The following is a 144179-nucleotide window of genomic DNA, read 5'->3' on the forward strand; positions in this document are numbered from 1 at the left end:
TACGACTGTTGTCAAGATCGGACTCCAAAATTCTCCGGATTTTGGGTGTCGATTTTGGGCATTTTGGGTCATTTGTCGGGTCTGTCCGGATAAATTATATAAAATTTGTTGTCACTGCAATGATATTTTGAAGAAACTTCTATGGTGATTCATGTATAAAAGCAAGCAGCTCTCGCAGCACCACTCAGCTTCGTGTACTTTTGCCCTCAATGTCGTTGACATTTTAACAGCGCTGACAATTGTCGAAGGCAAAGTGAGTGCTAAATTCACTTCAAGTTAACATCTAAGTTATCCTATTACTGAAGTCAGAAGACGATCTGCGGATGATAATTTCTTTAGAACTCGGTTGTCGCATTCGTTCCTCGAAGTTTAAGAGAGCATTGCGAAAGCAATCGAGTTTCGTTTGTTTAGTTTAAAGTTTCCTAGAGCACTACGATATTTCTATCTAGTTTACTATACTTGTTCATCTTATTCAAAGAACATCCAGGCGTTTAATAAACTAACCTGAGCTTTGCGACACCTTTCTAATTTACTACGGCTCTGTTAACTTCAAAGTTAACGAAAGCTTCGCGGCAGCTCGGTTGGATTTACAATTTACTAGAGCATTGCTATAGCTTAGCAAATTTGCCACCTGATTTGCAATCAAATTCTCCCAAAACGTTCATTAAGGTCATCACAAACACATATTTTGAAGCATTTAATTTGGACTCGCTTGAGGCGCTGCATTAAGAAGGCTCCCACCCCTCATTCGCCAGGCGTAAACTTGCACACTTCGTTCTCTTTTAGGTTCATTGCGCGTCTTTGGGCGTCGTAACCACCAAAGCACCGCACAATCAACGCGGAATAATTTCCTCGGAGCGCAGTTTGTCGCTCACTTCAGTTTGCAAAGTCAATTGAGGAGCGGCCGTGTTCGTAATAAAGCTAATTGGTGTCGGCCTCAGCCTAGGCCTCCAGCAATCTGCGTAAGCCTGAGATGACTTAGACTCGCAGATTAGGAGACTCTAGAGACACGCTTGTGGTGCAGACTTGGCTCGTCCTGATCACACTAGGAGGTCCAAATAGAGTACCAAACAGAGTACCAACTAGAGTACCAAAAATAGTACCAAAGAGAGTACCAAACAGAGTACCAAATAGAGTGCCAAAAAGAGTACCGAAGAGAGTATCCAACAGAGTACCAAACATAGTACAAAATAGAGTGCCAAAAAGAGTACCAAAGAGAGTACTAAACAGAATAACAAATAGAGTGCCAAAAAGAGTACCAAACAGAGTACCAAACAGAATACCAGAGTACCAAATAGAGTGCCAAAAAGAGTACCAAAGAGAGTATCAAGCAGAGTACCAAACAGAGTACCAAATAGAGTGCCAAAAAGAGTACCAAAGAGAGTATCAACAGAGTACCAAACAGAGTACCAATTAAATAGAGTGCCAACTCGAATGGTGTGCAAGCAATGATGCCTGAGCTCTCGAGTGGAACCTCAACTTCTTTAACACTAAGTTCATCCAGGAATCGAGAGTTTTGGGTGTTTTCTAATATCAAGTGCATTGACGGAACAATTGAGAACTTTAATTAATATAGGCTGGACCGAACAATAACAGATAGAAACTAAGTCAGATAAACTAATGAAGTTTTGTCCTAGTACCAGTGCACTTTTTGCTCTTGTGTGGGTCATCCTAACCCAGTTTAGCCCCGGATGAAGGAGCATCCATGCTACATCCGTTCTCGCCTCGAGACGACGGTTATAATGTGTGCCAATGATTGAACAATATTATCCATTCATTTTTTTGACTGAAATATATGACTGCCTCCATTACTTATTACCAATTAACCTATTAACCAATTGAGGCAAGCAACCAATTACAACTTGAAGCAGTAAAACCTTTAACTTGAATAAAAAGCGAGTCCAGAAAGCTTCGAATTTAAAGTCGATTTGTGTACAAGCGTTGAAAATACAAATTTTTAGTTAGAAATAGTCCGTTCAACGTAAAAAATTATTGCGCATTATAGGAATGCTAGATTGCATGAGCGGATGAATCTGCTAATGAAAAAGAGCGTTGCTAGGAAATTATTTTTTACTTTGCTAGCCTAGATCAAGAGGATTAGCGTTGTAAAAATTACACAAGAATATAATTAGTTACTTTACAAAGTTAAATTAGAATTTTACAGACAATTAATTTTACTCTAGCTTACTACCTAAGATATATTGCACTTTGTTGTGTAAAGCGTGAACTGATGTTGTGCGGTGATGTGGTAACCTGGTGTTGTATCCTGATGTTGTTTGTTGATGTTGTGTTTTGACCTTGAATTCTGCTATCGTAGGTTATTGCGTCATGATGTTTCCTCCTGATTTTCTGTTATGAGTATGAGGATGACTTGTATTTTACTACGATTACTGCCAAGGACGATAAATTCTAACATCGAGGTATCGACCAGCAGTGAACGCGGGCATTCAAGGCAATCGCCTCTCAAGGGAAACGCGATTGCAACTTTTATCCCTTAACTTAATACGGACGATATTTTAAAGAACCAGAAGGGAGACCACAGGGAAAAATAATGCAAAAAACGAGTTCGAGTTTTAATCTGTGTAATGCCCGAGAACGTAGCGCTTAGTCTCAGGGGAGTGGATCTCTATTAGATTTCTTGCCTCCGATCCCGCTTGCGGATGGCCGAGCCATGTTGGGGGATGAAAAGAGAAAAATGATATGTTTTCTTCGTGAGTTCCATCAACTTGATTATCTCAATAACCAAGGAATATTCACCTATGAGAATCGGATTACCCTAGATGCATAATTTGTATTTTTATTATCGTTTTTTGCCAAGTTGCTGACTCGCATACCGTAAATATGTCGAAACAAGCGTTGCGATCACAAACGATGCATCGGATGCAGCCTTAAATAGAAGCTTTGATAAGTAGTGAAATCAAGCTCGTTAGAAAAAAAATTTTCCACATAGTTTTAGTTAAGTTTGTGTGGTCAAGATAGTGAGCGGCAAGTGTTGGTTGTGGGAACAGAACTCAGTTGATCAATATACATGACTCTGATTGTTAATTTTTTTCGGCAACAGGATTCTATCTCCAGCCTCTGATCAAGACGCCTTCATACAAGTTTAATTGTTTGAACGTTACACTCAGCTCAAGGCTAGATACTACTAAGTTTTGTTAATATGAGTCAACCTTCTACCTAATTATGCGCTGAACTGGACATACCATTTTCAGCTCCGTGTCTTTAGCTCAAGTACAAATTAGTTTGGTCCACCACCGCAGGTATCAAACAATCACAAGTGCAGCGCCTCGTCTCATACAGCTGGCTCAATATAGTGTACATAACATAACATAACATAACATAACATAACATAACATAACATAACATAACATAACATAACATAACATAACATAACATAACATAGCATAACTTAACATAACATAACATAACATAACATAACATAACATAACATAACATAACATAACATAACATAACATAACATAATATATATATATATATATATATATATTCATACTTCCATCCATGAGCCAGATTTTATTGTGAACAGATGTTTCTATGGTGAGGTTCGTTAGTTGGTTATTACTTTGTATGGACAAAATTTTTATTGAAAACTCCGTATTTATTGTGCTTTCTTCTGTCATTTTTTCTCGTACTGTCTTTCTCTTTTATGATATATTTTATTGTGATTTTTCGATAAAATTTTTGATTAATTGTGAACATACAAGAAAATAAATTGCTGTCCGAAAAAGTTAAACGTATCCCCAAATATGCAAAGAAACATGAAAATCTTTTCGGTTTGACGAATTTTTGTCCATTTATTTCCCCGAAGAAAACACGTTCCAAGGAAAAGTTTGCATTTCCGCCGAAAATATCGCTTGTCAAAGTTTCACGCAGGCTGGCAACGAACGCTGAATTTTTCATTGAGTTTTTCTTGGGATGTTGCATGAGGCTTAATCAGTCATTAAGTAACTCAGTCATTAAGTAATTCAGTCATTAAGTAACTCAGTCATTAAGTAATTCAGTCATTAAGTAATTCAGTCATTAAGTAACTCAGTCATTAAGTAATTCAGTCATTAAGTAACTCAGTCATTAAGTAATTCAGTCATTAAGTAACTCAGTCATTAAGAAATTCAGTCATTAAGTAACTCAGTCATTAAATAATTCAGTCAATAAGTTTCGTTGTTAAACACAACGCCAAATGTTAGGTAATGAGCTGTAACACAGCGTAATTCTAGCGATGTCAAACCGTCAAGCAGTGGAGATGCTTACGACATTCTCTGAGATTGATCCGTCAATGGCTATTGATTGAATGTCTATAGTTCGGTGATTGGGTGATGATTGACGAATGATTGATCATTGATTGGCGAGCAATTTTGCGAACAAAGATAGCAACTAGTCGAGAGCAACCAAGGGATTGAATTCGTTGAATACGAACGATTCGTAAATCTGGCTTTTTATATTTAAAACCCGGTTGAAAAGAATTTCAACATGAATTAGAAACAGTGAAATACAAATTATAAATTCAAGTAAGTGATAAAAAATGAAAAATTTTTGTTTTCTTTACCAATAGTTCATCCATTTATTTAATATTTGAATCATTTTTAGACTTCTTCTTAATGATTGAGTTAAAATTGCCTTACCTACCAATAATCAAAAATATGATTTTGAAAAGTACACCTTATATTCGCATTTATCCTATTGGAAATGCGACTGAACGCTGTAGGAGATTTAAAAATACATTAATGATATCAGATTCAGCTTTTCAACATAAATGAAAGTATGTACAATACAGCTCGTTGTGCTATGTAACACTAAATCTATTTCAAATTAAAATGTATCAATAAATTAATAGTAAGGCATGATACAGTAGCGTTTGAATTTAAATATAGGCCAAGTCTAGCCTGTCTTCGATTCTTTTGAACTTTTGACTTGTTTCCATGAGAACTGTCACTTTTTGCGACAAGAACCATGAAATTCTACCATTACATAAATTTTGCTCTATTTGTTTCAATAATAACTGCAATTGGCGTTCTTTTCAATCGTCAATTTTCGTTGTAAAAAGACTCACAATATCGGAGGTGCAAAGGCGGTTATGCATGGATCAATTAACCACTGAAGCGTTATTTGAATATGATATTAAAACAATGCGAATATTTGTCCCAGTTCACACTAGCGCTGTAATTGAAATTTCGTTCTTAAGTTCATTAATAAATACCAGAGATCACGTCGAATGAGTGTTATTTTCTCACTTGGCTTTTGAAATCAGAAGAACTTAATTTACAATCAACAAACTAAACGAAAATTTGCTGTTGCCTTGTTTTAATACCATATTCAAATAACTTTAATAATTGTTTTTTTTCCTGAACAACTATTTTCTGGCATTAATCTTTCACCAGAATGCTTATGAGATTTGAATTCCGCCAGTGAATATAAAGATAATTTTCTGCTGCAATTCTGGTAAAAATCTCAGGTCTACCTATGCACAATTACTTGAGCTTTTTTATTTAAAAGTATTAGCGTCCAGGAAGTAATTACTTGATTGAAGTAGCGATGAATGCTGGAGAAAATCAGGGTTGGTGGAGCGAAGCTCATGCAGCGCACATTTGATCAATGTCTCACTCTACACACTTTATTGGAGCCTCACTCTACACACTTTATTGGAGCCTCAATTCCAACACAATTTAATTTGATTCACAATTCACACTCTTCAGTCACGTCTCACTCCTCACTCTTCATTCACGTCTCACTCCTCACTCTTCATTCACGTCTCACTCCATACTCTTCATTCATGTCTCACTCCATACACTTCATTCACGCCTCACTCCATACACTTCATACACTTCATTCACGTCTCACTCCATACACTTCATTCACGTCTCACTCCATACACTTCATTCACTAAGATCGAGGTGCAGATGTATGTAGCTGCAAGTAGCCACGTCGGCACAGTAAGTTGGTGGCGCAGCTAAGCTCCTAAGCCACTTACTTATCTGCGCGCCAATAATTTTTTTTCTGAATAGCTTTGAATGCTGGGTTCGTCGCTTGCTGCACACAAAAATTGTACATACAACATGATACTTACACATATAATATGATACTTTACAATACAACATGATATTTTACAATACAACATGATACTTACACATAAAGCATGATATTTACACGTACAATATGATACTTACACATACAACATGATACTTTACAATGCAACATGATATACACATCTATGACGAAATTTCTATACAAAATTCGTGATTATCCAAAAAATTGCTGAATGAAGAGTCAAAAGATTCATTGTGTTTAGAAGTGCGTTGATTGGCGTGTAAAATGTAAATCGAATGTAACAATACTTGTCTCGTTCCAGTTAGTGCGTTTACGACTGGCCATTTCAGGAGGAGCGTCTGGGGTAAAATTTATCTCGGCTATTTACAGACGGATCACTCTGAAACTTGGTACACATATGTAAAACAGAATTCTAAGATATTTTTGTTCGTGTAAATTTTTCGAAAAAAATGAAAGAAAACGTGATATTCGTAGAAAACGGCCATTAAGGGGGGTACCGTAGAAATCTATCTCCTTCTAGGATTTTCAAGCTACAACATCGAGACACATATCATTCGATGCGCAAAGACCATATCTAAAACGGAACACGACGGTTTTTAGGATTTCTCATTTTTGTGGGTGTAGGAGCATTTTTCGTAAATTTTTGGAACATTTTTCGATTTTCCCCCCGCCACCCCCCTTTTTGCGGAATAAAATCCAAACTATAACGAAATTAGAAAAACGTCCGTGTTCCGTTGTAGATAATTTTGTTGCGCATCGAATGGTATATGTCTCATCGCTGTAGCTTCAAAACTGTAGGAGGAGATAGGTTTGCAGTGACAATAAGTTAATTGTTCAGTAGAGCCTGACAAAGTCCCGGGCGCCTCGAAATAAGCGTTCAAGGTGGCAAGAATGCAATACTAGGCGATACTGGAGCTCAATTCCTGTCAAGGATGGTGCGAACGACGACACGCAAACCATACCGCACAACTGCAGGCGGGTAACTGAAGCACATCGTATGTGGACTAGCTATTTAAGTATGCTACCAGGAATTTTCGCTTATCCTAAATGTGAAAGAACTCCACCACCCCCACCCTTTCGCGCTCTGTCGTGAACGCATAAATCAACTTGCAGAAATAATTTTGGTACCGTTGAATAGAGCAGAATGTCAGCTTTAAGACGAGATTAAAACCGGAAAAGCCAATATAAAAAATTTTGACCAGACGCTCCACTTAAACTTTTTGCATTGATTTTAACACCGATGGCCGTTGTATGAAATTTACAGATACACGACAAATGATTATTAATTATTAATACTTTAGACAGCAAAGTCAAAATAGACTCAATGTGCAATAATGAATATAAATTCTAATATCGTCCCAATGATCAATAATTTAATAAGTCACATATAATATTGCATGATAAAGTTGCAAGAACTACTGAGGTAATTGTTGATGATATTTTTTATGAAATGGCTCCCGAGATAAGAAGAGTGTGCAACATTACAACAAATATTAGGTGTTCCAATAAAATTATCTTGATAATATTGGCTACAATATGGGCGAAGCTTATCTCCTAGAAGCCTTTTTAAGGTTATTCTAAGAAGCGGAGCACAGATACTCCTATCCTTCATTGTAAGTTGGGATAAAAACAAGATGTTTTCTAATACGGAATTATTAACCCTTTAGTATTCAAGCTATCAAATATCGTCACTTAAAATCTTAAATCGCAGCCACGGTTTGTGTTCGAGGCTACGTTATCATGCCTCTGCCAATCATCAATTATATGACCATGGTTACCTCCTTAGATCATACATCCACCCTTACTATGCCCATGAATTAAAATACGAGTATTTAAAGAAAAATTACTTACAATGAAATTGATGCTTTTCCGTATTATTTGAAAGATCGAAGTAGCAATATCTATTCAATAAATTACCGTAATTTGATGAAATTTATATAAATTCAGGCTATATTAATAATTGAGGCTAGATTAATTAAATTGTGGCTCCATGTATTTGAATGTCGAATTTATATCATACAAAATTTTTTTATCATAGTGACAGTATAAGAGAGATTCTTCAACTTTGATTAGCTTGTTCAAAATGAAATTTTTTCCATGCTTACCCCCGAAAAGTTTAATATTGCTTCTTCAAGTTCAATATTTAGTCATTATAATATTAATGGAAATTATAAATATTATAATTAAATTATTTGTAATTTATTTTAATTTAATTATCACGGCGTAAGCATTTAGGTATGCTAGAGTTTCCATAGAACTACAATGATTCCCTGGTTGTTGTTTCGGGAGAGCATCGAAAACCAAACTGATAAAATAGATGGTATCAAAGAGTTATAAAGGATTATTATATCATTATCAACGTCAAAATTTAGTTATCAGAATTTCAGCTTTTAAATTTTTCAAATTTTCATATCACTAGCACTTAGGTAATTCTTCGATCTTTAATGTTATTTTGAATTCCTCGATTAAAACAACAACTATTTCATCAATAAGAATTGTAAGTAAACCGTGTCTTCGGTTTCGAAATTCATTTCTTATCCTTAATCTAAAAAAACATCCTTTGTGTTAGCCTTCAAAAATTATACCTTGTCATTGCATTAGAAAATCTCTGCTTAACGTCACTTTATGAAATCATCACCTGTCATTTAAAGTTGAAAAAAAAATTTTTCTCACAAATATAGTAGAATTTTGCTTAAAATCAACACTTTACGAGTGGCTAGGGAACAAAATAACAGATTTTCGCAGCATTTTTGTGTCTAATTAGGTAAATCCTTCGTCATTTAAGTTGCCAACATCAGCAGTTTGCTCGACGCTCGAGTTTTTAAATCAAATGTTGGGAGGCGACATGGCGGCTCTCACCGGCGTCACGAGGAGCTTTATTGTTCAAAATATTTCCCTTTATTGTTCAAAATATTTCCCTTAGCTCGTAACGAGCGTCAAAATGTGGGGAACCTCAGGCTAAATTTCCTCTGCATTTATTTTTACAATTTTTTAAACTGTAATAATTCTAGTGTTAAATATCGAGAGCTGACGGATATTTTTATTTTAGCGCATTTTCTCATTCATGGAAAAAAAGCGCTATTGTGCTCGTCATGTCCGTCCGTCTGTCTGTCCGTCCGTCAGTCCGTGACCACGTTTTCGTCGACGAGAAAATGCGCTCTCTGTCACTCACTGCAGTGAGTACTGATTAACATTTTTTGTTTATATTTCCGTTTGTTGGTTTGACGTTGCACTAAAATTGAATGAATATTGTAAAATTTTGCTTCCTATAATTAACACTTGGGGAAAACTAAATTGCATTTCAAAATTATGTTGTCTATCATTAGATATTTACTGCTGTGAAGGTATCGCATCGTTGGTAAAATTTAGTTATTGTTAGGCTGAGAATTTTTTACAAGTTCTTGAAATAAAACTCATTAGCTTCAACTTTTTTTGTAGATGTTACTCGAATTCTTAATCGTTATCCTGACTATAATCTAAATTTTTATTTGTATATGTATCTCCAGCTCAATCTTTATTATTACCTTGCAAATTCCTGGTTTCATATATAGCTGCGAATTATGAAATTGGCTTGAAAAAAATTGAAGTATGTTATATATCAGTCAGTACAGCGCTTAGGAGGAATCTAATCTCAATAAATCTAGTACACGAAAGAAATATTTTTTTCAAACTTCACATCAGTTTACATCGACAGAAAGCTTAGTCTCGTGTCCAGATTTAAAACATTCCTTGTCATTTCCCAGAGTGTAGAGATGGCGTAAAACAGAATCCCTGCGCCCCAGACTTTACGGCTCGCTGGGGAAGAACACTCCCAGACTCGAAAATTGACTCAGGCCGTAAAAAGTGCAATTTCACGCCAAAGCTTCAAACTAAATGAATTCTACTCTTCAAAATTCCGTGTCGCAACGCCACTAAGGTTTTCTTTTTTTATAAAAAATCCTCGCCATAAAGTCTCCTGTGAAAGACACCCTTCCCCTTTGATGTTTTTGATTAACTTTTCATATTTTGTAGCTCAGATTTATTGCATTTTAATAGAGTTAGTAAACAGAACACGAAATGGAAACGTAGATAGAATTAACATCCGAGGACGGATGTAAAATGGAGAACATTAGTATTAAAATATTTGCTGTGTACATAAATATATCTAAGGCAATCAATTACAGATATTTCTAGAATTACATCGAGGAAACCTAATCAGAATTGCATTGTGTATTTTACATAATTTATTTTTTATTCATTCGAGCATCATTTTGTTGACAAAGATATCACAGTAACCATACAAATTCACGATTTTTGGTGTCTAGAAACTCCAGATTATTTTTACGTAAAAAAATTTACAAGCGGCATCATTTTAAGTATCAAGTATGCATCCTCAATGCTTTGTGTTCAGTAGATCTCAGCAAAGTTTCTTCAAATTGAATATTACACAATTTTTATTTCCTAAAATATTTTCTAACTTCAAGTACCAATACCAATCATTTAGATTGCTGAAAAATACGACAAAGTTTAGCGGCGTCTTGGCTGTACGAACAAAGGCGCAAGGTTGGTCTGCAGGATGCCTTCGTAATTAGAAACTTTTGACTTCTGGTCGCCAGGGCCGTATAAAAAGATCGTATTTTTAGACATCGATACATCGCATCCATGTCTAAGGTTTTGTGGAGACGAAGGATATTACGAGATAAGTTGTGAAGGATATTTGGAGGATAGTTTCGGTGGATATTTGGAGACCAGCTGTGATGGGTATTAGCGATTCGTTGAGGTGGATAATGTTAGTTAAGGAGTGATGGATATTCTGAGACCATTCGTTATGGATATTCTAAGACCATTCGTGATGGATATTCTGAGACCATTCGTGATGGATATTCTGAGACCATTCGTGATGGATATTCTGAGATCATTCATTGTGGATATTCTGAGACAAGGCATGGCAGATATTTTTAAATTACCTGTGCTAAATATTTAAGACCAGTTGCTGTGGGTAATTTCAGCCTAATGAGGTTGATATCAAATTTAGTTGCAGTGATTTTTTTGAGACTATTTGAGCGGAATATCTTGAGACTTGTTTTGATGAATATTTTTTAAATCCCCAAATATGAATATTTTGAACTCAGTTTTGGTAGCAATTTTAAAACTTTTTTGTTTGTCACTAAGACGAATTACAGTAAACCTTTAGAACCACACACCTATGATATTTTATGATAAGCTGATACTCAAAGACAAGCTAAACCGGGCTGATATTCTAAGATCTGTTGCATTTGTTATTTTTTATATACAGCTGTTATTTTTGTTACTTAAAACGAATTTCAATCTATATTTTCAGGTGTCAGTTTTTGATATTTAATATGAAGAACAAAACTTTGGCTGCCACGCGGTGAGACCTCCAGAGACCGGCACAGCGGGCGCAGGTGCCCGTGTCACGCTTCATCAGGAATTGGCTGTCGCACGGCACCACATTTTCTGCTCTCAGCTTCTGCTTCAATTTCAGAAACAAAGACAGGTACCACGGTGGCTGCTGAATAGTGAAGTGTGGTCTAATATTCAGTACAATAGACGATGTTAGTTACGATAGATGATTTTAGTTATGATAGATGATATTAGTTTGATAGAAGATATTAGTTACGACAGACGATATTAGTTACGATAGACGATATTAGTTACGATAGATGATTTTAGTTATGATAGATGATATTAGTTTGATAGAAGATATTAGTTACGACAGACGATATTAGTTACGATAGACGATATTAGTTACGATAGATGATTTTAGTTATGATAGATGATATTAGTTTGATAGACGATATTGGTTACGACAGACGATATTAGTAACAATAGACGATATTAGTTACGACAGACGATATTATTTACTCGATAGCAGGCCATCACATCATCCAGCGGCTGTTGTGGCAGCTTCCAAAATTTATAACAAATTTGCATTTTCATATTAATCATTATAAAGAAAATGAATTCGACCGCTTCTGAAAAGCGTGTTCTATAGGAACTCGGTGATAATACAAATGCATGAAATTTTCATGGAATCATTCCTGATAATTAATATGTTTTGGGGTTATCAAAAATTTAAATGATGTAAATGTAAACGAATAGATCACCAAGGAAATATTTTTGGAATGGTTGATCCATCTTCGAACTAACGTACAATTTTTTAACTTGCTTCAATCTCCATCACTTCGAGTAGGAATGTAAATGCGACAACTTCGGAAAATCAGTAAGGAAAATAATAATAAAATACATTTTTTAAAAGAAAGAAACGATTTCGTTAATTAAAAACCCGAGTCATCTTAGTTCCGGTGCTGAGAGAACAGAAAAAAATGTTTATCGACCTGTTTTGTGATAATTGACTTGTGCTAAAAAAATGTTTCGGTGGCGATGCAAACGTTGTCCCACGACGCCAAATGCATCCAATCCTGCGTACCATGGTTGGGTGCTAGCAGTTTATGTGTCGAGCAGCAATTTCTATTCACAAGAAAACTGTGGCTCGGTCTTGAGAAAAGAACCGAGGCAAGATATCGCTAAACAAGCTCCGCCACTCACAAAATGAAATGAAAACCGGTTTAGTTTACAAGAAAAACTTTTCCTTCCTGATCGAACGCATGCAAAAACGGTCGGAATTTAATGACGATGAGAATATTCGCTTTCAGAGCACGTTATGTGAACGGCCGTAAAACGATACGAGTTCGGTGAATACAACTTTTTAAATGATAGTGAGATGATGGTTAAAATACTAATTCGAATCATGGAGCTTGAAGCTCCAAATATTCGATATCCATCAGACTATAGATTTTTTTATTCTGCAATGCAAAATAATTGCGGTACTGGCGGATAAATATCAGGTCAATGATTCTTCATTGCCCCATACTTCATGATTTATGTATTGTAAAGGACTTTCTTATAGGCTAGTTATTTATGAACTTTGCTAAACTATTCCAAGACGCGCCATCATGGCTGGATAAGAAACGAATAATCTATGACGCATGGTTTCTTGAAATAAATGACAAATATGCATAAGAAAATTATACAAGAAAAACGGTACGCTATCTACATGAAATTGTAATATATGACCTAAAATAAATAAATAATAATGAAACAGGATCATCAATAATTCAAGAAATCAAACACTAAATCGAACGAACTGAATAGCTTGGTCACTCTGGTAGTACAGGCATCCGTATCTTCGAGTAGGTCTAACAATTAATGATGTGACGCTTGTGAAATTGACTTCGTCGAGTAGACTAATTCTATTGCTGAAAATTTCAGATATATGGAAATGGCGGCTACATGCATGATCACTTTTCGGGGTATAATAAATTCAAAACTTTCTGCCAAGGTTCTATAGGAAGTACACTTGAATAAATAAGTAGTTTGTTGGCTCTGGAGAAGTGCACTGAAATATAGAAGTACAAAATTAACTAAAGAATTATTTCCTGTTCCAAAATTTTTAACCGTCAATCATTATTTGTATGAAAATCGTTTCCGCAACAAAAATGAAGAAAATTCACAGATTTTTAGTATAATCAGTCGGATGTTTTCCAATGCTCTCTTATTCACGAAAAATATCGATAATTCATGTTACATATTATTATTTCCTCTTGATGAATTCCATCATTTGGTATCATTTAAAATTTCAAGCGAACAATAAATAATGTGAATATTTGCAAAAATAATTTTTTCATGTGACAGCTCACCCGCGAAGCATCTTCATGGAAACATTTCATCTTTAATTAAACATAAAAACGACGATCCAAGTTCGCACAATTGATTGCCGAGTTATTTTCACTCGACAACGTAGAACTTCCACAAAGCCCGAACCTAATTCCAAAAGCTTTGATCACATTTTACCGAATCGATTAGCTTTGCAATAGCGAATTTCCACACTCATTTAGACTTTCCCTAACGGCCGAAGCTATTTTTTCTCACTAGATTTTTGTATCAGGCGTCGACAGCCAACAAATGGACGGGTTTAACGCCAAGCGAGGTCCCAAAACTTCGATGGCTTGGTTCCATCATTCAAGGGGGACCAGATATTAAATTTACTCACATTCAAACACTGACATTGAACACTTTTCATCTGTATGAAGTTCAGACATCGAGAATTACGAGAGAGTTTCATTAACAAAGCGAGCCTAGGAAGAAAGTTGTCACTATTTACGGCTTCACCTACATTATTAAAAAGATTTCCGCATTTTGATCAAGAGTTTTCTTCAACTCTGAAGACCCCTGGGAAAACTTTCGTTATAAACTCGGGAATAATCCAATTAAATACAAACCGAGCTGCCTTATTATATTCGACATTCTATTTTCAGAGTCGGTTAGATTTCGTAAATGTCCTCCGTTGCGTAAAATCAACTCGTTCGTTCTAAATTAAAGGCCTTTGATTCGCTTTTTATCAGCAAGCTGAGCGTGTGATCTCCTGTTGTGCAGTTTATTATATTTTCAACAGCGATGGAGAAAAATGGTTCGATAAACGTCCAAACGAATCATCTATTAATCCATCGATTGAAGGATTAAGGGAGAGTGCTTGTTGGAAAAATAAAAGCATATCTAAAAATCCTAATCCGAACTTAATAGATAGAAATAATTTTTGGAACAGATATTAGGTGTCGCTGCAGTTGACGATGTTTTATGAGATATATGTAATCGTTAATGATCGGAGGCAGGCTTCTGTGTACTAGTTGATCACTTGGGGTTGTTCAACCATCGCAACAACCAAATGGAAGGTTGTTGTCCATGACCTAACTGTCGAAAACTAATATATCCATGAGCTAACAGTCCAATTTGTATATCCCAACCACCTGATAAACAACAATGTGCCTTTTTTGAATATTGGCAAAAAAAACTTTTTTTGGAGTGGAAGGTGGTGGAGGGGCAGTTGAACGAAAGCAATTAAGCAACACAGATTTGCCCTCAGTTGGGGAAGCTGATGCCCCAATTATGCTGTTATTTATATCATGTTGATTGTCATGTCAGGATACTTGGCGTAGTAGTCTATGTTGTGCCACTTCAAAACAATTTACGCTAACCCGAGACACATTTTTCAATAATTAGCATTCTGCTTAAAGAAATTTGGTGGAAACTACAAATTTTATCAAGTTCAGTTATTTTGTGGTAAGATTTTCAAAGGACAGGGGGCTGGGGTAACATTGGGGTGGCAGGGGTTACGCAAGATTCTCCAATGAAAACCTTAGGACGGAATTCATCAAGAGGAGCTCGATCAAGAACTACTGGACCAGAAGCCAATAAAGGCTTTCTGCTACTCCGGTTGCGTGAAATACCTTGACAGCTTTTATTCTGCGTGGCATCACTCCTTCAAGTTTCATGAAACAACTTTTATTCGACGTGGAAGTTTTTTTACAAGTTTCAAAGTTTCATCTGCTATATATATATATATATATTTTTATTTACGATTTTCTTATTGTTTTTTTCGATAAGCCGAACGAAATTTCTAGCTGGAGCTTGGAGATCAAAAAGCAGATTACCGAATGACATTTTAATAGAATGCGACGTTTCGAATATATCAATATTCATTATCAAGCAAGTGAACAGTTATTACAACGCTAAAAATTGAGATTTGGACATGACATAAGTTCATACAGAAAGTATCGTAGATACGGTTNGGAGGATGTAGGAGGAGGATGTAGGAGGAGGATGTAGGAGGAGGATGTAGGAGGAGGATGTAGGAGGAGGATGTAGGAGGAGGATGTAGGAGGAGGATGTAGGAGGAGGATGTAGGAGGAGGATGTAGGAGGAGGATGTAGGAGGAGGATGTAGGAGGAGGATGTAGGAGGAGGATGTAGGAGGAGGATGTAGGAGGAGGATGTAGGAGGAGGATGTAGGAGGAGGATGTAGGAGGAGGATGTAGGAGGAGGATGTAGGAGGAGGATGTAGGAGGAGGATGTAGGAGGAGGATGTAGGAGGAGGATGTAGGAGGAGGATGTAGGAGGAGGATGTAGGAGGAGGATGTAGGAGGAGGATGTAGGAAGAGGATGAAGGAGGAAGATGTAGGAGGAGGATGTAGGAGGAGGATGTAGGAGGAGGATGAAGGAGGAGGATGTAGGAGGAAGATGTAGGAGGAGGATGTAGGAGGAAGATGTAGGAGGAAGATGTAGGAGGAGGATGTAGGAGGAGGATGTAGGAGGAAGATGTAGGAGGAGGATGCACCTAAGCACAAAATATCTCTATGTTTTTATTTATCTAAACTAACGCACAAAAAGATTGCTGTTCGACACGATCTTGTTACACGTGCCTGGCGGTGGGCAATGTTTTCGACTGTGTAAACATTTCAAGGTATTTTCTAACTCCCAATCTTTTTTTTCTGAATTAACACTAAAAACATCTGCGTGCTATTTCGCTCGATTTTTTTTTGTTAAAGTAAAATAAACAGTTTTTGGCCATTGCAATAATTCTCTACTTATAATGATATTCACAGTCATGAATATTTCCTTAATCATTTTACCGTTGTTATATATAAATTATTAACTGTAATTGGAAGCAATTCGTAAATTTATAATTCTCTCACAAACTAATAGAATTGTCTGCAATTTTTTCTACTCGCATTGTCACCATACAAAATTTTATTGAATGAAAACATAAAATTTATTAATATGCAAAAAGACGCGGTCAAGAACATATACCTACAGTGGGTGTAAGAAGGATCCGACGCAAGAGAAAAACTTTATTTAGTTAAAGCTTATTATGTAAATGAAAAATTAAAGGTTCAAAAAGTATCAACACCTAGGAAACAAATTTACTCGATACTTCGTCATGTGACTTTTAGCAGCCAAAACTGTAACGGGGCATTCTTGAGAGATGTCTCGTGAAGTCAGCCGAAAAATTGAACCTTTTTCGAGGTTGCATATTCTAACAAGACAATGACCCAAGCACATGGCTAGGGGCAACTCTTGCAGGGTTTCAGGAGAGGAACATTGAGTTATTGGCATGGCCAAGCCAATCAATCACATGACCTCAATCCGATTGAAAATCTGTGGCGGGAATTGAAATTGAGGGTACAAGAGAGAGATCCAAGAAATCTTATTCAATTGAAAGAAATATGCATGGAAGAGCGGGCTAAAATTCCTATTAGCATATGTGTTAATCTTGTGAACAAGTGTTCCAATCGATTAGAAGCAGTTTTGGCTGCTAAAGGTCACATGATGAAGTATTGAGTAAATTTATAACTATATGTGTCGGATACTTTTAGAACCTTGACTTTTGCAAAATTGCAATTATTAAGTCAACATTTAATGAGATTGTTGTTTTGATATGATATTTAGATATCCCATGTATATATACATTAGAAAAGTGTTCGTTTATGTTATTTTGTTGAATGAGCTTTAATAATTAAATAAAAATTTTCCTTTGTGTCGGATACTTTTTGTACCCACTGTATGTAAACGCTCAAAAAACATTATGTAGACGCGTTCAAGAACAGACTAGATAAAGCTATGGAGAAATATATGTTCAGACTTGAAATGCCTAGCACCATGTCGAACCCGGTGGAAGTCTAGTAGCTATTTCAAACTATCGACAGCTTGGAAAAGATCCTGTTGAAGGACCTGTTTTTAGATCGCCTGTGAACAAGTCACGAAAAATACAAGAATCAGCTACAAGCCACATCAGGCCTATTATTCAGCGCCGATATCACTATACTATTCTATGCTATATCAAAACTATCAAGTTTTTGTAAGTTTTTATCTAGAACGTGCTGTATTCTCTCCATATACAACAAAAATTTACGCACAGGGAATAATGTTTGCTTACAGCCGGTTTAAAATTTTCGATACATCATCGAAGCCAATTTATCTGGGAGTTTTTGTAAGTTATATTATATTTTATGGGGAAACTCTAAGCGAATGAAATTTGTTCTCTCATTCAATAATGGCTCGAGTGACACTGATGGAGATGGATCACTTCGGGCTGGAAACCTAGCAAAAAACTGACACTGATGCAATTGTCGATGCTGCAGCGTGGAATCTATGGAGCTAATGCACTCTAGGGCACGATCATGTCGTACATTAGCATTATGTGCCTGGAGCATGATGTTGCATTAAGCATGATGTATACATGAAGCATTATGTGTCTGAAGCAAGATAGAACATTAAGCATGATGTGCCTAAAGCATGATAGAATATTAAGCATGATGTATACATGAGGCATGATGTGCCTGAAGCATGATAGAACATTAAGCATGATGTATACATGAGGCATGATAGAATATTATAAGCATGATGTATACATGAAACATTATTTGCCTGAAGCATTATGTAACTTGAGCATGATGTATACATGAAGCATCATGCTTATACAACATGTACATGAAGCATTATACAACTCGAAGGTTGTACCTAAAGCTATGTGTACCCAAAACCTTGTGCACAAACAACCATATGTATCAAAAAACCTTATGGACCAAAAACATTACGTACCAAAAAGATTATGCAACATAAATTTATGTACCAAAATCCATATTTACCAAAAACTTTAACGTAGCAAAAACATTACGTACGAAAAACCTAATGTATCAAAAACATTACGTACCAAAATCATTATGCACCAAAACATCATGTACCAAAAACATTACGTACCAGAAACATTAGGTACCAAAAATATTAATTATGTACCAAAAACATCATATAAAAAAATACGTACCGAAGATATTATGAACCAAAAAAATTGCGTACTAAAAACATTATGTACCAAAAACATTACGTACCAAAAACACCATGTACAAGATAAATATAACTCAGTACTCACTGCAGTGAGTGACAGAGAGCGCATTTTCTCGTCGACGAAAACTTGAGGTCACGGACAGACGGACGGACAGACAGATAGACGGACATGGCGAGCACAATAGTGCATTTTTTCCATAAATGAGGAAATGCGCTAAAAATAGTACCATAACATTAAGAACCAAAAAATTTGGTACCGGAAACATTATATTCCAAAAAAATGCGTACTAAAAACATTGTGCACCAAAAACATTACGTAATGATTAGCATCGCCTATTCTTCCCGAATATTCGGTGCTTATCACTTCAGAGCGGGCCGGTGTTGACGCTAATCTCGCCTCATCAACCACATTTTCTTGTACCACAAAATTAACTTTGCTGAGCAATATTTTTAAATATTATGCGAATGCACCTTCACTGAGTAGCTGCAACGAAATAATTGATGGCTACTAATATCGAAGTAATACATTCATTAAGCTAGCCAACTATTATTGGCATTCAGACTTGAATATAAATCGAAAAATATAAATGATGCTAGTACTTTTATGTAAGCATTATATTCTCTTAAGACTTCTAATGATTGTAATACCGATACTATGTCAAGCGAAGACATTTCTATTCCAATCTAAGCTTCAAATTATTCTTATTAAATTAAAAGAAATACTCAGAATAAAAATAAACACGGACACTTCCCTACCGAAAGCCACAAGTATCACAGACTCACCAACAGAAACCTGGAAAATGCTCCATCTCTGCAGAAAACATCTCCTCGTTCTGTGGTTTGTTTTCTGCAAATTTTATGCAACTCCGGGCGGGAATTTCCATTAAAAAAACTTATATTTGGAGCGCTAGTCGCATCCAGATCGAAATTTGTGCTGGAATGACAACGAGCAGCTCGAGTACAGCCGCCATGGGGCTTCACTTTAATGTTCCAGGGAGAATATTTCTTTGTGTGGTGAAATCCAGCGGGAATGACTGATATTTTTTGGATAAGGATGACGATATTTGTGTGGTGAAATCCAGCGGGAGTGACTGATATATTTTTGGATAAGGATGAAGATATTCGGCGCGAGTGCTTATAAAAATGTAATTTTAGGTGAGACTAAAAGGATGGAACATAACTGTCGTTTGCTTTTTGAAATTCTCCTGCACAAAGGGAATTTTTGTGATATGATAATCTTTTCTATTTTTTTATGTATTTATAACAAGATAAAAATTTCCTGATTTTCTTTCATACGCATTGCTAATAATGTTCAAAAGTGAATAATGTTTGTATTTAAGAATATTTTTCGATATTTTTTCATAATGTTGTTTTGAATAATTCAAAATCAATGATTTAAAAACTTCCTTATAGATATATTCGAAAATTGCTTTCCATGAGAAAAGTTCGTACTATCAATAGACAAAAATCTAAAATCTATATTTTTCTATAAACCATGCTTGAGATGGAAACTTTCATATTTTTTTAGAAAGTAAGTTCGTGCTGTAGCGGCCAACTTTTGGCCCCGCTCGCGACGCTCTGAGTTTTGTTGCAGCTGCCGCTCTTCGCCGAGCATGACTGAAGATAAGAAGTGCAGAACCAATTTTTTTAAGTATGGCTCAAATAATCAGCAGTACTTACCTATGATGAACTGAAATAATTATTTTCATGTTAAAGGTTGAAATTTTAGCCATTTCTGCAACTGTATTATGTCAAAAAGTTTTGATATCTGTGCTTAACCAGCCAGTTCCGCAATAAATTCTGTTAAACGGTTATTATTCGGTCCATTTCACGTATAAAGTACCATTACTGCAAAAGGTCTTCATAATCTTTAAATGAAATCTGTTTTGTGTCTCATACAATAATGTAAAATGATTATTGGTATCCTGGTATGGTGCAACCCGCGGTTGGAGACACGGAACAATTATAAATGCAGTTCATTTCTCCCGCTACACTGAGATAACGAAAATATCTGGCTTTTCTATTTTCGTGCTGATATTTTTTATCAATTTTCTCGTCCATGTTCAGGTTGCAATACAAGATTACGCGGCAATTTCAGCTGAGTTTCTACGATAAAAATAGATCCATTGTAACGGCCTCTTGATGGCCGCCCTTCGTTGGAAATCACGGTCGACTTAAAGGTGGCCAACGAAATAACGTCGGTTGGATGACAATGATCGGCTCTAATCTTCGTAAGGGCACGCAGACAAGGCTATCAGTCGGGGAGGTTCCCAAACCGCGGCTATCAAATGACTTTTTTATTGAGGCAACCTCGACCGGATTACTTATGGTCGTGTTCCCCAATATTATTGGCAAGAAAATGTTGTCTTTTAGGTTACTGTGTTCGCTGGGGGAGGAAAATCTTGACCGAGAGAACGCCAAGAAACGAGTTTCGTTCTCGCGTTGTCAGTTCGAGGACATTCGGCTTGTTGCTCGGACGGAAGAAGGAATTACTTCTGCTTGATGGCTGAAGATCTAACAACCGCAAAATATACGTAATGTGTGATCAAATCAAAGTTTAAAATGAATTGCCACCGACATTTTTTGAATGAGATTTAATTTTTCCAAATCCTAACCCGAAGATCACCGGAAGACATAATTTGATGAGTCTTGAAGCAATGAATCTTGGACTGATAAATCTTGATTTATGAATCATAACTCCTCAAAATCATTCATAAACTCAACCGTTTAAAGCCAAAATTACTTATCGACCGGCCCCGGAGATTCGAAAGTCGATAATACACAGAGAAGCACAGAGCGTTCTGTGAACAATTCGGAGGATTTTACGAATCCCGGGAGACGCGAGTTATTGCTAACAGATGTGTCCTGCAGACGACCAACATGGCCGACAATATGAGGAGTTTTATACTCGAGACAAACGCCAAGAAGTTTTTCCATAAATGACGTCATGTGGTGCCAAGTGCTGAGCTTTTATCTACAGAACCTTCTTAACGACGCATTCTATGGCCGAGAGAAGTAGTCTCCGTTTGAACATTGCTGGAATGCACTATTAAAGAAAGGAGTATTGGTTTCAACACTACTGCAATGCCATGTTTCGATGTTGCAATCAAGTAGTCAGAGACATACCATTGATTACGATCATATCTCACATGATCTCCAAACTTGTAAATGTTGACAATTAACATCATATACTCATGAAGAAAGCCTTCCAACATTAATGTAATCTCTGACCTAACTTCTGCGGATTGAACGTTAAAATATCTGTTATCAATGGATAACCATTAATAATGGTGAATTATTTGAAGAAATGCAATTTTCAAAGGAATCAAATTTCATAAATTACTTTAACAAAATTATAAATTCCACTCAATTGTTTGCACAAAAATTCCACTGCCGAATTCAAGATTCTAAATCCTAAATCCTAAGCCATTAATTAAGCCATTAGCTGACAACATCAATTTTACTAGCTAATCAGTTATGCAATTTTGATCTTATCAAATCAATGTTGTTTTCAATTTAGGCCAATTCGAATCTCGTAAAAATTTCATCCGGACTCAAAAATGGTAGAATTCTCACAAGAGGATAGAATCGCATCGTAGCTGGTTAATCATTTTCACAATCGCCTCGCTCTTTTGGTGCTGCAGCTTTGTAGAATTTCTCGTGATTTTCAGGCTAGCGCAAAATTGAACAATTTGCATAAACTCATGGGCAGACGGACGGCTGTGCGCAGAACAGCGCCAGTCTTAACGCTAGACCTGGATAATCTGTTCAAATAGAATGAAGTTCAACCTCGCATTCCCCTTTCGGTTAAGATTTGAATGCGTCTTCTAGTTACGGTAGGAATTTGAATGCGTCTTCAAGTTACGGTAGGAATGTGAATGTTCCTTCTAGATACGGTAGGGATTTGAATGCGTCTTCAAGTTACGGTAGGAATTTGAATGTTCCTTCTAGATACGGTAGGAATTTGAATGTTCCTTCTAGTTACGGTAGGAATTTGAATGCGTCTTCTAGTTACGGTAGGGATTTGAATGCGTCTTCTAGTTACGGTAGGAATTTGAATGCGTCTTCTAGTTACGGTAGGAATGTGAATGTTCCTTCTAGATACGGTAGGGATTTGAATGCGTCTTCTAGTTATGGTAGGGATTTGAATGTTCCTTCTAGTTACGGTAGGGATTTGAATGCGTCTTCTAGTTACGGTAGGAATTTGAGTGTGCATTTTAGTTACGGTTAAGATTTCAATGTGACTTTTAGTTACGGGGGGATTGAGATGTGTTTTTTAGTTACGGTTAGGATTTGGATATGTTTTCCAGTTACGATAATGATTTTAGCGAGACTTCATGAGACGGCTAGAATTTCAATGTACCATGCATTGTTCATTTTTAGTATATTTAGTTTAAGCAAGCAAAAAATCAACTTAAGTAATGTGTATCACAGAGCAAACTCTTATTGTATCATGTAAAATTCGTACTTAAGTTGCTCACAAGCATTATACAAGTGAAGTAATCTCAAACGCTGGGGTCTTTTGAGATACTATAAAGGCAAACTAATCTCCAACAGTTGTCCAAAATGGAGGCACATACGTGACTGATCAAACTTTGAAATTTAGTTTATTTTTTCACTTCTTACCATATGTTTTCATGCGGTCAACACGGTCACAAGGGAGCCATAGGGTTGCTCGTACTTTGGGCCACACGAGTGCAATCATCGCCGAGTTTTTCGGCCATCCCGAGAAGAGGCTGAAAATTTTCCTTTCTTTCGTGAAGAGAAATTTCGAGTATTTTTGCAGCACCTGTCACGAGGTTGGCGGAATACAAAGAGGCTGCAATGAGACACAATTCTCTTGTAGGCACCCACTTGTCTCCTCCTTAACTGCTCTTTATTGAAAAGAGAAGCACTAGAAGCTGGCTGGAAATGGCCTCTGGTTAATAGTGTCCTTTTCCACCAGCTCGCATTAACAATAAATGCCACTTGCTAGGAATTGTCCGTTCTGGATATAAAGGGTATTATGGGGTTGTTCATTTCACTTTAAAAACACGGATATTACTTAAATGGAACATCGTTATTAATAATTTTAAATCCAGCAATGGCCCCGTTCCAAGGATTTTCCACACAAACACGTCTTAGTGGAATTGTCTTTCCAGATCTTCAAATTATTTGAACGACGTCAATGCATCGTTGTAAATACAGTGATTGAGTTTTTTATGGATTTTCATTTAAATCGCATTGCCTCAATTTGGAACATTTCTACACTTTCTCTGGATTTAAGTAAACAAATATAAAAGTTTTTCTTTGAGTGAAAACATTGTTATTGGCTAATAATAGAGACTCGTTTAAAAAATTACGTTTTTCACCTCAGTTGTCCATTAACACGACAGAATTGGAAAACTTTTCTAATAAACTCGTACTTATCTCATTCAAGAGATTCGCTAACATTCGAGCATATATTTTAGTTAATAAAGAATATATGTATTTTTATCCCAACTATAGTCATATTCAGATTTAAAGCTTGTGCACCGAAAGCTGGTGTTTCTTACACACATTTTTAAAGCGTTATTTTGCTTTGCAATACGAACGCCGGCATTTCTGTCACTTGTGCCAGTTTAAGCGTTCTTTCGCCTTAACACAATCCGAACGCCGGTATTTCTGTTACTTGTTCCTGTTTAAGCTTTCTTTTACCTTAACGCAATTTGAACGCTGACATTTCTGCCACTTGTTTCTGTTTAATCGTTTTTTCGCCTTAAAACAATCTGAACGCAGGCATTTCTGTCACTTGCGCCTGTTTAAGCGTTCTTTCGCCCTAACACAGCATTTCTGTCACTTGTGCCTGTTCAGCCGTTCTTTCGCCTTAACGCAATCCGAACGCCGGCATTTATGCATCCACTTGTGCCAGTTTAATCGTTCTTTTGCCTTAACGCAATCCGAACGCCGGCATTTATGCATCTTGTGCCAGTTTTAGCGTTCTCTCGCCTTAACGCAATCCGAACGCCGGCATTTATGCATCCACTTGTGCCAGTTTAAGCTTTCTTTTGCCTTGACGCAATCCGAACGCCGGCATTTCTGCCTCTTGTGCCAGTTTAAGCTTTCTTTTGCCTTAACGCAATCCATGTCATGCAAGAACGTTCGAACCGCAGTCGAATTTTTCACACGCCTGACAAATTTCAGCTATTGCATGCCCAGGATGCTCGAAGGCGGGCATTTGTCGGGCGTCTGGTCTCAATAAGAGTGGCTATTGGGTCTTAGGAGCTGCGGCCCCTTTGCCTTTATTTTCTTAGCCCGCTTTTTGTTTACCCCGATAAGTCTGTCCGCACAAAAACGCTGCCAAGTTTTTGTGTTTTCGTAGCGGACAATAGCTGCTGGGATAAGATGCGTTCGTTACCGAAGAACACAGCGAGGAACGAAATTTACGCATTTTTCTCGGCAACGCACGTCCATCATTCCCCTAAATTGAATTTTTTTGGGGGGAAAAATGAAAATTTTCTCCATTGTTTGTTGAATGACTTGAAGAGAGTTTCAGAAGCGAAAATATGTTTGATACGAACTTTTTTATGGTGCGAGAAGCAAATAAAATTCGTTGACGAAAGATTTGATGCTGTTGTTGCCACCATTAAAGCGTATGCGATTGTTAAAAATTAACTTTATTTTCCTGCTGCAGATATTCGTTTCTTACGACTGTAGTATACAATGAGCTCACTCTTCAAACTAAATTATTAACCAGATAAGAAAATTTAAATTCAAAGTGTAAACAAGCGGTTTACCATGTGAAAGCTACAAAATAATTTAAATAATTTTACTTAAATCATCTTCCCATGCCCCAAGAAAACAGTTTCCAAATCAACAACCATGCCGTTAGTCGAAGTAACTTCGATGTTTTGTTTGTACGCAAGACAGAACGAAGCCAATTTTCGTTTATTCATGAGAACGAAACTGAGTGAGTAGGAAACGTCCGGCCAAACTTGTGCGTTTTGTAGCGATGGCTCCATCAGGGGGAAATTTAGGGCGGCTTGTCTCCGGGGCGTCCGTCTTGACGGATTTATGGAGCTTTGGGGAGTCCGGTGATCAGGAGGCCCATGACTTTCAGTTAGGAGCGCAACAGCCGCGCCTCAACCACTTCTATTCCTGCGAATGTTCCGGCTAACGCCCATCATAAGTGTTGTCTTAGAGCTATTTCATCATTTTCTGTATTGTTGTTATCATCGACTTCGTCATCAGTTGCCTTATCATCGACTTCGTTATCATCGACTTCGTCATCAGTTGCCTTAAAGCTATTTCAGCATTTTCGGCATACTTGTTATCATCGACTTCGTCATCAGTTGCCTTAGAGCTATTTCATCATTTTCTGTATGGTTGTTATCATCGACTTCGTCATCAGTTGCCTTAAAGCTATTTCATCATTTTCGGCATACTTGTTATCATCGACTTCGTCATCAGTTGCCTTAGAGCTATTTAATAATTTTCTTTATGATCGCTATCATAGCCTTCGTCATCATCATCTTTGTCATAATTATAATCAGTAGTTTAATTTTATGGTTATCAGAGTTCCAAATTTCTGTTAGCTCGGTTTAGCTTGGATTAAATGTAAAAAAAATGAATTTTTGGTCGCTATTCTCTCATCTAAATTATTTTTTCAATTGCAAAATTTCAATTGTTATGAAGGTTAAGAGTTTAAAAGGTAAAAATTGTAAATTCGAGTTTGTAGAGCTTATGGAATTTGGTGAATTTATGTGTAAATATTCGAAAATTTAATTACAAAGTCATTTAATTTTGAGAAAAAAAAACTTATTTTTAAACAAAGAGCTCGGAAAACGAGCATTAAAAATAAACTTGAAGTGAAGTGAAATTACTGCGCAATAAAATATTTATTTAAAGCTATCCAGTTACAACATGTTTTAATGAATAGCTAAATGGAAGTAATTTATTTCAAGATTGTTTGTAGTAAGGGTAAGTCGGTATGTTTTTATTCCAAATAAATTCCGTCCGTCGGGCTGCAGCTGACGCGTCCTTCAGGCTGCAGCTGGTGCGCCTGTCGGGCTGCAGCTGGTGCGCCTGTCGGGCTGCAGTTGGTGCGTCCTTCAGGCTGCAGCTGGTGCGCCTGTCGGGCTGCAGTTGGTGCGTCTGTCGGGCTGCAGCTGGAGCGTCTGTCGGGCTGCAGCTGGCGCGTCTGTCGGGCTGCAGTTGGTGCGTCTGTCGGGCTGCAGCTGGCGCGTCTGTCGGGCTGCAGTTGGTGCGTCTGTCGGGCTGCAGTTGGTGCGTCTGTCGGGCTGCAGCTGGCGCGTCTGTCGGGCTGCAGTTGGTGCGACCGACAATGGCTCAAGACTTCATACCCGAACATAGAACATCTAGCCTACGAAATCTAGAGAAAACCACGACGGCTTCAATCAAAAAGACGTCCAATTTTTAAATCATAAAACTATTTCTGTCGTCTATCGAAGCCACTTGTCGTGCAGTGAAGCGGCACTGTAAACTGCTTCAAGAAAAAGAGCTTATCTGTGCGGGAGCTACTGGAGATGACAGTGGATTATTGGCCGTGGAACTTGCTGTTAGGATCCCACAAAACTCTCGAGAAAATCTCGCGAACATAAGTAAATAGAAACTTGAACTTTCATTTAACTGTTTTACTATAATGTCAAGGGATGTTGTACGTAGATTCAGATTTGATTAAAATGACAGTAAGTATAAAATTGTTTATTTTAAAGTTTAAGAAAATATTATCGATAAATTATGCATTGATTGCTTTGCCTGTCAAAAGCAAAGTACAAACTAAAATATTTTGCACAGCTCTCACAATTTAAATATTATCAAAGGACTTACTCCTTCAGCTTTTCAAAATACGACAACGTACGTGGCTTCAATATTTTTCAAACTTTCCATTGCACAGCATAAAATCAATGGAAAATAACATGTTGCGATGCAACAAGTCTGGCTGACCTTATCATTCAGTTCATCATCATCACTTCAGCACTTGGTAACATGTCACCTCTCAGAGGCTGTTTCGGTAACATGTCACCACGTAACAGGCAAGTTTTATTTATACACTAATTGGATTAGCAGACAACTTAAGGATTTACGTGCATGCTTGCATTGAAATACTGGATTAAATTTTTTAACACGGATTTTAACAAGGAATTTTCGCAGAACGTTGAGGAATTGCAGATAACACGTGGATTTTATACTAGCTTTGGGACACTAATTCAGTCTTTTTATTTGCAAAATCCTCAAAAATATTCGCGATATTGGTCATTTCTATTTTACACTCAAATTCGCTGGAATTTATCCAACCCTCACATATACTCTCCCTGTCCCTACCCTCGTATATTCTCACTTATCCCCATCCTGCACTCACTCTCCTTCACCCTACCCCTACTAACTCTCACTCTACCCTTACTAACTTTCACTCTACCCTCACTCACCCTCACTCTACCCACACTCTCACTCACCCTACTCTCATTCTCCTTCACCTTACACTCAAAAACTCTCACAATGACCCTACCCTCACCCCACCTTCATTCACCCTCACCCTACCCTCACTAACCCTCACCTTACCCTCACTCACCCTCACTCTACCCACACTCTCACTCACCCTACTCTCATTCTCCTTCACCTTACACTCGCAAACTCCCACCCTAACCCTACCCTCACCCCACCTTCACTTTCACTCATCCTACCCTCACTAACCCTCACCTTACTCCCACCCACCCTCAACTTACCCTCACTCTCACTGACAGTCCCTCACTCAATGCCCTTGCCCTCTCAGCGCCTCCCAAGCCTCGCAGCTAATTAGGGATCTCATTGAAGTAACTCCGGAATAATTGGCTCGTTTTGTCGACTGATTTAGAATCAATAGATTTGTTAATTCCTAAGCCTCTTAACCCGAGCCAATCAAATGACGTGGATCTGATCTTTCAACAGACGCCAGATTGTCTTACTGATTCGTTTACAGATCCTGATCTTGACGCGGATGTTCCAGAATTAGATATTCACAAGACTTTGCAAGAGGTTCAGTTAAATCTATAGCATACGTGAATTTATTTAGTATTCAAGCAGAATGCTCTTAAATCGTTACAGTGTTTTTTTCGAAGAGAGATGTAAAATTGGTGCACATCACGGCACAGTCGTGTCGTGCGCAACTTCCCATATTCATATTTTGTTCATATTTTGTCTATTTGTGAATGAATTCAATCTCTAGTTAATTCATTTACTTCAGTAACGCGCATGGAAATGATTGGCGACCTAAAACTGATGATCTTCTGCAGTTATTTTTCCATAATCTATCCAACAACCTAACTACATAATTTCGCTTCTGATTTCAGCTACAAATATAAAGGTATAATTACCTTTTAGGCGAAATAATCAAAATATTTTTCCTACCATGAAAGTGATGCAGCGATAAATAATCGGGAACGTTTATGTGTCAAAAATCTTACTTTTTTTTTGGTGCTGAGGGCAATGAAACGTAAATGAAATTCATTTAGCGCAGTGGTTCCCAAAGTGGGCGATATCGCCCCCTTAGGGGCGATGGAAAGATTTTGGGGGGCGGTAAGGAAGAAGAGGGCGTTTGGGGGGCGATAGGGGGGCGACAATCCGAAGTCGAAGTCAGAAGTTCGAAAGTTTGTTTGACGATTTGTACACAACACGTGCAGCACATGACTNATTGAATTTGGAGATTGGTCGAGAGACCGGCCACGAGTCCGGCCGTAAATTCGCCCGAGACGTCCTAGGTTTCTAGTGCTGAAACAGTTGAAAAACATATCGGTTCACAAATGGGATTCTATTTGTGAAATACACATTTGTGTTTAACCTTTCTCTTTTAAAATTGTAGCGTACTAAATTTCAAGAAAGAGGCGTATGTCTGTGGAGGGCGCTAGAAATTCACTAGGGAGCCAAAGGGGGCACCAGCCTGAAAAAGTTTGGGAACCACTGATTTAGCGTTACTATTGTTTCAGTCTTTTGGGAAACTTCGAACAAAATGTCCAGTAATCTCCTCCAACGCATAAATAACAGCAGCTTCAATTTGCGACATAAATGGTGAAGCGAATAATATTCTTTTCTAAAAGCCGCTGGAAAACGACAAAATACTCAATGGTTTAATTGATTACAAACAATGCTACTACCTCGACAGCAAAATCGTTGTATAAGTAAGATCTCTTGACTGCTTAGATCGCAAATTCACCAAGATTATAAAAGCAAAGAAAATAGTCTGAAAGTTTACCATTTAATTTTATGAGAAAATGTTTTGGAGACAAGCTTCTTCGCCAGTTCAAAATCCTATAAATACAATTTCAAGGGGATAGAAGCTGAAGGCAACATTTAAACTGGGTTTTTGTATAAAAATATGCTGGGTTTCTAAAATTCATTGGTTACCCACACCGGTCGAGGCAGCTAGAACTCTAAAATCACTATCGGACACTGGGACATTGCACTGCTCAGCATGGACGCGCATAGCTGAGTGAGGAGGATGCGTAAGCAGGGTTCCTGCCCAGGGTGGCCCAGTGGTTAAAGTTCAGAGTACCAAGATTGGCGCAGAGAGGCGCGGGTTCGAACCCAGCTCTGTGCGTCAGTTTCTGGTCAGAATCAGCAAGGAGGCCGGGCGGTTAAGCACAGCAGAATTGTAGCAGTGAGTTGCGAGTTCGCGAACGCAAAATGCTGTGAATGTTCTGCGATGTTAAGAATCGGCGACAGGCCTACGGCCTACTAAACGCTGAAACCGCTATTATTATTATTATTATTATTTATAACTTCTGCCCTTATGCTCCTCCAGCCTAGTATAAAAATTGCGAGACGTCATACCGACATTCGCTGATACGCACTGCTCACAACTGTATCTACAAACTAGGGACGAACGCACAAAAAGAGGGAGAGCATCTTTATACTTGAAGAATGAGCCGATTTTAAAGTTATTCACTAACACCACGTGCAGATTAGCATTCGAAAGATATTTAGTGATTAAAACTTTCAATTCCTTAGCTATAGTTTCAACTGCATTATGAAAGTATATGGAAAAGAACAATAAATCAAGTTCGTGTTGCCACAATCGGGATCAACTTCAGTATATTGCCTAGACATAAATTTCTCAATTTTAATATACACCAATTAGGACGGAAACCCATTTAGTGAATAAATATTGAACGACATTTCAAATTCGCTGTGCATAACATGGAAAGTTGAACAAATACGGAGGCCACGGTTGAATCCCATTTAATTTGAAACGATATGAGTAAAAACCTAAAAATACTGGTGCTTAAAAAGGTAAACGTTGACTTTTGGAATACAGAGGTCAGAAAACAGCCATTGGTTTTTGTAACATTGCAATCGAGAAAAGATAAACTATTGTTGGATACAATTCAAATTTCATGTTGAATTTTATGGACTGACGTTGGAGATTAAGATAATCAAAGAAGAGGCCCACATTAAATGCTTGAAAAGTAAAAATGTATCATCGACATATCAGTTATAGGAAACAGACTTAAAATAAAGAGGGTAATTGGCCAGCTAAGTAGCCTCGTGAAAACACATGAAAATATTTGCAAAAGACCAATGCCCAAACCACTCATGTGAATTTAGGCTTTTAATCTTCAATGTGAATTTCAGATTTCTAATTGATTCTTCTTGTCATATAGGATTATGAACTGACGATGGAGCTGTACTCCGAAACGCTTTCTCATATAAATAAAAGGTAAATTATCTGGCCTTGCTTTCAAATTCTCTGTAAGATCGTTGTCATATAAGATGTCAAGCTTCATATCTTAGAATGATATACAGTATACCCAGAACGATGCATCGCACACAACAGAAAAGATATCGCAAAACTGGCGTTGCGATCACATGCACGGTTCGAAATTACGTGCACTTAGAAATAAAGTAAGCGCCTGCCTGCGAACCATCGATCAGACATTAGGAAAGTTCTCGGGAGCGACGCGCACCGATGAATTTTGCCAATGAATTTATCGGCCGCAGTTCCAATCTCATTTAAACTTGTTAATGGGCAGCCGGATTTGGTAATAGTCATAAATTTAGAGCAGAGTCCTAAAAAGTCAGCCGATATAAAAAGACATAATTAAGGCCACGGGAATGCCTGGTGAAAAGCGACTGCCATTTACCGAAAAATGCGATCATTATTTGAAAAATGCGTTAGCAATATAGCGTTGCTAAAAATGCATAATATAGGAAATCTGTATGAATGGAAATAGGTATGCGCCTTCAAATCTGCATCAATATGAGTAGCATGCAATTGATGCGAGTTTTTGTTTTTTGATTATTTGAGGGATTTTTTTGTCCTGCGCTTTTTGTTTAAATTTAGTAGGAGACACGGAAATTCTGCCTAAAAATGCATTTAGATTGAAAAGAAGTAGAAAAGACAAAAAAATAATAATAATGATAATAATAATAATAATAATAATAATAATACTACTACTACTACTAATAATAATAATAATAATAATAGTAATAATAATAATAATAATAATAAAATATAAACAAACAGGAAAAATGCCTATGCGTTATTTTTAGGGATAAATTCACGCTGAACCTGATAATGACATTTTATTGGCGATGTCAAGTCTGCCTGGATATTTTTTTCATACACACTCACATATTATGTACTATTTTTTCAGCAATGGTACATATTCACCATTAACTATTTAAATTAAGTTCGAAGGGAAATTATTCTAAAAAGTAACTTTAAATATCAACTTCCCTCATCTTGAAGTACACATAAAAATGTAACAAATGCATTCTGTTTGAAAGCTACTGCCACTTGAGCCGCAACTTCTGACGAACTTAATTTCTTCGCATGGATGTTTTTGTCATGAGTTCAGGTCGTTGGAGATCGATTTTTCTACGACGTCGTTGATCAAAAAAGAAGTTTTTTCGCTTCGATGGCCGAAGATTAATTCTTGGGCATCCATGGAAATTTCACGGCGTCTCTTGAAAGTTTAAGCGAAAGTTGAGGAGAGTTGGAGAAAGTTGGGACAGCTGACGCTCTTTTGGAAGGACGCGGAGAAAGCTTCGTATAAAATTGTTATTTTATGGAATCCAAATTTTGAGCGATGGAATGAGCAATATTCGAAGCAAGGTTGAGCCTCGCAGCGTGAGCATAAAAATTATGAGCAGAAATGTATTTGCATGTTGCTATTTTCACACGGAAGAAGTTGAATGTTTTTTAGCATGGAATCAAAAATCGACGAACCATTTTTTAAATAAAAAATTAGTGGTTTTCAGCTGTCTTTCATGCGTGTTGAAGGATGTGGTGAGGCAATGTAAGTGATGTCATTTACGCATGTTGAAGGATGATTTAATATCATTCAGCACTGCAAGATCGGGGAGCTGTATATGATTCCTGCTGCTAGCCCTCATGACTTTAGGTTCCTTGAACTTCCGACGCAACCAATTATGACGAGCTTTGTAAACAAGGATTATTTACCAGTTCAAGTCGTGGTGTAGCCGGCCAAAAAATGGCCGCTTGAAGAAAGCCCCGCGTTCCAGTTCTCTAGTCGAAGCACTCCTTAAACCGCGACTGTAGATAATGATGAGCATGTAGAACCGTTTGAGGAGGTATTAGAATAGAATAGAAGTGTCGGCACTGAAGAAATAAATAGGCCCATGGCCTGTTGCCGATTCTTTGAGCTTTTCGTGACTTGATTCACAAGGGATCCGGCCTTTGGAACCCGATCTTTCCATAGCTGACGATTGATTGAGATAGCTGCTGGACTTATTGCCTGGTCCGTAATTTGCTAGGCATTTTAAGACTGAACATATACTCCTGCATAGCTTCGTCTAGTCTGTTTTTGAAGATGTTCATACTCGTAGCGTCAACGATGCTATCAGGTAGGCTGTTCCACATGTCGGTGACTCGAAGCGAGAAGAAATGTTGTCGCATGGATGTGTTCCAACGCTGTTTTTTTAGTTTATAGCCGTGGCCCCTGGTGTTGGTTCTTGTTGCTGCACTACAGTCGAGAGCCAGCCTCCTTCTACTATGATCGTGCCATTCATCACTAAAATCTTCTGTTATTCACGTTCATTGTCGTATAAATCCAAGTGAACAATAATGACGGTGGAATTTCTCAATCTGTAGATATACATCTCGGCCTGGAATACGTCGTGAATTGTTTTATACCATCCACGTATCGCTGGGGCCTGAGGTCAGAAACCCTATGTGTAAGTGTAGCCATTACGTTCCGCTACAATAGATAACCGATACAAAGAAGTTTTACAATTTGATGTAAAATGTACGATGTACCTTTACAATTTGATGACTCAATAGTAATGTGCTGAGGATGACTTAAGCCCTTCCATCCTTATTATTTCATCGTCCCAAGTTTCCACGCCTGGCAAGATCTGACATTTTCGACGTTTTCTCATCTGCAAGCCAACAAGCGTTGGCATTTTTGCGAGGGCGTTCTAATTCAACTTTTGTGCTGCAACTCGAGTCAATTTGTCGAAGTTATCAGATGGAATCGCCCTGGGAGCTCCCGCTAGGCACATGGGCACGTTGACTTTCCTACTCCCCTGCAGAGCGACTCAAATGCACGTAGAAAATCACGGCATATTTTTGCAAGAAAAAGTAGGAGAAATTAAGTAGAGCGAGATTGATTTTTCGTGAATATATAATGCCGAGAGTAGCAAAAAATAAATGCTGGAAAAATGCAACCCATATACACGTAGAAAATAGCGGCTTATTTTTTTTTCAATAAAAAGTGGGAGAAACGAAGTAGTGCGAGATTGATTTTTCGTGAATATATTATGGAAAAATGACAAAAAAATGGGACCCAAAAAAAAGCGACCCATATACACGTAGGAAACACGGCTAATTTTTGCAGGTAAAAATATTTGATATGAAATAGAGTGAGATTGATTTTTCGTGAACATATTATGCAAAAAGTAGCAACAAAATAAATGCTGAAAAAATACGACCCATATACACGTAGTAAATCACGGCTTATTTTTGCAGGTAAAAATATTAGAAATGAAGAAGAGTGAAATTGATTTGTCTGGAATGGTTTCTAAACATACACCACAGAACAATAAATAAAACATAATAAAACATAAAAATAAATAGCACATGAAATGAACACCGAATGTGTGGAGTCTCACTATTTCGATAGATTTCTTACTAGCAAATTAACTATAGATACGGTCTGTGCAGCATTCACTATGCTGTGATCGTAAAAATGTATTGAATGCGCAAGGTATGTATAGGCTGAACATAAAAGCCAATCAGTACAGTCCGCAAATAGTTATAGAACTATACTTGATATGAAATTACGTTTGCCCCAAATCCTGCCACCTCCTCTAATAAAACGGTAATGCGTTAAAAGGAAATGCCTGTCATACAGAAAGTAAATTAAAAAAATATACCAAAAATTGAGCTACAGTCTCCTAATTACACTTAATGAGCAGTGAAATTTCACTCCTGACAATGAACAGAGCAAAATTAACTCTAGGAAAAGAGCAGTAACATGTACACTTTTGAAAATAATGCATTCACAATGAAAATTACAATATTCGCTCGTGACAATGAGCAGTAAAACATATACTTGTGATAGTGAGCAGTAAAATATCCAGTCCTTACAATGAGCTGTACAATATTCACTCCACACAATGACCAGTAAAATATTCGCTCCTGACAATGAGTTGACGATATTACAACGAGGAAAGGCTTCTTGTTGAACAATTTTCAACGGCCGACAACTTAAAACTTGTCTAACGAAGTCTACGGAGCAAACCCGCCGGGACCGCATATTCAGCTATGATAATGAGACTAAGTTCCACTCACGCCAACCAACTTCTCTGCCGTCTGCAGCATTGTGGACTTGCCATGTGGTGGTTACTGGAATTCGCTTATAAAATATGTAGACTTGCCATGTGCTGGGGACTGAGAGTCCCTTATATCATAAGCGGCATTGTGGTCTTGCATTGTGGCGGGGACTGAGAGTCGCTTACACATGTGTGCCGTTGTGGTCTTGACACGTATCGGGGACTAGGAGTCGCTTGCACATGTGTAGCATTGGGGTCTTGACATGTGGCGGGGACTGGGAGTCGCTTACACATGTGTGGCATTGTGGTCTTGCCATGTGGCGGGATCTAGGTTTCGCATGAAATTTTTTTAGGCCTTCCGTATTAGTTATTGTGGCACTGTACTCATATTCATTTATGCTTACGCCGTGTAGGAAGAATTGAGCAACGCATGCTTCATATGCGGTTGAAGTTGGGTTCGCATGAGTGAGTCTTATGGCATGGCGAACATGCCATGTAGAAGGAGCTGCCTGATGCTTATAGAATTCGCGGTATGAATTAGTTCGTACAAATGACATTTGCTCTAAATATGTATAAGACCAATACACGTCTTAATTAATGAGTCTGTTAAAATGAGATCCATGCATTGTAATGGACAGTTGTTTAAATGAAGCAGCAAGAAACATAGATGTAATATAATTACACATGAAATGCTAAATTTGAATACAGAGCAAAGCTCCCGAAAAGGAAATCTTTAAGGATTGCGATTCGACCTGAATATTTCTAGAAAAAGATCAACTCTCATGAGACGTAGATTAGCGAGCTATTAAGAGATCCTGTGGACGTTTGTTTCAATATTTGAATTTGAGCTACAATATATTCATGAATAACTTTTTTGCTTAATACAATTAGTGTATTATTGTTAATCAGTGGAGAAGTGATTTCCTTCTCATTGATGTCTTCATTTTTCAGCTGTAAAGTCATTTCCCGACATCTTCAGCTGATTCACAAATGTTTATATATTTACAAACAATAAAAAATAAATGTTCATAAACTCTTACGACTACAGGAGGAAATTTCTAGAACATCATAATTATATATCTCTGAAATTTTAATGCGATTTTACATTAATATTTAGCGAGTAAGCCTGCAAAAGTATTTTTCAGTAAAGCTTAATCCTGCTGATGCTTTAATTAACATTGTTATTGCAAAACACATTTGATTTCAGAATAAAAGCTTTGAATTTACTAATTATTCTCAGAAAGAAAATTTTTCGCTTGAAAAATAGTTAAAAGTACTTGATAGATAGACAGAAATTCTCCCCTCTCCTCCCTTTCTTAAATTAAAACATTGGAACGTAATATGAAGCTTAGAGTTTGTCATGCTTATGTCAAGAAGCATGTACTCGTTATTTTTTAATAATTTTAAAATTTAATTATAAAATTTATAATAATGATTTAAATAATAATAAGAATTTATTATTATTACTTAATAATAATTTATGTTCATGTACTCGTACTTCAGGGCTGAGAACTTGCCGGATCAGACTTGGTTGAATATTTCCTTGCCCCCCAAACTTGAGCGTGTTGCTCCAGGCGAAAAAAAAAACACTCTTAATAATTTCAATCAAGTCCGGAGGCTAAAGTTAAACATTCATTATCCTCTTCGGCGAACTCGAGCGTTTTTTCAGGCCTGCGCTCGGCACAAGGCTTATGATGTATGACTCGGTCTTTACGTCTAATCACATTCCATAAACTTGCCGGCTTCACTTATGAAAAATTCGATTCTCTGAAGTCTAGTGAGATTTATGGCGCGTAGTACGGTTCAAGTTGAAATGAATGAAGTTTTAGCAGTTGCATGGTAAAGTATTTAAAATAAGATCGTTATTAAATGCCATTTTGCCAAGTATTGTTAAACATGAAAATATATATAGCTGTTTTATATTAACTTTCAAGTGAGGGAAATTCAACTTCAGGAAAAAATGAGTTTAAATTGAATTAAAATTACGGGTAGATTCCCCTGAAAATTAATTAACGAGAAACTAATGAATGTGTTTGCTAGTCTTGATGACAAGGAGACACAATCTTGCTATCAATTATCTCGTACGTATCTTATCTCAAGAAAGATAGAGTGAAATTCCATGGATGAAATCCGTGTCGAGAATCAATGACTATAGCAATTGAGGAGAACTTAAAAAATATGCATTTAAAAATTACTTTTAAAGACATCACTTTTGAGGAGGCCAGTGCCTCCGATGTTACTCAAGTACAATGAATTTCTTATTTCATTTTTAAAAATTTAATTAAAAAAAATTTTCTAATATTAAAAAAATATTATTATTTATTTTGTCAATCGATTCAGCCATTGCCTCCGACTTTACGCAAGTGTGCAAAATTTCAGATCGATTGGAGAGGTAGAAGTGTATTAAATATCGATTATAAGATTTTAGCAGACCAACAAACAACTAAGAAGTGAAGTTAAAGAGAAGTGTTGTAAAATAAAATTTGAACTGCATTTGATAGCTTTATGAGTAATTTCATTCGATCTGAATTCTATTCAATGTTAAAAAACCTCATATAAAAAACATAAAAAATTAAACTTAAAATGACAGAAATAAACGACTATTTATTGAAAAACTTTGATAAACAAAGAAAAAATCTTACACTTATCAAATCAAGATGATAATGACTGCTAACGGAAGGATACGCAGCTAGAAAATACACGAAAGACTTCACAAATGCCGTTCTAATCTTCGAGAATTTTAATCATTTCTTCTATGAAAGATTTACCTGCAACCGACGAAGGCGTTATCAGCGAACTGATTGCAACTGATAAGATCTGGGCGACGTTCTTGCCTCTGATGATCTGTCTCAGTCCGGCTTCTGCTCGCGTCAGTTCTACTCAGTCTTATCTTCTGTAACCACATTACAGGCATAGCATCCATTGAGGTAAATAATACACTTTTAGAACCTTTTTTGACGCACCAACGTTGACATTACGTTATACAGGCTTGACAAATTAAAAAACTACGTTTGATTTTTAGGGAAATGTTATTTTAGCAAGTTTCTGTGATTTCGCTATTCATCCGCAAAACTAATTTGGTGACATTTTAAAGCTACTTCTGTAAGTAGCAAATTTTCTTGTCACGCTTTTGTTTAAGTTAAATTGGATTATAATATGCCATTGCTTTAAAAAAAGTATAAAAATGTTCAGAATCTAAAGTGAAGTATAACGTGATAAATTTTTAATATTTGTTATCGAACTTAATAAACGCTTGTTCAATAACAAATATTTCAAATATTTTTATCTCTGAAAACAGCATTTATATAAAATTAGAATGTTAACATACATATTATATGGATTAGGTTAGTTTACCCAAACGCGGCCGTGCTTTGGGATGGTTAAGCATAGCTTCCTTTGAATCATTGGTGGTTAATAGTTGGAACTATTTTTAGTGTGGGTTGAAATTTAGCTACAACAAATCGGTTTTTAATTTGAAGTCATTTTATAGATATAATGGTTATTGATATAAGCATTGATTTCCTGCGACTTGAAAATTTGTTGAATTGGGATAGGGGATGGTTGGCGCGAATAAGTTTTTACATATTCTAGAACAGCTCTCTAGTTATTGTTACGTGAGACTCGAAAAAATTCAAGGCTCCAATGCACAGATAATGAAAATTATGTATTATTGGTGCTGCATATAGGCCTCTGAGAGGCTGAAGAATATTTGTGGAGTAAAAATGCCAGACGGAATGTAAAAGATGAAAGACTTTTAATACATAATTCTTAATCGGTTTTAACCGTAAATAATCATTATTATTTTTTGGCTTCTTACGAAAAATTATGCAGAAATATATCTAATTATATCATTAATCTACTTAAATAACAAGAATTTTAAAGCAAGCCAAACCCCTATTATATTCATTATATCTTCATCGAAAGCCTTTCAGTTCACAAATTAAAAGAGCACAATATGCATTCAATAGAGAAAGGTAAAATTTAATCAAAAGAGCACCGAAGAAAAAGCGCCAAAGATATATATAATAAAAGTATAAAACCACCAAGCTTATTAGAGTTTAATATTTCTCGCAAGATTTTAGGACAGATGATGGAGCTGGTCTCTAAAACGTTTATAATGAAGATACGGGGAATCGACTCGCTGTTTTCTTTTCTTTTAAATACTTAACGTTATAGAGCACATCTTCTAGCAATTCAATTTGAATGAAAGGTACTAATTGTTAACGAAAATAAATTGGCTTTCCGTGAGCCATCTTCATAACTTCTTTCATGAGATGTGGGATGTATCTCGACGTAAAGTCTGTTATATAAGTTTAATATATGTTTAAAAATATAAAATACAAGCATTAGACTTCACCGTATATTAACAATAAGTGATCTAGGCCAAATATGTTTAAATTATTAAATTATAAATCTAGTAACCTTGTATGTATGCATTGACAAGAATCAGAAATTGATAAGGTTTATCTCACGAGTTTATCAGTGAGCGATGACTGTGAACATCCGCGGCTTGAAACTCTTGACATATGCCATGTGACTTGATTGACTACCGACTCATGATACTGTGTCGCAACGAAAATATTATATAGTATAATTTGAACCATGGTTTGTCGCAGTCAAGTAATGGAACACATTGCTAGACATTTCAAGCTTACATTGTTTAAATTCTATTTGTATAATAAACCAACAGTTTAAATTTTCATTACCTTGAATGGATGAACACTGAGGGTATGGAATCAAAATTAATGTCTAACTCCCATTTATCAAGCGTTATAATATGAGAAGGAAACAGAATTTGTCATTTTTTAAAATTGATGTTGAACTAAAGCAATAATGGGATTTGAAAATCCCGGTAACCGAACCTCCTGAATAAATTTAGAAACTCATGTACCGGTTATGAAAAGCCACTGCTGAGTCACATTCAACATAGAACATTCGACTTTTGTTTCTAAATCTTAAGAAAACTTTTTATGGAAGTTTACTTTACACAATAAAATTAAAAATTGCCATATTTTATCCAATCTTCTTCTCCACAGTCTTAAATGACTCTCTATTTTGCATCCAAAACTATGATTGCAAATCCTGGTAATTTCAGATCATAGAACCGAAAAAAAATTTTTATTCATCAATATGCTGTAGGAGACTTTCCCGACCAAATAATGATCCCTAGCACTTCCACCCTACAAAAAACCGCAATAGTTCTTCAATCAAGCACTTTAATGGACAGGGATTTTTCAATGAATAAGCAGTTCAAAAGAATATAATTAACAAAAGAATATATATAAATACACATCAACAAACCTAACATCACATCAACCTAGAACTTGAGGTTCTCTTCCAGGGCAAGATCAACCGGTACGATGACAAAGAAGACACACACTAGAGGTCATAGCTAAGGTGATTGAAAACTGAAAATGAGAAACCAAAATCCCATACCTAATTCATTGCAACTTAATAATAATAATATATTAAATCTATATCCTATACAATACCGCACATATTAACGTAAAATCTGAAATAAATGTTCCAAATCTGCGTCGAGATAATTGCTTGAATTCATCAATATAGTCCGTAATATATCCTCAGCAAGAAATTTAAATTTTTATCAAAACAAATTTCCAATTACGTTACCAAGTAACATTCTCAAATTTGTTTGTTTAAGTCTCCATCCAAATGAACGAAATTTCAATAGTAAATGATTTCATTTATTTTTTACCGCTTTTCATTCCTAGTAATCATAAATACTTTTAATATTTTTTATTTGAGCAGCCATGGCACAAATTTTTTTACATGATATAATTTTTACCGCTTTGCAGTCGTAGTAATCTCAAATATTTTTACTATTTTTATTTGAGCAGCCATGGCACCAATCGACTTCTACCACTCGCCGTTCTCTCCTCCAAGCCGCGCTTGCCTCCTAACAGCCCGACAGTTGGGTCTCGATATCAACATTAAAGAACTCAACTTGTTGAAGGGTGAACAACTCAACCCTGAGTTTACTCAACTCAACCCTGAACACACTGTACCTACTATCGTTGATGGTGACCATGTTCTGTGGGAAAGGTGGGAATTTTAATTAAATTAACTAATGGTTTAAAAAGAGCGTTGATTAGATTAGTGAGATTTATTCGGAGCGAAGTGTAACTCTACATTTTCGGTTCAGTAATGGAATTTTGGAGGATGTTCCCTTGTCCAAGAAACAGATGCAGAATGTTTCATTCCATTATCAATTGCATATTATCTTCTATATGTTCACACAGAATTTAGACGATTGTGAAATAACTTAACATGCTTCAATTTGCATACAGTCTACACATGAAAAGTGCGCGAATTTTTATTTAAAATTTTCCCTAATTCCCATGTACCGAGTTGAGCTGATTGATTTAACTACCAGGAATCTCCACAAACTAATTTTTCATTAGCGTACATTATTGGCAATGAAAGAATTTTATAAAATGTGCTCCAATTCATCTATGTATCAATGTATTAAAATTCAGAAATTGATGTATCTAATGCAAAAATTAATGACAATCATGATTACATGATAGATCTTATCGAGTCGCCTGCCTTCTTGGACTGGACCATTTCGTGGGAATTTGTTTCTTTTTGAGCGAAGTGCTAATTTTTGAGTGACATGCCCTTCTATACGCAAAGTGTACCTTTTTGAGTGAAGTGCACCTTTTTGAGTGAAGTGCACCTTTTTGAGTGAAGTGCACCTTTTTTGAGTGAAGTGCACCTTTTTGAGTGAAGTGCACCTTTTTGAGTGAAGTGTACTTTTTTGAGCAAAGTGTACCTTTTTGAGTGAAGTGTACTTTTTTGAGCAAAGTGTACCTTTTTGAGTGAAGTGCACCTTTTTGAGTAAAGTGTACCTTTTTGTGTGACGTGTACCTTTTTGTGTGAAGTGTACCTTTTTGTGTGAAGTGTACCTTTTTGAGTGAAGTGCACTTTTTCGAGCAAAGTGTACTTTTTTGAACGACATTCACCTCTTTTGGTCGCAGTCGCGCGATCTGTACGTACCTCGCGATGCAGTACGGCAAGGGCGACTGGCTGTACCCTGAGGAACCCAAGGCGCGCGCCAGGGTCGACCGAGCCCTCATGTTCGACATGGGCACGCTGTCTGCGCGCTTCGAAAACTACGTGGTAAGCAATATACGAGGAAAAAACACCAAAACAAAAAAAATATAACTCAGTACTCACTGCAGTGAGTTACAGAGAGCGCATTTTCTCGTCGACGAAAACTTGAGGTCACGGACGGACAGACAGACGGACATGGCGAGAAAATGCGCTAAAAACTGAGTGCATATGTGGTGGGCGAAGCTTTGGTAGTACCGAATTCACCCAGTATGTGAATATTCTACAGACATTTCTCAGTTAGTGTGCCATGCATTTCTGCCCTGTAAGGCCGTGATCCGCTATCGTAAATTTTTTTGTTGTGATACTTCTCGTCCTTTTTTAGAGATGCTAATTTTCGTGAGCAGCGTGCTACCATAAAATTTTGCTTTCTTCTGTGAAAATATGAAGGAAATGCGACTGACAGCTTGCAGGGTTGATGCCATGGGGCAAACACAATTTTTCCGAGCGCTTCTCCTGATTTAAAAAAGGGAAAATTTCAATTAACAACCAGCCTCTCTCAGGTCTTTCCACTTACCACACTGAACGAAATGTTGAGAAAATTAGAGACCTAATCCCTGAAGATCGACGTAGAAGTATTGAAGAACTTGCGGAACTGTCCCAAGGGGACTGTTGGAGCTCACTCCGGTAAATTGTGAAAGAAGATTTCGGATAAATGAATAAATTTTCAAACAATCAGTCCGGTTTTTTTTAGGTCCCTCTTGTATATTGAAAACTTTTAGTAAAAAAAATCACGAATTTTGTGTTTTGGCGGCGCATACATGTTACGTCAGCTAATACGTGGGGACAGTTTTTGGTTTGAACGCTTTATTTAAAAATATCTTGCCCAGCAAGTAAAGGGTGTGATTTCTCGAAGTAGTTTTTCTTTGTAGGTGAGGTTACACGAATGATGTAATAATGTTATAATGTTAATGTATTGAAGTAATTTTCAGGGCAGAGATAACTTAATCATTAACAAACACGACTCAATTGAGATCCTGCTATAACCTTAATAGAATAACTTATGATGCCTGGTAAATTTATTCAGAAACCAATTTAATAACTGCAGGTTTTCATCGACGACCGAGGCAATCAACTAATATTCGATCAAAATCTTTATTATTGATGGGGTTCCCCATTTGGTAACCGCCATATGATTGAACTAAGCACTAATTCAAATTACCTTCACATAGCTATTAAATTGCCCCTGTTCCTTGTCTTTCAACACAATATTTGGCTTGAATCACACCAGATTCGGCTTGAATTACCCCAGATTTGGCGTGAATTACCCCAGATTTGGCTTGAATTACCCCAGATGCCGGTGGTGTTTCAAGGCAAGAAGCCCGACCCAGAGGCGCTCAAGCGCCTCCAAGAAGCGGTGAAATGGCTCGACAATTTTCTGGAAGGCTGCAGGTATTGCGCCGCCTTGCACATCACAGTCGCTGACCACAGGCTGGCGGCCACTGTCGAGACCATCAGACAGTGCAAGATCAGCACCGCCAGGTGAGACATAGGGACTGTCGAGACCATCAGACGGTGCAAGATCAGCACCGCCAGGTGAGACTTAGGGGCTGTTGAGACCATCAGACAGTGCAAGATCAGCACCGCCAGGTGAGACTTCTGTCTCTTATACACATCTAGATGTGTATAAGAGACAGATATAATATAATATAATATACTGTAATATAATTTAATATGTTTGGTTGATGATGCGTCTTCTTTTGGAGTCGGCATCTTCGGAGATGCTCTCAGAGTGTGATCTATATTTCCATGACTGACTGGTGGAATTTCCGAACCAAGTTATTATATAAAGGGAAGAGTAAAAATTTGTAATTCCCTCCTCCTATAGATTGAACAATAGGCAGAGTAGCACAAAATGTGACAAGCTCCGGCAGCAGGTTGAAATTATTTTACAAAGGTCTGCCGAAGGTAATAGTTCTTAAATACGTGGCAATCATTATATTAAGCTCTACCTGAGGATCGGGTTCGTTGACTAAGGTAGTGAGGGATAAGTAAGACACATCAGTCCAGATAACGTATCTTGTATGCGGGGTGGTTATACAGAGTTACGGTACAGAGGTATAAGCTACGGGGCCGACCATAAGGTCGGAGGACTCTACTGACACGCTATAACGCGGAGCGCTGATCAACTACTGCGGGGGGCCTTACTTGAGGTTGCAGCCCTTATATAGGCAGCCCTTATATAGGCAGCCCTTATATAGGCAGCCCTTATATAGGCAGCCCTTATATAGGCTTAGTAGTAGGCTTCCGCCCACTACTAAGGTCTTGATCGCGTGATCTATCACGTGTCTTCCAGATGTTGACTCGTCCTCAATCTCTATCAGGTCAAGTGAATATTACGTCCCAATTACATACAATATTATGATTATAATGTGACGCCAGATTGACACCTGACTTACATGATTGTCGATGAAGCTTGAAACATCAAAGCCATATTGTTATTTCACCCACCCGCTTCAAGTTGACGATTCTTCCAACTGATGCAAGGAGGGGCCTTAGAAGTAAAATCTCACTTAAAAATTGTTTAGAAGAAAAAAGAAAATAACATCGTGATGCATAATTATAATATTTAGAAATTCACAATACAAGTAATGGGATTGGGAGATTTGACCCATGAATTATATCGTTTCCCTTGTCGTGATATTGCACTCATGTTCGTATTTGAAACAACTGTTAAGTCACTAAAATCACGTAACATCGCTAACTTGCTCGGTTTCCTTCGGAGTTGTTCTCGGAATTCATTGCCGTTCTTAGGTCGATAACATGGATTTTTTCAATCAGATAAACATATGATAATGGATAAATATAGCATGTCAGAATTATAGGTTGTTTTTCAGCAGTTACAGTTCGGTTTCAGCTACCTATCCGGTGGCATCTCACGATTCTCATCGGTTAGGAACTCTGTTTCCGCTCAGCTGTCAATGAGTGTGTTCACGATTCGCCACCGTTCATGACTGCATGCGTTTATTAATATATCCTGCACTTGTTAAATAAATATATAGATAATTTAGACATCTTTATGAAAAAAACTGTCGTAAAAAATTATTCGCCGACAGTAAAATTTGGAACCAATAACACTGTTTTTAATGTTACTCATGCTACCCATTACAATACTTTAAACAACATACTTTTTGAAGAACTGTTGTAGCTGCGCAGCTCGCCAGGTGTTGATTGTTGACCAGGTGTTCCGTTGGTTACTACGGGAGTGTTCTAAATAAGCTCATGTCTCATTTTATAAGCGGTCATCATCTGGAGTGGACACGAGCTTTGTGCATAATGGATTGAAAAGAAAATTTCTTGTTTCCCCACCGGTCGGGTATTTTAAGCTGTTTGTATTTACAAGATTTAAAGCTCGCGGCTTCGTGTATTTTTTTAGATTTCTTATCAAAGATTTACAACGCAGATTTTAAGTGCGTTTACTGGCCTTTTTCCCAACTTCTGCATCTATTATTTATCTAGCTCGTTGGGGTAACTGATATGTGTTGAAACTCTCCCGCAACACCGTCTGATGATCATTTACAACCTCTATTGTGGAAAAAACGTTTAGTCTCTAATTACATAATAACAGCGAGGAAAAATTAATTACCACTTAACGTGTTTGTGCTTTCACCAAAAACAGAAAAAAGACAACGCTAGCTGCCACTGAAACTATATTACTTCGTCACCAACAGAGAATTTTTTTTTGTAAAACGCCACAGCGTAGACTTGGTCTTATTCATCTTATTTTATAATTCTCACGCGATGGAGTGAATTTAAACCGAGCAGTTAGGAACATGGAAGTCTGTGTTTATTTACAGGTGCAGTGAAGTACTGCAAGGTTATGTACGTATGTGGGGCCGCGAGCCATGTCTCTCCTGTACTGCCAGCTCTACCTTACGTCACTCCACTCTGTCGCTTCAACAATGATATTGTGTTTCTGATATAGATCTGATGGCTGCGTTGTTAAAAATTTGTTGAACAGCTTATTGATCTTGATGTCTGTTAAGCTGGTTTTGATTTTTTCATCGTGTTCTGTTTAAACTGTCCTTACCTGAAACAATAACTCCATTTTATTCGCCTGAACTGAATTTCTAATGAACAGAAACCAAGTGCTTAAAATACCCTTAGATAAATTAACATATAAACTTTATTCAGATCGTTCTTCAACAAGATTGCCGGCGTTCGAGCCTATTGAAAATACCAAAGACGTTTGACGTACTTCCTGTAACATTACGATACGATGTAAATATTTATTTCCGAACGGTAAAATTGCTCACATGGGAATAATATAGGACAAAAAATTATTCCTGATGTGAAAGATTTGCATTTGGCAGTTTATCTTTAATTGTTGCGCTCAATTTTATTTTTTCCAGCTTACGTATACAACATGACTTGAACTGCCCTACCTTTTAACCTTCTCATGATGAAGAAGTAGCATACCTTTCATTCAAATAAACATGGTGCCTAATTATCAGAACACCGCTATGTACAGGTAGCGATTTATGTGTTGCCTGAGAACTGCTACACTGTTAGAAAAAAAGGTGAAAAAACGGTCCCACTGGCATTCTAGTGGCCGTTCGCTCCGTGAAAATAAACAGTTTCGCCGTTTTTATCAGATGTTTTACGGATTTCTAGTGTTAAATCAGATAAAAAACGGCAACACGGTGTTTCTTTTCCATGCCGACCGGCCACTGAAACGCCGGTAATACCGTTAACGGGAATTTTTCTAACAGTGTTAAGTAAACTTAATTCCGAACGGGGGCATTATAAAGAACATATCTGTGCCAATCTACGCACAAGAATTAAGTTGTACCTTTACGACTGCTCGGAAGTTGTGACGCGCCAACTTTCGATTGCGTGAAGCGACTGAAAATAATTAGCTATTAACAGCACGGTGCATTACGAAAGATTTTTTGTCGATACGTTAAGAAAAAAATTTGTGAACAAAGTTCAATCGTGTTTTTGCCTGCGATTAATTATAGTTTTCCATCGCATTAGAAATTATATGCAAATGTTGAAATTAAAATTATCGAGTTTTATAATCATTCACTAAAATCAAATCTCTATTGAATTGTAAAACAAAAATCAAATGAAACCTGACCAGCCAAGCATTGAATTTAGCTACAAAGATTGCTCTCTGAATCTTGGTCTATCGCAGTCGCCAATTCATAAATCTCAGACGTGTCTAAACTCTAGGTATTTCTCTAAGACAGATCCTCCAAGTTTTGAACGAGAAGAATTATTAATTTTTTCATTCTAAGGAATTACTTATACATTCCTGTGTCTGAGGAAATACATTTGTGTGTCGAACACTAACCAAGTATGCGATGTCGTTTCAAGATAAGAAGTTATTTTTTAATACAATGATAATCGTTACGAATGCTTTAAATTCATTGTCCTATTGGGACGTGCGGACAGAATGTGATTGAAATGTTAATAATATGCGTTAAAAATTACTTTTTAAAGACAACATTTCTAAAGAATCCAGTGTCTTTGTTGTTACACATGTACAATGAATTTTTAATTTTATTTATGTATATTAAAAAAAATAAAATTTTTTTAATATTTAAAATTTTGTAAATTTTCAAAATTTTATATTCTGTCAATTGATTCATGCATTCTCTCTGACTTTACGCAAGTGTGCAAAATTTCAGATCGATTGGACGGGTAGAAGTGTGTCAAATATCGATTATAAGATTTGTAGCAGACGAAATTATTTTTAAATTTGTTTAATATTGAAAAAATTATTTATTCTGTCAATTGATTCATGCATTGTCTCCAACTTTACGCAAGTGTGCATAATTTCAGATCGATTGGACAGGTCGAAGTGTGTCAAATATCGATTATAAGATTTGTAGCAGACAGACAAACAAACAAAAAATATAACTCAGTACTCACTGCAGTGAGTGACAGAGAGCCATTTTTTCGTCGACGAAAATTTGAGGTCACGGACGGACGGACAGACGGACAGACGGACGGACAGACAGACAGACGGACATGGCGAGCACAATAGTGCATTTTTTCCATAAATGAGAAAATGCGCTAAAAACAAAAAAAAAAAAAACAAACAAACAAGAAGTGAAGTTAGAGAGAAGTGTTGAAAAATGAGTATTTATCTTCTGATTTTAACCTATCACCGACTCAGAATTCAATTCCATCGCAGAGACTTTCCTCAAGACTAATGAACGAGCATGAAGCTCGTTCAAGTCCAATAATTTCTTTCCTAGACGCTACTGGTAGCACCCACAACGACACTCTACAGATTAGTTCTCCACGATGTAACTAAACCCGTCAACAAGATTGGACACACAAGCGATGAAGACAGCCCCCTTTTCCCCAATGGGGCTTGCCTTTTCTCCACTCTCTTTATAGCTTCTACATACACGGCCTCCCACCATCACTACACCATCACTACCTAATGATGATTATATTACATTTGCAGACGACATATGACTAATAACATTGCCCACACAACCACACAGCATTAGATACACAACATGCAATACAACAGATCGACAGCTTCGAAAACAAATGGCTCATTAATACGAAAACAAGTAAATTTGAAATCATCCCCCTCGGAAGGCGGAACACGTCCGATATTTCCATAGCCGATACCTAATACCCATACGCGAAAATAAGATCAATTTTAGGATTACACATCATCCCATACCGCTTTAGCTCCCAAGTATCAACTAGAAAACCAATATTATTGCATATTTTTTCACAAAATATAGAGATTTTACGCCCATCTCCTCACCCACATTATACTCACCAAGTACCCTACTTTAGTTAGATCAGCACTCATTTACCCGCGATACCTCTACACATCCTTCAAAATACTCCATATTCACACTAATGAAGCTGACATACAAATATCACAAACACACACTGGTACGAATTCACATCATGAAAAACACTTCACAAACACTGCAACATTCCAACCATCAACACAGTCCTTCATCAACATGCTTGCAAAACCTGGTCCACCATCGAATCATAAGACCTGCAGCTTTTTTAATCAACTCGTATTCCCTCCAGAGCCATAGACAATAACACCTGTTTTTAAAGAGCTCCAGTTTATTTTAACTGAGTTCTCCACCTCCATACATGCACACGAGATCACTGATCGACACACATACCAACCACACACATCTCAACCACACACATCCAACCATACACATACCAACCACACATATCCCAACCACACATATCCCAACCACACACATCCCAACCACACACATCCCAACCACAGACATCCCAACCACACACATCCCAACCACACACATCCCAACCACACACATCCAAACAACACACATCCAAACAACACACATCCAAACAACACACATCCAATCAACACACATCCAAACAACACACATCCAAACAACACACATTCAAACAACACACATCCAAATAACACACATCCAAACAACACACATCCGAACAACACACATAAAGGGCTATCTGAAATTGGTCGTCAGTTATTGAACGAACGCGTCAGGTGCAGTTGCACCTGTAGACTCCACATTACACCTGTTTGACCAACAATTGCACCTGGAGGGCGAGCGACTCACTCACCACCTTCATTATCATAAATCATCACCAATGTATCAAATCAAATTTAATGAAAAATAAAGAAAAGTAAAAAGTTCAAAATTGAAAAAAATGGAACCCATGAATCAATAATGTGAATACCACAACTATTTTTTCAAGAACTTTATGTGTAAATTCTGTAAATTATGAACAGCCAGGCGAACTTTCCAAAACCCTGACGAGCTCCCACCCCTCCTCCCTAGCCCCAATCAAACCCCATTCGCCTACAACAAAACAAATTATGCACCATGGTCATAGCCTCGCCTCCTACTGTCTTTTCCATTTCTCCTTCCTCTTTCTGGCCACTTTTTGCCCTTTTCCATACTTTCCTAATGGCACCGAAACAGCAACACACGAAGCTCAACTCTTTCAATGCAAACGCAGTACCAATCCGTCCTTCAACACATATCAACTATCACGGCTCAAGTACTATAACACTCAATAGACAACTCACAACTGCCAAAACTACAAACCGCATACCAACCCCGTCAAACAACAACACGACACCGGCTCATCAAAACACTCAAATTCAGGCAGGACCACAAACAATTATTCTGGTAATCGATAAAACAAATGCGCGGTCCAATAAAAACAATCATCCCTGATACAAGACTGTTAAAGCGGCTGTTCCTAATTATCTTCTAATTTTCTTAAATGTTTATTTTCACTAACCGTGCTTACATTACAGAAAAAATTCCTAAAAAAAATTTCTAGACAGATTCTTAGGAATGCAGTTCCGGGCCAGAATGAAGCTTATGACGATGAAAGCAGCTCGTGCAGGTCTGCTGCTAGGCTTTGGGTGCATCTTTCTAATAATTCTGACTCGGTCACTCACGCCTAAAGAGACTGTAGAGGTTATTAAAAGTAAGTCAAAGTATTACATGCAAATTTTATTTTTTTTAATTGAGTTTTCCGATTGATTTATGCAAACTGAAAGTTTGTCAAATTCGCCAAATTTTTAATAAATATACATTTTTGAGGATGAGTACTTTATAACATGTTTTTCAAAAGTACATTTTCGAATATATATATTTGAAACATAATCAATTATTAAACATTTAAAATATATTTTTTTCTCATTCCTGCATTTAGAATAGTCCACATATGTTTGCCAGTTATTGACACTTAATGAACTCATCTGTAGGCAACTCAAGGTCAATGATCAACCGTTCTTCGCCCGAGACGGAGGACCTTTTCTTGCACCCTGACCTCCTGGGGAAGGACATGCGAGATGAGGCCGTCATCAAGGCAGCACAGGAAGCCCTCCTCGCGCCATCCCTTCATGTTCCGTACCACCTTGACAAACCAAGCCAGAGATTCTTCTCCGAGTTCGGCCAAGATAAATTTTTGGAGGAAGTTTTTAAAGATACGGTAAGTGGTCTCTGAATCAAGAGTGCAGTACGTTTCTTCGATGCTTGAGCATTTATAATTTGAGTTATAATGCACGAGCTGTCGCCTATGGAAATCGTAGTTAGTTTTCATGATCAAATTCAATGTTATCAAAACAGAAAGGAGGCTTCTTCTTCGAAGTAGGCGCCTTCAACGGGGAGGAATTGTCAAACACGCTCTTCCTTGAACGGGAGCTCGGCTGGACGGGAGCCCTCATGGAGCCCTCGCCCAGCTACCTCGTCCTCAAGAGCAAGAACAGAAGAGCGCACATCATGCGGGCCTGTGTCTCCCCCGACACCACCTACAGTGAACTTGTCCTAGAGTCAGTGATTTTTCACTATTACACAATATTTTTTGTATTTTTTACAAAATACAAAAATTTTTAAAAATTTTGTACAATGCATTTTTATATTGTAGTTTTACAGTTTTGCCTTACTTTTCGAGGCACCTATTCATTGTTTCGAGCGTTCTAGTTGACCTAAAATTTATTGTCAGCTTTGCTCGGTGCTGAAATTAGCTGAAATTTCAGCACCAATATTTGCTCGGTGCTGAAATTAGCTGAAATTTCAGCACCAATATTTGCTCGGTGCTGAAATGAGTGACAAATGCCGCCTAATATATCTACTTGAAATATCAAATGGGTAGTTCTCTTATAGAGTTATGATATTATGAGTCCTGGATTTCATAAAGCCCCAAGTACATAATGTCGGCAAATAATACATGAAAAATTTAGGCCTGATATTTTTTGCCTTCTGGACGCCCATATCTGATCTTCACCAACATCATCACTGATAAATGAATGTGTCGGAAAGCATATTAAACGGTAATTTCATTTTTTCCACAGTGTGGGAAAAGTTCGTGCAGCGACTTACTCACTTCTTAATGCCAAGAAGGCACAAAAAACTGTGAAAGTTCCGTGCTATCCCTTCTACAGCGTCTTGACCGCGCTGGGCAATCCTGTGGTGGACTTCATGACACTCGACGTCGAGGGCGTCGAAATGAATGTAACATTTTAAGCACCGGGTCAAATATTGATAACATTATTTACTGATGAAAGATCGTGAGATTTGAAAACTTGGAATAACGTGTAAAAATTTAAAGATTTAATATATTAAACTGAGAGGTAGATACGAAAAGCAAAATAATTAGGTTTTGTATTCTTCAAAGACGTAATCATATCTACGCGATGATGAAAGGGAAAATAATTGTAGTGACAATCTTAGATTTGATAGCTTTCGTGATTCCGTAAAAGAATTAACCTCTGTGGTTATGGTTATTATTGCACTAATATTAGAACCGTAAGAAGATAATTTGAAATCGCTTCTTAAGATAAAATTTTTAGAATATCATACGACCTGTAGGATTATTCGTTAATTTTGCGTTTCTAAATAATATGAGTAGTGACCTTGCCAATGATTGTAGGATTATTAGTTAATTGTGCGTTTCTAATTAATATAAGTAGTGACCTTGCCGCAATGATTGTAGGATTATTAGTTAATTTTGCGTTTCTAATTAATATAAGTAGTGACCTTGACAATGATTGTAGGATTATTAGTTAATTATGCGTTTCTAATTAATATAAGTAGTGACCTTGTCAATGATTGTTAATAATTTGTTTGCGGTAGGTGCTGAGGAGCATCCCTTGGAATGACGTGAAGATCAGAGTGATCACCGTTGAGATCATCTGGGCTCCTGAAGGTCCTGAAGGCATCAGGAGGTACATGGAAGCCAGAGGCTTCGAGTTCATTGCGCACTATGTAAATGACTATATTTTCTTCAACAAAAAACTCAGTCATGGTTTGAACAGGAAAGTCAAAGTGTGAAGGTAGCTGAGCTGGCCCCTTACAGGAACTTGAAGCATTTTCCTCCCAAGAAGTTGTACCACAGTCAACTCACACACCCCACAGTCAACTCACACACCCCACAGTCAACTCACACACCCCACAGTCAACTCACACACCCCACAGTCAACTCACACACTCCACAGTCAACTCACACACACCACAGTCAACTCACACACACCACAGTCAACTCCAGAGTAAACTCTTCTCGAGACCTAAATTTCTTCTCCGAAAGTTGAACTTTTGTTCTAACATATTTAATTATTCGGATTTCTCATGTGTTTACGATTTTATAATATAAAAGAATAGTTTGTGTGCTCTGTCATAAGATAGTTTAAAAGATTTGCACTGTCATGAGAGTGATATGAAGGAGATTTTACACGGCAGCTGAAAAATTATATAACGCCTCCTATAGAAATTGATACAAAAATACGCGCATCATAATGACAACATAGATACATGAAGACGTGAGAGTAAATGTGATAGTTAGTTACAAAATGTATCTTCCTTTTTAGCTTTGTTTCGGTCCTCGATAATAAACGCGAACGAAATTATGCTTTTTCTATATTAGGTTGATGTTATGATGCATGAGATTCGTCATTTTGCCACTTAGTAAGTCAACATATGTTAATTTTTTTCTAGGATATGAAAAAGATTTATTGTTTTTCAGGGTGAGAATTGGATACACTTGCTTTTGATTTTCTTTAGCACTACTCAATGTAATCACTCTGAATAATTTTTAATACATGTGTGCTATTTTATTTAGTGTTTAATAACCTCGGCTAATAATATTCTAACAAACATCTTTATCACTTAAACGAACCGTTTGTAAATGTTATTCGATCAATACTAAAAGTATTGTCACAGAGAATTTGGTTCCTTGCATAATTTTCATTACATAAAAGAACTTGCTTCTGATTTTTCATGGTGTCTCTAACTTGGCTTCTAGTCGAAAATAGACTTCGAGCGTTTGCGTTTTCAAACTTAAAAAAAATGTTACATGATGCATTTTAAATAATCAATCGGAGGCAGGGTTGACAACATGATTGCTTCTAAGCCCTTGTCTTATATATTATCAGCTCCCGTAAGTTTTAATCTTATGATAAGTTTTTTTTTCGCGTAATGTATCGTAAACTTGCGTCTTTTATTCGCGAAAACTGATTATTGTATCGTAAACTTGCGTCTTTTCTTCGCGAAAACTGATATAAGAGAAGATCGCATGCATAAAATTGAATGCAAAGTTTGTTAAATTTATACCAATTTTTGTTTGCTAAGTTTATATTCGTTCCAAGTGAAGTCTCTATTTTTCTGCAGATTCATTAATTTATATATTAATTTATTGTTTAACTTCAATGTGTTCCGCAGATTTGTTCCAATGATTTGCTAGCAAGATTTAGACTTATAATATTTTTAAGTAGCAAATTATAAGAGAACGTTACTGCGGATTGAGTGAGATATGATTCCTTAGACCGACGATTATCTTCTAGCTGCATTACTTATGTGACAATGCCTGCTAAAAATGCCTGTGCTACGGACTACCCCACTCTGTGTGTAAATTTGACATGATTAAATCGAAACGTTGTCACAAACTGAAATACCAGAGCAGTCTACGTCATTTATTTTGGAAGTTATTGAACCGAAATCCGAAATTTAATAATTTTAATTTATTTTTTTTTTTTAATTTATTTTTAATTTATTTAATTTGATTTAAATTATTTTAATGAATTTGAACCAATAATTGTATTGTGGAGTATTTATATTTGAGAAGATCATTTCATATTTTTACTCTCGGTCTGGTCTGTAATGCAAGTAACTTTCGCCCTTGCTTGTGATCGCTCCTAGTCTGTCTCCACCTTTTTGTTGCTTTGCATCCTTTCTCATTATTACCCACGATCTCACTCTTTTTATTTCACATATGCATAAAATCAATCCAGATCTTCGTTTTCTGAAATGTTACACACCATAAAATACACAAAGATACGACTGAATATTTCATTGATGACTCCACTAACCTAAACCTGAACGCAAGCAGTGGTGGAGATCACGGCTCTAGTGACCATACGGCAATCACGGTTAACGATTACTCGGATGAAAGTCTACGGGTAATGACACCAGCTTTCATTCGAGCGAGAATTTCAGATACCGAGGAATCCTGATTCCTTTCTGGCAGGTCTTTGGTTTCCATTGTTTGATTTCTTCAGGCCTCTGGATTTCCAATGGAAGGTCTTCCAGTTAGAGCTTCTTCATGAATAAGAGATGACGAGTCTCGGCGCCTGTCCTTGAAGCCATTTCGCAAATTGAAAGAAAATCTGGCTCGTAGGAATAATACACAGTACTGCGAAAATTGCTAAGGCATCTTGAAATTGCGTGGAATGGATCGTCTGAGCAATTTAAGGAAAGGACACACATCTATCATAATTAGAATTTAGGCTAAAGCGATGAGCATTTCAATACAACGCTGAACCCAGTTCCTAAAAAAAAGAATTTCATTTCAATTACCTTCGGATCATGATTGACCGATAACAAGGAAGCAAATTTCTCATAATATAATCAATGGTACTTAGTTGCTAGTAATGAATTGCATATTTTTTTAATTACTAAAATATGCGTGAGAAAAATAAACAAATTCGATTTATTTATCAATAATACGTACACCCAAAAGTTACGTACAGTAGTTGCTTTCCCTAGCTAATAAATACATCTCAGAAAAAGGGCGAGGAACGCGAGAACTTGTATAAATCAGTAAAATATTTGCCATTGAGTTTTATAAATTGGATCAGACTGAACAAGTTTTCTACGGAGCAGGCCTTGAATTTTAAAATCATTCATAACTGAGCGTCTGAGCTTCTTATCTCGGCACGAGGCGAACTAAAACTTGTTACGATTCTCTTGCAACTTGAGCGACAGACAATAAGTGAAAAAGTTGCACAAAATTTTCGTTAGGAGTTCTCTTGACGTCCAACAAACCACTTGGTCATTTCAAAATTATTCTAAACTGATGAATATATGCTTTATTCATACCAAACTATGAATCATATAAATATTAATTGTATGAAGAAAACACATAACAACAGCCGGGATTTATTGATCTCTCACTAACGTAAATTAAATGGCGCAATATAATAACCCAATTCGTGAATCTCAAATTCAGAAAAATATGATGAAGAAAATCTTCGTCGTGAAGCAAGCAGCCATCTTGCATCCACAGATTGCTTCATGAATAACGCATGACTATGAACAATTCCAAATTGAATCGTTCGCACGTGCCGACATGTTGTGACCGAAGTGCCCATCGGAACCACGTCACTAATTAGCGCGCGAACCAACGCCATCTGCCGCAGACTGCGAATTGTATTTTGTGGTGGACAGTTGCTACCGTCTGGTAATCTCGGTGCGGTTAAATTGCACTTAAAAGTACAATTTTATCAATACATTTTTTGGCAATTATTGAATCTGGTACAGTAAATAGATATATAGGTCGCAGATATGGAAACACATTATTCTAATTCCGATAAAATGAATCCAGAGAATCTAATTGGGAAAAGAGTAATGTGTGTCCTCCCTCATGGTCGTTATAATTTAATTTTCAGTGTTTCATCCGCAGATTTTTCATACTCCATGAACTATGCAGTATATAGATTGTACTTTAATTCTCGTCATCTTTAATTTCACACATTTTTACAGCTTAAACCATTGTTCGTTTATAACAAATTTTACATTCAAAATTGTTTTTTGTATCATTCTATAATATTTATATCTTCTTTTCTCTTGGAGGCATTTATAATTCACACATTTTTACAGCTTAAACCATTGTTCGTTTATAACAAATTTTACATTAAAAATCGTTTTTTGCATAATTCTATAATTTTTATATCTTATTTTCTCTTGTGGGCATTTATAATCGCAAAGCCAAGTTTCAAATCCTACACAGAACTGCGGTCGAGATAATGACATGAGAGGCCTTCGCGGAGCTACACTTACGCTGGTGTAACGAGCTCATCTGGAGCCAAAGAAAGCAGTGGTGGGCTCAGTATTTCTCTTAAGAATATCATCAAAGCGATTAAGAATTTAGATATTCTTAAGCTCGTGTGATCTTTGAAGACGTTTTCAATTTGCACCCGCTTTAAAAGACCCTTGTAATATTCTAACGGCCGTCGGTGAACTGAGATGAGGTATTGCAGATACCGTTTACAAACAGTTCAAATTGCAAGTGAAATTTCGTTTCATATACATGTACGAAATTATTATTTTTTAGACAAAAATAAAGACAAAGACATTGAGGACTAATACATTTGTGAAAACAAAGTTTCAATGTTCTACGTCATTCTGTCACTCAATTCTTAACTATACGGAGCTCACTTGGTCACGGCCTATGTACGAGATTATAAATAGCATTTTAACTTGTATTCATGCTCTATGCATGGTGTTCGTTTAATTGCCGTCTAATCACTTATTATCCATTCCCTAAAAAATGTTACACCTATAATAATTTTTCAAGTCTCTGATTCAATGAATAAATTGTGCTTTTTTACTGAGGCTAAGTAGCGCAAGTAGAATACAGTAATGTCTTCGCGTACTCATTAGCGGACACACCGCGGCTGTATTTATGTTCAGTAATATGTAGGCTACATTTGTTCCACCATTCTAGCAATAATTGGTCTAGTTTCTTCGCAATATTCCCGGGGCGATTAAAGTTTGGCCATGCCTATAGGGAGTATTAGTCTCGTGTAAGCTTTCCATAGCTTCGAAAATAATTCATAACAGACTTATTCCATCGTTTATGCATGATGCAACCTCCGAATAGTGGCAAATGAATATACATCATAAATACTGTTGAAATATCATGTGTAATATTAGAACACTTCAACCATTTCGGGGGCAAGCATAAAAAATTCATTATTTGAATTTCTCGTGCCATTACAAGAGAGAATGAACAATTAAGATAAATTTATTGGTATGGAGTTTTCAAAGTTTTGCATATTGATGCAGTAATTCAATGTTGAATACTACATTAAAAAAAGTACGGCTATTATTCTGAAAAAAAATGAATATAATTGAAATTTAAATATTCCAATGCATGGAGTAGATATCTAACTTTAATTTAGCTCAATTTACAAATTCCAATTGCATTAATTAATTAATTAATTAGATATTGCTGCTTCCATCTTTAAAAAAATGCAGAAACAACAACAATTTGATTTTCCGAGTTTAGTTTAATTGCTCACATGTTAATTTTTGGGCAAGTTAGGGAGTGATGCTAAGTACGAAACGATGGCCAGATAATTGTGGAGTGGCAGAGGCATTATAACGCAGCCTCATATACAAACTGGAGCGGTGATGGGTCTTTTTAATTGGGAGTTCATTTTTAGTGACAATAGATGGAAACTTGCTCATTAAATTAAGGTTAACATAATCCACTTGAGACTAGGGCATTACAGAAAGCCAGCTGCGACACAATTTAAATGCCCGTAAAGAAGAATTAATTTTGAGAATCTAAGTATGAAAGATTCAGATCCGGGGAAGGTCCCCGTATTTAGAACAAATAAGTTTTTAGTTCAAAATGACAACCCTTTTTGCTTAGCTTGACTGGGCCTTATAGCAAACATTATTCATTCTCTACCATCATTCCATGATTGACTAACTCTATTTTTCAAATTTTTCCAGCTCAATTCCCATCATAAATTAGCCTGAAATATAATCGAACTGAGTCACGTATCGCGTCATTTTAGAACTGAAACGTTACACGATGCTCCAGAAGAATCTGAGTTCGTCTCGAGTGAGCGTGTCAAAAATACCAGCTTTTTGACGAGCCATGAGCTCGCCAAGCTCATGAACTTGTATGGACGTCCAATAAAAAAGTCTGCAAGTCTTCTTTTCATGCAGCAATAAGCATGTCTATAAGTCTTCCTTTTACGCAGAAATAAGCAAGTCTGAAAGTCTTCTTTTTATGCCCACGACTCACTTGATATCGAAGTAAATCTTGCGAAAGACGAGCTGGATATGACCGTCTTAAGACAAGCATGCCGGCACTAAAGATATGTTCGGTCGGGCCATACGGAAAGATAACCATGCTTTCTCGAGAACGTAAACTAAGCCTAGTGCTCTATTTACTGAAGCTTCTAAAGATGAAACCTTGACTCATGAGTAAATATTCTCGGGTATCTTCATATCATATTAGAAAAGAATATTTCAGACTGACTCATGATGCATTCTCTGGTATTTGGTTATTGTCGTCACTAATTCTCGTTTTATATGGAGAGTAGCGACAAAATATACTTCTACAGTTAAAGTAAAGTGTGATGTGTCTAAATTTATTATAAAAATAATTCCACCGCTTCCTATTTATCTGTAAAACATTAAAATCGTTCTTATATGTTTTTTAACTGTCACAAAGCGTGCCAAACTTTGAATAGAAGCTATGCAATTTCGCTAGCCGACAAACATAACAAATGCGTCAAAACCTAATATAATCATGCCTAATGTATTAGAATCTGCACAAAAATGGAGGGGGTGACATTTATTTATACAATTGACTTATTTATATCTAAAACCAGCCATCATATATTCGTTCCGGTACGCACCAAGATCTTTCAATTTTTTTCAGTTTACTTTTGCTTAATAAGGGTATACCTCATTTATGTAAAGTTAGACATAGTAGCTTAATTATCCATCGTATCCACCGAGACTAAAATGTGGTTGCAGAGCAACACAGATAAGTAGTTGAAATGAATAATTATTTTATTGAACTATCAAACGAACAAGCGTCATGCGAGTGGGGCTACACGAAGTAAGATTAATCGTGTCGAATAATAGTGGCAATACTTCATGGCTCACATATAAATACATACGCTATGTTAAAGCTTAGATGCTATATGTGTGGCACAGTATTTTATTTAATCGTTGTTAATGTCATCGTCTACGTGTAAGCAACTATTATAAGGTTAGTAGTATACTAGTTCGTTCAGCATGATAGTTCATATCATGCGAAACATGGCCGTGACTGGCAAGCAATTAAATGGTTTAATAAATTCTTGAGGTATTTTTTAGCGTAAAATTCTCAATCTCACCATTGAAGGATATACGATTTTCTTCGGAGCGGCTTTATTACTGAGCTTTTAAGTAGCATGCAAATTATCGCCGATGCTCGTGACGTTGCTCATTCAATGAATTGATGAGCAGATCCATAATCACCATCATCAGATCCATGATACCATCTCCGCATGTCGCCTTCAATTTCATGAATTTCAAACATCGCGATGAATTTCAGTTGTCGCGATGAATTACGATTTTCGCGATAAATTTTGAATTATTGTTTTCACACCACGCAAATGTAGCAAAATGAATGTCTACACGCTTGTTGTGTAACGAAAACTTCGCCATTTTGAAGTATCGACAACAACCATAACTCTATGTCAGATCATCGGAGCATCAGAACATAATAAGTTTTACGCAATAAAAGTTAACATAAAAAATTCCGCTTATGATAATTCCAAAGAAAACTATAGCGCTACATTCACGTGGTGCATACAACTACGAAATTATTTTGTAAGGTTGTTAAAATAACAATAATGAGATGAATCAAGTAATTGAGTAATTGATATTCTTCTTCAGAATTTCCACGTGAACTCGTTTCTTGTGCGTCGTCGATTTGACAGATAGACGGGCGCTTGAATAATGCCCAAAGGTAAGTTAGGTCTGCAGCCTGCATTAGTTCCTGTAATGAGACGAAAAAACCTACAGCGCATCTAGAAAATAGTCTTCGGTCTTAGGAATCATATCGCACTCTATCCACAACATTTATAAATTGCTGTTAAAAATACGATCTTGCTAACAAATTAATTGGAATGAATCTGTGGAACACAATCAAATTAAAAAAATAAATTAACAAAAATTAATGAATCTGCTGAACGAATTACAAACGTTACTTCGAACTTCACTTAAAACTAATTTAATCTTAGCAAACAAACTTAGCAAATACTTAACAAACTTAGCATTCAATCTTATGCATTCTATCTTCTCTTACGTATATCAGTCTTCGCAAAAAAAAAGACGCAAGTTTACGATACAATAAAATGACTTAATTAAGCGACAATAACTTATAATAAGGTGGAAACTTAGGGGAGTTGATCATGTAAAAGAAATGGGGCTTGTAAAAGAAATGGGGCTTGGGTTGACCATGTTGTCCACCCTGCTTCCAATTGATGATTTATTAAGAATCTTGTAGCACTTTTCAAGATATTACCAGTGCAATTTTGATACTTTGGCTTTGATTAATAAAATTGCGTAGCAGTTGTTAAAATATGGTGTGTGTAATTTTCAATCTCGTAATGCTTATTAATTCAATTTATTTCAATCTCCAAGTTTCAAAACACACGGCTTAATAATTTCTAAATTTAACGCAAATGCATGAGAAGAGAAAAATTGAACTACACAAAAATGAATCAAAAAACAATAATGAACTGTTCATTGAATTCGTAGGTAATCAGCCGACTCTACATGCGGTTTCTTAGATTTTTTTTGAAGCTTGAAAACGCAAACTCTCGAAGTCCATTTCCAACTAGAAGCCAAGTTAGAGGCACCATGAAAAATCAAAAGTAAGTTCTATTATCTAATGAAAATTATGCAATGAACCAAATCTTCCGTGACAATAATTTTATTATTGATAGAGTAACTTTTACTGACGGTTCGATGAAGTGATTAAGAATTTTGTTAGATTTTATTAGCCGAGGTTATTAAACACCAAATAAATTAGCACACATGTATTAAAAATTATTCAGAGTGATTCAGCTCAGTATAGAGCCAACATAATCAGGAGCACGTGTATCGATTAAATTCTCACCCTGAAAAACACGAAATCTTATTCACATACTCGAAAAACTTTTAATAATATAAGTGGCAATAATAATATTGATTATTGCCACTTATTAAGTGGCAAAATGACGCATCTCATGCATGCATGGTATCCAGTCTGACTGAAGTATAATTTTGTTCGCGTCTTTTATTGCGAACCGAAATAGAGCAAAGAAGGAAGATACATTTTGCGATCAACTTTCACGTTTACTCTCATGTCTTTATGCTGCTGTGTTGGCTTTGTGATGCACGTATTTTTGTCTCCATTTTTGTAGGAGGCATCGATATAATTTTTCAGCTGCCATTTAAAATCGCCTTAAGGTGCATGACAGTGCAAATGTTTCAATCTATCTTATAACAGAGCACACAAACTATTCATTTATATTATAAATATTAACCACTTGAGAAGTCTGAATGATGGAATGTGTTAGAACAAATATTCAACTTTCGAAGTAGAAATTTTGGTCCCGAGAATAGTTTTACAACGTTTTATTCACGAATTTGCGAGTTGACTGTGGTACAACTTCTTGGGAGGAAAATGCTTCCAATTCCTGTAATGTGCAGGCTGCCTTCACACTTTGACTTTCCTGTTCAAACCATGACTTAGTTTTTTGTCAAAGAAAAGATAGTGGTAGTCGAGTTTCTCAATGAACTCGAAGCCTCTGGCTTCCATGAACTTCCTGATGCCTTCAGGACCTTCAGGAGCCCAGATGATCTCGACGGTGATCACTCTGATCTTCACGTCATTCCAAGGGATGCTCCTCAGCACCTGCCCCAAACAAATTATTAACAAACATTGGCAAGGTCACTACTTATATTAATTAGAAACGCGTAATTAACTAATAATCCTACAATCATTGACAAGGTCACTACTTATATTAATTAGAAACGAATAATTAACTAATAATCCTACAATCATTGGCAAGGTCACTACTTATATTAATTAGAAACGCAAAATTAACTAATAATCCTACAACCATTGGCAAGGTCACTACTTATATTAATTAGAAACGCATAATTAACTAATAATCCTACAATCATTGGCAAGGTCACTACTCATATTAATTATTAGAAACGCAATATTGAAATAACCATCCCATAAGTCATATGATATTCTAAAAATTTTACTTTGTAGACGTGATTACAAATTATCTGATTACGATTCTAGTATAAGTGCAATGATGACAATAATAATGGATTTTCTTTTATCTAATCAGGAATGCTATGATAGTCCAAGATTATCTCTGCAATTATTCACGTTCTCATGATAGCATAGATGCTATTACGTCTGTGAAGAATGTAACTAATTTTTGTGTTATTTGTGTCTACATCTCACTTTAATATAGTAAAATTTTCATTTTTTACTCGTTATTCGAAGTTTTCAAATCTCACAATCTTTTATCAGTAAATAATGTTATCAATATTTGACCCGGTGCTTAATGTTACCTTCATTTCGACGCCCTCGACGTCGAGTGTCATGAAGTCCACCACAGGGTTGCCCAGCGCGGTCAGGACGCTGTAGAAAGGATAGCACGGAACTCTCGCCGATTTTTGTGCCTTCTTGGCATTAACAAGTGAGTACATCTCTGCATATATTTTACCCACACTGTGGAAGAAAAAATGACCGTATATAATGCTTTCTGGAACATTCATTTGTCAGTGATAAGGTTGGTGAAGATGTAGATATGGAAGTCCAAACGGCAAACATGATCAGGTCGAAATCTGTCATGAATTATTTGTCGACAATGTGTACTTGGGGGCCTCGTGAAGTCCGGGGCTCATAAAATTATAACTCGATAAGGGAACTAAACATTTAATGCTTAAATTATATTTTAACTAGATATATTAGGCCGCATTTGTTACTCATCTCACCGCCGATTAAATAACATGATTCAGGAAAGTTGACTAAATGAATTTTAGGTCAACTCAAACGCTCGAGTTGTGTGTAACTCGAACGCTCGAAAAAAATTAATATTGTGTGTAATGGTGAAAAATCACTGACTCTAGGTCGAGTTCACTGTAGGTGGTGTCGGGGGCGACGCACGCCCGCATGATGTGCGCTCTTCTGTTCTTGCTCTTGAGGGCGAGGTAGCTGGGCGAGGGCTCCATGAGGGCTCCCGTCCAGCCGAGCTCCCGTTCATGGAAGAGCGTGTTTGACAATTCCTCCCCGTTGAAGGCGCCTACTTCGAAGAAGAAGCCTCCTTTCTGTTTTGATAACATTGAACTTGGTCATCCGCACTAATTTCGGTTTTCATATGCGATATCTTGTCAATAACAATTTAAAAATTAATATGCTCAAGCAAGGAGGAAACATACTAAGTATTCTGCTATTCGAGTCTAGTTCTAAGAGTTGATTCCGGGATCACTGACCGTATCTTTAAATTTCTGTAATGTGAGGAATTTTTATGTAATGTAAAATAAAAATGTAACCAAATTAGAAGTCAACTGACTGAAACAGCTTTATTTTTACAGGGATTTTTTTTTCATTTGGCCGCGCATTCGTTTTGATGATTTCCAGAATTGTTTGTGGTCCTGCTTGAATTCGAGTGTTGTGATGAGCCGTTTCCATGTTGTTGTTTGACGGTGTTGGTGTGCGGTCTGTAATTTCAGGAGTTGTGAGTTGTCTATTGAGTGCTATACTTAAGCCGTGAGTTGATATGTGTTGAAGGACGGCTTGGTACTTTGCATTAGAGGAGTTGAGTTTCGTTTGTGGTTGTTTCGCTGCCACTAGGAAAGTATGGGCGAAAAATGGCCAGAAAAAGGAAGGATAAATTGAAAAGATAGTAGGAGGCGAGGCTATGACCATGGTGCATAATTTGGTTTGTTGTAGGCGAATGGGGTTTGATTGGGGTTATGGAGGAGGGGTGGGGCCCGTCAGGGCTTTGGAAGGTTTTCCGGAGGAGGGACGGAGGGTGGCGGTTCGTTATTTACAGAATTTTTACATCAAGTTCTTGAAAAAAAGTAATGGTGATATTTACACTATTTCTTTATGCGTTCCGTTTGTTTCATTTTTAAACTTTTTATTCTTTTTCATTTTGCATTGCTTTATTTGAAATATTGGTGATGATTTATGCTAGTGAGTCGCTCGAGTCGCTGCTGGTGATTTATGTTAGTGAGTCGCTCGAGACTCAGGTTAGTTGGAGAGATAATTGTTGGCCAAACAGGTGCAACTGCACCTGGCGAGCTCGTTCAAAAACTGACGACCAATTTCAGATAGTTTGGTTGGGATGTTTGTGGTTGGGATGTGTGTGATTGGGATGTGTGTTGTTTGGATGTGTGTTGTTTGGATGTGTGTGGTTGGGATGTGTGTGGTTGGGATGTGTGTGGTTGGGATGTGTATTGGGATGTGTGTTGTTTGGATGTGTGTGGTTGGGATATGTGTTGTTTGGATGTGTGGTTGGGATGTGTGTGGTTAGGATGTGTGTAGTAGCCTAGTAGGGATGTGTGTGCTTGGGATATATGTCATTAGTGTTTACGTGTACAGGTATGGAGGTGTATAACTCAGTTAAAATAAACTGGAGCTTTTTAAAATCAGGTGTTATTTTTCAGTGGCTCTAGAGGGAATGCGAGTTGATTAAAAAGCTTCAGGTCTTATGTTTTGATGGTGGACCAGGTTTTGCGAGCTTGTTGATGAAGGACTGTGTTGATGGTTGGAATGTTGTTGTGTTTGTGAAGTGTTATTGATGATGTCAATTCGTACCAGTGTGTGTTTGTAATATTTGTATGTCAACTTCAGTTGTTTGGATACGGAGTTTTTTTAAGGATGTGTAGAGGTATCGCGGGTGAATGAGTGCAGATCTAACTAAAGTGGGGTACTTGGTGAGTATAATGTAGGTGAGGAGAGGGGAGTAAAATTTGTATATTTTGTGTAAAATTATGCAATTGGTTTTCTAGTTAATATTTGGCAGCTAAAGCGGTATGGGATGGAATGTAATCCTGAAATTGGCGGAAATATTGGACGTGTTCCACCTACTGAGGGGGATGATTTCTAATTTACTTGTTTTCCTATTAATGAGCCATTTGTTTTCGAAGCTGGTGATCTTCTGTATGAAATGTTGTATTTCTAATGTTGTGGGGTTGTGTGGGTAATGTTCTGCGTCTATTAGCCTTATGTCGTCTGCAAATTGCTTAACATTCATAGTGAATGTGAATTTACACAATATAAATAATCCAATTATTGAATAAATGAATAATTTGATCCAAAAAAATTTCTGCAATGAAAACACACAGTTAGGGGAACTAATAATAGGAAAAGTATCGATACTGAATCGGAGGTTTTGAGTGTCGTGTGGTCTGTTGGGGGCTTTCAATGTTGGGCTTTCTGAACCAACAATTTGCATACATGATCGTATAGGTTTAGTCACCAATGCAAGGTAATTAAAACACTTTATTGCCCCACTTTCATATAAACAAATGATCAACGTGTTGTACACTTATAACAATGAATAATCACACATAAACGTTATACTTCATCGTTTGTTATCCTCTTGAGGGTCTTTTTGAATTCAAGCTTTGAATCTTGATATTCGAGGTTCAGGCATTCACAAATCTTTTCCGTATCAAATCCATTCACATATATATTTACATATTGACATCATCGTGCAGCACATGCCTACGCTCCAACTTTCCATGGCACAATAATCCTATCACCTCATCCTTCCTTCAGTAAATTCCAAACTAAAATACAATTGAAAATTCCGTACCATAAACAACATATACAATTAATAGTCCGATCGTTAAATAACAATGATTTCTATCCCTTACAGCGAGTAATGGATGCAAGAAGTAATAATACTGTATATTAATCAGATTTTAAATATCGCTCTCTGAAAAACAGTGGTTGATTGTTCGTAAATCAACAGGTAAGCTTTTAGATTATACTGTCTTCTTGAGCCATTCAATGACAAAAAGTTGTTGTTTCCTTAAATGTCATTCTAAATTTTGCTTCAAGATTTGAATCTATGTCTCATGTGGTTCTATGAAAATGTACTTAAATTTGTAGAAAGGCCAAAAATGATACCAGTTTTCTTGTTATGATACCCGTTTTCTTGTTTTCTTTGTTCAATAAATTAATTTTTCCATTAGCTAAATTTCCTCTTTTCTCTTCTGCCCTGGCCAAAGTAGATTTTTACAACTATTTTTGTCACTTTGAAGTGAACAGAGCATCGTCAAGGAAAAATAAATCATTTAATGAGTGTAAATATTTTACTCATAACCCAATTTGCAAGGTAATTGGTGAATACTAAAATACTCTCTAATTGCAGGTGTCAAGCGTCCAATGGATTTTGTGGCAGTTCAATCCAATACATTTCAACCATCACCAATTTCAACCAATACATTTCACCAAACAACCAGTACTACGCATGACCAATTAGACCCAATTTTTCAAGTGATAAAATTTCCAAGGAATTTAATGTTCCAATGCAGTTAGATGTATTATATTTAAATGGAAACGTACGTTTGCACGTACAGTTTCGATAACAATTTTCCCTTCATTTCCTTGATTTATGACAGCTTAATTGTGACTACTTGCAGGAAGAAAACTTAGAGCTTTAATTAATAATTTCGTCATTGATTCTTTGGTTGAGTTTTATAAGAGTTTTCAACACTAAATCTAAGAATAAATGACTAACAGTCAATTGCTGACATCATAGAACTTGTCATAATAATCTGATCAGAGTATCATTATCAGATTATCGCCATTCAGAATTATTTCACATTAGAATATATGCGGCATAAAATTCAGAAATATATAACTAATTCGTTAGAAGGGAAAAATTAATAAGTCTTCTCATTCAAAACTGAGAGGATCTGTTATAGAGGGATACCTAGAGTTTAAGTACTATATATAGTACTATGATGTATGAATTGGCTACTGTGAGAGACCAAGGTTGCAATCTTTGCAGCTGAATAGAATTGTTAGCTGGTCAGGTCCCATTTAATTTTGATTCTACAATGCAATAGATATATGATTTTAGTGAATGATTAATGATTATAAACTCGATAATTTAAATTATGAAATTTGCTTATAATTTGTAATGCGAATGGAAAACAACAATTAACCGCAGGCAAAAACACGATTGAACTTTGTTGTTCACTAATTTCGTTATTAACGTATCGATAAAAAATCTTTAAAATTCAACGTGCTGTTAATAACTAATTATTTCCAATCGCTTCACGCACTCGATATTGGCGAGTCACAACTTCCGAGCAGTCGTAGAGTTGAGTACAACATCTTGTGCATAGTTTGGCGCTGATATGAGGGCCATACTCTCAAAACTCGCTAAGTGATAGTAAGTATTTACGCTCTAATTTCTTGTCTATGATTGGTGGATTTTGCTTGAAAGGCCGTCAATGATGAACTTACTTACGCTGATGAACTTACGACCTTTTAACTTATTTTTAAAGTTTAGGCCATGGTTCTTTATGATCGACTGTTCGCAGTTACGTCTACGTAGCAGTTCTCACGCAACACGTAAGAACTGCTACGTGTATATAGTCGCTACGTGTGCATAGTCGCTACGTGTACAAGTCGCTGCCTGCACATTGCGGTGTTTTGATAACCAGGCACCAAGTTTAGATGAATATAAGGTATGCAACTTCTTCATTATGAGAAGATTAAAAGGTAGGGCAGTTCATCTCATGTTGTATACGTAGGCAGGAAAAACTAAAATTGAGCGCGACAATCAAGGATAAACTGCCGAATACAAATCTTTCACATCAGATATAATTTTTTGTCCTATATCATTTCGAATAAAACATAGTTGTTGTTTCAGAAAAGGACAGTTTAAACAGAACACGTTGAAAATAGCAAAACAGCGTAACAGATAAAACACAGACATCATGATCAATAATTTTGATGGTTAATTTTCCCCTCTGTTATCATGTAATTGGAGTTTTTTCTGCAATGAAAGTTATAAATGATCATCAGACGGGTCTTCAAAAAAGTGTATTGTTTGAAGTATTGTAATAGGTAGCACGCGGAACATTGAGTCAGTGTTATAGGAACCCTATTTTACTGTCGTCAGATTATTTTTTTACGACCGTCTTTTTCATAAAGATGACTAAATTATCTATATATTTAACTAACAGGTGCAGGATATATATTTAACTAACAGGTGCAGGATATATATTTAACTAGCAGATGCAGGATATATATTTAACTAACAGGTGCAGGATATATACACATCCAGTCATGAGCTGTGGCGCAGACTCATTGACAGCTGTGAGGACTGAGTACCTATCAGGTGAGAATAGTGAGATGCCATACAAACTTAACTGTAACCGCTGAAAAACAGCTTATGGTGGTGACATATTAAATTTATCCATTATTATATCTCTATCCGTCTGAAAAAAAATCCATCTTTTAGACCCATGGACGTCAATGAATTTCGGGAGCAGCTCGAGAGTTCTTCAATATCGAGCAAGTTATCCATGTTGCGCGATTTTTGAGCAATTGATAGTTGTTTCAGATACCGACTGGAGTGAAATATCACGACTAATGAAATAGTATAATAAATATTCATAAGTCAAGGATCCCAATTCTATTGCTTGTATTGTAAATTTATAAATAATTTAAAAAAGCATCACGATGTTTTCCTTTTTTCTTCGAAATAATTTTTAAGTGAGATTTTATTTCTTAGGCTCTGTCCTTGGATCAGTAGGAAGAATCGTAATTTGAGGCGGGTGAAAACAAATGGCTTACATGTTTCAAGCTGCGTCGACAATCATATATCGACAAGATATTTTAGTATCGAGTCGCATTCACTTTTTGAAAAATTCTTTACCCTCCTGATAAATAAGGTATAGCCCTTCTAAGCACAAATAAACTGAAAAAATGAAGGGTCTTGGTGCGTACCGAGAACAAATATATTCTGGCTGGTTTTAGAGACAAATAAGTCAACTGTATACCAGAATGGCAACCCTCCAATTATTTTATGCAGATCTAATTCTTTTATTTAATTGCTAGCTATTAATTAATATATTTTAATTAATATTTATTAATCAATATATATTAATAAATATTTATTATTTAATAAACTGCTAGTTTTTATTCAAAGTTTGATCCATTGATGACAATTAAAAGAACGCATGAATGACTTTACAGCTTACAGATCAATAGAAAGCGGTTAAATTATTTTTATAATTAATTTAGACACAGCACGCTTTACTTTAACTGTAGAAGTAAATTGTGTCGCTACTTTCCATGTATAACGAGAATTAGTAACGACAATAACCAAATACCAGAGAATGCATCATGAGTCAGTCTTAAATATTCTTTTCTAATATGATATCAAGATACTCAAGAATATTTACTCTTGAGCCAAGATTTCATCTTAAGAAGCTTCAGTAAATAGAGCACTAGGCTTAGTTTACGTTCTCGAGAAAGCATGGTTATCTTTCCGCATGGCCCGACCGAACATATCTTTAGTGCCGGCATGCTTGTCTTTAGACGGTCATATCCAGCTCGTCTTTCGCAAGATTTACTTCGATATCAAGTGAGTTGTGGACATAAAAAGAAGAATTTTAGACTTGCTTATTTCTGCATAAAATGAAGACTTGTAGACTTGCTTATTGCTGCACGAAAAGACTTGCAGATTTTCTTATTGCACGTCCAGACAAGCTCAAGAGCTTGGCGAGCTCATGGCTCGTCAAAAAGCTGGTATTTTTGACACGCTCACTCGAGACGAACTCAGATTCTTCTGGAGCATCGTGAGACGTTTCAGTTCTAAAATGACGCGATACGTGACTCAGTTCGATTATATTTCAGGCTAATTTATGATAGGAATTGAGCTGGGAATATTTGAAAAATAGAATTAGGAAATCATGGAGCTAGTGGCTGGAGAATGAGAAATGTTTATTAAGGCCTCTGTCACGCTGAGCAAAAAGGGTTTTAATTTTGAACTAAAATCGTATTTGTTCTAGGAGAAAAATTTTAAATTGAAAAAAAATTGCTACAATTTTTAGCAAAAAAATTGTGTGCCAAACATAATGGTTTTGCAGCTAACAGTGAAGGTTATTTGATTTTACAAAAGTAAAAAACCGAGATAATGCAAGAAACTAACTAAAATATTCGCTCATGAGTGTATTTAAAACTCATTGGTAATTGCTAGTAATGTTTTAAACTTGAATCTTCCATACTTGGATTCTCAAAATTTAATTATTCTTTACGGGCATTTAAATTGTGTCGCAGCTGGCTTTCTGTAATGCCCTAGTCTCAAGTGGATTATGCTAACCCTAATTTAATGAGCAAGTTTCAGTAAAATTTGTTATAAACGAACAATGGTTTAAGCTGTAAAAATGTGTGAATTATAAATGCCTCCAAGAGAAAAGAAGATATAAATATTATAGAATGATACAAAAAACAATTTTGAATGTAAAATTTGTTATAAACGAACAATGGTTTAAGCTGTAAAAATGTGTGAAATTAAAGATGACGAGAATTAAAGTACAATCTATGTACTGTATGGTTTATGGAGTATGAAAAATCTACGGATGAAACACTGAAAATTAAATTAAAACGTCCATTGGTGAGGGCATACTTTGATTTCTCCCCGATTATAGATTCTCTGGATTCATTTTATCGGAATTAGAATAATGTGTTTCCATATCCGCGAGCTATCCATCTATTTATTGTACCAGATTAAATAATTGCCAAAAATGTATTGACGAAATTGTGCTTTTAATTGCAATTTACCCGTGCCGAGATTACCAGACGGTAGCAACTGTCAACCACAAAATACAATTCGCAGTCTGCGGCAGATGGCGCTTGTTCGCGCGCTAATTAGTGACGTGGTTGCCCACAATATGAACATCGTAACTAATGATCATTCCCGCCCATGCGAGATTAAGACTTGGCGATAACAGATTAACTCAGATTATAATTAATCACTAAGCGGGGGTTGTAACCTAGTTAAATTGGGTACTAGGATAGAAAACAAAGCTGCGTTCGGTAAATATACATTGCAGGAGAGCGCACTTTTGTCAAACTTATATATAAAAATATGCACTCAATTCATATATGTATTAGCAAGCGTTACTATGCCTGACATTGAAGTCACCAAAGGTCATGAATATAAATGTTCCCGATGGGCACTTCGGTCACAACATGTCGGCACGTGCGAACGATTCAATTTGGAATTGTTCATAGTCATGCGTTATTCATGAAGCAATCTGTGGATGCATGATGGCTGCTTGCTTCACGACGAGGTTTTTCTTCATTGCATTTTTCTGAATTTGAGATTCACGAATTAAGTTATTATATTGCGCCATTTAATTTTACGTTAGTGAGAGGTCATTAAAACTCGGCTGTAATTATGTGTTTTTCGCATACAATTAATACTTATATGATTCATAGTTTTGTATGAATATAGCAACTATTCAGTTTTGAATACTTTTGAAATGACCAAGTGGTTTGTTGGACGTCAACAGAACTCATAACGAAAATTTTGTGCAACTTTTTTACTTATTGTCTGTCTCTCAAGTTGCAAGAGAATCGTAACAAGTTTTAGTCCGCCTCGTGCGGAGATAAGAAGCTCAGACGCTCAGTTATGAATGACTTTAAAATTCAAGGCCTTCTCCGTACTAAACTTGTTCTGTCCGATCTAATTTATAAAATTCAATGGCAAACATTTTACTGATTTTTACAATTTGCTCGCCCTTTTTCTGAGATGTATTTATTAGCTAGGGAAAGCAACGATTGTACTTAACTTTAGGATGTATTATTGATTATTAAATAAATCGAATTTGTTTATTTTTCTAACGCATATTTTAGTAATTAAAAAAATATGCAATGCATTACTAGCAACTAAGAACCATTGATTATATTATGAGAAATTTGCTTCCTTGTTATCGTTCAATAATTATCCGAAGTTAATTGAAATGAAATTCTTGTTTTTTTTTTCCGGAACTGCGCTCAGCGTTATATTGAACCGCTCATCGCTTTAGCCTAAATTCTAATTATGATAGATGTGTGTCCTTTCCTTAAATTGCTCAGACGATCCATTCCACGCAATTTCAAGAAGCCTTAGCAATTTTCGCAGTACTGTGTATTATTCCTACGAGCCAGATTTTCTTTCAATTTGTGAAATGGCTTCAAGGACAGGCGCCGAGACTCGTCATCTCTTATTCATGAAGAAGCTCTAACTGGAAGACCTTCCATTGGAAATCCAGAGGCCTGAAGAAATCAAACAAGGGAAACCAAAGACCTGCCAGAAAGGAATCAGGATTCCTCGGTATCTGGAATTCTCGCTTGAATGAAAGCTGGTGTCATTACCCGTAGACTTTCATTCGAGTAATCTTAACCGTGATTGCCGTATGGTCACTAGAGTCGTGATCTCCACCCCTGCTTGCGTTTGGTTTAGGGTAATGGACTCAACAATGAAATATTCAGTGGTACCTTTGTGTATTTTATGGTGTGTAACATCTAAGAAAACGAAGATCTGCATGGATTGATTTTATGCATATGTGAAATAATAAGAGTAAGATCGTGAGTAAAAATGAGAAAGGATGCAAAACAACAATAGGGTGGATACATACATGTTATAGACCTGGAGCGATCACATGCAAGGGTGAAAGTTACTTACATGACAGACAGAGAGTAAAAATATGAAATGATCTTCTCAAACGTAAATGCTCCGCAATACAAGAATTAAATTTCGGTTCAATAACTTCCCAAAGAAAAGAAGTAGACTGCTCTGGCAATTCAGTTCCTGACAACCATTCGATTTATTCTTGTCTAATATACACAGAGAGTGGGGCAGTCCATAACAAGGCATTTTTAGGCACCCAGCCGCAGTTTATAGGCTCGAATGTTTGAGCAGCCGAGGTTTTTTGATGATAAATATGAAGAAGGGATCGTTGTGGGCAAGCACCGCCTGTGTCCTCATGATAAATCGAGAATAACTTCTCGCCATTATTGAAGCAGAGACGCCTAAGATATAAAGAAGTCAAATGTAACTGGGCAGCTTCAATTGATTTTTGTTGTTCATGCCGGAGAAATATTTTATTCATACAATATTGTAAAAACATTCAAATATTATGACTTTGATTGTTTCATGCTCGCATATTAGAAAAAGACAACTGAAAACATTTTCATTGTTTTAGATTTAAATTTAGTCATCAGTACTCAATTTAAAGAAAGCATTCAAACTATGAAGAACCAATGTCTGATAAATTCCTACGCGTATTATCAAATTTCAAACTTTCTTGTTCCTTCAAGTAGTTCTAACAAGAATACTTAAAAATCACAACAATGGCTTGACGGTAATGTCTCAACGAGTATTATTGCAATTCCGTGGACAGTAGCGCAGTTCCCTCCAACGTGCTTACGTTACTTAATTCCATAAAGTGGCAACTGACACGAAGATGTCGACTGGAAAAACTCACACAAGATCATAGCTCGCAACTGCGATGAATTTATGCATTAATCATTGAGTTATATTTATTCATGATTCTCTCCAATTCTGACAAGAAAGTCTTATGTTCATTAAAAAAATTCAATTTTGAGTGATATACTCGTGAATTAAGAATTACTATTCCAGTTTATTCGGATGACCTTTCAAAGTCTTCATTTGCTTTAAATATCTTCTACATTTTTTATGGTTTATCTTCAAGCTTTTTTAACACAGAAAAGAGATTTAAGAAGCATAAAGGAATAGAGTGAATTCGTGTAAAAAAATTTCTGTCACTCCAAAACAGGTCTAATTTTAAGTCTCCAAAGAATTAGTGGGATCCATTTTTTTCGAAATGTAGATAATTAATTATAATTTTATTAATTAGTGAAAATCTAGTTAGGTAAAGACGGACGATGGTTTTCATTCGATTATTTTATTTTTAAAATTTTGTTATTCCTTCCACTTACACATATGCATAAAATTAAGTGCCTTAACTAGGAGAATCCTTAATTATAGGATTAGGAAATATTTCTGATTTTGCAGGTTTGTGCATTCGAATCTAATGCCGAAATATCGGGTTCTTCTTTATGAATAATTCATTTCAGTTACTTCTTTTTAATTTGAAAATTTCAGAAACCAATGCGGGTTCGTGCAGCAGCTTTTTTTACATCTGATACACTTTTCTTTAATTATATTTTTATATAATAACAAGTATGTTAAATTCCTAACAATCAATTTGAATTTAAAGTGCACGATGCATAATTAAATAGATTCAAATTTCTTATTTGAAGCTAATAATGAATATTAATTTTTTATTTATATTATTAATAATTGACGACTCTTCATTTTTGTTTATTTCATTGCAATCAATGTGCCCGCTACTTCGATGAACTCCAGGCAAGAAATTTTGAATTTCTTATTGATCTATATCTGCGATCCCTGCGAGTCACAGCTGCTCTATCCACAGCCAGCAAGCGACTTGCTTTTTCTGCCTAACGGAGCTCAGCGATCGCTCGGAAGAAGCCTCTGTACGCTCGGTGGAAGCCTTGAAGCTCTATAAATCTCATTCCTTGGAGGATTTCGCCGGGGCATGCAATTTACTCCAATGAAGAGCGAGGCCATTTTGTGTTCCTTTCATCATTTCAAAGGGGCCTTCAAATATTTCACGCCTGCCGTGCCTTACTTTAAAGGCAAAGCAGGAAGCGTGTTTTTTGAGAGACGTGTCAGCCGTGGATTGTCACATGCGTCGAACCTACGTTCGATATTATCTTGACAAAAAGTAATAAAATTGTTTTATTTGTGAAGATTCTACCAATTTCACAGGCAAGCCGATGTTCGGAGCAAGGGAAAATTTAATTTTAAGTTGCCTGAAATTGTTCTGTGTTCGCGATACTATATGTGACTGTGGCCTCATAGCCGGGGAATATTGGATGAAAACCATGCTCTTGAATTGAAGTGAATCAAGTTGTTGAATTGTATTGATATTGTTTTGATTGCGGGGAACCCATTTATGCTTTCATTTTCATTCTTGAGGAGGGAACTTTTATGTTCATTAGTGTTAAAAAGTAATTTTGACTGTGATTTACATACCTATAAAAATATTTCGTATATTGCACTACTGAAAAATTTTTGTACATAAAAAATAGAATAACAAAAAAAATTGTCTGCGGACCAGGATTTGAAAGAAATTTAACGGAGAAACTGTATCCTGTAGAAGGGTTTCTGCCAAAATTAGGCAATTTCCCATTTAAAACTCCACTTACTCTGGGGTTTCCGTAGTTTAAAAGGCTGAAAGACAGTGTGCGATGATGGTTTTTAGGACTACTCTCATCAATCTTCATCAGCGTCTGGCGACTCGAACGACCGTACTCAAAATAATCGCCTAATCTTCGCCGGCCGACAAACTGTCATTCATAGGTTATTCTTGGAGTATCAAAAAGAGATGTAACGCAAATTAAAATGATAGCTCGACCTCTGATTTCAAGATAGAGGATAATTCCGAAAGGGTCGTAAAAACATGAGAAAAAATATTCGCGTCTGAAATACCGTCGACAATTTTCCATCGGATTAGGAAAGGGATAAGAATCAAATTAGCTGAGTTCTTCTTTATTACAGAATTGGGCAGTTTTTCTCACGAATGACTTCCACCATCTCTGGTTATGCTCAAATTCTGGTGAAAAGAAATCAGTGAATTTACAAGGAAAAATAATATTGTGAGTAACCTTAAAGTTAGGTGAACAAGTTCAAGTTAGGAGTCGATGTTCACTAATATAATAAGAGAAAAGTGTGCTTTGGCATATATAATCTATGAAATTCGAGCCAATTATTATCGTAAAAAACATGATGATAGTTGATGAGGAATGATATGAGAACTCAATTAAGGGGAGCGTCTACCCTAAAATTGAAAATTTTTACTTTTTCGGTTTTCATACTCATTTTAAAGCCGACATTCTACCCTATCCAACGGTACCACTGCCATCTCTCTACGTTGATTTATGATTTCATGACATTTCATGAAAGGGGGGCGGGTGGGGGAGTTCTTTAAGTAATTAGATAGGAACTAATTAGCGGGTGAGCTCTTTATATATAGTGTCTACTTGAGTTGTGCTGCAGTTACGTGTTTAGTCTCATCTTAAAGCTGACATTTTGGCCTATCCAATGGTACCACTGCCATCTCTGTACGTCGATTTTTACGTACACGACACTTCATGAAAGGGGGGCAGGGGGGGGAGTTCTTTCAGTAATTAGATATGAGATAATTAGCTGTCCACCACTACAAATATAGTGTTTTTGTGAGGTCTGACTCAGTGTGCCTCCGGGCTTTGTAGGGAGAGATGCGCATGTAGTTGCTCCCATCATCCTTGAGTGGAATCAAGCTCCAGAAACGTTTTGTTTGGTATCTATGCTACATTGCGCGCATATTGTGGTGCGTGCGGGACTTTGTCGCGCTCTCCTCAACATTCACACTTATTGTCACGGAAAACCTATCTGCTCCTAGAGTTTTAAAGCTACAACAATGAGGCATATACCGATCGATTTGCAAAAGAAAGATCTACAATTCATCGTAAACGTTTTTCCAATTTCGTTGTAGTTTGGATTTTATTCCGCCAAAAGGGGGGGTGTGTGGGGGGGGTGAAATCGAAAAATTTCCGAAAAATTTACAAAAAATGCCGCCACACTCACAAAAATGAGATTTTCAAAAAACGTTTACGACGAATTATAGATATGGTCTTTACGCATCGAATGATATATGTTTCAATGTTGTAGCTCTAAAACCCTAGGAGGAGTAGGATTTCTACGGTACCCCCTTTTTTGGCCGTTTTCTAAGAATTTCACGTTTTCTTTCATTTTTTTAGAAAAATTTACATGAACAAAAAAGTCTTAGATTTCTGTTTTACATGTGTACCAAATTTCAAAGTGATCTGTCTGTAAATAGCCGAGATAAATTTTAGGGTAGACGCTCCCCTTAAATCACCTTTCCTCCAAGTTGGCTGCTGATACATCGAGCATTCTATGTAGAATGCTTGCACTGCAGATTACTTTCGCACAGGTTTACTTTTTGCACTGAGAGTCACATCGAAAACTTGATAGTTTTCAGAAGGCAATATTTTGTGTAATATACTGTACAATATTTTTTTACACTCTTATTGCAATTTTCTATGATGAAAATCTGGAAGTGCTTTTAGACATTTAATGTGTTATTTCCTTTCATATTCTTTCGATTCGAAAAGAAGAAGAGGAAACAACAGAAACTTGTTGCTATTCTACAGGTGTGATTTTACAGTTCATAATTATTTCAAAGAGCTTGTTGTTACATGTAGTTATAATTGTGAAAATGAATGAATTTATTTAATGACAGATGACCACGTACGTTGAGACGTAAAATTTTCACGTACAGGATAATTTTCTACAATATATAAATACTTTCCCAGTGGCGATTGCAAAGACTGCATAGTCGCTAGGCGCCGATCTCTTCTAATTTTCATAGAAAAAAGATGCTAAGCTGTGATAAAAAAGAGGCTTAGCTGTTGTGATAAAAAAGATGCTCAAGTGTCATAAAAAACATGCTGAGTTATGACAAAAAAGATGCCTAAAAAATTTGCCTTAAAACAAAGAAACCTGCATAAAATATTGAGTTCAAATATAACATCAGAACGCCTACCTTCACACCGCCCACGCGCAGCCTGCAGGCAATTTCTGTTCACTCATGTTGTTTATGATCACTGATGCAAACGTTTCAATTTTTGAAGAAAACAATTGGCAAATTCGGGATTTCAGTTACTTCTAAGAAAAAGCATACATTTCATTCATGACTAAAGGAATGTAGTCTATAACGAAATAATTCTACGCAAATAATGCTCTTCTAATGTCTGAAGAAACGAAGATTCGTCCGACAGTTCCATTACAGGCCGTGTTTAGATTGGTAAGAGCGATCCCGTCTGACAAGCGACATCAATGTTTACGTAATGCTGATATGCGCTGCCCATTGTGCCTAGTTTCCTGTTGCAGGCCTTTCTATTGATGCGATATCATTATAATTCCAAGCTTATACTGTGAAGTAAGCAGATTCGTTTACTGAAAATTCATGTGGTACAACAATAGAACTTTAGTATCCTTTGCTAATTATTAAATTAGCTATCAGTCTTTTTAGTGCATTTTCTCATTTATGGAAAAAATGCCCTATTGTGCTCGTCATGTCCGTCCGTCCGTCTGTTTGTCCGTCCTTGACTTCATGTTTTCGTTGACCAGAAAATGCGCTCTCTGTCACTCACTACAGTGAGTCTGAGTTATATTTTTTAATGTTTTTCAAGTTGAATTGTAATTTCCGACTCATTTATCCTTTAGATAACAAATTTCTTCGGTATTTCCCGCTTAGCCATGATACACTGCCACGGTGTGCAATAACTCAATCTCAAGCAAGATAAAAAAAAATCAATTGCCTATTCTCAAGGACGTTAGAGATCCGTAAAGTGAAAAATACCCACACATTATGTCAAAATGCCAACTTTTAACAGACAATTTATACATTTATCTAATGTGTCTTCTAATCCGGTGAATTTCATTCCGTAAGATTGATATTCTTATAAAGCTAAGGTAATTGTACGTCGAGGTAACGCAAAGCGGCACCTTTATAGCAGCAGCACCTTTCAGATGCTTTATAGGCTACTACATAATTATAACGTAATTATAACTTACAACTCGCGAGCCCAATTTTATAGGCTACAGAAGGTTGGCTTTGCAATTGGTTCCCAAATGCAATAAAAGCTGGAACAATGGAACATCCCAACACCGTAATAATTTTGATATCGTCATCATTTATAGACTCCTCAGCTTTGCAATCTTAACCTTAACCGCGAAGTGCATCAGCATCTTTATAACGCGTAAGCTACAGCATGTCTGTGAAGAAAAAAAGCAACTTAAGATGAATTCGGTTTTGTGCGATGAAATGATACCAACGAACCTATTATAGGATAAAAAGTCTTTTGACATCCTGTCAAGGTTATCTTGACATCCCTTTAGGAAAGCAAAAATATAGTGTGTGCAATATAGCGATCAATATTACCACCTGGTCCCGGCGAGATATTTTTTTCATTCAAGAGGAGACAACCTATCACCGAATTTTCTCCAAAAATTTAAAAAAGTCAAGGCAAGTTGTTATTTGTTCTGTGCATCACATCGGAAAATCTTTAATGTAAGCCAGAGCTGCTCGACGGTAAGTGGCTAGAAAACCCCGGCATTTAAACTCACGGATCCACAATAATGGATCGATTAGCAAGTCCTTCCATTGCCTGTCTCTAAATATATCAATAAATTAAAATAATATTTACTATTCTATCATAAGGAAAATTGATAAATCTCATTCACACGTTCGTAAAAAGTGTGCATAGATCGTTTGAGGCAACACCAGCCAGTGCGTAGTGTGGCCACTTCTACTTGTTTCAATACTAACTCGTTTGTCGATGGATAGTGATATTCTTGAACCATTGACCTGAGACAGAAACACATAGCGAGATTCATGAACTTAAGAAAGAAACACATAGCGAGATTCTTGAACTTAAAAAGAAACATATATGACATATAAATGATTTCAGTCAGGAAAATAAGTTTCAAGCCGAACAAGGCAGCATGATAAATTTTGTCCAGCTATTTTTGTTCAGCAGTTACACTTCGCGAATTAGACCAGAATTAATTCATTTGTAACCTAACTTAATTGGAAAATATAGATGAACTGTAGGCTTTGTGTGAATTTTTTATCAAACTTGGATTTTATTATACTAATTTTATCATACATAAACTGAAAGAATTATTAGAAAATTTCTCTATTAATGCCAATAAACAAAATTGATTATTTGCCGCAGACCTTTTTATATCAAACAAACAAATATTCCTGCTATCAATCTTCCGTAATATGCGATTAAAAAGTAACGATTAAAACCATTAATAATTCGAATATTTAATAATTACGAATTCTAATATTTAATAATTACGGGTGGTTTAACCCTTTTGCTGCTTTTCAGTCGTCCGATGCACTATTTTTCTATGCATTTCCAAGTGCTCTGCAAAGTTTGCGTTGCGTTCCACAGTTTCTTCTTTACAGGCTCTGACCCACTCACGTTAAAGGCCCTGACCCACTCACACTATAAAGTCGTGTGGGGCTGCACACTAATGAAGCTTCTTAGTCATTCATTCATCAAGGCTTTGACTTTACCGACTGCAAAAATGAAGTGCCATCCAAACGAGGGCCGCTGTAAATGGACCAAACCGACGGCCCGCTGCTTTAAATCTCGTTAGTGAATGCGCGGCGTTTTAAGTTCATGGAAGCAGTGAACGCAGAATCGCTGAGCGTATGTTTCTCTCTGTGCTGGCAATGAATGAATGTTTTGGTTTTAATTGAGCCTTAGGCCTTGGCTGTAGCCACAATTACTGAGTTTTTTAAGTTACCGAAATTCCGTAATTAAAAGTCTTCTCTCGGAAACGGATCAAATATTTAAATGAAAGGATTTCGGTTTTCCTTGAATAATTGGAAATTTTTCTAGTTATTCCATATGAATTAGCAATGATATTCAATAACGTATTAAATTTTGTATTATATTTACTTTAATTTTTGACTTTGAATTAACAATATGCAAAATAAAATGCAATATTATTCTATTACTAAAAAATCTTTAATTTTAAACCAAAACAAACAAACACGCTCAAAAACACTGAGTACAGCAATTAACTAGAGATGGCCAAATATGTTTCAACTAAAAACAATATTGTTCTACCCAATATTGTTCTACGCCCAATATCCTGCTAGGTTTCACTTGATAATTAAAAACAAAGCAGAAGATGTGCTGTCCAGCGAATTTAATACAAAAGCAGAATTATGCAATGAAAGTTTCTTTCAAATTCACTAATTAGATTTCTATGTAAAATATTATTCAATGAAGAGAATTAGGTTTGAAAGAACAATAACGCGCCAGCGGCGATCAAACTTAACTGAAACACATGCCTTATACATGTCAAAAACACGCAAGATCATTAGCGAATTATACGAGCTCAGCTATAAGTTAAGGACGCGTGAGGAAGCCAACTATGAACTTGAAATAGAAACTTCGGCAAAGTTTGTACAGTAAATTTCTTGGGTTACAAAAAGACGTAGCTGGACTTGTAGAGCTCAGTCTTGTTGACATAGTTAAGCGAGAAAGCTCGGCCTGCCTTCTACCCCGTAGCCTGTTTACCCTCTCGCCTTGCGGGCCTAAAACCATGGAATTTATTCTCGTAACTTCGTAGGCTTTTTCATACCGTAGTTTAAAATTATAATAACAAATATTCATACATAGTTATCTGATGCTGAAATTTGGCACAAAAAATTATTACTCGGAAATAACATGAAGTTTGACAATAAATAAATCAATTCGAGAAAAACGGATTAATTTACTGGAAACCTTAAACGATAAAACCTCATTTAAAAGTTACAAAGAGAATGATTTCAAAGAAAAAAATGTTTCGAATCTTTAATCGAAACTGTACCCTGAAAATGGAAGGCTAAAAAAATTAATTTACCGCTCGAAACCGCCCTTGCCAAATCCCCGCTAAAGGAATAAAAGCTTTGAAGAGCTTTAGTAACGAGGCACGGCCACGATAACAAAAACAAATACTCAAGTTTACACGAAAATTCCCTTCATAATATTAAAGCTATTATGTGCGAGGCTCTCGGTGTAGCATTAGAAAGCTCGGCCACTTGAGAGGAAAGCGGACTGAGGGCTAGCGAGGGAAAATAGAATATGTCTTATTGGAAATCTTGCTCGGGATTATGATGTCCATTGAATATTGTGCGGTCGGCCGCGGGTAATTCTGCCATAAATTGCAATTAGAGGGGGCTACCATCTGCCTCTCATAAACCTTGCTGTAATTATCTACCAAGGCAACAGGAACTTGAATTAGGATTTATTCCTACAAAAGAAAGGGCTGCTCCTGCGAGATGAAGTGGGCGCTGGAGGGCTTCAGGCTAATAACTACTGCCAGTGTTGTTCTTCAGCGAGGGTTGCAATATGCATGTGAATTTGTTTGCATTTGTGATAGTGAATTTGCTTGGAAATATGCATGCAAATGAGCATCTTCATGGTAATGCGAGTGCAATGGTGAATGTTTCCGCGGATGAGATTGTAAAAAGGTAATTTTAGTGTTTGGTTAAAAAGGTTATTTTGTTTGGTAATAAGCGGTAATTGAAAGTTACAGGGGCTCCTAGTGTGAGTTATTGCTATGCGGAGAAAATTTAAAACTATCATTTCGCGAAAAAATTTCCTCGAGGCCAGTCAAAAAGTTTATTCAATTTCTGTTTGCCGAGAATATAAAATATATTATTCGATGCCCGCCTTTCATTTTAAATATCCAGGCATCTGTGCATCTGCCTGACCGATTGCAAAGATAACCGAAGGATGTGCCTTCCGTCATTGGATTTGCAGAGTCAGTTTTGTTTTATTTCTGGTGCAGTGTACCCGGATAAGGTATATTAGCTACACCCTTGCTAAAATGCTGACGCTGCAATATCGGAGACAGATTGCACGATATTGAACAGAGCCAAGAGGCCCTGTGTCATTCCACGAGATAGATTGTACGGATAGAAATATCCCCCAAGGAGATGATGGATATTTGCACTGATGCACAGATCCAGGAAATTCATGTGATGTGTCACAATATTTATTAAATTTATAGTGAAATGAACAGCATTATTTAGCTTTGAGATGAAAAATGAGAAGAACAGACTAAAAGCATTCAAATCAAAGAAAGAATATTATCCACAACAAATAAGGCTAAAGATGAACTATAACTATGGATACTAAATGCTATAGATACACTAAAATATAGACGAACTAAAATTATAGATACTAAAACTATAGATAAACTAAAACTATGGATGAATTAAAACTGTAAATTGATTAAAACTATAGATAAACTGAAACTATAGATACTAAATACCATAGATAAACCAAAGCTATAGATGAACTGAAACTACGGATGAATTAAAATTATAGATAAATTAAAGCTATAGATAAACTAAAACTATTGATACTATATTATAGATAAACTAAGACTGTAGATGCTAAACTACAGTATCTATAGTAGAAATTCGTTTTGTATCAGAAGTTACACTATACAATGAAGATGTCAATGAGAAACAAAAGGAAATAGACACAGATTGCGACAACTAGTAGACCACTATAGCATTTTCTTTGCCTGCCTCCTTTGTAATTCTCCTTGTAATTCATACTAAATACTGAAGATAAAATGGAACTGTAGGCAGTAAATATAATAGATAAACAAAAACTATAGATAGTAAATACTAAAGATGAACTAAACTATAACTTTTAACTATAGATACTAAAAGATGACAGCGGAAAAAATTCACGAGCTGGGAGAAAAAAAAATAAGCATAATACTATTGACTGTCATATACTATTCATTCCTACATACTGACAGACTACCCAAAACTGGGAGCGAAAAACAATGAATAATTGACACTTGCGCTGCAACCTGCAACTTTGTGCTGTAAAATCACAATTTTTTAACTAAAAAAAATAAATACAGGAAGGTTGACGCGCAAACGTTGCATGAAATGTTTTCCCATCCACCATTGACTCTAAATTGCTACTGCAAATTAAAAGAATACTCTGCAATATTTGAATAATATTCTCCTTAAATTTTACCTGACAGAAACAAATCTTGAAAATAGAGGCGTTCGCTACATGAAATTTGTACTCTTCAATCTCCAACTGATTAAAATAAATACTGGAGACTTAGAACCTTTATTCTATCAAATAAACCAAGACAAGGACCATAAAAAGACTGGAATTTTCGTACTCTCTTATCGAAATGTCAGGAACCGATTTGTAAGGTAAATAATGAAATAATTATTGAATTGATTGTAAGCGGATTGAAGAGGTAATTTAGCATTAATTCATCATTTTAGTATATACCAAGCATTGTAAAGTTCGAAATAACTTTATATGAATAAACACATTGTTTTGGGTTCGATAATGGATTTATTGAAGGTGATAATATGTAGATGGTAGTTAATCATCCAATATGAACAACCTTAGAGGAATCACCTTAACCTTGTGTATACTTGGACGCGTTCGATTACAGGAACAATTATGTGGCTCGTAATCGCACTTAACTCAATCATCGTACTTATCGTCAGAGATCGTCACGACATCGTCGCCAATACGATAATGCTTGTTGTTGTCAGTAATCATACGTCAAACTCAACTCCGAATGCTTCGGTGAATGAAGAAAATGACGTGTTATCCAATTAAGCCTCGTTAAGTTGAACATAATGTCAATTAAAGAATATAACTGGCCATTGAATCTGATCAACGTGACAGTCAAGCCTAATAGTTTCTAGTCTTTTTAGTTGACAAGAGAGAGCTTGAAGATCATGAAGATGGAGAGGGCAATGAACGCTGGTAATCTTCCACTCTTCCACATCATGACTGTATTTTCTTAAGAGCTGTTAACTCAGAAATGTCAGGGGAAATTTTATTAATTTATAAGAATAGTGCACTTTTGGTAGGTCGATCAGAAAAATTTCTTTTATAATTATCAGAACAAGATACAATTTTGTTCACGTAGGAGAACTAACCAAAAAAACTAGAGCAAATACATAGTGTGACCTTATATCGTAGGACTAAGTAAAATGTAGACAAAATGAGAGCAATAACGCGATTTTTAACTCTGTAAAAATCCTCAATGCCGTTGCAAAGATACGTACATTAATGCTAAGATCTTGCTCCTCACTAGAATAAAGGTTAATTAACAGTTTAAGACAAAACAACACCACATTAATCACGTGCAATCACAACATCTGTATATGAAGAGCCGGCGTCGATTGTCTTATGAGCAGGTTACCGACAATCATTTCTCAACTCTCAAAACGTGTACAATTTAAAGGAGTGACACAAACTCTAGAAATTGACGCTCTTACCAAAATAAAAATCATCGGATTTTCTGGTTGGCCATAAGGGGTTTTCTACAATGATAATGATTTATAATAGGGATGTCATGTTAACCCATTTTTTAATTGAAAATAGATAAGAGTTCATACACGACATACATATAATGCTTACTTCCATCGCCTAGACCAGAATTTTTTTCTTTTTTTATTAAACTGCAAGAGAAGTTATCCTGAAGAATAGTGACGCTTGCTTTGCTGGGTATATTCACATGTACACACCCCAGCAATTGCAAGGAGTTGAACGGTAACACTTAGAAATATAAGTGTGCCTCTTAGAAGACATGTTAGACGTGTGCCTTTTTGAAAACATGTTAGACGTGTATGTGCCTCTTTTAAAGCATGTTATCATATAATGAGACGCAACATTTCCGTCATATGGGCAGAACAAAGCGACGATATTTTGTCACAAACTCGTGCATCCTCGTGATTTAGGAGGCTCTTTGTGGCAGGCTGTGTGTCTTTAACGTTGAGGCAGCGGCATAAATTACTCAGGTTCCCTACGTCATCTCGGCGGGTCAGGGCGCACAGGTTCTGTGATGTGGTCGCCATGGGTGCTGGTTCAAATTACAGGGCCCATACTTATAAAAAAATATAACTCAGTACTCACTGCAGTGAGTGACAGAGAGCGCATTTTCTCGTCGACGAAAACTTGAGGTCACGGACGGACGGACGGACAGACAGACAGACGGACATGGCGAGCACAATAGTGCATTTTTCCATAAATGAGAAAATGCGCTAAAAAGTTAAGAGATCGTAAGTTCATCAGTCAATCATTGACGGCCTTTCAAGCAAAATCCACCAATCACAGACAAGAAAATAGAGCGTACGTACTTACGTTCACTTAGCCAGTTTTGAAAGTATGACCACGAATTTTTACTTAATTTCGGTGCTTAATACTTACCTTATGAAAATAGGTAGCTTTCCTCTCATTATAACACAGATAGTAATATAAATTCGAGTGGAATTAAATCGAAATTAACTAGAGCACGATACTTTATGCAAATTTAAACATGTTTTTTTTAATACGAAAAGCCCTTGTTAGAATGGGATTCTGAAAATACTTGAACAAATTGCTATGTATAGACTATAAATATAGAAACATAAACAATAAATGAAACAACTAAATATTGGTCCCGCTGTGAATAAGTTGTCTAACTTTCCACTCTTTCAACGTAGACCAAGTGGTTGGCCGTACGTTTAAAGCCTCTGGTCATAAGTCAATGGCTAAGTGCTGAAGCGCGGTGACAAACTGTGCGACTTCGTTCAGGAAACTGCCGTGTGGCGACTCTCAACAACTGCCAAAAAGGTTTTTCCTGGTTTTACATGATAAACAATTTACAAATTTAAGGGAAAAAGCTTTCCATCAGAGAATTTATCATTGGGCCCTGAAAATTGGAGATGGTTTCCAGGGGCAATATTTGTGTTGTAATGGTGGTTATTCAATAACCGAATAGTCAACTAACATGAATAATCCATCATTCAAGTTAGTTGACTATTACAAATAAAATTACAAGCAAATCGTTTCTGAATTTTTTTTTCTAAATTACTCACTTATTCTCATCCATCATCATACATGTATAATTGAATAACCTATGAGGAAATTCACATGTTAATCTCAGAAAATTGTGTTTTTCACTTTCCAGTCAAGCTCATTCCTCAAAGTCCCCCCGCGTTCATTTCCGACATTCCCGGTATGGTTGCTAGGGTCTGTTTGCAGGAGCGACGTCCAGCCAAGGCAACCAACTTTATCGCAATCCAAGACAATCCTTCCGTCCTGTAAGAGGACAATCCTTCCGTCCTGTAAGAGGACAATCCTTCCGTCCTGTAAGAGAACAATCCTCCCGTCCTGTAAGAGGACAAATTGTCTTCCCTAATCTCAATCGAAGGTCGCCTCTTGGCGCCTTATAGACGAGTAATGCGGTGGAGCGGGCGGCTTCCTGATCCCAAGTCCGACAAAAGTGAGAAGGAGTTACGTGTCCAGTATGAACCATTATTCGTGTTTATCTGTGTATGTTCTTCTTTAATAAGAATTCCATATGATCCATATGTATTGCTGGATTTTTTCTGAAATATTTGTTTGAGTTTTTCAAGGAGTTATGTTCTGGGAATACATGCATATCGTAATAGCAATGATGGATGGCTTTCAATTGTGCCAATTGACAATGCACCTGAGTGATGGCAGATAAGATAAGGTTCATGTTAATAAATCTTTGATTTGTTCATGTTAATAAACCGTATTTTCATTCAGTTATTGATATATCCTAATTTTAGATGGAAATAGTAAAATTTTGATAGCTGTGAATGAAAATGTGTATAGCGTAAAGGCTAGTTTAATTTTAAAAATTTCAGTGCTAATCAATTTTTTTAGTTACAATTTTTTTGAGTTTTGAGTTTTGCGTTGGTATTTTTGAGTTTTGCGTTCTTGCTTCGTGAGTGTATTGATTTAAGATAATTTGGTTTATTTATTCGCTTGAAGTTTGGCCCCTTATGCAACATGACATCTAACCTTTTATTTAAATTAATTTAGCCATGTTAATTTTTAGAAAGATAATCAGCGTCCTTCTGATATAGTTAGCTTCATACAGAAAGTATTTTGGCATTGTTGAATTTTGTCATGGCTAAATTTTTGTCATGGTTATTTTTCCTTTGTAACACTTACTTTGCGATTAGGATTCTTCAACAAACTAGTTTACCTCAAAAAACGTCAAATAATTTTTTATATGATATACCAAATACATCTCGGCAAATTTCTTGCTTTTTTGAGGATTCTAGGTAAAGATAATTTGGACAATTATTGGCCTCCTAAACTGTTCATAAATCCTAATTTACGACACAGTCATTGCCTCGTTATTGTGAATTTCTTAATCGATTCGAGCGTCCTTACGCAATTTCATTCAGTGATTGAGGAACTAGGATTATCAATAAAAATAGCGATTTCATTGTTACTCGCAAGTTTACATTTAAATTCCGGAAAACAATAGAGAAAAATAGCATCAATTACGGTACAAGGGCCACGTATATTGCAGTCGAATCAAACACATAAAGATCCGAAGAGGAATTGTTTATGCCAACATGTGAAATATCATCAACGGAAATTGAATATTGGAAGTCATGATTCTTTGGATCATTATTTAGAACGATGTAAAACATCCATTGAAAGTCCTCAGAAAAGATTTATCAAAGAACGTTTTGAAATCCAAAGCTCCATGTTATTTACTAAGCATTCTGAATTCATCCGTGCGTATAGAGAAAGCGACGCCACCCTTACTTCAATAAGAGTTTTGTAGCTGGCCTTAACTGGCGCTTGGTCGAGCCAAAACAATTAATAGAGGCGATCCGGTAGTCTTTAATTGAACCTGGAGTCCAGGGAGTTTATCGGATATGTTTTGTGCCAGACTCCTTCATATCGCTTATTGGGGCCGGGCCAGCGACATGAAAGCCGCGGCTGAAGTCGTGCTCTGGACCGGAGGGTGATTAATTGAAGATGTTGAAAATATTTAACGTACGTTACACGAAATTCTTTGTTGGAAGATTCGAAATTAACGCACGAAACTTCAGTCATTTTTTTCTATCCTATGACTCGAACAAGAAATTACGTATTTTCTTATTTGTACCCTGAGCGGAGTTTGAATGGAAAGTTATATATATAAGGTGATATTAGATTAATTTCTGTCGATAAAAATTTTATTAAAATATCGATGCACATTACGATTTTTGTGACGCAAGAGCTCAGGTTGATCAGAGTTTACCATGAAATTAGGTATTTTGCTCATGTTCCTTCAGCATGGAGCCCAAAAAGTGGTTGAAATGAAACACGATTTCCAGTTTAAGAGATTTGATTCAATCTCCTATATTACAGCTGTACTACAAAGGTTTGTTACAAAATGCTGGTCAACAGCAACAGAATTTATCAATGTACAATTTCGCTAATGTATTCCATATCTGCCTTTTTTATGATAATATGAAGTCAAAAAATCCACTGAAAATATTTTAGCCTCCTTTATTATGTATTCATTTTATTAAAATTTTCAATTTCATCCTGGCATGGCTTGCTGAATATGCAAGCAACGGTACCGTACCGTTGAACTGCGGGCATAAATACTATCATAGGTCCTAATGAATCAATAACATACGCTCAAGTAAATAGTAAAGAAACATGTCACGACAAAATTAAATATTTCATTCTATTTTGCAGTGATTGAACTGTTTTACAATTTTTGGAAATAAATTTTTGGAAAGTGGTTAGTTAATTCCCTTTTTAATTCAGTATTTATATTTTATGGGGCAACAAATAATGAGATTATCTTTTCCTGCGTCCCGAGTACACATTAAACATATGAGCACCAGAGTGCAAATGACCATGTCACAGTCATGAAGTCATGACCTCAAGCCCTCAATTCAAATTTGGGGCCTTGTTCTTTATATCAACGATTCCCTAAAACATTTTTAAATTTAGTTGCATTTTCAAAGTTTGAAAAAGTCATTTAAAAATTCGGGAAGATAAATGGGGTTAATTCAAGATTTTATTCCTTAAGTGCCGTATTTAACTTAAAAAATCTATCTTCATTATGATTTTAATTGTTATTTTATTGATTTCTAACAACGGCTGTGACGATCTTTACATCAGTTTTATTTTGACTAGGTCAAAGGTTACATGCTCATTGCTCAAAGGTCTCCGTACGTCTCCAAAGGCCTTTCAATATTGCAATCACAATCGTGACTCCAAACCATCAATCTTTCTTAAGGTAAAAATCCTCGTTTGAATAATTAGATCGAATCATTTACGCATGGTTGATTTGAATATATTGCTAAAACTAACTAATAAATGACTGAATAAATAGATAAATATAATGAATATTTAACACTGTACTGATATAAAATTGGCGTTGTTTATGAAATTTAATACATTTATAAATGTGAAGCCGCTGTTGTGAATGAATTCAAAAGCTAAAATTACAATATCGGGGGAATAAACTCGTGAATTACATAACCATCTCTTTGTTAATACATTAAAGTTTGTTAGAAAACGTGGTTCGAACTCAAGTTGAATAATGAGATACAGCCATTACATAAGTTTCTTGTCTCACAATTGGGACTCAGCAAACTTTGCATCTATTTTCCCCAGAGAGAATGAACTCGTAACAAATGTATTCGTAGTTGAGATAATTTCTGAACTCTACTCACTGGGGTGAAGTGGTATCCTAACTAGCAGGATGTACGTAGTATACAAATTTAAAACGCCACATCCGATAAATAATGCAGGTAGCAGTGAACTTTTTATTAATGATATTACCGAGGAAACAAGCTCTGCTTTCTACCTACGTGCTATGAAAATTGAAATATTAAAAATTTTATTTGAAAATAACTGATTTAGTTTTACAGGCGAGAACAAATGTCATGATATGACATTCAGAAATTTGATAAGTGCCTATTAGGATTCGCACCTAATAAGTGAATTGCATTTAATCCAATTAATGGTAAGTTAATTAGTCTATTAGCTTTGCTTTAAGTTTCACGGCACAACGGCGCTATTTAAATGGAACTATTACTGTCATCAGAAAAATAATAATGTCACGGTAATCTAGGGAACAGTATAAATAAAAACGAAATTATATCATTTACCGGGAGAGCGATTACTAATTGATGCGTTTATACTATCAAAGAAGAATGAAATAAACAATTTTAAACAATAACTGGTTTGGATTTTTCACAACTTTAACTGATATCGAATCATAATACCGAACACGACCCTGGCGCCGCTTGACAATGAGTAATAGAGGGAAAAAATATAAACAGCTTACAATCCAAAGAAAGTGTGCAACGAGAACAAATAAATATACTAGGGATGAATTGTACGAATTATAAAAATATGCTATAGCGAAATGAATTATTTCCTGTAATTACTGCACTCGAGCACCAATCAAACATAATTTTATTCTACACATTAGTGGTGACAATTTTCACTGGTATCGTGTTTTGTCATACTCATTATTGCCCCATATTATTTTCAATGGCCATTATTCATTTAAATGAAAATAATTTTCACATGTTGCAGGGCCCATTATTTTCACATGCTGCACGGCCTATCATTTTATCATATTGCAATGCCCTTTATTTCCGCATTTTGCAGGATACATTATTTTCGTTTGTTGAGGTGTCCAATATTTTTACTCGTTTCAGTGCCCATCATTTTCTCATTTTGCGGTGCGATTAGTTTTGCATGTTGTTACCCTATCCCCTATATCGCATGAGGCAACGAGAATTTCAATAGAATTTACGATAATTGCATTGTATGTTAATTCAAGTAATTAGGAAAGATACCTATAAATATTCAGCGAATCGAGTGGTTGGGAACATTCGTCACCAATCGTGATCAATTTAGGCACTATACAATTATTAATTAAAAACCATGAGTTATTAACGGGACTGAAAAAATTCTTCCCTTATACATATAACCTCCTAAGATAAATATAAGATTGTCCTACTGGTGGTTTTACTTATATTTACAAAAGTATGTCACATGTTTCATGAATAAGTTATGTACAAATAGAAAATACTCACGCGAAATGAATATTGTGAAGAAGTTTTTTCATAACCATACCAATGGTTCAGGCATATAATATTTCATATACTTCCAAATGCCTACAAGCATTATTTACAGATAAGCATTCGATAGCGTAAAATATATTATTAAATCACAGATGGATAGAATATTCCCTAGGACTTTCCTCGAATAACATACTTTTCAGAGATATTATTAAGATTCATAAACTAATTTCATATAACGAACAAAGTTCAGCCTTGTTTTGTAGAAAATTTGTCCCTACGTAGAATTTTTTGTAAAAATTTTTTCCATAGAGAACAAATGGTTTTAGAATATGAGTTAATAGTTATCCTTTACTCCTAAGATTTGTATTGAATTTTTACAACGGGGCGAATAAAAACAGGAATGAAAGGTTATCATAGAAATATAGTTTTCAGATGCAGACAGGAAATCTATAATCAACACCAAACAACTAGTGTAACAATAACGTTTATCTAAGAGTTGTGTATTAGTTTAAAGTGCAGTTACACTATAACTCACACCTGAGTTGCAGGAGGCAAAACCTCATGATTGCTCATACCAGTTTTCTGTTTAATGCATGCTTTGTTTTCGCTACTTGATGAGTTACTTAAGACATTACTGAAGCCTTCTTCAGGAGAATAAAGTATTCGTGTACTAGGGGAAAGGGGCATGTTATCCCAGGGAGTAGAATTGTTGTCTTTCACGAATTCATTATTCGAACAATCGCTGTCTCTATACCCTTCAGGAGGCAATGGCCCAGGAGACCCAAAGAATACGGGATCTCCAACGACGGGATTGCTGCTGAGAGCCGTATAATTCTCTGGTAAACTGTTATCGAAAACTTGGCCGTTAGTTTCGACGAAGCAACAATTCGAAGAACTTCCAACTCTGGCGCATGGGCCTAAAAGATTGTCAAAGCTGCACCCATCACCACTTATCCGTCCTGACGTATCAGAGGCATCACACATCTTTTGTCCCGAGCAACAATCGCAATCAGTCAAAGACGTAGAGGCAGTAGTAGGTGTGGTTCCGTTGCTTTGATATTTTTCTACTATAACTCCATAGCCAGGAGTGAATCTTCCACCTGCACTCTGGTACGGAGATTGACTTACGTGCATGGGGTATTCTTCAGAGCTACACTTGGAGTCGTGGAGTAAGTGACTGCGAGGTATTGCAGAGGCTTTGGCACTTCTGCGTAAAGTGGCATAAGCTGGAGCACAATGATTGCCTTTCAAATTGTTAGCGTCCATGGAGCGATTGCCGTTGATTTCAAGCCATGCATCATCTTTAGGTAAGGGATAACTTGCAGACGGACAAGTTTCGACCTCGTAGCAACGACTTTGCATCGGCATGTTAGAACACCGCATATCGTTGGACGGTAAATCAATTAGTGGGTATGGGTTTGTGTTCGAAATTATTCTACAACTTGATATGTTCGAGTATGGGTTCATGCCTTCCTGCGATGGATCATATTCATTTAGATTTGGAATGTTTTGGTCGTAAGAGGCACTGAAGTTTTCTTCGTATTCTTCGACTATATCATTTAGCCTCCGAGTCGTGATGACGCCATTCGGATCCACCTCTTCGACGCCCATGATGCTGACTTTCTTCTTGGGTTTTGTTCTTTCCTCGACTGAGCTGTCAGAGATGATGTCAGGATTGGGGTGCGGAGCCCCGGGTGGAGTGCTTCGATAGGGAGATGCCCCAATGACGGATATTGGGGCTCCGATGTTTGCAATGCCATTGCTTTTGGGAGTCGGTGTTCCCATTTGGATATACTTCGGCATTGCGCTGATTGCCGCACCCGTTTGCACTTTTACCTTCTCAGTCTTTGTGGAAGTAGAAGCATCGAGGTTATTGTGCAAGTGATTACGGGACTTTCTGCGACAACATTTACACAGCAAAATGCAGCAAAGTACAAAAACTAACACTACTAACCCGACCAATGCAAACCCAATGTACTTGAAATTGTCTTCGATGAAGTCTTTAGGTACCAGCAATGTTGGAGGAACGCTAACACGCAATGTGAAGTTTGAAATCATTTTGCCTGCTAGATTTTCAGCGGCGCATTGAAATATGCCACTATGAGCAACAGTAACCATTTCAATTCTTAGGTAACTGACAGTTTCTTCTTTGATTTCTCGGTCCTCGTATATGTAGAATGAAGTCGTATCATCGTAAATGAATGAACTGTTCTGTAATGGATACCCATTGAACCTCCAGTCGATATCGGCTGATGGTTCGGCAACGACGTGACATGCAAAAGAAACGTTCTTTCCTTCCTGCACGTCGAGAAATAAAGAAGTGGGGCGAATTTCAGGAGGACAAGCGAAGTCCTCTGGGAAGACATGCTTGATAATTTGACTTTCCAGTCTCGGAGGTGTGGAGCATTTAGGCTCAATGGAGGAGGGTACATTGTACTTGACTAACCAGGACCTTAAATGTTGGAGCTTGCAGTCGCAGTTCCATGGATTGTTGTGGAGATCAACCCCGTGTAGCATCTTAGGTAGGAGCATTGTTTCGGGCACAGAAGTTAGCAGGTTATCATCTAACTTCAACCATTCAAGCTTATCCAAACCCTGAAAAGCTCTCGATTCAAGCACCTGCAGAGCACAGCCAGTCATTTCTAAGGACATTAGGGACTGAAGTTTGCTGAAGGCTCCGTCTCTGATTTGGGTTATTGGGTTGTGGGACAAAAGAAGCCTCATGAGCGCTGCAGTGTGTTCCAAAGCGGCCGCGGGAACCATGTTAAGTTCGTTATGGCTAAGATCCAACTCAACCAGATTGCTCAGCCCTCGGAATGCCGCGTCGTCCAACTGCACGAGTTTGCAGCGGGACACGTAGATACGTTGCAGATTAATAAGGCCCATGATCTGAAAAGATGAAATAAAATTCACTGAAATTAATGAATTTATCGATTTAAGTAAATGCATGATCAACAATTTATATATGTAGAATTCTTTATGGTTACGTATGCAGCCAAGGAAGTTCTGTTTGAAAATTACAAGTTTTGGGACATCGATTAAAAATAAGTGTTAAACAGCAAAGTTCTGTCTTAAATGATTTTGTGACATTGAATGGCGCTAAAATGTCGTAGCGATGCAACCTCAATTATTTTTTGAATTTAGGCAATAACAAGAAAAAGCTGGAACGCAATTTGCTTCCTTATACATCCATAAGAAAAATTATGGTATCATCGAACCTAACAAAATGTTGATATTTTCGTAAGTGGAGGACAGTAAAGCAAAAATACACATCTTATTCCTTCCTTAAGTTGCAAATGCCAAAAAATTTACACCAAAAATGAGATTTGATCTGCTGAATCGTGAGGTTGACGATACTAAACTTTTAGGCGTTTTTCCCACACGAAGATTGCGCCAACGCTTGCTCAGCGTAGCCAACTTTGCAATGCATTTATTAGTAAGTTTTATAATTCTATGGTGTTAGAATTTCAGTGTTATAGCTATTTGGCTTCATTTCCGGGAGAGCACTCAAGAAAATTTTACTGAAAAAAAAAATTAAAAACATGGGTCGCAAAAATTTATTGTAAATTGAGATTGGACAGTCCAAAGTACCTACTTACAAACTGTGCTTTTTAATACTTATTGACCATCACCGTATAAAATTTGGTGGAGAACATTTATCGAGAAGAAGGTTTTTGTTTTAGTTTGTTTGGCATACTGTACGTGCTCGCAGAGAAAGGTCTCAAATTCAAACAAATGGAAAAAATTAAATTAAAATCACAAATTTGAACTAGCAGAAATTTTCAAGATGATTTAGAAATAGTAAATAAACTCACAACTAATTGGAGCAGTCGGAGTATAGGACTGGAGGAATGGGAGTATTCATAAAATTACTCAGACATTTAATAATGGTAAATATTTCCGATAAAGTTTGGTGTGTTTGAAATTATTAAACATTTCCATTAGAAAGCTCCAAGAAAATCTCCGTTCAAATAAGAAAATGCCTCCATTGGCATAAATTAGCATTTAAATTCAATTTTCAACGCCTTTCCCTAGATCTCAGAATTGCTGGAGGACTCAAATAATCAAACGAAGTGAACTCAAATGGTAGCGGAAACTTTCGAGCAACTTTGATCAAAAATGTCCACCCTGGTGCCAAGCACAAGCCAGTTTCTAACGAAGGCGCAGCGAAGCTTTTGTGATAGTCAAGCCGTTATTGAAAAACTTCTTTCCTGCAAGACCGCATGAGCCCGGCTTTATGATCAAAATTATGAGAGTTTGGTGTCTTCATTGCCGAGCGCTGCCGAATCGAAAGAGGCGCTCAAGATTCCTTCCTGATGGAAGTACACTTATTTATTTTATTTATTTCGTTGAAGTTTGTGGCAATAATCAGAACTCAGAAGAATTGTCCTTGGTGTATTGAAAAAGGAAAAGATGAAAATTTACACATAGCACAGAAAAAATATAACTCAGTACTCACTGCAGTGAGTGACAGAGAGCGCATTTTCTAGTCGACGAAAACATGAAGTCACGGACGGACATACAGACGGACAGACGGACATGGCAAGCACAATAGTGCATTTTTTCATAAATGAGAAAATGCGCTAAAAAGATCAAGATGATTTTAAATGTCTCTAAAATTGACTGCATGGAAAGGAGAATAGTAAATCAAGTTGATGAAATTAGGAAACGTGCACGATATCAGATTCAAAATCTTTACCGGACAAAATAAAATCGATCAATCGCATGCTTTCAAATTATTTTAAATTTAGCTTGCTTGTCTTTGAAGATGAATGAATAAACTTAGTTTAAACTGAAGATATCCGAACATTTTCTCCTGTTAATTTTCAGTTTACTTTAAATTGAATAGACGAGCATCTTTTTTTACTAACTTTCCACTGCACATGAGGTCGGGTTCACGTTCAATGAGGTCTAAGTAATTGGGGAAATAATTGGAAAATTGTAAAATAATTGGAAAAATTGAGGAAATAAGGAAAAATAAATAATTGAGGTCTAAATAATTGATGAAATAATTGGAAAATTGTAAAATAATTGGAAAATTTGAGGAAAGAAGGAAGAATAAATAATTGAGGTCTAAATAATTGAGGAAATAATTGGAAAATTGAAAAATAATTGGAAAAATTGAGGAAATAAGGAAAAATAAATAATTGAGGTCTTAATAATTGAGGAAATAATTGGAAAATTGGAAAATAATTGGAAAAATTGAGGAAATAAGGAAAATAAATAATTGAGGTCTGAATAAATGAGGTCTAAATAATTGAGGTCTAAATTAATTAGGTCTAAATAATTGAGGTCTGAATAAATGAGGTCTAAATAATTGAGGTCTAAATTAATTAGGTCTAAATAATTGAGGTCTGAATAATTGAGGTCTAAATAATTGAGGTCTAAATAATTTAGAACTCACCTTAAACTTCTCGCGCGACAGTATGCCCAGGGAGTTGCCAGTAAAGTCCAGGACCTGCGTCTCGGTATTCAAGCCGATGGGTAGACTGGCCAGGCCTTTGTTTACGCACTCCACCGTCTCCTTGCCGCCCTGTTGCAACACATTTAAGGTTATCTTTCAATTAAAGAATTGCTCTGTTTCTTTATTCAATGAATTAGTGTACAATGATGAGTTGATAGTCTGTCTCGTGATCCTAGATGAAGCCTACCTACCTACTTTCCGGTATTTTTGCTTATGGTATTTTTCGGTATTTTTGCAACTGAATAAATGGTAAATGTGATCTAGCGAGTCATGAAAAACACCGTTCAGTTAGTCAACAAATAAAAACAAAATAAATGTTTGCAGAGTACAGTTTAAAATTGAAACTAACCCACTGTGATGGTTCAGGATGTCTGAATATCTGTTGATAGCATAAAATTGAAATTAATAATAAAAACATGAAATTCTGTTATCCAAGAAATAATGTTCTCAGAACTCATGTTATTCGAATAAATATTTATGAGGACGTTTTCTCTTACAATTAAATCTCAAGATGAATAATTTCTTCGTACGTTTTACGAAATTGTAATAATTATTATGAAACCAGATTTCCAGCAATCATTTTAAATTCTCAAATTTAAAAAGAAACTAATCTTGTTAAAAGGACTTTCTTTTCACGTTCTACGCGGTGCGTGTAGGAAACACCGAATTCTAAGAATAACATAAGGCTTCAGAAATATTTAATTTCCAGAAAACAAATCTCATCACGTAAACTTTCTTCTCACGTTCCCCGCATTGAAGCAAAACGCATTCGAATCCAGATATGCAGAGCGAATTTTCTAGAGCTGGAAGCTAGTCTTTCTTTGCAGTTCTTCGATGTTAATAAAAATGCAAGCAGCATCACAAGCTCTGAATGTGGCCACGGCGTGTAGTCTTCAAGGGCTTCCCATAAACAAGCCTCGAATCTTTTCTGTTTGACTCACAGAATATATTTGAAAATAAGTTTGTGCCCCGAGTTTCAAAATAATATTGTCAGTGCAATTCTGGATGCTGACCTACTTTTGCTCGAGGAAAAGACGCGGAAGCGATTATGTGGTTACAACGAAACATGTTTATGGCCTCCAGATTTCTGTACAGAAGCCTTGAAATGGCAAATGATTGGCTAGCTCGTCAAGAATGTAAATCATTTCACAGACCACTTAATTTTTAGTGAATTCGTCGGTAAAAGAAAATTATTTCGGGCATAAGAGAAAATCATGCTAATATCATGAATTATCTATCAAGTGCGGGAAATAAATATTAATGTTCGCAGACTACGCCCTGCATATATAGTGAAATTTAATAACCCATATATTAAATTAGTAAATCATGATCGGTATCGACTATATTAATGGTCACTATTAAAAACAACATTGAATGTATTTTTAATTTTTGAAGCGATTGAAAACAGCAAACAGCATTTGAGGTGATTAAAATAATTTTTGCAGCATATTCATTATTTGTGCGGCATCATTTAATTTTATAAATTGATGTTGCTCTGATTATAATGTAATTGCGCTGAGGATCACGCATGTTTGAAGGAGCAAAGATGGCCTTGTCGCTTCAAGTCTCATAGGCGCTACTGAGTGAAGTCGATGTTGTGATCCATTCACCCCAAGTGTGGGCCAAAACTTTCTATCTAAAGCTTCTGAACGGAAACGAAATGAACTTTTAGTTCATTCCAACATTGGCACTATGTAAAGGAGGCAGCGTAGCGCCTCATGCCTATGTTAATAGTAAACAGCTGCGCGACTAGATTGAATTACTTTGATTTTAACGTAGCACAAAAACACTTCTTTACACTTGCATTACGAACTGATTTTATTACGGTTTATTAGTGCAAATTTATGCACATGGCCAGACTTTATTTATCTGTTTATATATTTATTTTCTATGTCTTTATAAATTGAGAAAACCAACAAAACCGTCATATTGAGATGATTCAATTCTTGGTTTAATTGAATTGTTACAATCATATTTAAAAGCCTTTAAAAAAATGAAAAATTCACAGAAGTTATCGTAGGAAAATTTCGCAACAAATTGAATTGAAGACTCAAAAATTCAATAGCGCAGACTGGCAACAAATTGCACCACAACACGCCACTCCATTCCGCCGAAATCACGCTCACTGAGATTTAACTTTTTAAAATCTATTTCACTAAATAAGTTTGGCAAATAAATACCGTCACGCAGCTGACATCCGAACATAAATAAAACTGAAAGGACAGCATCATTTTTTATTGCACGCAGACACTCCCCATTTGGAGAAACGTTTTCTTGGCTTCCCGGTGAACCAGTAGAGCTTCGCCGCTCCAGGCCGAGCTTTATAAATGGAGTTTTTTGGAGTGGAGTGGAGTTGTATCACTGTTGAGAAACTCGCACTCCAACCACACGAGCAGGATGGTATTACATCCCTTTGAATATTTCTAGTCTAGATATTCATTTGAGTGAATAATTGCATAATGTTCAGATTGACTCGTCACAAACAAATGTTAAAAAGGAGAATTCTCGGATTTTGTGGCTTCTTAGAAAAGAAGAACATGTAGACATTGTGTTCTCAATTAGATTTAGAAAATAAGTCTACTCAACTTAACAGATCCAATCCACAGGCAGACAATTTAAGCAACAATATTTAAACTTATCAGTAAATAATATACGTTTAAAAATTACTTTTTAAAGACAACACTTCCAAAGAATCCAGTATCTCCAATCTTACAGATGTACAATGAATTTCTTATCTAATTATCGAAAATTATAAAAATTACCTTTTCAAATTTTTTAATATATATAATTTTTTAATATATAATTTTTTTTTTCAAAATTATTTATTCTGTTAATTGATTCATGCATTGCCTCTGACTTCACACAAGTGTGCAAAATTTCAAATCAATTAGACAGGTAAAAGTGTGTCAAATACCTATCAGTTTAAGATTTGTAGATGACAAAATTATTTTTTCAATTTTTTTAATATTGAAAAAAATTTTTTTACTTTTTAAAATAATTTACTTTGACATTGGATTCATGCATTGTCTCCAACTTTAAACAAGTATGCAAAATTTCAGATCGATAAGGTAAGTAGAAGTGTGTTAAATTTCGATTACAAGATTTGTAGCAGACAGACAGACAAACAGACAAACAAGAAGTGAAGTTAAAGAAAAGTGTTGTAATTATGACAGAAAACATAATAAACAGCGCTCCTCCATTTACCGATCTCGTTTTTAGGATGCAATATATAAAATACGCTTAAATGTTTTGTAATTTTTCAAGTTCGATACTAAAATATCCACGTTGTAGTATATTTTTTATAGCAATGTATGGAAAATTATGATTAGAATATTCGTAGTATAAAATGTTGATTTCGAAAAATAATAGAACTTTGCTTTCTGTTCAACGTGTATTATGTTGGGATAGTGATACGAATAAACGGTAGTGTTGGTGCTGCATTAGTCAAAAAATATGAGCGCAGCAAGCACTGTACTTTTTTAATCGTTTTCAATAAAAAATGAAAGAACAACCAAAGTTTTTGAGTTGTTTTGTGTTTATGAATAAAAGAGCAAAGTTTTTTGGTCTCACCTTCCATTTGCAGACGCAGGCAGAGGGACAGGCGAGCACTGACGTCGACAGCGACAACACGACCATCAAAGAGAACAAAATCCGCCAGAAATGTCCTTTGAGAAGCATCTCCTGCTTCTGGGATTCCGCGCGTTGCTTATACAACACGTTGAAGCTTTGCACGGTCTTTTGGTAGTGGTCTTCAAGTTGAAAATTTGTCGAGGATTCCGTAATTGAAGATCTCACTCGGGATTGCAGTCTATCTTGACCGAGATTCGGCCCGTGAGTGATACGTTTGTTGGTAGCTACCATGCCCTGGTATCTTGGTACTACTTTGAAATTCGGGCATCGTGGTACAACTTTGAAATTCGACACAGAATCTTTATGAATCTTTGAAGAAACTTTTGAATTAGATTTAATTTCAGGATTGTGATAAAAGAAGTCTATTCCTTGAGTTTTTGCAAAGAAAAATTTGCTGAAAATGTTAACAGTGATAAAGTGTTTGAATTTGCTGTAACTTTCTATAGAAGGAAAGTGGTCAGACAAATTTTCAGTCTTTTCAGCAATAAATTGGACAAGTGCGCAAAAAATTAGTTTGAAAGTAATTATTGCTGAAGATAAAAAGCCATTTTGTCTTTTGGAATTGTTGTGGAAAGGATTTTCATCAAGAGTAGCAGGTTCATCAATGCAGGTGTTGCTCGTATACTCCACCTGGTTTGACGACGCGACTGTCGAAGACTGGCTGAATTGTAACTGCAACTGATGACGAGTGTTGGAATTTGAGGGTCTTGACTCCCGTGCTACACTCTCCATTTCAATGAGATTTGAAGAAAAGTTGCACCGAAAAGTTTTTTCATGGTCTAATCTCTCAATGGCTTCAATTCTTTTTGTAGACGAAATTTTTGAAGACGGAAATAAAACATCATAACAATAGACGATCTTTGAAGGACTGGATGCAGGCCTGTTGTCTTTTTCTCTTATGACAAGCTTTTGCTCTTCCTTCTCTTCACGGCAGAAAGAAAAAGAACGCAACGAAAAATGCCAGTCAGGACATAAACTTGTCGCATTGATGATAGGTGTGGCCTTGATGAGGACAGGAGCTTCCCAATGCCACTTAAGTTGTGATGACGACCCATTGCCACAAAAACAGCCACAGTTTGGATAATCAACGCCACATTCAGAAGCAGGTAATTGTTGAAGTTCTTTGTGGAAAATGCTGCATGGACGTGAAATTACGTTTCGTTGACTGGGCTGCGTGCCGTCCACTGCCTCGAGGTCCTCAAATGAACCTCTGGCTTCTGTCCAACAACAACAAAGAGGCCGCGGAATTTTGAGCGACTTCCAAATGGCAGCGGGAGAAGTTGATGTGCGCGACGACATAGAAGCTCTTCCTGCATCGCATTTTTTCCCAAAAATTCTGTATCTTGTGAATTCAAAATGCGAGTGAGTCTCAGTTGTTCCGTGACGCGTTGTGTAAACACTTTTCACGAAACCCGAGGCAGAAAATTCTTTAATGCAGTGCATAGAGTCATGTTTTCCACCTGTGGAGCACTCATGATTATTGAAAAATAGTTTCTCGCCAACTTCACATTGGGTAGATTGATTGCATTTAATAGTTTTTTTTACAAGTTTAAAACTTGTTTGTATTAGATCCGACTTTGATTCTGAAAATTGTTCCTTTTGTGCTTGGCAATCATTACTGGAAATATTTGAACATCCGGAGTTTTGGCATTCACGAGCCTTTTTTCCTTCAAGGTATTTGAGAGATAAAACATTTGTGAAAATATTAGTCCTGAATTTCATTTTTTGCGATGCACAAATTCGCCTGTCCTCTCTACTTCTCTGTCCACGGACGTCTGTCTTATCGCTTGAAGTATTTTTAGTTGTTTCCAGTCCAAGAGGATTAGGCATTTGCCTGCCCATAAATCTCCGGGAAACCGCACTTGGTGTTTCAGCAGAAGCCAGTATCGTGCTGTCTCGTATCACCAGAGTGCTTATCATAGGCCCTTGGGGACAAGATTCTTTACCACTAAGTGCCAGCGCTGCTGAATGCTCAAGGATAGGACAGATTGAGGCCAGAGCTGCGTCTTGCTGAAAAGATTGGGAATGCGAGACCGAGCGGAAGGATCTACGGCCAGAGCTTCGAGTCCTATGGGAGCAGCCTGACGTTGCCGAATGGCAAGCAGTTCGTTGTTCTGATGGCAAGAAGAACGGAATATCAGTGGGTGTCAAAGAATGAATTGCGCAGATCGTTTTTCGGTGCAATGGGAATGGAAATGGTGAGGAAATTTCTTTGAACTTCTCGTCGGTGCGAATTACATTTTCACATTTGTATCTCAAACAAAGTGAGATTTCACTGACAGAGACGAATGATCGTTTCGTTTGACCCGGTACTTGCACTAGAAGATGCGCAATATCATCTTTAGAACAAAGCTTAGGGCAACGCTTCAGCATCGATGTTTTTTTCGTGCGCTTACTCGGAAAGTTAATAGACTTTCTCAGCCGCAATGAGGTTGGCATGGAAAATATATTCCTTTTTGTTGAGCGCATTGTCTGAATGTGGCGCAGCAGAAGCCAAGCTCTGAAAGTCCCGTGTTTAGGTTTTGTTGTCGATGAACACAACTTCTTGGGCAACATCGTTGCCATGTTTGGTTTTCGGTTTAATCCAAAGTCTGCTGCAGTGTATTGATAAAACTTGGGAGTGGGCTTTGTTGACAGCGTTTTGTAGCTGAGGGTTTTCAGACTTACGTCCTTTTTCTTCACAATGCAATATCTTTGATGGGCATCCCTCAATGGGATCCTGCTCATGCCATGCTCTCTGACCTTTAAGCTCTCGGAGTTTTTGGCACAAAATCTGCAATCGACGCAGATCTTCAATACCTCTTTTATCGGCGGAAATTCCCTCACAAAAGAACAACGATGAGTTTTCATGATAGAAAGCTCCATACTTTCCCATCTTCTGACTCGATTTTGAGGCCTTACCGCTGTGCCCTCGTCCCTTCTCTCCTTGTTTATCGTAAGCTGAAGAAAAAAGAAACTCTTGGTCCTCGCTGCAAACGACAACGTTTTACTCGTGCCCCGATGATATTTTTCGTTTTGCTTGCAGCTTGACAACTTTTGAAAGACAAAGTTTTCCATCTCTTTTGACGGTCTCAAATGATAAAATCTTTGGCTATTCTTATATGAATTTCGCAGATGGACTTGTTTCTTCGGATGTATTGATTTGTGTTGTCCAATCAGGTTGTTGCTGATACTTAGTTTAGAATATTTACTACGATAATTCAAATGCTTTGATGGAAGACAAGAGTTTGTCGGGGTACGCTTCATGTTTATAATTACTGAATGCCTTGAATTCGTCAGTAAATATTCAGATGGATCTTTCAGATATACCAAGAGTTTGAGCTCGTCCACTCGACATTCCTTGTGTATCCTAGACTTATGAAATAAATCCTTTGGATAGCACTGAATGCTTTCATCTTTTTTCACGGAAATAGTTTCACAATCACCTCGAGGATCTGTCAATGCCTCGTCACCGGTAATGGTCGGGTGCTCCTTTTGGCACGACCGGAAAGTCTCAAAGTAATCCACTCTTTTACGGAGCACTTCAATGGCGGGGTCATCTCTGTCGTTACGAGGTTTCATCTTTTTTGAACATTCGGGGTCGCGAAATGTTCACTGTTCTTCACTTCTCTTATGGATTTATTGAATATGAATGGCTGGGATATGTTAGGTATTCCTGTGTCGTGTTTATTTTTTGTACGAAATATATTCAAGTTATGGGTGCGTTAGTATAGGAAAACCATTTACTTGTAAACTTAAGCGAGTAGATCCATATAAGAAATGTGGAAACGTACATCTTCCATTTCTGATTTCACGTCTGTTGCCAGGGATTTACAAATCAGTTTCGAGTCTCACAGTTTTTCAAATTAAGCGTATAAATTTTTCGACCTGATCCTGGGGAATTCAAACAAATGTCATTTCGTCAACGTATTTTGGAAATAGAGTGTGCATTTTTTTCAACTGCTTTTCAATTAGTTTTTCATCTTTTTCAAAATAGTTCCTGCTATTCAGCACTAAATTCAGTGGCGAATAACCGCGTCTTACCAACCTGCGCAAAGCCAAATTTTATCCATCCCGATATGTTTTTTTCTAAACGCGAATTCGACGTCCAATTTTCAGGGCACAGAAAAACATTCCGAAAACAAGTTGCCGGCAGAGTCTGGATTAATTCAAGCACATCCCATCAAAGAAACTCGTCGGTCTTTGTTCGGTTTGAAATTCATTGAAGAAGATTAAAATGATAGAATTTCACTGAAAATCCCAGTGTTCAATATTTTCTGTACAATGTAAAAAAGAGAGCAAACGTCATGCAAATCTGCCTGCTCCATAAATGTCAAAATAGGGTACAAAAAAAAATTTTATCGCAAAAATGAATTCTTGTTAAATTGGGTAATTTTATTAAAATTTTAAAATTTATGTTCGGGTGGGTGAATTAATCAAGCACAGGTTCAGAACTGTTAGCGAATAAAGCAGCAAGGTTATTCAAGTTACCTTCTGTAGATCACAATAGTCCATAATTATTGGCAGTTAATAGAATATTTGTTCAATTGGCTCAGTTAATGGCGTTTCTCCAGGTTTTCAAAGAAGGAAAATGGACGATTGAAATATTTTTTGATGGACGATGTCTGGAAGCAAGATGAAGTATTGAATTGCTGAAGTGTAGTCCGCTTGTGGTGACCTGCAAAAAAAAAAACACAATTCTTCAATATTGTATCGGGTGAAAGTGCTTTGTAACTCAACATAAAAAATTATCTCTTACCAGAAAATTTCAATGTTGTTCAGAAAAGGTGACCAAGCTAAAAAATGACCATGAATATGAAATTGTATCTGTTGAAAACGGAGATTGAATGACTACTGAGCCCTCAGAAAATATTGGATACATTGGCATATTACAGTACATTAAGGTATCAGTAGTATTTTTTGATGTGAGGGAAACTAAATAAAAGCAAAGAGGAAATTTTTATGTACGCATGAATGTCGCAATGCTCAGTTGCCATGCACAGATAAAAATACTTGCACTGAACCAATAAGTTGTCCAAGCAAGTTCCAGCCACGGCGCTTCGTAGAAAAAAAGAAGAAAATCTTTATAAGCTCTGCTCCGACGGCAAGATTTTAAAAAAATTTTGTAGCTTCAGAAAAGGCTTGATTTTATTCGCTGCTAAACCACTGCACTGAATTCAGCAGATCAAATCGGAGTTGATTGTCTCGGAAACGTGGAGAAAAATAGGAATCCTTTTGTCCTAGTAAAAACTGACGGCGGGTCCACTGTAAATCTTGAGCAAATTTAAGAAATGAATTCGTTGCAATAGTAAATTGGGCCGCTGCTTGACACAGCTTAGAAAATTTTCCGGCGTGAATTGAGAATACAGAAAAATCAGTAGGATTTGAAATTTAAAAACAATTTCATTTGAGACTCGGCCAATACTCTAACGAGGTGCAGAAGTAAATTTAAAATTTTTCCATTCATTAATAGAGGGATGCCAAATTACTCAAAATATGTGCGCACTAAATGAAAAATTTCGGAAATGAACATTTGGGCTTGAAAACTATGCAATTATTGCAAGAAGATAATGAATTCTCCATGTAGGAAATTTCAAATACGATGAAAAAAAGCTAACCGCGATACTTGGGCTGTCATAGGCTGCGTGTTACTATAAATAATTTTGAATGATAGTGATAACTATGAATAATACGAATAATTGTGGAAAATGATGATAGTGATGGTAATGATGATTGCGATGATAATGATCATAGTGATGATAGTGATGAGAATGATGATAATGATCATAGTGATGATAGTGATGTTTGGATATGCAAATTACTGAAGGTTCATGATAATTAAACAATTTAATTTAGAAATATTTCACAAGAAGAGTTAATCTTGGAAATATAATGAAGACAATTGAATCGTGCATTAATTCATTTACAAAAATTGATTCATAAAAGATACATTGTGAATAATTATTTAATTTGTATGTTATTCAGGTTTACCCTTCTTACTTCTAATCTCGATCTAAGTTAAATTTCCTCATTTGAGAAAATTATATTTCCGATTATTTTGAAAAACTTCTTAAATAATGACTTGAATCCGACGAACAGAAGTGTCGCAGAAACAGTGAGATCACAATTCCGCCAATGAAAAAGGGCCTCCATGCCGATTTCTATAAAAATATTATCCTCTGTGTGAACAAATTTATAAAGAGGGAAATTGATCCTACAGCATCAATAAAACTATTGCATAGTACATATTTGCTCTAAATCCCAAAGGATGAAGAATCAATTAAACTCGTTCAATTGAGAAAACTTTCCGAAAAGCCGAACTCCTTTTCATCTTAAATTAAGCAAGTAAAAAAATTCTTTGATTTAAAAAACTATCACAATTCAAGTCGGCAACTCTTCCAAAGTTTGAGCTGGACGATTTTTCCCTCGCATCAACCCAATATTTAACTTTGAATCCCCAAATTCGGTCAGAAGACTGAGTCTTATTGAACGATCTGAATACGTTCTTTACTCGACGACAGACTTGTTTTTCCCGAATAGGAAATGGAAATTGTGAATAGGTTAAATTAAAATGCCTGCACTGCAAAGAAATTTCAATACAATTTATGTTTTGATGAAGGCATAATGTACATACTTGGCTTTTTTTTTTGCTTTAAATTCCTGATGAACTTGTCATTTACTTAGGCTAATGAAATAAAATTTTTTTTATTATATACACTACACATTAAGTCCTTCAAACCAATGTATTAATATATACAAACTCTTATAAGGTAGATTTAAAATTAATTTTACACATATTAGAAACAAAAATTGACCGTTATGCATCAATTAACTCCATGAATAACGGGTAAAGAGCCATGATATTCACGGTATTCTCATGGGCCAGCATTTCGGTAGCATTTGCAACCACATAATGCAAATGCTGGCCAAATAAAACAAATGATTCAAGTCAGAAACGCCGATGCTGTTTCCAATATTCCAGGAATTAAAATCGAAGCACAAAATGACTGGAACTGGAATGCCGAGGTTCAGTCGAACGTTATGACCGATCCAAATCCATCGATATTGCGTAGGCCCGAAACACGAATGCTCACAAATATTAGCACGAGGATGGAAGAGTTGAGACTGTAACAAAATTTTCCCAGACCGATTTTAAAAATTGGTGAAATACTTGAGAATGAGATTACATAAACCATTGCATCGTTACGCGGAAACTCTCCTCTATCCTGATTATTCCAATGAGTCTTTGCATGCCCACATAAAAATGGTCCAATGGTCCTAAAAACTCGATGAAGCTTGAATCAAGAGCCAAAGTTGGAAAGAAATTCCGTAAACTTCAGAGTTTCTAAAGAGCTCACTAACTGGCCATCACAGAAAGTTTCAATGTGAACAAGTGCGGCATTTTTCTGAGATTAACTGTACGACGTAGACTTGGGGCAAAGATTATTAATGAGGACTTTTCCAAGAAAAAGTCTGGGAAGCTCGATTAAAGCAGTAAAAATATGTCAGTGCGAGGGCATCCTCTTATCACATTGAAAATTACTGTGAATTATCAGAACTCTTGGGATGGCCGTTTGTGTCGAAGCTGAAATTTATATCAGGTATCTATAATTTTTCATCTAGATCCAATGCTGGTATAAGTTTTACGTGCGTGAATGTGACGCAAATTCAATTGATGGCGCAGTTGCTTTAGACGGCAGATCGCTACCAATTTTTAGGCAAATACGTTATTTGAATGTGAATGTAACAAATCTCTGAGGTGTAATCTGGCCAACAAATAAAATGATAAATACTGGAAAATTTTTTTATTTCATTTGGAAATTCTTACCACCAGAGATTTTTATTGTAATTTTTTGTCTGGTAACGCCTTCTTGCGTTGTTTAGGCAAAGGAAAACTCAAATGTATTACGATATTTTAATGTTTTGTGGAAAAGATTCGAGTTGGGTTAAGTTTTTTGTTAGGTTTGTGGATGAAGATGGATATTGTCAGCAGCACTTGGCAATTTAGAAAGACTTTACTTTAAAACAATGAGTTAGGCAAGTCCATCACAATCTAGCATTTGGTTAACGCTTGGTATGACAAAAACCTACTCGAATTTTTAGCTGTAGAGTGAAAGAAATGCGTCCGAATATCCCCGTAAACTTCCGGTCTGACAGCCAAAATCTCCAAACCAAAGTTCCCAAACAAATCCTTCACAGAGGCTACCTCTCGAGCCAGTGCGTCCTCGGCTCGAGAGCAATCGCAAAAGATGGAGCGTTGTAAGTTATGAAGCTCTGCGCTTGCAGTTACATCCAAGCTTCTTGAGAGGACTAGGAGCCTCTAGAAAAAGCTGCGTTAAAGCCTGTACGAAGTGAGATTGAGATGAGGGATTTGGCAAAAGATGCTGCCAGAGAAAATGCTCGACTGGGAAAAAAATAAAAGTGACTGCAAGATAGATCAAGGTTTTATTGAATATTCTCCTGAGCCTTGTCAACGACCAGGGTCTTATCTTGTTTTATTTTAAGCTGTCAAATAAAAATTTTGAAGCTTGCGGATTCCTTGGTTCTTTGCATGGAGACAGAAACATAAACACTTCACCTAAAAACGACAGCATTCAAAGGCAGAGAGGAAGCCTGCTGCAGTAGAAAAAAGAATGTTCCAAGTTAAATTAGTATTGTTCTTTTCTCACTATCCAACTCTTAAGTATTCACCTCCGTTTCTAACTAATTTTTTTCCAAGTCGCTTACATCAGACGGAGTTGTTCCAATTGCATTCTTCTCGCTTGAATTCATTCTATATACGATGTGAAGAAAATTTTTGTGTCGTGCATGGGACCAATTTTGGTTGTCTCAATTTATTTGCAGCTCGCAAAATCGGTAGGAAAAACGACACGTTTAACGATGAATTTGCTATCGCAAACTAAAACTGCGAAGGTGAATGGTAAAATGATGGAAATTTAATCGCAAATTTCGAATCATTAACATCTACTAAATCGTTAGTTTACTTTCATGCTGAACATTCTGCAGTAGTAAGTTATTTGTTTTGTGTCAAGAATGGGCAGATTCTTAGAATGATCGCCTTCTTAAAATGATCTCTATAACCGAAGACAATCTTATTGATCGTTTTATTTTGCGAAAACTTTTTCGAAATTTACAAGTCTAGCATGAAATATTAATTTTTAAAAATGATAGTGATGCCGGAGAAATTTTTATTGAAATAATGCTTGTGCTGAATATATTTTTTCATGGAGATGATAGTTAGGCATGAGATGTTTTTTTGCTAAAATTATGGTTTATGCAATAAATATTCTCAGCACAAATGCAAATGTTATCTGAAAATGGTTTTATGGATATGATGATATGATACTTTTATCAAAATATTCTTTCTGCAATGAAACTGGCAACATTGTGATTGGAAATATTTTTTACAGCAAAAGCAGATGTGCTTCAGATATTTGCTGTGGAAATGAAGGTTGCCAGTCACTATTCGTCCGCAGATAATGATCGCGATAGTAAAACATTTCTTGCGGCCACACCGCGCAAGAAGCTGCAGCGGAGAAGACCAGAAGGCAAGGCGAGAGGGAGTGAGGCTTCGAGATCAATATGACTTGATGAAGGTAATGCTGCTGAGCAGCGAGTAGAGGGTGTAGGGTGAGGGTATATGGTAGGTGGTAAACGAGGGGACTTTCGCGAGGTATGGTGCGGGTAAAATGAGTGGTAGGCGAGGGGACTTTCACAAGGCAGGGTGTAGGGTGAGGGTAAGGTGGTAAACGAGGGTCGGTCGCAAGACGGGGTGAGTGCAAAATGGTGGTAAAAAAGGGTACGGTCACAAGGCAGGGTGAGGGTAAGATGGTTGGTAAACGAGGGTACTTTCGCGAGGTATGGTGCGGGTAAAATGGGTGGTAAGCGAGGGGGTTTTCACAAGGCAGGGTGAGGGTATATGGTAGGTGGTAAACGAGGGGCAGTCGCAAGGCGGGCTGAGGGTAAATTGGTGGTAAACGAGGGTACTTTTACAAGGCAGGGTGAGGGTAAAATGGGTGGTAAGCTAGGGGACTTTCACAAGGAATGTGAAACACATGAGGGCGAGCGTAAGATGGTAGGTGGTAAGCAAGGGGACTTTCACAAGGCAGGGTGAGGGTAAAATGGGTGGTAAGCGAGGGGACTTTCACAATGAATGTGAAACACATGAAGGCGAGCGTAAGATGGTAGGTAGTAAGCGAGGGTACTTTCACAAGGCAGGGTGAGGGTAAGATGGTAGGTAGATAACGAGAGCACGGCACAAGGCCCAATGGGAAATTAACCGTAGGACACGAGACAAGCTAGCGTCTGGAACGGTCCCTTGCGAGAACATAATGAGATGAAAGAGTGAGAGGCTTCCGAGATCAGAAAACAGAAACTGAATAAAAAACAACCAAAAGAAAAGTAAATATGAGAACAATGCAGAAGACGTGGCATGGCTAAGACTATACTACAATCAAGGCTGGATAAGGTTTATGGACGAAAGAATAATAAATTAATTTTTGAGAGTGCGCCCTGCGGCGTGAAAAACTCCTAATGTACTCCGCAGTACAAGTCAGCAGTTTTATTTCAATGAAAATAAGTTTCGAAAAAGTAATGTTAAAGTATACTAATGTTTCGGAAACTGAAACATACGAGTATAATAAAATCTAATAACTAAAGCAAATAGCATAAAAGTTTAGAATAGCTGGAGTGCTAATGAAGAACACCTGTAAAGCAGATGCAGTTGAAATAAGAAAAAATACAAGTCAGCGTACAACAATAAAACTAAGTCATACAGAAATGCTATCAAATAAAAACCAGACAACCATACACCTGCTTCTATCATCCCTATTGAGAATTATAAGCTCATCATGTCAGACTTATTATTTAATTCCGCTCACACGATCATAATGTTTTATGTTTTATATCAAAGCGAGTGAGCTAATGTGCAGCTGTGCCGTATTTCGATGGGGTAAAAGTAAAAAGAGAAATTTAATTTAATAAGCATTTGTTTTAACACATAATCCTAAGAGATTGTCAGGATATATCGGGCTAACATATGGAAACCGTAATGGAATGGGTGACATGAGTGTAAAAAAATCGACCAGAGCCTTTCTAAGCTGAAAAAAATCAAATGTAAAATAATCGACAATGTACCATATAACATATTTATTTTCATATAACGCTGCGTTTAAAATTCACGAAAAAATGCGTTCAAATGAAATTCAATTATTGGCATAGTTAAGCAATTGTTGGGTTAAAAATCACTGAGCATGTGCAAGTGTCTGCTTGGAATCAGTTGAGTGTGATTCAAAAACCGCTGCCAATATCCTATTTCCATTAATTGAATTACGGCGCTCTTAAAAAGGCTCATGTACTGACCGCAAAATTAGTGTTGAATATAAGATATTCAAGTGCATTGCTCATGAAAGATATTAATTCTCGATTATCTGAAAATTAAGAGAAAGCTCATACATTCGTATATAACAAGCTGATCTTGATTATTGCAAAGTCATGATAAAGCTCATGGATTAATAAAAAGAAATTAGTTTTGACTTTTTGAAATTCTGCCGGAAACTCATGTACTTGCAAGAAGATATAATCTTAAAGTTCGGAAATTCTAGAGAAAGCTGGGGTTATTTGGGCGCTTTCTCCTGAATCCTGCGGCGCACGGTGAAGGTGTCAATTACTGTAGGAGTTGTTATAGCTGAACTTGGACGACTGGAAGCTAACTTTTCACCTCACAGGGAACAGCGCATCTTTGGCAGCGGACGTTTGTTCAGGAAACTTCTTCTCTACCCGAACTGCCTGCAATTCCGTCCAGCAACGCGCTGCAGGCTCCTTCGTTGACTGGGGAACCGCAGTGTATTTCCTGGATATTTTCTGTGTGGTTTACTTCAAAGCGTTGAATTTGGTCCGCGTAATCGCCTACATATGTCATCTAATGGTGAAGGTTCCTAGGGCTACTGATGTGACATTGTTTATCAAAAGTACTCGTAGTCTTATTGAATTTAGTAACGAAACCGAAAAAAATAATTCCCGCGCTTGTTAAAGAAGCTTCTTGTCGAAACGAGTCAACGAATCACAGTAGATGATAAAAATTCAATGCAAATAAGAGTCACGCACTTAGAAACCCTGCTCATATAGTGCAACGTAAAAGCCAAGGGAATATGTATATATCGGGTCTTCTCATCAATTATCAATATGCCTCTCATGAGTGAAAATACACAATAAGGAATCTGTACTTAATAAAATTCATTTTTGCCACCATCACTTTTCATATAACACCGCTTCACCGAAATAAGCTACATAACTACCGAGCCTCTCTCGACTGGCGGCCAAGTTCAAATTGAACGAAATAGGAACATTGACTGAGTGTCAAAAAAATAACCCAATTTGGACCACCTCCTCACCAGCGTGTAACTTAACGAGCTACATCATGACATCTTTCTCAGCCGAAAGCAAAGCTTTTCCGTTGTTTATAGTCTTGCGTTTGCCTTAAGAAAACCCAAGGGTAAAATTTGCGTCTTGTGAGACAGTTAGGCAAGCATCTACTCGGCAAGTTTACCAGGATGCAGGGGCGGCTTACGATTTTTTTAGAACATCATGAAGACAATTTCACGCGCCAGGGGAGATTTTTACCGCAGCGTTGATAGGCCTCTTTATTTTTGCCATAGCAAGGCTCGGACTTGAGAAAAATGGAACGAATTAACGACATCGTAGGGGAAAAATTAGGACCCTGATACGAAGCTACGGAGCGAGCAACGGTAATGAGCCCAGCCTTTTTCATAACGTTTCCTCGGTCCAGGGAAAGCCTTTACTTTTATGATGCGTAAAGTTAAGAGTTACTATATTTTTTGTAACAAAATACTTGCTGCAAATGTCACTTGGATCGTCAAAGTACTGAGAGGATGGTAGCAAAATTTTCAAACATGTTTAAATCCTTGAAAATTTGTCTTCAATTACAGTTACAGAATAATTATCCCATTGGAGAAAGGAGTTGAAAACAACTGAACTGCAGTGTAATTGCATAGTCTATAATAAAATGTAATAACAGGGTTTAACAGTTCATTCATAATATTATTCTAATATATCTGATCTTTGCGTTTTCTGTCCTTCACATTTTAAGTTAGTATATTTTTTTAAACCTTTTCTTTAACAACCATGTCATATAAGAGGCAGAAATTTATCAGATATGGATGATAATGAGTGGAAAAGCATCGAAAGATTCCGCAGAGTTCAATGTCAAACAATTCGCTAAGGAATCATACCATTATAAGCCAAAGCATTGATAGATTGGACATTATAAATTTGGCTAATTATATTCGTGAGATCACCATGGAATGATGTCAAACATATTGAAGTCCGTGCTTCAAAATTATTCATCTGCATTAAATCAGAATAATTTATTATGATTACTTCCATAACCAATAGATCACATTTCAATTTAAATTATTACTCGATGTTTATAAAATCCTTAGCAAATAGCGATTATTCTTCCAATTCCTCTCCTATGATTGAGTAACGTCATTAAAATGGAGCAGCAATCTCGGCTGCTGGCACATGTCGAACTGAGGGCGCTTTCTTCAGAGAATCTTCATTAGATTCCTGATGGGATCTTGCTGAGGTCATGTAAGTCTTTCTCAGGACAAGATTCTCGGAGGAATCGATGGCAAACTCCACGCAAAATATCAGAAGAAGAAACAGGAAAATCGTTTGTTGTAATTATTGACAGTTCGCTCAGAAATGTCTCGCCTGATTGAAGCCAACAAGATCTGCATGCCTGTCATGTACGCTAAAAGAACTCAAGGTTTGAAATTGTTAATAGATAGTTCTTTTTTTTTTTTGTTCCATCTATTACTTGTAAATTTAGGTTTTTAATTTCGTTCTGTGCTTTCAATGTATTAATTTGTGACGTCTGATTTGTGATTCTAGATTTTACGAACTGACGATGGAGCTGGTCTCCGAAACGTTTTCTATAAAGATATGAATTTTTGTGGACTTTTCTTTGCTTTTTAATTCTTAGTTAATTTGCGATTTAAGCAAACACGTGATATACATTCTAACTCAAGGTTTGACCAGCTACAAGTATATCTTGTAAAAATATACCTCAATACTCACTGAAGTGAGTGACAGAGAGCGCATTTTCTCGTCGACGAAAACGTGGTCACCGACGGACGGACGGACAGACAGACGGACGGACATGGCGAGCACAATAGCGCCTTTGTCCATAAATGAGAAAAGTTGCTAAAAATGAGGTCACAAGGTCGTGATTTTTTTCATAACTTAACCATTGAAATCAGCATGATAATGATGATTTGTGGGTGGCCTGGACCTTCCTGAACCGTAAACATCCAGGGACTTTTCTTCCTAACAGAGCTAAAAACATATCATTAAAGAAGTTCCCTCCTAAAAATAATTGGAAGCTAAAATATTCGGAAACTTTCGAAAGAGATCAAAACGCGAATTACTCGGAAAGGTTGCCTTCCAAGAATTCAGAAGTTTAGCCTGCGGATGTCACAACTTGCGCGGACCATATACATGTATTCTTTAATGAAAAACGCCACCGGGCCTAACGCGGCTTGGAGACAGGGAATTGTCATCCAAAGTTAGAAAACTGCAGGAAATATTCACTTATAAATAAGTTGAAGGCATTTAAGGAAAATCGATTTAGGGAAATTATTATTATTATTAAATACAATTGTTATTCTGTGTAGCAATATTCGTAGAGAGAAATCATTTTTATTTGAGTTTTTTTACCTGCATAAAAATATTGTGTATTCACTACATAAGTCATTATAGCTTATTAAACGTTACGCAAGATGTTAATGTTAGGAAATAAAGAATGCTATGAACGTGATTTTATGTACTGCTCAATAATACGAAAAAATTGACTACTAACATTGAAATATTGGCCTAGTAACCTGAAAATATTCTATCGTCGTGTATCTCGTAGCGTATGATAATAAGAAGTGGTTATGTACAGGGTTATTTTGTTCTTAAATATGAGTTTAAGCGCAGAATAATTTCTGTGTTAACATTCGTGTATTTAGAACCTTGCAAACTTAATTTCTAGCGGAGAGAAGAGGAGGTCAGAGGAATGAAATATTTCGGAGATGAAGCGATTAAATAGTTAGTATGGCGCACGTTGCAAGTTAAATAATATTGGTGCAAGGCTATGCCAGAAACGTTTAGAGAAACATAATTTTATTATTTGTGCTTGTAGAAGAAGTCAAAACGTCAGGTAATAACTTAGTTCGAAGTTTGAGTATATTGTTGATTTAGCTTATCATAATTTTTAGATATTATGCCGTAATTGCACGTTAAACTTTCATCTTTTATGATCGAGATTTGCATTCTCATTAAAACGTATATTATTTAATTGCTCTCAAGTCTTAATGAATGTTTCTTGATCCGACCCAATATCAAAATAAACACCATTAAAAATGAACTATATAAAGCAACGGTCGAATCGTTGCCATGAGACTATATATGTAAGGGTTATGTTGATAAATCACGCACAGTATAAATATAGTATAAATTGCTCAGGACTACCTGTGGATATCCATTGTCATTGGCGTACATCTCAATTATCAATCAACAAGTAAAGCATAAAAAAGAACGAAAATAATTATATATAAGGGTTGTATCCACTATAAATTATTGACAGAGATAACTAACTATTGATTCATATGAATTTCCGTAAAAGCAGCAGATGAATTTTTGCAAAAATCAATCGATATCAAAATTAATTTAAACACCACTATACGTAACCTCAAACAAGTAAACTTATTTGAGTAGAAATATTTCCTGACGAGATGAGATCTCAGCTCCATTAGACAACTACTTTCCGATGAGCTTTTCGTGCGCAGATTTTTGTCCATTCCAGGAACTTTTTAAGCCGGTCAAGTTTTCCAGCAGCTCTAACAAGGCAACTTCTCAGAGCGATAATCTCCTGCCAGAACACAGGGCCTAGCAAGATCTGTTGTAGAACATTTCTTTGTATTTTACTTGTTTCTAATATAAATTTTTTTGCATCTCTTTCCTGGGTATAAATAACTTAAAGCATAATCACATAGTTAAAGTGTCTAATAATAAAGGGTAAATTGTTCGAAGTTTTTTGTGTGTAAGTACAGGAGAGAGAATTTCTTTTACATTATTCCTATGATAATTTCGAAGTAAAGCTTTTGATAAGTTAACGATGCATGAGGTGTTATTCAGAAAGCTGAGGCTGTTGGAAGTAGGAAGAAGCCTATTATGGTGGATCCACAACTTCCTTACAGATAGATTACAAGCTGTCGCAATTGGAAACTCGAAATCGGAGTGCCACAAGGCTCGATACTTGGACCTATTCTCTTCCTCAAACACATCCGCGACATCGACTCTAAACTTACCCACTCACCTACATCGTCATTTGCAGACGATACAAAAGTGCTGATGAGAATCACAGACGACCTAGACTGCAAGATGAATTTTCAACAATTTATGTTTGGGCCCTAGTGAATAATATACAATTCAACAGCACCAAGTTCGAAGTATTGAGATATAGAGTTGGCACCGAGGTGGGGATGCTGCATCGCTAATTAGCAACAGACGGCACAAAAAATTAAGGAGAAACAACTTGTTCGAGATATCGGATCGAGTGTTGATGTGTACCGAAGCCACGTTCGATGACCACATCGTGGAAATAGTTGCACAAGGCAGACAAGAGATGGGATGGATCTGGCGGACATTCCGAACGAGGGTAGCAGCACTAATGATTACGCTCTCTAGACCCCTCGTGATCGCCAATCTTGAGTATTGCGGCCAGCTTGGGGCGCCGCTCAAAACGGGAACGGTGCGGAAACTGGAGTCAGTCTAGCGGACCTTCACGTCTAGAATCAGCGGTATGAGGGAGTTGGAGTTGAACTACTGGGGTAGGTTGAAACACCTGGGACTATACTGACTGGAGAGGAGAAAGGAGAGGTATATCATGCTGTACACTTGGAATATAATAACAGGACTTGCTCTCAACTTCCAAAGTGAGACCTCAAAAATAGTTACATATTACAACTAAAGGAATGTGCAGGATTTCTCCATTTAATAACCTAGCTGCAGCCAGAGTGCAGATTCGTCATGAGGGATCACTGTCTGTGGCTGGGCCGAGGCTGTTTAATGCTAAGGTGCTAAGAGGAGGGGAGTTCACCCATGCGCCATTCAAGAGACGACAGGGCGAGTTTTTGAGCAAGAACCCGGATCGTCCGGTTATTGGAAACTACTCTCAGCGAGTGACAGGCAACTACATTTTACATCAGCTGGCCCAAAGGAGGGCAGATACACGAAACACATTCAACGTTACCTCCGGGATCCGAGGGCGAGGCGACCTGCCTATCGGATGCGTAGAGACGGAGGACGACAAAGGCGGTGCATCAGCGTGACCGTGAACAAGGAAGTTCTAAACTCGTAATTAGGTCATAAGGTAAGATTGAAGAACATCGTTCAGCTTATAAAATCATAACCAAATCATAACAACGAAATGCAAATCAAACTGTTGCTATGCCGTGAATTTTTCGAACATTTTTTGTAGAAACAAAAATTTGTTTATTGATTTATTTCATGAACTTCATTCGTAAGTAATAAAAAGGTTTTCAAATCTCGAAATGAAAATTATGCTACAGATTTTTTTATGGACGCAACGTTTCTATGAATAAGCCCGCTAAATTCCCCGCCTCAAATGTCCCTCTTCGCTTTAGCAATTTCCTGCCATCGAGGATTCCCGAGACTCTCTAACATCCAATGACACTTTCTCTGACACTTCCATAATTTTGAGGCAGGCTAGGAGCGCCCAATCGGTGCCAGGAGTCTCCAGAGGAGGCGGCTGGGAAAACCTGTAGCAGAGACCCGAACGTCAACGGCGGCAAGCCGCTGGAAGTGAATTAATATGACATGACTATTCGTGAGACCTAAAATAGGTGTAGCTTATGGAACGGGCCTGTAATATTGCGTTACTAAAATCATCTATAAATAATGAACTATTATTAATTAAATATTTATTAACAACAAATTCTTTCATTACACTGGAATTCTATTGAAGTGATTTTAATGGGTTGATGATTTTAATGGGTCCGTAGTTAAATAATACTTACACCTAGCAGCATGGTCGGCCATGCAATAAAAGTCCTCATCATGAGTGTGCGTCAATTCTCAGTGGTTTGCAGTTTATTCCATTTAAACTAGGTACACGAATTCAAGCTAAAATTAAATGGCTATAATCTCGATCTAACCGAAAGAAAAGTTCTCGATAAGAAATCTTTCAAATTGATCCCGAATTGAAATTCTTGAAACATTCTAATTCCATGCCATTTATGAAAAGGTTTCTCCATTCCTACAGCTGATATGATGTTAGAGATTGTATTAAAATTAAAATTACTGTTGAAACATACTCGAATATCTATTTTCATTATTATTTTAGTTTTTCCTCGTGCCGACGTTAAAGTGAGGCCTATGTCAGATTTATGTCGGCAAGTTCATCACAGAAGGAAGTTTCAGAACCAAAAGTTACTCCATCCATCTATAGGAGTGACTAGAAAGTTTAGGAACTTTAATGCATTATGAATGTCTTAAATCATTGTTGGTTGTAGTTCAGTGATGCAGGTACAGAATGGATGGCTAGCTCTCTAACGAGCGTGACATGATTTACTCGTCGGCTAGGAGCCATCTATCGTGCATGCTTGTCTGACTGCCTGAGCTCGTGCGAGCGGTGCGCGAGGCTGCGGGTTTTAAGCGGCAAGCAGATGTGCTTTAAAATGTTGAGCAGAGTAGGCGAGTTTAAAAATATGTTTTAAAAAATAATAGAGTTTCTAAAATTGTATATAAAACTAATAATCTTTACCATCATGTAGGTAAAGGTAAAAAAAATAAAAGGTAAAGTAAAAAAAATATATAACCCAGTACTCACTGCAGTGAGTGACAGAGCGATTTTTCTCGTCGACGAAAACTTGAGGTCACGGACGGACGGACAGACAGACAGACAGACAGACGGACATATATGGCGAACACAATAGTGCATTTTTTCCATAAATGAGAGAATGAGCTAAAAATATAACTCAGTACTTACTGCAGTGAGTGACAGAGAACGCATTTTCTCGTCGACGAAAACGTGAAGTCACGGACGGACAGACAGACGGATAGACGGACGGACATGGTGAGCACAATACTACATTTTTTTCTATAAATGAGAAAATGCGCTAAAACTACTTTATTAGCATGTATAGGGATGTGTGAAAATCTTTGATGTTTCAATGCAGATACTGGTAAAAGTCTTAGTAATATAGGTGTAGGTAAAAGAGTTAGCTGCATTCATGTTGGTTTATGTCATAGCTTCTTTCATGCAATATTTTAGGTGTTTGTAAAAGTCTTTCTTGCTTTCCAGTAGGTTAAGGTAAAAGTCTTAGTTTCTTTGATATAGATTAAAGTGAAAGTCTTTTTTGCTTTTCTGGTAGTGTCCGGGAAAAGCTTAATTTCTTTCGTATAGGTGTAAGTAAAAGTCTGTGGTGCTTTCATTATCCTGTGCATTTTCTCTGTGAAAAATGTTCAGCTAAATTAAAATTATTTCATCTTCCAATGTTTCATAGATCCCTCTGAACAGAATGTAAATCAAATAATGCTTGAACTGGCAACAGTTCAGTTCGCTATAAGCTAGTTTGTTCATGAATAAAATGACAAAAAAGCTTTAAAGCAAGGCAAAATACAATAGAACTTTTGCACGACATGCGATGCCCAAGTATATCACACTACTTACATGCCCAAATACACGTCAATCCCCTGATTAAACTTTTCTGCACTCGAATAATGATTTCAATATTTAACTTCACTCTCGACTGAAAACAATGTCAACAATGCCACTCATCTCGGTCTGAAAAAATCCGTTAACTGGCCACTAGACTTGGAAATTTCCCGCTAACATTGATGTGTAAATAAAATGTGCAAATAAAAAGAAGCAGGGGACTGGGCAGGGTTGAATTGCTGCCAGTAGATTAAATATGAAACGATGTCACCACGTCGACTCCAGTCAGAGCGAATAGCAACCATGAATTAATACAGAAATATTTTTTAATTCAGTTTTCTATAGGTTCAGTAAGACACAGTTTGATATATTCTTAACAATTTCTTCCTGATTACAATTTTTAAACGTTAGGATTTATCAGGATTTTTAAATCGATTTAATTAATAAGTCGATCGTCTAAGAACTTAATACGAACATTCAAAATGACAAATTCCACAAACCATCTTTATATACCTGGGAGCTCCATATTTGTCTAATATCAAGCCTATTCAGTTGGTTTCACGTTATACCCAAAATCGCTACTATTCATTAGTGTTAAATCTATTCAACATCACGGCTATTCAGTGGCTCCGACATCATACAACATCGCTACTATTCAGTAACTCTTACATTTTACAACATCGCGAATATATTCAGTAGCTATTATATTGCACAACATCACAACTATTCAGTAGCTCTTACAATATGCAACATCGCGACTATATTCAGTAGCTCTTATATTATGCAACATCACGGCTATTTTACATCACAACTATTCAGTAGCTCCCACATCATACAACATCACAACAATTCAATAGCTTTAAGGCGAATTTAATATCAGGCTAATCCAGTGTTTCATGGAATGAGCTATTCAATAACAACATTCAACGTTTATATTCTTATGTTGTTCGGGATTTGAGAAGCTACTTGAATAAGAATGCCAGCTTGAACGCTATTGACGTCAACGATCAGCTTGAGACTACGAGCACCAATTCTGAGATTGGGTTAGATTCTCGTGCAGTGAGCGTGTATAAAAAGCGAGTTTGTGATTTAAATATGATAATAATGCGTCCATGCATGAATGATTTAATTGAGTAAAAACGCGCATTCTGGAAAAATTGAGATTTCAATTTTGCAACCACAAATTTCAATGGCCATGCATAGATTTATTGTTTCCATCTCTTTGCAGTTATTAATTTTTCAATAGTTTATAATCCCTTAAAAGTCCGTATTCGCTCATGAGAACATTATAATATTTGAGCTAATATGTTAATGATTCTGGTTGTATAAAATACATGACCTATTTGTATACACACAAATCTGTTGAATGTGTGTTGAAAGCTGAGATTTGAAGTTGACTAAAGTGAGGCTTTGTCGTCGGCAAGAAAATTTTATTTAATCTGCAATATTATTGAAAATAAAAATTAGGAAAAATAAAGTCAAATATCTATAGAAACGAAAAACATTTAATATCTTAACTTTATATTTGAATATTAAAGTATTTGATACAACCTTAATTTGAGCTTTCATTTCGAATTTCCAACAACTTATCATATCAGAGAATTCATAGCGAGTTTACTCGTTTTGTACGACTACTTCTGCATTGAGGATCATAGGACTTCTTAAAAAATTTGTACCAAATAAAAAATTTTCAAACGTCGATCGCATCCTCTACAATAATATTACTGTGTTTCTGTTCTAGTGTTTTTATGCCCGCGTAAAACCTCGCATATATTTTTCACGTTCATCTTGTATTTCTTTAGATGCAATCTTGCAGCAACGGTTCAAGAGTAGGAACGTTTTTCTGGTCGTTCTTCCGGATCGTTTCGCTCAGAGTTTAGCAACGTTCTTTTCTACTTGAAGTTCATTCGTCTTGATAGAACTTGTCACGCAAACCACGGACTTCCTTGAGACGTCCTGGACTCAACAATGTTACGCTAAACGTAAGAAAGAAAATTGGATGGTAGGAATTTTTTGGTGCCAGTTCTATCTTTATATGAAATTGAATCATTATATAAATTAAAATTCTAAAAAATGATTGCCTGTTTTCATTTTAAACTCACTGACCGTCCAGTGATTGTATTATAATTTCAGTGAAAATGCAAGTTATGAAATGCGAAAAAGAAAATTCTGAAAATAATTGAAATCATTTGAATATGTTGGGTTGTTTTTAGACTGGAAAAAAGTAGTTTGGCCAAGGAAAACTTTCTTTGCTTGGAACATCAGCTGAATTTTCAATTTTGCTATTAAACTTGGCCACGTAAAATCTGGCCTAAATTAATTGTATTCGGACAGTTAATTTCAGTGCAATTAAGTTATCAAGAATTGCACAAATAGATAAGAATAGTAACATAAATATACTATAATGTATAACAATCATAAGACAATAGAACCTTTTTTTACAACATAGCATAAATTCTACCCAGAGAGATTAAACATACCGTGCTAAATGAACTCAGTTCAGAAAAACACAGTGCGGTCTATTCTAGAATTCGTAATTATAGAATCTGAATAATAACGGTTTTCCTTGATTTATGCACGATCGTCGATCAACCCGTCACGATTAGTGATCAATTGTGGCCACATGTGGTGGCATGCGACTGCGCGTCAGTCCGCAGTGTCATGGTCAGCCGGAAGGCGACAGTTAACCGTCCGGTATTTTTGTCGTCTCGCTCGGCCAGCGTCGCAAAGCTTAGCCCTATTTTTCACACCCATGCCGTTGCCAGTAACTCATCTGTGAACGTCGATAGCGCTCATTTATCTGGAGATACAATAGGCTTGCAATTCAGAAAATTTGTTAATTGAAGTTAAAATAAATACAGCTCGGGATTTTAGTGAAGGTTTGACCGCTAGTAACAAAATGTAGGGGACGAATTTTGATATTTATCAGTGTGAGTAATATCGATACATTTTATGCGAAAATCGTGTTAATGTGCGCCTATGTTCTTACTTTTTGTAATTAGTTAGCGCTATAATGTATGACAAATACCAATTAATATACAAATAAGGCGCGTTTGCTTGATTCTCTTACATAATGATTCAGAAATTATTATAAGTTATTCCTTGATGAATTTAAATTATGAACAATTTCATTGTTTTCCATTTATATGAATTAGGAGATTTGTTATTTAAATTAACGAGATTTGTTGTTTAAATAATCTGCATACCTTTCCCTGGCTGATAAACCTAATAAAAACATTAGTCATTCATAGGAAATTAATTTTAAAAATTACGACTCACATCGCATGTATACCGAAGAATAAACTCTGAAGTATCATATAATTTCATAAAAGTTTCAATAGGAAATGAATTAGAGTTCTCAATGGGTATGAGAAAATTCTGAAGCTTGAAAAATTCGCCCCTGAGGTTTGTCGGTCCTCATTAAATTTCGTAGCACTGTCCAAAAATCCGAATTAAAATCTTTTTAATGATTTCCTGTCACTTGCAATTTAATCTGAAAGATTTCTTACCGTTCTTCAAGCCATTGCTGGTCTGGCATAGTTGGATTTACGTGTCGATAATTTAGTCCTCAAATCTTTGAAACTTCGATGATCGCAGGATGTGCATTAGAAGCTATGGTTTAAATTGAGAAGCTATATATGGTTTAAATTAATATAGAAGCTATGTATGGTTTAAATTTATAATAACTTTAAGACGACGGGTATGGGCAACTACGATATCAGACACACTGACCCCAGCAACATTAACTGTACTCATTTTACGATCGGCATGAAAATAAGGAGCAAGTTTGAAGCATTAAAAAATATTAATATATATGCGAGAATAAAGAGATTATGCGCAGGAGAGTGATTTTGGCGTCACTCAACCCTCAACTTCAAAATCGGAAATAACGTCGTTTTATATGAAGGAAAGCTGAATACTACGATTCATAATTAATTCATAATATTTAGGAATTTAATTAACTCGAATGCTTCCCTAAATACCAGTAAGAAAAACATAATAATTGATCACACTGCTTGCACTCATACAGAAGGGTTAATTCAAGGCTGCTTTTTAATTTAGATAACAGGCACTCAGAAATATCAGAAGCAATCATTTCGCAGTCAACTTTTAAAATTTGCTTGCGTTTGCAGTTCGCCGGGCTCCTTCACAGCATTATTAGAAAGTCTGTTATCGCTAATAAGTCGCTGCCGCGATCTCCCTTTTTAGGCACCCAAAATGAATCCCGTTAAAGCCCAGGCGCACGAGTAATTATTCTACCAAAAAATGAAAGAAAATCTCCAGCAAATCTTTCAGGAACAAATCCCCAGGTACGGGGATGTGAACGCCGAATTCCGGGCAGGGGGTTGGAAAAATATCCCAAATTTTAAAATGAAATCACGAATCTAGAGGACAAAATCCACCCTGGTGACTTGACATGGCATGAGTAAAACCAAAAATTGACGGAGAATTTGAAATGAAAGAGAACTATTCGTTTTAAGAGGTGAGATGTAAATTAAATGAAAAGTTTGCATTAATCTTTTTAGCGCATTTTCTCATTTAAGAAAAAAGCCGCTTTTGTGCTCGTCATGTCCGTCCGTCCGTCCGTCCGTCCGTGACATGCGCTCTCTGAGAAAATGCGCTCTCTGTCACTCACTGCAGTGAGTACTGAGATATATTTTTTAAATAATGATATGATATGGTAGTTTATCCGTGTAGCTTTTTCTATGCCTATTTTATAATAGAAAACAAGCGGAGCGTAAAATTCTGTCAATTTAATTTAAGAAATCTACGCTAAATGAAACATGGTTCCCGGTATACGAAGAAATAATTAACGTATGCGTAATTAATAAATGATAATTATAACATGAGAAGAATAGCGGCGCATGATAAATTATCTGCTTGAAACGAATAAATAAATGACGTATTAAATATTGCGTGCTTCATACCAGGAAAACAGCTGCACGTGCCAGCTTCATTGTCTGCACAATACGGGGATAATGGTAAAGTGTGCAATATTGTTTGCATAATACGGGAACATTAGTACAGCGTGCTATATTGCATACATAATACGCTGATAATGATAAAGCGTGCTATATTGTTTGCATAACACGGGAACATTAGTACAGCGCGCTATATTGCATACATAATACGGGGATAATGGTAAAGCGTGTAATATTGTTTGAATAATACGGTGATATAAGTACAGCGTTCTATATTGCTCACATAATACGGGGATAATGGTAAAGCGTGTTATATTGTTTGCACAATACGGGGATATTAGTACAGCGTTCTATATTGCTCAAATAATACGGGGATATTAGTACAGCGTGCGATATTGCTTACATAATACGGGGATAATGGTAAAGCATGCGATATTGCTTGCACAATACGGGGATATTAGTACAGCGTGTTATATTGTCTGCAAATACGGTAAAACAATTAATCGTACCGTAATATATAATAATATTTTCAATTGAAGGATATTATTTAATAATTGTCGCCTTAATACAGGGGAAATGAACAGAGCAAATAATATTATCTGTTCTATAGCCAATCGGTCTGCTGTACAGGACACAATAACAGACATGAACGTGCAAATTGGACGTTTCAATGAGGAAATAATTGACTTGCAATACAGGTCCGATGGACAGGCTAATTAGGTCGATTAATCAGTGGCAACATAAACCAATTAACAATCACGCACTGCACCGTATGGCTGGTCTTCTAATTTGGAAGGCGGACGGAAATCCAGCGAATGGACCTTGGGGGGAACGAATTGCGCAGCCGTATTGCGCGTTGCGATTGGGAAAAAATGTACCACAGATACTGCAGTTAAATAATTTATACGGTACACCGATAAAGTTGTAGTTTTTACATTGGAAGTTGAGTTTCACAAGATATTCATGGAACCCTAATTATTTTGGTAGATTTGGTGCATTCATGTATGTATATCAGCCTATTTATCGCAGTGATTTTTCTCGATGTATAGTCTCGGAATAATGTCAAGTTCTGATTTTAAACTCCATCTACGATACCTTTTGTATGTACTTATGTCAGTTACAAATTTCGAACTTTAAGTGTTGTGGAACTCTTCACCTACTTGAGAATGAATATCGAATTTTCGAAACATTGTATTTCAGTTAAATGTCATTTGTTAACATGATTTTTGTTCTCCCAGCTCTAGCAAGAAATTTTGTTTGGCTTATTGAAAAAAACAATAAGAAATTTGTCAATTATAAGCATGTTCTAATCTTCAATCAAACCTGCATAAATGCAAAATTGGTATTAGATGGCAGAATTTGCTTGTTTATACACGTGCGTTTAATGACCAGAGAATTAGTTGATTTAAATTATCAGTGAGTGAACAATTCATCAGATGACGTTGGTAGATCGAAAGGAATATTTCAGGAAGTATATATAGTTTTAGTTTATTAACAACGTTTCAAATGCAACAAACATTCACTTTCATGTTACATGAATCATTAAATATTGAATTTTTATAATTTGCTACCTTTAAGCTGGAGGGCAAGTGAAGCAAATGAGACAAGCTCGCAACCAGACCATCACTCGCATTGCGCTGGTGCGTGGAACCCACCAGCATCATCATCAACACTGTTAGAAAAATTACCGTTAACGGTATTACCGGCGTTTCAGTGGCCAGTCGGCACATGGGAAAAACACCGTGTAGCCGTATTTATTCAAATTTAACAATAGAAATCCGTAAAACATCTGATAAAAACGGCGAAACAGTTTATTTTCACGGGCGACCGGCCACTAGAACGCCAGTGGGACCGTTTTTTCACCGTTTTTTTCTAACAGTGAAGCAGTGGTCCCCACATCATCCGACCGAAGATAGCTGAAGCCCTTATCTCTACGGATTGAACTCCAGCATCTATCTCCCAACTACCGGATTTAACTGAACTTTGAGATCGTTTTCAGAGTGATTTTTCTGGTTTAAAATTTTACTCCAGAATCCTATTTACGTATATTATGTACATATTTGAAATTTCCACAAAAACATTCAATATTTAATGTTTCTTGTAACTTGAAAATGAATGAATGTTGCATTCGAAACGTCGTTAATAAACTAAAACTACTTCCTGAAACTTGCCTTTTGATCTACCAACGTCATTTGAAGAATTGTCCGACTCTTTGATAATTTAAATCAAGGAATTTTTTGATCATTCATCGCACGTGTATAAATGTTTAGCAGGTTTCGTCGAAGACCAAACAATTTGCTTTATTGATAATTTTTTCTTATTTTTTTCAATTTATCGAACAGTATTTTTAGTTTGCACAGGTAAATCAAAAATCAGGGTACCTATGCAAATTTTTAGTTCGTTAACGACGTTTAGAATGTTTCAATCATTCATTATCAAGTTAAAAAACGCATTGAGTGATGTGATGAAATTTGGATCGATTTAACATATAAGTAAATGTTTAATAGGCTACTGATCGGCGGGGTTTATTTGTAAATAGAGTGCTAAAACAAAGCATTTCTGAAAATGTAGTTATATACCTTGAAAATTTTATCATGTAAATATCTCTATATTTGATTCACAAGAGGTTAACGAAAAATCTGTTTGGTCTGTCGTCAAATGGACAGACATTTTTCCTATTACAATATTTACCTCAATTTGAATGCAACTCAGGTATTACTCACAATCGAGTCGCATCAAGTGTAAATTCGAATTATTATAATTATTATTATTATTATTATTATTAATATTATTATTATTATTATTATTATTATTATTATTATTATTATTATTATTAAGCTTAAAGATTAAATGGCTTTCCGACAGCCAGTGGAGCAGCTGATTATGACGCCACCCGAGGAATGGATTAGTTTAATTAATCTCACCAAGAGCGTCGGAATTATCTAGAAACTAATCCCGACGGTAGCGAAGCTGAACCGATTTAGTTTTTAATTATAGTTTTCTTTCAAGGAATTTCATGAAAGAACATTCTCAATTCCGAAAGAGTGATTTCATTTGAGTAATAATTTTTAGCGCATTTTCTCATTTATGGAAAAAATGCACTATTGTGCTCGCCATGTCCGTCTGTCCGTCTGTCCGTCCGTCTGTCCGTCCGTCTGTCCGTGACCTCAAGTTTTCGTCGATGAGAAAATGCAGTGAGCACTGAGTTATATTTTTTTAATTATGGGATTTCAGAATTCAAATTTCAAGTATTTGCATTCAGACTGCCTGCATAATAAAAAAAATAATTTTTTGAAATCAACTAAATTTGAATTGCCCCTCTAACTAATACCATTCCGGGTATCTACATTTAATGAACCATTAAAATAGCGTTGCTTTCATTAAAATGATATTATGAAAATCATGAATAATTTATTCAAGAAATATAAATTTGACATTTTATATGTTGGGAAAGGAATTTTTTAATGAAAAATCCATGTGAAGTCTATACAGATATGAAGAAATAATTTGAATTACTGGAGAGATTAATACGAAACACAAACATAAATTTGATATATTAATTTCTAATTTTGAAAGAATGTGAGGCGCGGGAATAGAATCCTCTTAGTAATTAAGATGCTCGATTATTGTGGGCAATAGTGTAAGTGCCTTGTTGTACAATAGCAGAATATGAGCATGTTAGTACAGCGTGCAATAATAGTACGCGGATCTTAGTACAGCGTGCAATAATAGTACGAGGATATTAGTACAGCGTGCAATAATAGTACGATAGTACGAGCACATTAGTACAGCGTGCAATAATAGTACGAGGATATTAGTACAGCGTGCAATAATAGTACGAGGATATTAGCACAGCGTGCACAATAGAGTAAATTGAAGAGAATAGTCCTTAATTATATGTGTATTGCTTCTAGAATTAGAATTCAGACCCTGACACGCCCAAGTGTTAAGATACAGACACACAGACAATGCTGAGCGACAAGCGTGATTCACGAACTCAACTAAACACGTCGTCACGTCAATGTGTTACCAAAGCGATCCGTTTTGTACGTTTAGGTAATCATCATCCTACATTTTTGTATAACGAACTCTTTCAATGATGGAAATTTTGTTGAAAATTTGAATTGGCAATGGACTATAGGAAAGCGCGCATTGTGATTCATGTGAAGCAACACCAATCGGATGCAAAAAAGCAGATCCTAAAAAATATTGCTAATTGGGTCTAAACTAAGGAATCAATATATTCAGGAGCTTATATTTTCATACATATTACCTAACTATGTTGTAAAAATTTTTGGAAAATACATATGAAATAGATTAAATTGATGTGGTTACGATCTTTTCAGTATCCTCAACACTGAATGCTCATTTAACAAGTTAAATTTATTTGTAACTTAAAACCTGAATTTGTCCGGAGCTCTTTTCCGACTGAGTAAATTTAATTATTTCCCTTCAGAACAGTTTGCAACTTTTTCCCGCTAGGCAGTCGACAACTAAACTGGGAATCTCATTCGCAGCTTCAACCCAATCAAGACTTCCATTTATTTCCACAGAGCTCAGTCTCAGTCTGCATTTAATCTAATCTCATTTCCTCTTTATTCACACATATATCTAATAATTAAATTCATCGCGCATGTATTCAATTGAAATGTTTCCGAATGGAATTCGTCCCTAAGCTTTTAGCTTCTAAATTAAAAAATGATAGTTAACCTTATTATGAGGTGTGGCTGAAAGCCACATCCGGACCGACGCCTATCAGACTTCGCAATTTTAGTCGCCATCCGAGAGTTAGATTTTTGCACACAAGTCTTTTGTAACGAACTGATGTAATTTCACGGTGAACGAATTCTAATAATTGCAACGACTCCATTGCTTCCGGAACAAGATAAATGGAATATTTAGCTCCAAAATTATGGAATATTTTATGCGAGTGATAAATGTTTGCGCCCGAATGATCATAAGACGACAAATTTTTCGCCAGAAAATTTTTTACGTGATCGGTCTACGAATTGATTAATTCAAGGTCTTGAATTTTCCCAGATTCAGTAAATTTTTTGGTTGATTGTTGATGAATTTGATATAAAAGTAAAATAAGATTTCGACATTGTCGTCAATTAGATTCTTAAGTTTCAAAAAATAATCTTTACTCGAAAGATATACATTTTTGAAGATATTTCAGTAATTATGCATAACAAAAATTCAATGAAACAAACTGACTAGAAACTATGTGAGTGTTATACTGAGACCACGTGAAAAATAATTATTTCAATTTCTACTATTTCAATAAAAATCTTCAAACCATAGTTGATAATAAGTTGAAAAACTCATGAACACTGCTGAATAGCATTCACATTCTAGATTTATATCGCGTAGTAAGTTCCAGCAATGTTCGACTGAGTCTACTTTCGCCCCTGTACTGTGGCATGCACAGAAGTCCGCAACTTGGATACTAAAAGAAACTTTGGCCACTGAAGTAATATTACATTCACGATCCGCAATATCCGCGATGCTGTAGAAAATATTTTGCAAGACACACTACAAAAATATTGCAGGTCACGGCTCGCAACGAGCCTTATTCAAACGATGTCGTGGCGCTAGTGGATTGACAACAATAGATATCTGGGATAGATTCCTCATGATTTTCTTGTGTACTTACAAATCCTAATTTGTTTATTGTAATTAGGTCCGCATGTTCAGTAGCTTAATTTCAACAATCAGCTGTAATCGGATTGCAGCTGATTAAATTGCTTAATCGTGAGGGTAAAATTCTATGGAGTTACAATCGGGCAACAAATTGGAATTCTGCGCAAGAATTTTAACTGTATTTCGAAAAAATTTTGCAATATTTAAATATTTAAATATTTTTCACAGTTTTGATATTTAAATTTAAGTTTGTAAATATTTAGGAAAACAGGAAGTAAAATCGGTTTATTGTTTTGAATGATGAATTTTTCACTTCTAATTAAGAAGAATGAAGAATAATGTAATAACGTTAAATATTATCAGCACCCAATTTTTTCAATACCTTATTATTGTTCTAAAATTCTGACTGCGAACTAAAAGCTCTTTGGCATGTTTGATTTAGAAAAATTAATTTTAATGCCATCCTTCTAATACATAGCAAAATTGGACCTGAAGAAACACAATGCACGTCCGGCGACACAAAAGTCATCTGACAAAAGAAGGGAATTATTCTTGGAAGATAAAGGCTGGTACTCAGGATTTACAATCTCGTAAAGGATTGACAACAATGGCTGTGTAATTACGACGCAAATCCCTTCACTAACAAAGAACGCAATGCGTAGAAGAGACACCCATGCATTCCAGCCATGGCTGCGAGCGTAGCCATCTTGTACGAAAATGTAAAACGCATAAGGAGACGTATTCGTAATATTTCGAGAGACGTATTCGTAGTACTCTTGAAAAAACACGAATACTTATCAACTTTTACACAATTTGCACCAATTTTTGAACTATTCCTTAGCTTCCTTTTGAGATGCGTGGTCGTTAAGATATGTTTTCTGCCGAGCCCCTACCGTACGCGAACAATAATCAGATTTTCTAGTCATGCTGAGGCTTCTGCTGTTGGGAACACAATGTTCCGGGTCATTAAAAAAGCTTTTGCTCAAGCATTAATAATTTCCTTATTATTCTTTACTTTAATGGCTATGAGCTAGAAAAGGATTTAATTTTATCTCAATCTACGGTATAGGTATAATACTTGATTGATATTTAATTTTAGAGACTTTTTAGTGATATCTCACCCAGGCCAAATGAAAGAAGCATGAAGCACAAAAGTTATTACTCATTCACTGAATATTCTTGATGACTTCGTTACGGTTACAAATCTTAATTTAGATGAAATAGTTTTCGCTTTACTTAAAATGAATTCAGGGAAGTTCATTCATTTCATTTAAAAATTTATGCAAGTTTCATATGCATTAAAGAAAAGCCACTGGACTCCATGTGGAAATATTTGAATTCATGTTAAACATGGTAGTAAAAATTCTTTCGAATCGTTTTTATTAGAATATATCAATTCGGTAGTGTTCCGGGGAAACTATTAACTATTTTATAGAATAGTTTAAAAACTTGGTCAAAACTTGAATATTTCACCACGAATTTAAAAGCAGAGGAAACTCCAAATAAATTCACTATGTAGGATTAAAATATATACGAAAGAGATTAATATCTAAAGAATGAGAAAACGCAAACGGAGAAAAATCTATTAATATACTATTTCAACAGGAAAAGGACTGTTCGCGTTATTAAGACAAATTTCCCATTTTAAAATATGCTTTTATTGAAGAATTTTTATCTCTGAACAACCCAAGGTGGAACCATCTTGAAATCGCTCTCAGTATCTATCAGTATCTATGATCGTCCAGCATGAAGGCGTATAGCCGAGAGAAAAAAAGCTTAGAAAGTGGCAGGTTCGAACGAAAGCTCTTGCCGCGGTGTTAAAAAAACCGGCACTCTACATCCAGAGAGGTTGCATGACGTCATTCCAATGTTTGCTGCTGCACAAAGCACACAACTATATTCATATACTCGCTAATAACGCATCTAGGCAAGAAAAGCATCCTTATATTAGAAGAGAGAACCACTTCAGAAATTATTCACTAGCGAAACATGCTAGTAAATAGCGAGTTAACATTCGGAAAATAGTTCAGAAACAAGTTTTTCAATTCTCTTTGCATTATTTCACACGAACTACTAAAGTACGGCAAATTACAATAAATATTTTCTTACTATATCTATTAATATGAAAAATTCTATTTCACGAGGGTAATACATGGAAACAAGTTCAGTTTAAATTTTTTATGAATGAACTCGAATTCTGAGTGGATTTCATGGGAAGTGGAACAAATTCTTTATGTAGGCGTAGTGTGTCAAGGTTTGAAATGATTCAATTTAAAACGAAATGAACAGAAGCTAGAATAGCTCATTTCTATGCCGGTTAATGACGATTTGCGATAAACGGAAATCTGTCTGAAAGCGACCGCTAGATTAGATTTAGTCACATTACAATCGGGAAACGACAAATTATTGTGAATTCCCATCTCCATTGTAAATTTATCGATCAATATTTCGGGTTGAGATGATGAAATAAAACACCCACATGAGAAGGTAGTTTGAAGATTAGAAAGTTGTCATCAATATATCTCTTGTAAAAATCAGCTTAAAGGGGCAATCAACCAAGCAAGGAACCTCGTGAAAGCACATGAAAATATTAGTAACAGTGAGTTTCTGAACATTGATTTTTAAGCTTTCGTTCAAATATGCTACCTTCTAAGCCTTCTCACACTGCTGAATTCCAATATTTTGAAACAGAATTCCAATATTTCGCCCGCCTGACTCCTTAGAATTTGATCGTTACGATTAAGCAATTTAATCAGCTGCAATCCGATTGCAGCTGATAAAAATTGAAATACTGAACATGTGGACCTAATTGCAATATACAAATGAGGATTTGTAAGTACACAAGAAAATTATGAGGAATCTATCACAGATGTTGTATTGTTGTCAATCCATCAAAGCCACGACATCGTTTGAATAAGCCTCGTTCCGAGCCGTGACATGCAATATTTTTGTAGTGTGTCTTGCAAAATATTTTCTACAGCATCGCGGATATTGCGGATCGTCAATGCAATATTACTTCAGTGGCCAAAGTTTCTTTTGGTATCCAAGTTGCGGATATCTGTGCATACCACAGTGCTGCACGCTGCTGCACTCATGTGCTGCACTCTGCTGCACTCACGTGCTGCACTCTGCTGCACTCATGTACTGCACGCTGCTGATGCACGCTGCTGCACTCATGTGCTGCACGCTGCTGCACTCATGTGTTGCACGCTGCTGCACTCACGTGCTGCACACTGCTTCACTAACGTGCTGCACGCTACTGCACTCACGTGCTGCATGCTGCTGCACTCACGTGCTGCACGCTGCTGCACACATGTGCTGATCGACTGCAGCACACTGTAGAATCATGCTGCACTAATATGCAGCACGCTGCACGCACGGATGTTTACCAGAGATGAGTCTCTGTCTCAGCACAGAGATTCGCTTGTCTCTGCGTCGTCCACATTTGCATTAATGCATTCCTTCCCTTGCCCTTCCTTCCAGACGGTGCAAAAAAGGAAGGGACTGCGCGTTCTATCACCCTAAGTTGTACTGGAGTGTTATGCAGAAAGAAGATTACACGAATGAAAACTGCATGTTTCTTCACATAAAATCGCGGAAGCGAATAGAAGAAGTCGACAGAAGAGGAGGCATCAATGATTCACCCCCACAACGAAAGGTTCCTGCTGGACGCCAGCCCACTCCCTGACACTCACAGCCCTCATCATCACAGGGAAGACAGGGCAGTGATAGGGTTGCGAGAAACACTGGTAAAAGTAGCGGTGGGGAGGGTAGTTCTTGGAGAAGGAGAGATGACCTAGCTACTCCAAGGAGTGCGTATACGTCCAAGCGTATGGGACATGGACGCACGAGGGGGAGAAGAGTTTACCTACGGTGCTTTTTTTGAAATGAGGTAGCAGCTGGAAATAATTCAACACCAGGTGCAGGAGATGCTGGGCCAGGGGCGCCTGGCAGAGTGGTGGAGACGCAGGTAAGCGCACCAATAAGGGAAGAGTCTGGCATTCTGCTGGCCAACATCGAGGGGCTCTTCCCACTGAGAGCGCGTCACAAGATTGGCGTGCTGCGTGAGATGGCTGGCGAAGGTGGGATCTTTATCACTTTATGATTGCACTAATGGAGTCGTACCTAAGAAAAGATATCCTCGATGCAAAAATTATAATGGAAGGATTCCAACGCTACCGCGCGGACCGGAAAGAAGGAAGAAAGACTTTTTAGACAGCTGAGGCTGTTGGGGGTAGGAGAAAGCCTGTTGAGGTGAATCCACAGCTTCCTTACAGATAGAGTACAAGCTGTCGCAATTGGAAACACGAAATCGAGAGAAGCGAAGGTGAAAAGCGGAGTTCCGCAAGGCTCAGTGCTTGGACCGATCCTTTTCCTCATCCACATTGCCGATATTGACTCGGAACTCACCCACGCATCTACATCGTCGTTTGTGGACGATACATGAGTGCTGATGAAGATCACAGATGTCCTAGACTGCGAGAGGTTAAAGGATGATCTATCTTCAATCTACGATTGGGCCCTAGTGAACAATATGCAGTTTACCGGCACCAAGTTCGATGTAATGAGATACAGAGTCCGCACAGAGATCGGGAAGCCACATCGCTACTTGGCATCAGATGGCACAGAAATTGAGGAGAAGCAACTAGTTCGAGATCTCGAAGTTTTGATGAGTACTGAAGCCACGTTCGATGCCCATATTTTGGATAAGTCGCGCGCAGCCGGCAACAGATGGGGTAGATATGGCGGACATATAGAACGAGAGAAGCAGCACCAATGACTACACTGTTCAGAGCCCTCGTGCTCCCCAATCTTGAGTATTGCTGCCAACTTTAGTCACCACTCAAGGCGGGTGCGGTGCGGAAACTAGAGGCAGTGCAGCGGACCTTCACGTACAGAATCAGCGGCATGAGGGAGCTGAACCTGAACTACTGGGATAGGCTGAAACACCTGGGACTGTACTCACTGGAGAGAAGAGAAAGGTATATCATACTGTACACTTGGATGATAACTTGATACTTGATGATAACCGGACTGGCTTCCAACTTTGAGAGTGAGACCTCCAGAACAGTGACACGTTATAACGAAAGAAGGGGAGACTGTGCGAGGTTCCCCCATTCAATAACTGAGCCGCGGCCAAAGTACAGACTCTCCGAGAGGAATCACTGTCCGTGGTAGGACCGAGGCTCTTTAATGCCCTGCCAAAAGCCCTGAGAGGAGTGGAGTTCACCATTGCAACATTCAAGAGACGACTGGACAATTGGTTGAAAAAGATCCTGGATTGTCCAGTAATGGGAAACTACCCTCAGCAAGCGACAAGCAACAGCATCTTGCATCAGCTAGCTCAAAGGAGGGCAAATAGACGGAACACGGCCAACGTTGCATCCGGAACCTTGCGTAGCGACGACTCGGAGACGGAGGACGACGAAGGCGGCGCATCAGCGTGACTGGGGACAATGAAGTCCCGAACTCATCATAAGGTAAGGTCAGAGCGATTTCAGTATACTCGGTTCCAATATTGGTGGTTCGGATGTAAGGATTTTGGAATCGCTGCATATTTTTACACGGAAACCTTTCTTAACAACGTGTCCAGTTCCTCTCCTCTTGAAACTGAGACTCGAAAAGTTTTCTTTCTGTTGTCGTTTTCTCGTTACATACGTTAATATTTCTTCTGTGTATAGTTATATTTATATAGATTATTGCTCTTTTAATCCATAGATATTTTCTAATTGGTGACGGAGCGTGTTTCCGAAACGTTTTCAACGAAGGTACATTGAATTATGTTGGCTTTTTCTTTATTTTTAAATACCTAATGAACTTCCGATTTAAACATACTAATGATATTAATACTATGGATTGTGTGAACTAAACTTTGAGCAAAATTGAAGAATTTCACGTTATTTCAGCGGAAAATGCTTACAATTTTTTAGAAGCATATAGACAACTCTTTCGAAGGTGACAATGTAAGTCTTACGTTCAAAAAGAATCAAACGTAAATGACGTCAATATATTTTTGACGACTCCTTGCAAACGGCCGTGTTTACGGCCCACGCTCAGACTACGGCCGTTAACTGGCGGCCTTTACTGACCAGTACGCCATCTTGTCCGTGCCGTGACCATCTCGTCGGTCAAGCGCTTGGCTATCTCGACGGTCAAGCGGTAACGAAGTGGACGTTAAGCCTTGATCGTCCGTCGCTGCCATAGGCTTTGTTGAAAAAAAAACGTGTAAGTTGTATTTTTTATCACCCTCTTGCATGCGGAACTTATACGTATGCCACAGTTAACGTGATAGAAGTTATAGTTTCTTCAAAATTTTTCATTTGTTTTATTTGAATTATTTTCGTCTCAAATATTAATTTTACTCGTTAAAATATTTAACAAATCTTACTTACAATTCCTCAAATTGATCATATTTTAATTTCAAGTACAAATCCAACGAATCTCAGTCAACTAATTCGCTTTCCTTCAAGACAAATATTATATATAAATAAATAAGACAATTCTAAGTATATTGCAGCAAGCATTGCATGCACGGTTGAAGGGTAATGAATGCAAATGGAATGTTAATAAGGCCATTCAATGTGTACAGCTTAATCGATTCACTGGACGACACGCAATGCGTCAAAATGTGACACGTAAATTGCAGGTTAGGAGACGACTTATATTTAAGTATAACAATTTATAACAAACTATAGGTTCTATTGTTCGTACCGAAAAGACACTAGACCATGTATGAAATAATTTATTTACTCCATTTATTATTGATTATACTGAAAGATTTTCTCTCCATGTCTAGTTCAGGCGTCATAAATAATCTAGTTTCCAAAAGTAATAGCGCGATTTTCCCATATAAAGTCATTTTATTTCAATAAGGCAAGAAATTTGTTGTATCAATAAACAAAGTTTGCAGCATTAAACATTCATAAAAATTTATTTTCATTCAGATAAAAATGTCCAAGTTCAACATCATGGACAATTATGTATTGTAAAATGTAATTTAATTTCAGTGAATATTCTCTCCCGATTACTAATTGTAATCCATATAATAAATAATGAGTGGCAACCGTTGTTCATTCAGATTTCAAAAAGCTGCATATATCCATTAATATGACTAAGCCATTCTTTTTCATGGCCGTTCATCATTATATTAGAACGCGTGACTGGAATAAACTGAACGAGAAGTCCATGCAAATTTAATGCGGTTATAAATGAAGACAAAATAGCCGTATGGTTCCCAGATGTCGACCAAAACTCGCGACTGGGATCTTGGCTGGCACGTAGAATGCGTTATGGTAGAACTTGAGTGGCCGCCGAAGACTCGCTCAAAATATTTGGTAGTGGGATTGCCCGAATTTAAATTACTTGTTCAAATATGTAGTCAATAGAATTGCGGGTAGGAGAAAGTTTTCAATCCAAGTGACGCAAGTTAAATCTACACGTTGATGTGTTTAAATTTGCATGTACTTTATACTAAAAGATTGTAACGTAGCACTCGTAATTGCTATGAAGTTGAATCGTTCAACATAAATCATTCGCAAGTGGTTTTTAAATAATTTATCGTAGAACACAACGCAGTTAAAAGTTAACTTGGTTTTTCAAATGAAGACTCGAAAAGAGAACTAAATAATTTGTAAAACATTTCAAATATTTTGTAAAAGGCTTCAAATATTTTGTTGAACATTACATATGCAGTATTTCGTAAAACATTTCAAACATTTTGTAAATTCATTTTTGTGGTTGCGGGGATGTATTAAATTCACTTTTCTCTCATAATTGACGTAAATGTTTCATGAGTTTCGAAAGTATTGTGATGTATATTTTTTAGCGAAATTATGATTGAAAATAATTTTTTTGTGCTGCTGAAGCGGAACTAACGAAATGTTTAACAAAAAATCCGAAATACCTTTAATAAACATTCTGAAAATCTTAAATTTAATGGAAAATCAGTTAAATAGTTAGCCAGACTCTGTCTTCAATTTACACCTGTAGTGAGGACCCAATGCCCATTGATGAGGTCATTTGCCAACAAAAATATTATTAATAATGTATTTTAAACCTGTTGTTGATAACGGTAACTGCTGCCTACCAAATATTCTTAACGAAGTCATTTGCTAAATAAATAATAACTGAGCCTGTGTTACTCACGTAAACTAATTTAGACCACAACCTCTTTAAAGAAGCCATTCGCTAAAATATAATGACTTTAAACCAGCCGTCGATAACGTTAACTGCTGTATTGCAGTACTTATATAACGAACTCAATCGCAATATATAACGGCCTGTAAACCTGTCCTTGATAAGGTTAACTGATGTAGACACGTGGTTTTAACGAAGTTAACTTACAAAAAATTAATGTCCGAACTTTTCATTAACAGCTTTGATGAATGTCTGAACTTTCCATTAATAACTTTGACTGCTGCAAACCAATACAGCTCTAGCGGAGACATTCGCTAAAAATAACGACTTCAAACCTGTTGTTAGTAGCGTTTGATCAGCACGACCCTAACCGGAATTATGGTTTTCCGTACGGCTGACATGCGACATTTACGAGGCAGAACACGCGTGCTAATGGACCATCTAGCAAATTAAAAATGGACGCAATAAAATTAGTCCGCGTAAAAGGCGTAGCTTGGATCAGCAAAGGACGCTTAAATGTCCATTAAACGATCGTATTTGTGTCAGCAGGCGTTACGTGGTCATGGTGGCCAGAGCCTCCGTTGGAGATCAAAGAGATCTGCTGGTCGTAATATTTATTATGGTAAGATAAATGAAAACTAAATAAATAAAATGTCATGACCAGAGCATTGTGAATTAAGTGATTGCCTCAACAGATCGCGTGATAGATATACGTTTTGATTCTTCGTTATTTGGTCGGGAATAAAAGCGAGGTTGCGTGACATGGGAACTTCCTCTGATTTCTGGCGGGATGTGTGTCTTGTGTCTATTATTTTTACGATTAAATAGAGAATAAAATGAAAGGTTCGAATAGTTCTGAGCTGAGGACGAAAACCGCAAACAATTGGGAAAATCAAAAGTAATTCTGTTAGACAAATCAAACTAAGAATTTATTTCTCACAGAATATTGAACTGCAGGCTAATGTATTTCATTCAAACTCACCATGAGACTCGAAGCCGGTGGTTGTAATACAGGTTTTTAAATTTTGTAAAATGTTTAATAATAACTATTATTATTCAGACTATCTTGAACGTTATCACTCAGTTCATCCTCGTCCACTGCATACTTTCGGAGGCACCATCTTGTAATATTAAACAATTATTGTGTTTGGTTTGAATAAGAGAACTTTTAGGTTCAGCATCAACTTTTCTTGCAAGCTTTAAATTTTAATACATGCATGTAAATTTTTTTGCTATTTTCACGCTTTATTATCATTAGTACGTGCACTGTATTTTCACACAGGTTTGTTACTTCAACCATCGTTATTACTTACATACATATTAATACCGGGCAAAGCAGCATACAAAATGAATGATCCACATTGGAATAATGTATCTCATAAAGTTAGATGATACTCCAAATTATTTTTTTCAGCAAATTTTATTCTATTAACACATCTTTACATGCTTTCACCAAACATCATAGAGACTCAAATTATTTATAAGTTGCCTCAAATAAACTGTAGTCGAATAATATTTACAAACGAATTTTACACAATTATCCACTGTTCTCACTATATATTATTCACAGTAATTCACATAAAATATTTCGCATGAATATTTCAAGCAGTTGTTGTAAAGTTGTTCATTATTTATCCCTGTAATTCGTGATACAAATCATTACACAAACATCCATGAAAATTCTGCTCCTACTTTCATAAAACAGTAAGCAATTAATTCATCAGATAACATCATGTCATGCCTGGAATTCATAGCTGCATTCATCACACTTGAGTCCCCCATAAAATTAATGTCCGTCATCCACGCAGTCGTTGCTGCGAGTCTCATTAAGCTTGCGGCACAATATGGCAGGTGGCAAGGCTTGACTTTCTCAAATGACACACGAAATTAAGCTGGATATCTTGAAACTACAAATGGTTTGCTTGGAGGAAGGTTAGGGCTGACGGACCTAAATTAAACTAATTGTCAGCCTTGGTTAATTGCTGATAATTGTTATAATTAATCAAAGAAAAATAAGTCTCACGTGAAGGTGAGAAGTGGCCGAGATTTTAAAAAATCACTATTTTTTAATTGCAGGAAAATGTAGGTAATTATTTTAAACATTTTTCAAAACCCAACGATCAACTTTCTATATCACATGCGAAAAAATCGGTTTGCTTACAAACGCCTATAAAATCAAGTTAAAACTATTTCCCGAGTAAAAATTCTCGTTTCATTCCAAAGCCCCAAAATAAAATACAAGAATGTCATTTCACTGGCGTAGCTTGCATGCGGCTGCGATATGGTGAATGCACGCAATCTGGGGTCACTCTTTGATGTTGGAAGTTCTACACAACAGCACTTCGAGCGTGCGAAATACACTTGAAATAAATTTACCGAAACTCCTACACTCATTTACCTCTTGCATTTCTAAGAAAAAATAATTTACAAACAGTAATTTACAAACAGTTTCAATCTGGGGTCACTCTTTGATGTTGGAAGTTCTACACAACAGCACTTGAAGCGTGCGAAATACACTTAAAATAAATTTACCGAAACTCCTACACTCATATACCTTTGCATTTCTAAGAAAAAAAACAGTTTTGTAAATTTTAATTTCTGTTCCACATAGGGAACATAAATTCTTACTATTGCGTATTTAGAATTCAATTTTATCTGAATTATTTATATTTTTGAAGGAATTGAATTTGAAAAATATTTTGTATTAACTACAGTCGGCAGAATAATGTACTTGATTGGATGCAAGTACAATATAAGAAGGTTTACGGTACATCTTTTTAGATACTGTACTTAATATAACTAAAACACCATATATATAATCGTTCAAAGAATATTCGTCAATAGTCGTCGAATAGTTCGCCAGACGACGTTCGTATTATTTCCGCTGAGCGAAAAATAATTGCTAGATTAGTTATAAAAAAACTCACGACAAAGACCTAACTAACAGCTTCATATGATAACGACGGACACCTCACTAACAGCTTCATATGATAACGACGGACACCTCACTAACAGCTTCACTAGATAACGACGGACACCTCACTAACAGCTTCACTAGATGACGACGGACACGTCACTAACAGCTTCACTAGATAAGGACGGACACCTCACTATAAGCTTCACTAACAGCTTTATGTTTGAAGGCTGTGATCGTGGCAAGCGAACGCAATAAGTGTTGCTGTTGTACTGATGGATGAAGTTCAGACTGAAGCGTTTTACTGCATGAATGTGACGTATGAATGACGCTAAAACAGCTCAATGAAAGAGCGCAATCATGCACGAATCCCGTATCATTTAAGGGAAAAATATTCGAAACTTGATGGTGATTACCGATAAAATACGGTCTTGGTTAACGCTAAGTGAGATCATGCACGGAAAAAACATGCAGTTACTCTGAAATGACTTCTTGCGCACGCGCAGTATCGCTTCAGTAAAAAAATACAAACGGACGTGCAACCGAGATTTATTGTTGCGATGAAATAATAAATGAGCAAATGTCGAGCGAAGTTCTTGCACGGATAATTGTGGCTTTGGAGTAGAATACTCTTATGAGTCTACATTATCCAGTACAAGTTAGGGCGACTGAAGAAACAACGAAATCAGATGTACGTAGATATAATATTTTTTTTTTAATGTTCAGTGCATAATAGTTGAATTACTTTTTAAGTATTTATTTTTATAACGTTAAAGTAATATTATATCGCATTGAGCTGTACCGAAATCATCATGAGTGCTGATAAGTAAAAAGTTGCTCATTCAACAAGTAAACTCGCATAGCTGACCACTTCTAAAAGCCGAAACAAAGGCTCTTGTCTTTGCAGTGTTAACTTTGGTAATTGCAAAGCCATTATTCACCGCAAAGAAAGTATGTACAGAAGACCGGGCTGGATACGGTATATCAGATACCAGTCTGACCTTCAGTGGCACTAAGCTGGTGCTAGCGTC

At 36.5% G+C, this 144179-nt stretch overlaps 5 protein-coding genes across 5 annotated transcripts; 2 read left to right on the forward strand and 3 right to left on the reverse strand.

Annotated features, from left to right (window-relative positions):
• Nucleotides 1-15663: 15663 nt before the first annotated feature.
• LOC108668638 (extensin-3-like) lies at nt 15664-17015 on the reverse strand. Its single transcript, XM_018155880.1, has 2 exons — nt 16941-17015; nt 15664-16236 (listed from the first exon to the last, which is right to left on the reverse strand). The coding sequence occupies exons 1-2, from the start codon at nt 17013-17015 to the stop codon at nt 15664-15666; spliced, it is 648 nt and encodes a 215-aa protein (XP_018011369.1).
• Nucleotides 17016-38354: 21339 nt separating this feature from the next.
• On the forward strand, nt 38355-44127 carry LOC108668643 (glutathione S-transferase D1). Its single transcript, XM_018155886.2, has 4 exons — nt 38355-38419; nt 41351-41555; nt 42491-42632; nt 43918-44127. The coding sequence occupies exons 2-4, from the start codon at nt 41353-41355 to the stop codon at nt 44107-44109; spliced, it is 537 nt and encodes a 178-aa protein (XP_018011375.1). The 5' UTR covers nt 38355-38419; nt 41351-41352; the 3' UTR covers nt 44110-44127.
• Nucleotides 44128-50880: 6753 nt separating this feature from the next.
• LOC108668642 lies at nt 50881-53517 on the forward strand. The gene is made up of 5 exons (XM_018155885.2): nt 50881-51056; nt 51337-51563; nt 51701-51903; nt 52426-52585; nt 53207-53517. The coding sequence occupies exons 1-5, from the start codon at nt 50921-50923 to the stop codon at nt 53402-53404; spliced, it is 924 nt and encodes a 307-aa protein (XP_018011374.1). The 5' UTR covers nt 50881-50920; the 3' UTR covers nt 53405-53517.
• A 9326-nt stretch (nt 53518-62843) lies between these two features.
• Nucleotides 62844-86716, reverse strand: LOC108668639 (protein Star-like). The gene is made up of 4 exons (XM_018155881.1): nt 86579-86716; nt 64275-64477; nt 63719-63878; nt 62844-63041 (listed from the first exon to the last, which is right to left on the reverse strand). The coding sequence occupies exons 1-4, from the start codon at nt 86714-86716 to the stop codon at nt 62844-62846; spliced, it is 699 nt and encodes a 232-aa protein (XP_018011370.1).
• Nucleotides 86717-92491: 5775 nt separating this feature from the next.
• LOC108668631 lies at nt 92492-103232 on the reverse strand. Its single transcript, XM_018155874.2, has 3 exons — nt 101751-103232; nt 98121-98249; nt 92492-95605 (listed from the first exon to the last, which is right to left on the reverse strand). The coding sequence occupies exons 1-3, from the start codon at nt 103107-103109 to the stop codon at nt 93248-93250; spliced, it is 3846 nt and encodes a 1281-aa protein (XP_018011363.2). The 5' UTR covers nt 103110-103232; the 3' UTR covers nt 92492-93247.
• Nucleotides 103233-144179: the final 40947 nt, after the last annotated feature.

This window comes from Hyalella azteca, unplaced genomic scaffold (genome assembly GCF_000764305.2).
Source record: "Hyalella azteca isolate HAZT.00-mixed unplaced genomic scaffold, Hazt_2.0.2 contig6741, whole genome shotgun sequence".
Taxonomy (NCBI): domain Eukaryota; kingdom Metazoa; phylum Arthropoda; class Malacostraca; order Amphipoda; family Hyalellidae; genus Hyalella; species Hyalella azteca.

Coding starts and splice junctions, on each gene's coding strand:
- LOC108668639 (XM_018155881.1), bottom strand. CDS start 86,716: ATGGCGACCACATCACAGAACCTGTGCGCCCTGACCCGCCGAGATGAC. Junction 64,478..86,578: donor TAAATCACGAGGATGCACGA/GTTTGTGACAAA, acceptor TTATCAAAACAG/AAAGGAGGCTTCTTCTTCGA. Junction 63,042..63,718: donor TCGAGGGCGTCGAAATGAAG/GTAACATTAAGC, acceptor TGTTTGGGGCAG/GTGCTGAGGAGCATCCCTTG.
- LOC108668631 (XM_018155874.2), bottom strand. CDS start 103,109: ATGTCGTCGCGCACATCAACTTCTCCCGCTGCCATTTGGAAGTCGCTC. Junction 98,250..101,750: donor CCTGCGTCTGCAAATGGAAG/GTGAGACCAAAA, acceptor GTGTTGCAACAG/GGCGGCAAGGAGACGGTGGA. Junction 95,606..98,120: donor TGTCGCGCGAGAAGTTTAAG/GTGAGTTCTAAA, acceptor TCATCTTTTCAG/ATCATGGGCCTTATTAATCT.
- LOC108668643 (XM_018155886.2), top strand. CDS start 41,353: ATGGCACCAATCGACTTCTACCACTCGCCGTTCTCTCCTCCAAGCCGC. Junction 41,556..42,490: donor GACCATGTTCTGTGGGAAAG/GTGGGAATTTTA, acceptor TTTTGGTCGCAG/TCGCGCGATCTGTACGTACC. Junction 42,633..43,917: donor CGCGCTTCGAAAACTACGTG/GTAAGCAATATA, acceptor GAATTACCCCAG/ATGCCGGTGGTGTTTCAAGG.
- LOC108668642 (XM_018155885.2), top strand. CDS start 50,921: ATGCAGTTCCGGGCCAGAATGAAGCTTATGACGATGAAAGCAGCTCGT. Junction 51,057..51,336: donor GACTGTAGAGGTTATTAAAA/GTAAGTCAAAGT, acceptor ACTCATCTGTAG/GCAACTCAAGGTCAATGATC. Junction 52,586..53,206: donor TCGAGGGCGTCGAAATGAAT/GTAACATTTTAA, acceptor TGTTTGCGGTAG/GTGCTGAGGAGCATCCCTTG.